The sequence below is a fragment of the Gopherus flavomarginatus genome, chromosome 2, assembly GCF_025201925.1.
Source record: "Gopherus flavomarginatus isolate rGopFla2 chromosome 2, rGopFla2.mat.asm, whole genome shotgun sequence".
Classification (NCBI taxonomy): Eukaryota; Metazoa; Chordata; order Testudines; family Testudinidae; genus Gopherus; species Gopherus flavomarginatus.
In genome coordinates, this window is record NC_066618.1 from 246,542,741 (window position 1) to 246,644,796 (window position 102,056).

At 42.1% G+C, this 102,056-nt stretch overlaps 1 protein-coding gene across 1 annotated transcript; it reads left to right on the forward strand.

Moving 5' to 3' along the window:
• The first annotated feature begins 33,255 nt into the window (after positions 1 to 33,255).
• On the forward strand, positions 33,256 to 95,020 carry PKIA (cAMP-dependent protein kinase inhibitor alpha). Its single transcript, XM_050941494.1, has 3 exons — positions 33,256 to 33,479; positions 87,549 to 87,726; positions 93,269 to 95,020. The coding sequence occupies exons 2-3, from the start codon at positions 87,576 to 87,578 to the stop codon at positions 93,346 to 93,348; spliced, it is 231 nt and encodes a 76-aa protein (XP_050797451.1). The 5' UTR covers positions 33,256 to 33,479; positions 87,549 to 87,575; the 3' UTR covers positions 93,349 to 95,020.
• Positions 95,021 to 102,056: the final 7,036 nt, after the last annotated feature.

Sequence of the window (102,056 nt, forward strand, 5' to 3'; positions counted from 1 at the left end):
ACTTCCAAAACAGTGATTAGTGTTTCTCACATGCCCATTAATGCTCAGATTCAGATGAAAATGAGACCCTTTTCATTTCTTCTTTAAAGTGAAGAATCAATACTGCATGTGATTGTTAACCTGTGATCCATCACTCTGTTAATGTTGCAGCCACAGTGGAACTGATAATGATAAAGAGGTAGAAGCATTTGTAGGACACAGAGAAATATATATGCCAATATTATGTGACAAACTGTCAGAGATCAGAAAAGCTGCAGGAGTGGCAGGTTTTTATTTGTACTAAACATGTCAGAGGTACATGCTCACAATATGAAAAAGATGTGCCTCGAAATTCTGGAATATTCTATGCAAAGAGACACTACTTAACAGTGTTAAAGGTCTGCCATTCTGTGACATTCTTTCAACATTGAGAAAGAAAACTTTGAAAAGAATACGTAATTATCATTAGCAAATGCAGAGAATGAGCAAAGTGATGGTCAGGAACAAGAAAATATATACCGGCAGTACTGACAACCAGCAGGCACTGTGAGGCTATGGGAGGGATAGCTCAGTGGTTTGAGCATTAGCTTGCTAAACCCAGGGTGATGAGCCCTAATCCTTGAGGGGGCCACTTAGCGATCTGGGGCAAAAATCCATCTGGGGACTGGTCCTGCTTTGAGCAGGGGGTTGGACTAGGTGATCTCCTAAGATCACTTCCAATTCTCTGAAGAGAAAGGAAAGAACCTTTGATGATACCACCTTACCTGTCAGGGCCCCATCATCTCAGCTAGATAATCAAATATATCTAGTTGCCATGGACTATAATTTGGATATTGCATGTTTGTCATAAGGATGAACCAATTGTTCTGTTACTCATCATGGAAGTTCAGAGTAACTATGTTTTATAGGACAAGACTCAAACTTCGAAGAAAGATATGGCCCAGATCCTAAAAGAGTATATTTATACTGACATCAATGGGATTATACCAGTTTACAGCAGCTGAGAACCTGATCCACAGTTTCCATCATATCAATATCAGCCCTCAATATACTCAGAAATGGAGAAGCTGGAAGAGCTGTGTAGACAGGCATCATACATCAGGAAGATCCATTTTTAATAGGGCTGATTGGAAATTTTCCATTGAAACTGTTCATCCAAACCAAACAAGCAAACAAAAAAAAAAACCTGAAACAAAAATATTTTTATTTGGAAATTATGCTGCATGGCTTCACAGGAGTTAAGGTTTGGTTGCTTCATCAGATACTATGGTGATAAAGTGCAGCATAAGAACTTATACATAATTTAATAGTGTGTTTTGAGAAGATAGTTCTCTCTTTGCTCTTATGCTTATTTGCAGTACACCATTCACAGCCAGTAGATGTTTCACTGTGCTGTTTTGAGTTCCAGACAGAGTGTAGTCCCTTGTAAACAAAGGAAAGAAAGCTGGAATTCAAGCTGTGTGGTAGTCTATTTGTTTATGTCTATAGTTGCAGCTGCTTTCTTTAAATGTCTCCAGTTTCAGATGGACTCTAATTCCTTGTATTATGACAACTACACTTCAAGGTGTAGCGTGAACTGTGAAGAGAGATGCCTTCCCCTGGAAACATTAAGACCTATGTACTATTCCTCCTCTCAGCAACAAAATGGCCTTTGAGAAAGAAGCCGAAAGGGCCTGTCATAAACAGATGGTTAAGAGTTAATGTCTCTTTTACCTGTAAAGGGTTAAGAAGCTCAGTGAACCTGGCTGACACCTGACCAGAGGACCAATGAGGGGACAAGATACTTTCAAATCTTGGTGGAGGGAAGTCTTTGTTTGTGCTGTTTGTTCTGTTCGTTGTTCGCTCTTGAGGCTAAGAGGGACCAGACGTACACCCAGGTTTCCTCCAATCTTTCTGAATCCGTTTCTCATGTTTCAAAATAGAAAGTACTAGCCAGGAAAGGTGGATTAGTCTTATGTTTGTTTTCTTAACTTGTAAATGTGTATTTTGCTGGAAGGATTTTTACCTCTGTTTGTTGTAACTTTGAATCTCAGGCTGGGGGTGGGAGGGGAAGTCCCTCTAGTCTATATGAATCTGAATACCCTGTAAGCATTTACCATCCTGATTTTACAGAGATAATTTTTACTTTTTCTTTCTTTAATTAAAAGCTTTCTTTTTAAAAACTTGATTGATTTTTCCTTGTTTTGGAATCCAAGAGATTGAGTCTAAACTCACCAGGGATTGGTGGGGGGAAAAGGAGGAAGGGAATGGTTAATTCCTCTTTGTTTTAAGATCCAAGGAGTTTGGATCTGTATAGCTTCCCAAGGCAACCCAGGGAGGGGAAAGTCTGGGGGGGGGGAGAAGAGGGGGAATGGTTTATTTCTCCTTGTTTTAAGACCCAAGGGGTTTTGGGTCTTGGGTTCCCCAAGGAAGGTTTTTGGGGGAGCAGGAAGTGTGCCAAACACTATATTTTGGCTGGTGGCAGCATACTAAATTTAAGCTAGTAATTAAGCTTAAAAGTCATCATGCAGGTCCCCACTTTTTGGACGCTAAAGTTCAAAGTGGGGGAAAGACCTTGACAGGGCCATTTGCTAAATCCACTTACAAGAAGTGGAAATTGGCTTTGTTTTAAGTGGAGTTGGCCTGTACTTGCTGTTGGTTGCTTGTTGACTTGTTTGGGGCTTGTCCCAGTTTTAAAGTAACTTGTTGCTGCTTTTTTATGAATTTTCCGCCGGAGAGCATGAGTGGCTCTCAGGCCCCGAACCCAGCCAATCAGTTGTTGGCTCCTGGTTGCACAATCAGTTAAAAAAAAAAAAAAGCTTTATAAGCTGCTGCCACAGCTGCATAAAATTCATCACTGAGTGCCAGTCCTTGCTTGATATCAGACTGCTTTCTGCAGTTTTCACAACAAACAGTCTCCCCCCTGTACTGATTGGCTGATTCTTCCAAGCCTCCTGCCCCATCCTCACTTATTTCAACCCCATCCTGCTGAAGTAACGGTAACCAAAGGAGTCAACACTACCACATCTTTCTAACACACCGGGGGGAATCCAGACAGAGTGGTCTTTTTTGCAGTAGAGCTCATCTTGCCGCCACGGTCTCCTGTCGGTATCAATGGTCTCTTGGAGCCCAATATTTTAGGGTCTCTATGCTTAGGGTCTCAGTGTCTGAGTCACCAGCGGCCTCACAGGTACCATGTCAGAGATCGAAGGGAGCTGGGGGAGCTGACATCTTTGACTTTTTTGAGGTAGATTCCCTAACCTGGAGAACTTAGGACAGAGTCTTTGGAAGACTTATGAGAAGAATCTCGGGTCTTCCTTTTAGATGCCCCTGCAGAGTGTGGTTCAGAGATAGCAGAAATAGACAATTTACTTGGAGACCAGTGAATGGGGTCAGACGCTAGACACAGCAAGTTCTCCATCATAAGGAATCAAAGTTTTATTTCCCTGTTCTTTCCGGCTCTATATTTTAACAACAGACAGCAGTTGCACTTTGAGAAAATATGAGATTCTCCAAGGTTGCAGATGCAACAGGAGTGGCCATCGCTTACTGAGGTCACTTCCCAGCACAACAGGCAACACTTAAATCCAGGAGAACCAGACATACCCTCAGAGAGAGCAATACCTCCCTAGAGTAGTGTGGGGGGGAGGGGAGGAGGAGACTAAAAGCTATGTCTGTACACCTTTTTTTAAAGAAGAAAATCTAACACAGCTAATGCTAACACAGGGGTAGCTGTGTTAGTGTATAAGGTGCCACAGGATTCTTTGCTGCTTTTACAAAAGCTAAGAACACAGCTCAGGCAAAAAACTCATCTCGAACTAAGCTAAGGCTCTGTCTCTAGCCAGGGTGGTTGAGAAGGAAGTAAGGATAGTTAGCTCACACAGTGCTGTACAGCAATGGCATGGAGCAAGAGGTTGAGTAACACGGCGTGCACAGGCTGAACGACACTGCTGTGCGAAATCTCCAATTGAAGGCACAGGGAGAACATGCACAAGTAGAATGGAGCACCCACAGGGACACTACTTGAAGATCAGAATGTTATTACCTATCACTTTCTGAATGGTTCCTAAAACAGAAAAGATCATATTGCCACTACATACATCCCTGGTACATGCACACATTGAATACTGCATGCAGTTCCTGTCACTCTATTTCAAAAGGGATATTAGAATTGGAGAAAAGTTGTAAAGAAGGGCAACAAAAGTGATTAGGGACATGGAACAGCTTTCATATGAGAAGAAATTAAAAGACTAGGACTGGTCAGCTTTGAAAAGAGATGACCGAGGAGCAGGGCCAGCTCTAGCCATTTCGCTGCCCCAAGCATGGTGGCATGCCACGGGGGGCGCTCTGCCGCTCGCCGGTCCCGCGGCTCCAGTGGACCTCCCACAGGCGTCCCTGCGGAGAGTCTGCTGATCCCGGGGCTCCGGTGGACCTCCCGCAGGCGTGCCTGCGGATGCTCCACTGGAGCCGCGGGACCAGCAGACCCTCTGCAGGCACACCTGCGGGAGGTCTACCGGAGCCACCTGCCGCCCTCCCGGCAACCGGCAGAGCGCCCTCCGCGGCATGCTGCCCCAAGCACGCGCTTGGCGCGCTGGGGCCTGGAGCCAGCCCTGCCAAGGCGCGATATGATAGAGGTCTAAAATCATGACTGGTGTGGAGAAAGTGAATAGGGAAATGTTATTTACTCATTCACAAAAACTAAGGGTCATCTGATGAAATTAATAGGCAGCAGGTTTAAAAAAAATAAAAGGAAGTACTTCTTCACACAACGCACAACAACCCATGTAACTCATTCCTACAAGATGTTGTGAAGGCCAAAAGTATAACTGGGTTAAAAAAATAATATAAGTCCATGGAGAATAAATCCATCAATGGCTATTAGCCAAGATGATCAGGGACACAGCCCCATATTCTGGATGTCCCTAAACCTCCAACTGCCTGAAGCTGGGACTGGAGGACAGGGATGGATCACTTGAAGTTATCCGGTTCTATTCATTCCCTCTGAAACATCCAACACTGGCTACTGCCAGAAGACAGGACACTAAGCTAGATGGATCACTGGTCTGACCCAGTATGGCCATTCTTATTTTCTTATGTAAATTGTGGTCCAGTGATGAGCTGAAGATTTGGTATCTCATGACTAATCAGAGCTACAAAAGAACACCAGACTCCCCCAGCCCCCCAGTCTTCCCAGTAATATAATGCAATTGTGTATAGCCCAGCTCAATCTCAAGATATTGGAGATCAAAAATTGCATTTATGCATATAATTAATGTCATGATTTACAGTTTCTGTCTCTTAGAGCCCTGTAGAGATGGACTCTTTGTGATAAGACAGCCTGATGCTGCAGGTGGAGGAACATGAAAATGAGTGCAGATGCTACTTTCAAAAATTCTAAAGTATTTCTAGATTAGTTTTCCTGTATATGATGGTGGGCTGTAGTATTCCATTTGTTCTTACACTCATTTGGGATGACCTGCACTTTTGGATTTACAGATGCTAAGTCATCCCAGACAAACGCTGATAAGATACCAAACCATCCTGCTGTCACACATTCATACATACATACACACTTAGTTGTTTAGCCGTTAAAAACATGTCCTCTTCTCCACATGCAGGCCCTCTAGGTATTACTGCCACAATAACTCTATTCAACATACCACAACCTTAACTCTGCCCCTCTTTGCTGCCTTTCTATACCTGTCCCTTTTCAAGCTACCCTTCCCCCCACTATTAGCAGTGGGTGATGGATGCAGCAGTTGTAAGAGGAAGGGGATCGTTTGGTACAGGGGGTGACAAAGTTAGTATCCTGGAAAGGTGTTTTTGTTGAACGTTTGAAACCTTCAATCCCACTGTATGAATGCAGTGTTTTGGTTCCAAGAGGTCCGTCCTTAACGTGCAGCTACTGACAGAAAAGGCTTCATCAGCAACTGCATATAAAACTTTGCTGCTGTAGGATAAAAATCTTACAAAAAAGTGCAGCCATTGATGAAGATTTTATCAGTTTATTGCCTGCTACACAAACTCTCGGTTATTAGGATTAATGGATAAAAGGATGATCTATCTAAGATATACATTTAGGATTTATTTGTTACATCAAACCTCCTCAAGAGTCTCCTCTCTCACTTTTTGAGTAGTTAGACAATTTTTTAAAACAGTATCAACTAACAGAAGAAGGTCTGATTGACAAACTTAAATTGAATCTCCCAATACATCAGTTTATTTTCAAACACTTGTTATTAAACATTTACATAAAGAAATGCAATAACTGAACAGAAAATTCAAAGGACAGAACAAATACTGTATGAAATTTCAGACTGAAAAACTACCTACCTTAGGGAAATCCAACCCCCCGCCCTCCCTCAAAAAATATGCCCATTTTAAGTCATTTTCAGAGTTACATATGGAGCTGCAACCTGCACCCTCTATAAGATCACAAAAAGATGACTGAAAATGTTGCTTTCAAATGTACTCAGATTTATCTATACCAGCAGCATTGTTAGAGAGAACTTTTCACCACATGAGGGCAGTCTTTCAATGGCTACAAATTAAAACACTGACGTTTAGAAGTCATTTTGTACAGTTGCTCTGAGTTACAGGGAGTCATTCAATGTCATACATAAACAGAATAATTAAACAAATGGACAAATATTTGTCCTGGAGGGAGCCTGATTCAAAGCCCATCAAAATCAACATTAGGAGTCTTCCCATTGACTAATGAAGTTAGATCAGACCCAGAATCCAGATTAATATTCTTGACTTGCATTTTTTTTTGCATCTGTAGTTTTCATTATTGAGCTGAAATAAAGAATATAAACATATTACTTAAGCTCTAAAACATCATGCATCCTTAGCTTGAAAGTAGGCAAGCCAATATGAAATTCAGAAAACCCAGATAAAGCCAGGATTATTGGAGTGTCCTGTGTGGGGCTGACGAATGAAATCCACTCCATCTCCAGTTTGCTGCAAGCGTTTCCTCTTGGTATTCCCAGTGAATATGTTCTTCTTGAAAGAATTGTATATCTCAGTCAAACTCCTTCAAGCAGGGCCCAGCTCCAGCATTTCTGCTGCCCCAAGCAGGGAAAAAAAAAGAGTGGTGGCACTTCACACTTCTTCTGCAGCAGTTCGGTGGTGGGTCCTCCCTCTCTTCGTGTTCAGCGGCAATTCGGTGGTAGCTCAAAGAGGAAGAGAGGAAATGAGGGACCCGTCGCCGAATTCCCGCCGAAGACCCAGATGTGCTGCCCTGATACCGGACAGAGTGTGGCCCCTTTGAATTGACCGCCCCAAGCACCTGTTTCCTATGCTGGTGCCTGGAGCCGGCCCTGCCTTCAAGGCATCATATTAATCTGCCCCTTCCTACTTATCCTTCCTTGTCAAGTTTCACATTGCCTCTACTACCTCTGCTTTACTTACGTTCCTACCTTCACTGCTCATTCAATTCTCTCCTGCAGTGGCCTCCAAGACTTCATAGCTTGCACAGAGGCCATCTGGATGATCTCCCTGAACTCACCTCAAGATCTCTACCGTCTCCACTGTTAAGTTCCTCTTAAAATCTCATGTCTGCCCCACTGCCTAGAGTGAATCTATTTGTTGCCCCCTTTCCCTGACCATTTTGTTGATCCTTAGATTGTGAGCACCTCAGGGCATGGATCATCGCTTCTTGTATGTCTGGATAGTGCCTAGCTAATTGCAGGTGCTACTGTAACAAATAGTTAATTATACTTAAATATTGGTTTGGCCCCAGCTTCGGCATTAAGTTTTCAACCTGGGAATGCTTCTACCCCATGACTTTTCTTAACAAAAATGAAATCTTATCTCAAGTATCCATTTGTACTTTTACATAGGAAGCCATACAAATATTTTTTCAGTTTATCCTTACTTTACTCATAATTTGATGATATACTGCCACAGTTGCAGTGAGTGGGGGCATGGATATTAGATCCCACTTGATACAATAAGGAGATGCCTGGCAGCTTGTTCTCCATATGGCTCCAGGGCTCTTGAATGCCTTCCTGCCTCTGGTCTGAAATAACCCAGACTTGTTGACACTAGAGGCCTACATTTTCTTCTTCCCACCTGGCCTTTGAGGAGAATTTGGGAGGTTGAAGTATTGGCCAGTGTGCTAAGTTTTATTTGTATTTAGAGCTACTGCGTAGTAGGATATGGTGAGATGATTAAAATTTGCATTTGGATTTGCTATTTTAATTAATTGGAAGGGTGCCCAGAATCTCTGTACAAGGGATTTTTGTTGTCCTGAATCAAAATAAAATGTAAAAATACTTACAGGTTTCTCTAATCCAAAGGCTAAGTGATAAATTAGGGCTCTTCAGCCATTGCCATGGTAGGAAGCCAAAGAGGTCAATCAGCCCAACAAGCTCTTCTGCACCAGCCAGCAAGGTTGCTGCCACCATATTTTGAAAGAGCAGAGTGTGCCCCCCTCTCTATATTGACCCAGCTGTCCAGGCTATTGCAAACAAAATATATAGCCATATCATAACCTTAGTCCCAGATTTGGACCTTAGCGTCCAAAATATGGGGGTTAGCATGAAAACCTCCAAGCTTAGTTACTAGCTTGGACCTGGTACCTGCTGCCACCACCCAAAAAATTAGAGTGTTTTGGGGCACTCTGGTCCCCCTGAAAAACCTTCCCTGGGGACCCCAAGACCCAAATCCCTTGAGTCTCACAACAAAGGGAAATAATCCTTTTTCCCTTCCCCCCCCTCTGTTCCCAGTCCTGGAAACAAAAAGTACTTTCCTATTCCCCCAGAGGGAATGCAAAATCAGGCTAGCAAATCCAACACACAGATCTCCCCGATTTCTTCCTCCCACCAATTCCCTGGTGAGTACAGACTCAATTTCCCTGAAGTAAAGAAAAACTCCAACCGGTCTTAAAAGAAAGCTTTATATAAAAAGAAAGAAAAATACATACAAATGGGCTCTCTGTATTAAGATGATGCAATACAGGGTCAATTGCTTAAAAGAATATTGAATAGACAGCCTTATTCAAAAAGAATACAAATCAAAGCACTCCAGCACTTATATTCATGCAAATACCAAAGAAAAGAAACCATAGAACTTACTATCTGATCTCTTTGTCCTTACACTTAGAAACCGAAGACTAGAAAGTAGAAACTACTTCTCCAAAGCTCAGAGAAAGCAGGCAGACAGACAAAAGACTCAGACACTAAATTCCCTCCACCCAAAGTTGAAAAAATCCGGTTTCCTGATTGGTCCTCTGGTCAGGTGCTTCAGGTGAAAGAGACATTAACCCTTAGCTATCTGTTTATGACAAGCCATAGTCCCACTCTTTGGTTGGAACTAGTTTCCAGCATTCCTTGTGACCAGAGAAAGTAAGTGATGCAATTTTGACTGACCCCATGGCAAGCACTCAGAGGGAAGGCTTTTTGAACATAGCTCCGTAGGCTACTCATAATCTAGCCCTTATTCCTCAGACTGTCCCAATTTAATGATACAGTTGAGTAATGCAGCAGTGATGTGTCCTTATGTGTGTTTGTGCAACACTGAGCACAATGGGTGAGATCCATGAATATAAACAATTAGCATTTGCCAATAATTATTCTAACAGTATCTTACATTAAACATAGCATCTTTTATCCCAAAATATTCCCAGTCATGTTACAAATTACATTCTGATCCTTTAGCTCTTTGCACCAACAATTTTTCATGTCTCATTTTGCGGTAGTATGCATAGCCATACAAATTTCACTTGCCACTGCGGTGGAACATGTTGCCTGTCCACTGCAAACCTAATTCACAACAGGTGATAAAAGCCTTCTCACCCTGAAAACAGGGGAAAATGGATGTGATGAGACCTTACAACAACTATTGACTATTTTGAAAGAAGATACACACACACATCACAATTTGGGGGGAATACAATGTGGTTGATTCACATTCCCAGCTAATATATGTTTATCCCAACTGATGATCTGGCCCACTAATTCTCTGAGGTATGCATGCATGATTTCAATATTAAACAAACCCAGCTACTGAATAAAGTAATTCTAAATTGCTTAAAGAAGGTTCTAGCTTTAGCTATCGGCACATGATTATATGTTTCTTTATAAAAGGCAAGCAAAAACTCTGATTTCAACAAGAAAAATAATGCTTATAACAATAAACCTAATGGTTCACAAATGAAGAACCTACTATGAAACAACAAGAAGGGAAATATATTATAACATTCATTATGTTGAGGTGAAAGGAAAATTACAGGTCATTATATACTGCAAAAGACTAATCAGTTTCTAACTTTAAATCCCACTCCAAAAGTAGAATTTGAAGTTGGGACACATACAAAAAACCAAAACCAAAACCAAAACCAAAACACAAAACAAAACAAACTCCTGCAAGGTTCTATATCATATTTCATACATTTGTCAGTCATCCTGCTTGTTTTAGCAAAACCTCGCTATTTAATGGGAGTAATGTCCATATTTATAAGTGAATTTGCATTGTATAGAGGAAATTAACTGATTTTTGAAAAGATCCCATTGGTGTTAAGTCCGTAGTTCTTTTGCCATGGATTTGGTGGTTGAAATTCACAAGTATTTAATCTTTACAAATTTTAACAATTAACACAATTTACTAGAGATCTATAATCAGTTATGGGGACAAAAAGAAACTGGCTGAACAGAAAAGAAAGGGAAAGAAATTAAATCAACTCAGTCTCAGAAAGGTGAATGAACAACTCCTCTGTCCTTCTCCTTTTGGGTTTCTGATGACTAGACAGGAGCTTTCGCAGATATTGACCAGCAGATTCCTATTAGGCTTTAGCAACATGGTGAAAAATCTACCATGCTGTTGGCTCTTGCTACAACATGATATGCAGTTTGGTTAAGACATTTCACACTTACCAAGTGGACAAACAACTGTATTATCACATGAGTTCCTGGAATATGCTTCAGCCTTTCATCTTTGATGGAACTATGTGAGAAGCTGGACTGGATAAGTAGAAGGGACATAAGCCATGCAAAGACCTAAAGGGAAAGACAAGAAGCTGGAAACTAGGGCTGTTGATTAATCACAGTTAACTCACACAATTAACTCAAAAAAATTATTGGCAATTAATCACAGTTTTAATCACGCTGTTAAACAATAGAATACCAATTGAAATTAAGTATCAGAGGGGTAGCCGTGTTAGTCTGTATCTGTAAAAGCAGCAAAGAGTCCTGTGGCACCTTGTCACATGCGATGAAGTGGGTATTCACCCACGAAAACTCATGCTCTAATATGTGTGTTAGTCTATAAGGTGCCACAGGACTCTTTGCTGCTTTTAATTGAAATTAAATATTTTGGATGTTTTTCTACATTTTCAGATATATTTATTTCAATTACAACACAATATAAAGTGTACATTGCTCACTTTATATTATTTTTATTACAAATGTAACGTTAGAGCCCTCATGGCCAAGATGGAGTCTGCTCTGCAGGCAGCTCCGGCGAAGAGAAAGTGTGTGCAGGAATGCAGCAGGAAAAATCTCTTCCACCCCAGGGACACCTGTTCCAAAACCTTCAAGAGTGAACACACATACCCATAGGAAAAGTACAATGGATATAAGAAATGGAAATATTTATTTATAGAGGGATGAGAGGAGAGAAACAAAAAGGGAAATATAGGGGGAGCAGTAAAACAGAGTTGCATCCAAGCCAAGGCCCCACGGGCTCAGTGGAGGCACAGTCTGGAAGGGCAGAGCAATGTGTCTGCACACAGAGTTCAGGAGTCCTGAGCAAAGTTCCAGTTCAGTGGTGAGTCTTGGGTACTCCTGGTCGTCTTCAACACCAGTGAACTTTCCCCCAACAAACTCCTGCAGTGCCCTCTTCTGCCGCTCTCTGCAAAGCCACACAGAGCAACCACTCTCTAGCAACCTCCCTTCTTGTTCCCAATGCAGAGTACTCACAGCCCCATGCAACTCTGGGCAGCCGTGATACTGGGTCCAGATCTGGCCTGTCCTTCTCGGGCGATTCCTCTCTGCCACAGTGCTCCTCCTGGCTCCTCTCCTGGGGTCTCCCCAGTTGGCAGCCCTGTCCTTCCCAGGCTTCAGGCAGGTTCTCTGCTGCTTCCTTTGCAAGGACCTGCGGACTGATGCCTCTCTCTCCCTTTGAGCTTCAGAGCACCCCCTAGAGTTTCCCTCCTTTTTCCTCACTCTCCCGCTCCCCCCTAGGAAAAAGATTTAAAGGGGCCATGCTCTCTAAACCCCAAAGGGTTTACACAAATATTTGCACTGTAAAAATGAGAACCAAAAGAAACAGTATTTTTCCAATTCACCTCATACAAGTACTGTAGTGCAATCTCTTTATCATGAAAGTGCAACTTACAAATGTAGATTTGGTTTGTTACATAACTGCACTCAAAAACAAAACAATGCAAATCTTTAGAACCTACAAGTCCACTCAGTCCTATTTCTTATTCAGCCATTCACTCAGACAAACAAGTTTGTTTACATTTACAGTAGATAATGCTGCCTACTTCTTATTTATGTCACCAGAAAGAGAGAACAGGTGTTTGTATGGTGAGTTTTGTAGCCAGCATTATAAGGTATCTATGTGCTAGATATACTAAACATTTGTATGCCCCTTCATGCTTTGGACACCATTCTTGAGGACATGCTTCCATGCTGATGATGCTCATTAAAAAAATAATGTGTTAATTAAATTTGTGACTGAACTTCTTGAGAGAGAATTGCATGTCTCCAGCTCTATTTTACCCTCATTCTGTCATATATTTCATGCTATAGCAGTCTCGGATGATGACTCAGCACATGTTGTTCATTTTAAGAACATTTTCACTGCAGATTTGACAAAACACAAAGAAGGTACCAATGTGAGATTTCTAAAGATAACTACAGCACTCAACCCAAGGTTTAAGAATCTGAAGTGCTCTCCAATATCTGAGAGGGTTGAGGTGTGGAGCATGCTTTCAGAAGTCTTAAAAGAGCAACACTCCAATGTGGAAACTAGAGAATCCAAACCACCGAAAAAGAAAATCAACCTTCTGTTGGTAGCATTTGACTCGGATGATGAAAATGAACGTGTGTCGGTCCACGCTGCTTTGGATTGTTATAAAGCAGAACCCGTCGTCAGCATGGACACGTCTTCTGGAATGGTGGATTAAGCATGAAGGGACATATGAATCTTTAGCGCATCTGGCATGTAAATATCTTGCAATGCTGACTACAACAACGCCATGCAAACACCTGTTCTCACTTTCAGGTGACACTGGGAACAAGAAGCGGGCAGTATTATCTCCTGCAAATGTAAACAAACTTGTTTGTCTGAGCAATTGGCTGAATAAAAAATAGGACTGAGTGGACTTGTAGGCGCTAAAGTTTTGCATTGTTATTTGCACTTATTTTTGTACATAATTCTACATTTGTTAGTTCAACTTTAATGATAAAGAGATTGTATTACAGTACTTGTATGAGGTGAAATGAAAAATACAATTCTTTTGTTTTTTACAGCACAACTATTTGTAATCAAAAGTATAAAGTGAGCACAATACACTTTGTATTCTGTATTGTAATTGAAATCAATATATTTGAAAACTCCCAAAAATATTTAAATAAATGGTAATCTATTATTGTTTAGCAGTGCGATTAATCACACAATTAATTTTTTTAATCACTTGCCAGCCCTACTTGAAACTGATGTAGTGTAAGAGGGATTCAAAGCACCACGGGAGTGTGACATGATCAGAATGGCAAAAACATGATTATAGAATCTGTGCTTTGTATGAACTGGAAGGGACACCATCAGGTAGGTCAGATAGGACGACATTGAAATGATCAGGGCCTGAAGAAGATTTTTAGCTGAAGGAGTAGAGAGAAAAGAGTGGAGCTTAGATGTTGAGGAGAAAAAGTCTGGATAGAATTAGTACATGTGAGAGTTACAGAGGAGTCAAAGATAACTCCCAAGTTATAGTACTTGTGGTCATCATATGTGACCAGCATTGATGGGAAATGGAGAGTTTCAGAAGAATAATGAGAAATTTACTTTTGGCCACGTTAAAATAAACTGTGGCAAACCATCCAGATCTTGTGGCTACATCACACATTTTACCTTCCTTAGACTAAAGGAAAATATTGTCTGAAATTTTAAGTGACTTTGGCACTTGTGGAAGATTTCAGATTGACAACCCACAGAAACTAAAGTAGTATTTTTAGCCACAAAAGAAATTCAGTTTTAGCAGCAAAGATGTAAACTTACCCTTCCAGTTCAGCGTTGGAGCTTGTCTAGGTGTCAAAGGCTAGCTCAGGCTTTGTATCCATTTAGGACTTTTTGCTGAAACTGCAAACAGGAATATCATGTATTGCTATTTACTGTTTGAATGGTCTTGTGGTTAAAGTGCTGGATGGAGATTTAGCAGATCTGGGTTCAGATCTCAACTCTACCACAGACTTCCTATGTGAACTTGGGCAAGTTACTTACTCTCTCTGACTCAACTACTCATCATTGCTTATCTTAGCTATTTAGACTGTAATCTCTTTGAGTCAAGAACTTTCCCTTGCTATGTGTTTATAGCATGTCCAATCTTTGTTGGGGCTTTTGGATACTACTGTAACACATACATAATTACAGCCCTATGTAATTTACAATATTGCAGAAATTATGATCCCGCAACATTAGGCTTCCACAGCAGTTTTGATATTAGCTTGCTTTGCACAGTCCCCAATTTTGCATACATTCTGAGGTTTGCAACACACTTCTTTCATCCTTAGTACAGTAGAATCCCAATTATCCACGCTGATAACGGCTGGGGCTTGGACTGTCAGCGTCACACACGGCAGGGCTCTCGCTGTCAGCCCCATGCATGAATAACTGTAATATACTTGCAGCAAAAGTTAGCATGCACTACATAATACTTGAGTGTTTATTTTGTTCCAGCCTTTTTTTCTTAAACAAATAGGTCTTCCTTGGCTTTTCCAAATTACTTCAATTAAGAAAGGTCCATTATTACTTTTCCACAAATTTTCCATGTCTTGTCCGCAACTCAGATGCAATTATTTGACAATCATCCTGCAATTCAAGTAAGGCCTTTATATATAATAAAATCTTAACAGGTAGCAAAAAGCTCTGCCTATAATATTAATTTGTGATGGTGGTTTTATGATGTAGACTTCTGTCCACTGGGAAATGGCCTGAGACAACCAAGTCATTTCACATAGGTCATGGAACAGACCTGAAATATTAAAGTCAATGCTTTGCCGTAACTTTCTTATGACCAATTACATTTCACTCAGTATTATGATAGTCAAGAGTTCTGACATTCCTTTAAACAGAGAAACAAGGTGGGTGCACCGACTTCTGTTAGTACGAGAGAAAAGCTTTCAAGCTTATACACAGCTCTTCAGTTGGTCCAATAAAATGCATTACCTCACCCACCTTGTCGCTCCAATATTGTCTGGACCAACCCAGCAAGAACACTGCATTGCTTTAAATTGTACAAAAAACTCATGTATTGTTCATGTTTTTTTTCTTACACAACATTTTTCATAGCCTACCACTAGGCCAGCCAAATCAATCTTAGTTATCCCACAACTAGTAGGCAGTTAATAGGCTATGATTACTGCTGCATATTATACAAAATATCTCACAGTTACCTTGCTCTTCCCTTATTTGTTTATTGCATCTAGTTGCGGTCTTTCATCATGTGCTAAGATTGTAATGCAGGGATTAGAGCTTGGTAAAACTGGCGGGTGTGATGGTCGGTCATGAAATGTTTGGTTTTCAGCTTATTCTTTAAAAAAAAAAATCCTCTCCCCTCCCCCCCCCCCAATGATTTTGTTTTTTAAAATATTTGGTTTGAATTTCAGGGGTTGTCATCCTTTCCCCCTATTAATTCCCCTCCCCCAGAGTGGAAAAAAATAATAGATATTAAGAAGTGAGAGGGGTCACTTTCTCTAGTTTGTTTATGTTTTTAAAAAGAAACAAAAAAACACTTCCAATAGAAATATGGGCAGGAAAGGAAAAACAGTTGCGAATATTTTTCCCCCTCCAACAGTACCTTTTAATTACCCCCTGAAGAAAGATTCCAGTGGGTAAAAAATACCCCCCCCCATTTTCTTTATTTTTTGCCTTCTCTCCCTTCCCCCCTTTTCAAGCGGACAAAGGGTGAGGGGACAGAAGAGAAAAAAAAAAAGGAAAAAGAAAAACAGAGAGAAAGTAGAATTTCCCCATAATTTCAAAACAAAAAAATTGCTTTGTCTCCCATGAATAATTTTGTTTTCAACAAAGTCCTGTTTTTGCCTAAAAAGATTTCTACCAGAACTATCAAGAACTGTTTATTACATGTCTGTAAGAACACAGCACAATGGGACCTTGATGAAAACCTCCAGCTGCTACTACAACACCAGCACATAATACTCAAAATTTTCTCTGCTTGATTATAAAAGATTATTACAAAAGACTGCATTGCACATCAATCCTTTAATTTTATTTTCCCCACGTACATGTGCAATAATGTTATTTGAGTTGCTCTGGTGTTTGGATTCTACAAAACAAAGATTTCATTTAATTTTGGGTACACCCATTTTTAATTACTAGTATAGTTAATAGCACTTTGATTCATGGATATGTTGTAATTCCAGAGGTGAGAGAAAACGTTGGTTGGAGAAGATACACCAGTTTGCTAAATCCTACCTATCTAGCATTGGCTTTAAATGTGAAAGGAGGTCCAGAAAGGTTGACATCTGCCTCATTTCTCTGCTGTTCACATAACAGGAGATTGGGAAATGGGGACACTGTGAAATGAGTTTATTAAATATACTTATATTTGAAACTGTATTGTGACATTGGTAGGGAAATACAAAGACAGCAATAGAAAACTAGGCATAAATCAGAAGTTTATCCAATGGACTTCACTGTTTACGAAAGAATTGCAATTTTCCATTTACTTTACACAGAGATCTTGCTTACAGTCAATGGCCCTGGTCATTTACATCTGGAGGCATTTCTTCAGCAGAGAATTACTGTCTTGATTATGCAAAGCTGTCTTGCAGTTAAGGATGGTCAAACTCGCTTAGCTTGATTTTCAAGCCCATTCTAAAATCTTGGATTTGAAACTAGGAACACAAAAACATTTTGACGTGCCAATCCCATATGGAGCTAGCAAAATACCAGCTGCTATGTGTGCCTGCCAGTGCTCTCTGCACCTGCACTTAGCAAGTAAAGGCAGCATTTAGGCTTCTCCATTAGCAGTGTTTTATTTAATATTTATTTTAGAGGAAAAAGCAGCTTGAACAGTGGGGGAAGAACTGACTTGAAATATCGTAGCAGGTCTTGCACTCCTCACTCACTCCCACTATCTCTACTGTATTCCATTCTATACTCCTAATTCCTCCCCTATGCTGTCTTTTCTCATTTCAGGCCTCTCAGAATAATCTTAAGCAATGTATCTTCTCCCTCTCTCACAACTGACAGGATAGGAAGTGAGGCTGCAGAAGCAGATCTTGCCAGGACTTGGAGGGATTGTCAAGAGTGGATTTTAATTCTACATTCTTCAGAAGAGAAAAAGGTGGCTCTGCAGTGCTCCATCATTTACATTACACCTTTTAAAAAACCTTATTGGTTGCTCATTCTGTTACTGCAGCTAAAAAACAATGAATAAACACATTAGTTGGATGGTTCTGCTACAGTGATCAGAAGCGGTCATATAATTTTAGCTTTTTTTCCATGTTTCAGGGAAGTAGTCCAGAAGAGATGACAATTACTCCCAGCTAGGGAAAATGCACTTAAATACCAGGTAGTATTAACTAGCCACCCTCTTGGATGATACACAGGACTCCCTCCTATGGAACTCCAACAATGAAGCCCAGACTACTGAGACATCTGATAGGCGGGAAAAGCTACAAGAAAGTCTGGAATTGGGTGTGCACAGAAATATTCATATCCCTTTTCAGGGACTTTGCTGGATCCAAAATCCTCTCCTCTATTGGAAGGCCACTCTGCCATTGTGCTTTGTGTAAAGGATGTACTTTCCTTAAAAGCAGAAGGAAAGAAGGTACAAGGAGATTCATTAGTTCCTGGAAATTTATTTTATGAGGGTTTTGGTTCTTTTTTTAAGCCACCTCGTTTATTTGGTGTAAAACTGGTGAATCCCTCCCACTCTCTGCCAACTCATTTTCATTTAAAACCTTTTAAAAGCACATTCTCAAAATGTGTCCCAGACTTTTCTCATATTGTGTATTATTTGGGGTTATGTCACTTTGACATTTTCCTGTTTTATTGATGAAATTTCTGACTGGGCTTCCAGTTTAAACAACTGACAGACCAACATTGTTCCTGATTTATCCTTCTTGCTTTTCCTGAATCACATAACTCTCCCCCCACCCCAGAACATTTCCATGGAGTACAGCTCACAATACAACTTTGGAGTAAATACATTTCAATTCAGAGTGGAAGATGGACTAAAGCAAAGTTCCTTAAAAGACAATTAATAACATCAGTAAATTAGCCACTGCTCTCCCCAGATACAATATCTGAATATGGTTGGTTTCTCAAAAACTGCTACATACCAAAAACATTAAGCAGCATGATTATTGTGCTGCTTCTGATCTCATTCTTGTTTTAAAATCTTGGTGCTCCAGAAAAAAAAAGACAAGTTCCTTCCCAAAATAGGTCTTCTAACCTGCCTATTGGTAGAGACTCTACAAATGGGATTTGATATTTCAAAATATAATCTGCTCATTTTAATGAACTTTTTTATAATGAACTGGTAACAAAAAAAATATATAGATGGTGGTACAAGTCAGTCCTTTACAATTGAAAACATTGGATCAACAGAGTTCAAGACAATACGTGTACTGTAAGCAGGGGCGGCTCTAGACATTTCGCCGCCCCAAACACGGCAGCATGCCGCAGGGGGCGCTCTGCCGGTCTCCAGTCCCGCGGCTCCGGTGGACCTCCCACAGGCGTGCCTGTGGAGGGCCCGCTGGTCCCGTGACTCCACCGGCATGGCGTGCTGGGGCCTGGAGCCGCCCCTGACTGTAAGGACATTCATGCAGTGTCTTGACAATATACATATTGTAAAGAAAACAAAGGAGAAAAGAAATAGAGCTCCTCAGCCCACTTTAAAAAGAAAAACTGAAAGCTGTTGGGTTTATAAAGCATTGCTGAGACAAGGAATGCTGAGTAAGTAATAAACTTAGTCTTGGAGCAAATAAGTGCTTCAGCTGTATTCCCAAATTTAGAGTCACAGGCTGATTTTCAGTACCTTTAAATAAAATATTTGTCATAATTGGTGTTTTCCCACATTGTGATTATTCAAATATCTGAAGATAACAGCTGTCTAACCTATAATGAGTGTTTTTTCATATCACACTGAACATGAGTCACCAAAATGTTACTGACAACACATCATAAACACAACACAAAACATCCATAACAGATATATGTGCTCTCCAAGTGCTGTTATTTATTTCTGGAACTGCCCATGATGTTCTGGGACTTTCCAAACATAAAAAGGAGATACAGGCCACTGAAATGACAAACAAAACAAACAGATAAATGGTAGGAGAAAGGGATACATACTTACAGCCAATTCTTATTAACTAAACTAAAATTTAATAAAAAAGAAAAAAGAATTGGTTAAAAGATCAGCATAAATACAGACATGAGCACAATCCTTGAGGTTCGGATTCATAGCAGAAACGGTGAGCTTTGTAGTTGCAAAGAGTTCTTGCAGAAATAGTTCACAGGTTATAGTCCAGTGTTTATATTCAGGGTGGTCCAGTCAGGACTGGAATCTCAGTCCCTATGGTTTAGGCTTTTCCTGCATGAAGCCTCAAGGAGATCGGAGATGACAGGATCAGGACCTTGGGGTCTTTTATACAGTTTTCTAGCAGCCACTTGACCATACAGTCCTGGGGAAACAATTGGCTTCTGATGTAACCTTCTGTTTCCTAATTAACTACATGGATTAACATAAGATAATTTATCCACTAAGCAATTTATCACAAACTTTAAAGAGACATATAGACAATGATATTATTGCATTAAAGATTCATCTAAATGTTAATATTCCTTTTTGATCTCTGAATTGCTTTAGTAACAGATAGGAACTGTCTATTTATAGATACTAGCCATGTAAACACACATAATTAGCATCACCTCAAATTCTCTAACAATACAGGATTGCACTTCAAAGTTCTAGCCTATCTAGCATGGAATAGGCCCTAATTGCCATTCACGTACTTTTTTACAGCTCTTTAAAGGTTGGCTTTGGGTTAGATAACCTGCAAGCTGTTTATCCCTTTCTGGTCATGTATTATACTTTGAATAAGGTTTCTTGCAATTATACATCAGTGGTAGCAACACTGGTTTGCATGGTTATATTTTAATTAGACAATGTCACAGGCACCTGCAGAAAGAGTTCCAAGAACAGCCAGGCTCAGGTTTATGTTTGGTTGTTCCCACTTGAGTTAGCAATAAAACCAAACCCCAGAAACTGGGTAAATTTGGATTATATACATCGAGTATATTCTGTTGAGAGCATCATGAAAACTGTAGGTGCTTATAAGCCCAATGAGAACAAAACGATAGATTTGGGATAACAGCGTCAGCTGTCTGAATTATCAAAATTAATGGTCCAGTACACTTAGCTCAGAACTTGGGGGTTCCAATTCTAATTCTCTACCACTTAATGAATCTTTTATTGCCTTAGGATGGTTAGCATAGGCTATTCTATGGCCTTTAGAAATACTGTACACTCTCTGCCCTGCAGCTCCACTGACATGCAATGAAAAGTAAAAGGCTCACCTTTAGAGGACATGCCCTGGATGTGCACATAGATAAGAGCCACAAGGGGCTTGGTTGTACATACACTTGCCTGTTAGAATGTGTGGTATGACAGCTCTAATTGTGTATTTGAATGTGATATTTTATATGACCTACATTAAGAAAACACTGAAGTTGTACACATCAGAAGTTGTCAAAGCTCTGTCTGTTTCAGGATTTCATATTTCCGCTGACCCTGGTAGTACGAGTACTTTCCACATTTGAAAAAAAAAAAAAAAAGCCTTCATAGAGTTTCTGGCAATTTTCCCTTTCTGGGTTATAAACTGTTCAGGGTAGAATTTTCTTTAGGGTTGGGGAAGGGGCGTTGAGCTGAGGGAAAGGTTTGTATAGGGGTAGCTGTTGGTGTTGTGGCTATCATGGTTATGCTAGGAAAGTTTTATAAAAAGAGGAAGGCTTTTAATTATATGATCACAGACTGGTTCTCAATTATACACACAATAGCACATCACACAGTGTTTTCTATAATCTTAGATATGCATTACTCTGTAGGGCAGGTAGAATCAATGAAAGTCCTTTAACATGGTGTCATAACCTATTCCCAGATTTGGACCTTAGCGTCCAAAATATGGGGGTTAGCATGAAAACCTCCAAGCTTAGTTACCAGCTTGGACCTGGTAAAGCTGCCACCACCCAAAAAATTAGAGTGTTTTGGGGCACTCTGGTCCCCCCAAAAACCTTCCCTGGGGACCCCAAGACCCAAATTCCTTGAGTCTTACAACAAAGGGGAATAAACCATTTCCCTTCCCTTCTCCCTTCCAGGTGTTCCCTCCCTGGGTTCCTGGAGAGATACACAGAAGTAAGCTCCGTGAATCTAAACAGAGGGACGCCATCCTCCTTGTTTCCAGTCCTGGAAACACAAGTACTTCCCTCTTCACACAGAGGGTAGGCAAAGTCAGGCTAGTAAATCTAACACAAAGAGATTTTTCCCCCCTGACTCCTTCCTCCCACCAATTCCCTGGTGAGCTACAGACTCAATTCCCTGGAGTTCCCCACTAAAGAAAAACTCCGACAGGTCTTAAAAAAGAAAGCTTTATATAAAAAGAAAGAAAAAAATACATAAAAATGGTCTCTCTGTATTAAGGTGACAAATACAGGGTCAATTGCTTAAAAGAAATATGAATAAACAGCCTTATTTAAAAAGAATACAATTCAAAACACTCCAGCAACTACACACATGTAAATACAAAATAAAAAAACATATAAATCACTGTCTTATCTTTTTTGTACTTACAACTGGGAAACAGAAGATTAGAAAAGCAGGAGACAGAAATCCTCTCATAGCCAAGAGAGAGTACAGGCACAAAACCAAAAACAAAGGACTCACACACAAACTTCCCTCCACCCAGATTTGAAAAAGTCTTGTTTCCTGATTGGTCCTCTGGTCAGGTGTTTTAGGTTACTCCTTTCCAGGTAAAAGAACATTAACCCTTAGCTATCTGTTTATGACACATGGTAAGCAGCCATCTCACACAACTTATCTTACTTATGAAAGGCTTGACAACAATCACTGCTTTTTGGGCTGACCAGTATCACCTCATTGTTTCCTTGTGCTTCCCCCTTCCCCATATCTCTACTGCATCCACTTATCTCAGTTTATCCTTAGACTGTAAACTCTTTGGGGTAGGGACTGTCATTTGTTTTGTGTTTGTATAGCACCTAGAACAATAAGGCCCTAATCCATTACTAGAGCTCCTAGGCACTAATGGGATACAACCAACATTGATGAACTAACAATGTAGAGCAGTGGTTCCCAAACTTGAACAACCTGTGACCCCCTTTCACTAAAACATCAAGTCTTACAAACCCCCTCCTAAAAATGAATATTTCCAGGGATTTTCTTCTTTACCAGAGTATAAATTATAAAAGCAGTGATCTTGGAAACATAAAAGTTGTTTTTATGACATGCTTATTACACACTATTTATTATTAATCATTACAGTATTTTTTATTACATTATGAAAATGGCAACACTTCCAAGATCTCACTTTCGTAGCTTGTATCACTTTGAATAAGCCTGTTATAAAACAAGGCTCCTATGTTTCATCAAGGAGTATCAGACGTGAAACATGAAAGGTATTTAAGAAGCCAACTCAAAGAGTTCCTCCTACACAACATTCAGGTTTTGAGCAGTCCAGGCAAACAACGCACATTATAACAAAGCTTAAACTTGTTCTTCATAATAATTTTTAAAACAATACTAGCTGCCTATTTAATTTCAAAAACAGCAAAAAATATCCACCTCCCTTCCCATTTCTTATAAGGAGTCTTGAAGTTTAAATTTCCTCAGTGTGATAGATATGCTTGCTTTGATCTGCTTAGTTCTTGGAAGTCCAGAGACTGCTGGTCCAGTGCTGCTCAGGTTTCTAGGGACAGCTCTGTCTGCCACTAGGGAATCCCGAACCCCTGTAACATTTCACAAAAACCCAGGGGTTCACAAACCCCAGCCTGGGAACCACTGATGTAGAACGATAACGAAAGTGTTTAAGTATTTCCTGCAGAGGAAATAAAAGCGTGGATCCAAAACTTCTGCATCACAAAAAGAACAAGATGAATTGTGAAATGTTTCACAAGACATCTAGAAGTTTGACTTTCCACTGAAGAAACAATCCTCAAAAAAAAAAAAAAACCCAAAAATAAACAAACATACAAAAACCCCTAGGAATCCCATTAGAATTTTAATGGCTCTGTTCTACCCTCACTTGCTCAGGTATAACAATCAATTGACTTCAGTAGGGATTGAGCCTTTATAACTAGGCTTGGAAGGATTTAATTTTTAATCCATAAATGTCAGTGACCGCTAATTTCACTGTACACGCAAAGTATTTCTACAGATGATAATCAAAATTTACATATAGGCAAAGTAAGAAAAAATCACTTGATAACTTAGAGCTTGATGTAAGTATATTTGCTTTATATATTTTGATGTGATTCTGATCATTTGTATTTTAACTGCTATAAAGCTTTAAATTTTTGAATCTTAAATTTGTGATTTAAATAATTATTGTTGGACCTGGCTCCCCATAATTTCCTGCAACTGTGAAAATTTAAAGATAAAAAAAGTATTTAAAAATAAATACCTAAATAAAATCAAATTCTGCCAAGCTTATTTATAAGAGAGGGGAGGACTGAGTACTAAGGCCAAAATACTCAGTTGGGTGCCCAAAGCTAGGCTACCAACTCTATATTTGGACACCAAAATAAGACTTTTGAAAGTCAAAGAGTCCACCAATCCCAGTGATATCAGTGGGAGCTGCATGTGCTCAGTGCTTTTTAAAAAAAACATATTTATTTAGGAGCCTAACTTATACGACCATCCTGTGTGAAAGTTTTGGCCTTTGAATCTTAACTATAGTAGATTTGTTGTTCTGGAATACATGATGAAAGAAAAAAGGATGCAAAAGGTAACATCTAGAACCAAATATTTAAATAAAGTATGCCATCCACTCCTCAGCATTAAGACAAGCAGAGGAAAAAGAAAAAAAAAGACAAAAACTAAACTTGAAATAAATCTGTGCTATCTGCATAAGAATAGAAATCGAATCCCAAGAACAATGTACAGTAAATGCTGACTCATCACAGAGCTCTGGAGAATACCAGCGAACATGACAGATAGGGAACATTTAAAGAGCAAAAGAAGCTAACTGCACACAAATGTATTTTAGGGTAGGCTGGTAAGCTTGCCCAACATTTCCCATTAAAACACTAGATTTTCAATTTCTTGTAACTTTGCAAACTTCAACCTTTTGGCCTGAAACTTTCCATGCTGGGTATCTGCCTCACACTGAATATCATGGGAAAAATTCATTCAAAATGGTCTACTCGTTTCTGAGAATGAGGAGGAAATACACTGCTTACTCATGTTAATATAATTCTAGTGTGGCCTGATCTTTAGCGTTTTGGAGCAGGGACTTGAAATTTGGCAGAAGGAGAACCTTTGTATCAAGGACATGCCTTACACAGTCCTACAGAAAATTGAGCCATGTTATGCACCTTTCAAAAAATGAACGAACAGTTTGCACATGCTCAGTAGAGACTGATTTTAATCGACTAAATTCTCCTAAGATGCCATCTGCACTGGGCATACTGAAATCATGGTGAACTGTGAGCAGGAAGACTTCTTCTCTGTGCAATCGATAACACCCTGCTGGGGACACTCAGGCAGCTGGGGGAAGAAAGCTGCCTGATTTGACTGCAGGGGAGCCAAGAGGCTGCTGGTGGAAGAATGGGTTGGCAGGGTGGAAGAGGACTGGCAGCCTTAATTCTAGCATTTCCTGCCTTTCAGTGTTCGACTTCACAACCTCCATAATGTCCTTTTAATGCAGTTTGCAGGTGTAATACAAGGAGTACACTTCCTGTAAAGCTTAGTGTGTACCACTCTGTGATGAAGCAAGCAGCTGCTGGAGGTGAGAGAGCCCAAGGAGTATCGCCATTAAAGGGTTAATAACTAAGTCTGATTTTTATTAAAATTGAACAATTTCTAAAGTCTCCACAAGAAAAAAAAGAGGAGGGAACCTAACTGCAGAGAAGGTTCCTACTTCCATTTGCCCTGACAGTACCACAAGTAGAGACAAGGGCACTCTTACCTTAGACTAGGATCTTCTTATCTGGAGTTTTCTCTGGCCTCAGAAAAGGCCAGCATCATTTACTGGTGAACACCATTTTGGGTCACATGAGGAGTGTTTGTGAGTGTAACCTAACACAGGTCAACCTACTCCCAGGGCTGTAAGTTAACACAACAACTTCCCATTGAGACATAGGAAACTGCCAAATATTTGTTGTGGTTGGTTCTAATTCAGGTTTGTTGTTTTGAGAGTTCATGGGCAGGCAGCTGGTATCCAGGCTTCTTATTGCCCCTGTCCAGAGGAAGCTAGAGTAGCAAGCTGTTTTAGTGGTTAAAACAACAAAACATACACTTTGTAACAAATTAATTAGATGGGAGTAGGAGGAAAGGGTTTTCTGAGCCTGGGTGTTGGGAAAGTGGGGAACCTTGAGGATTAGGTGGGTTTGAGAGAAAGTCAGTCATGACAGCGAAACAAAGAAGGACTTATTTATAGCTAGGATTGATCAAGACCACGACACTGAGGACTCCAGCTATCCCACAGTCCCCAGCAGTCTCCGAAAAGTATTTGCATTCTTGGCTGAGCTCCCAGTGCCTGAAGGTTCAAACACATTGTCCGGCGTGGTTCAGGGAATAGATCGTCAATTTACTCCCCCCCACCCATGAAAGAAAAGGGAAAGAAATCGTTTCTTGACTTCTTTCAATGTCACCCTATGTCTACTGAATGCTGCTGGTAGACGTGATGCTGCAGCAGTGAAGAGCAGTATCCACTCCTCTCCCCTCCCTGGTGGCAGACGGTACATGCTTGATTGCTGAATATCCCTGGCTCGCCTCAGGGGCGCCTGGGTAAAAATAGGAATGATTCCTGGTCATTCCCAGTAGATGGGACAGAACGGCTGATAACTGTCTTCATCATAGCCACTGGGGGCTGAGCTCCATCAGCCCCCTCCCTTTCCTGTGTAAAGAAAAGATTCTGTCCTGCCTGGACTGTCATAGCACTAACAAGTCACTGTTTCTTATTCCTGAATTCTTTATAACTTTATGACACAAATGGCGGGGACACTGCCACGGTAGCCCGGAAGGTTGGGGGAGGAGGGAAGCAATGGGTGGGGTTGTTCCAAGGGCACCCTCCATGAATGGCATGTAGCTTATCATTTCTGCGGGATCTGACATGGAGCAGATGTGCTCTCTGATACACTGGTTCTCTAGTACACTTGCCCCAAATTCTAGGCAGGACTGACTCTATTTTTAGAAACCATAAAGGAGGGATTGACTCAGGGAGTCATTCCCAGTTTTGCTTTTGCGCCCCCAGCCGATCTCAGCCAGGGGCACCCATGATAGCAGCAGACAGCACAGAAGAACAGATAACCGTCATCTCATTATCAAATTACACTGGCAGCAGACAGTACAGAACAACTGGTAACCATCTCTGCTATCATGCAAAAGCAAATGAATGATGCTGTGTAGCGCTGGAGTATCGCCTCTTTCCGCAGCATCCAGTACACATACGGTGACTGTAAAAAAAAAAAAAAAAGCTGAACGGGCTCCATGGTTGCCGTCCTATGGCGTCTGCCAGGGCAATCCAGGGAAAAAGGGCGTGAAATGATTGTCTGCTGTCGCTTTCCCAGAGGAAGGAATGACTGATTACATTTATCTAGAACCACCCGCGACAATGATTTTTGCCCCATCAGCCACTGGGCTCTCAACCCAGAATTGTAAGGGGTGGGGGAGACTGCTGGAACTATGGGATAGCTATGGAATAGCTACCCACAGTGCAACGCTCCGGAAATCGACCCTAGCCTCAGACCATGGACGCACACCGCCGAATTAATGTGCTTAGTGTGGCCACGTGCACTCGACTTTATACAATCTGTTTTATAAAACCGGTTTATGTAAAATCGGAATAATCCCATAGTGTAGATGTACCCTCAGTCTCTGCTTTCAGTACATCACTAGCCCCAAACACAGACCTCCCAGCAGGGAGGGGAAGCCTGTCACACCTGCTCCCTATCTACTGTTGTTCCTGTTGACATCAGGAGAATAAGGGAATAAATTGTATTCTTATTCATGTGCAACTTCCATTAGGGCACATGTTGCTCCAGCTGACGTTAAGAGAAGAATCTGGCCTTATGGAAAGAGGCAGGACATCATAGGCACGACCTGAGCCATTATTGTTGTGTTGTATTAGTGCACAAACCCAGAGGATGACATCTTAGATCTCACATCCTAGTTTAGGACAAGATACAAAGAATGGGTTTGACAAACGGTAAGAAGGAGGATAAGGGAAACAGTAATGCATTCATGCAGTGCCATAGGCTGGTTACGTGTAGAACTTGATGGTTCCACTTGGTTCTATTGTTTACACAATCACCTGTGATATTACTTGGAAGTTCTTGTTCTTGAAGATTAGAGCTTGATGTGATCTACGTTAGGCAAGTGTAGTGTGTCCTTCTTTTCTTTTTGGTAGTTTGAGTGCTGTACAGACTGGATAAGTACCAGGGGTAATGCTGCAGCAAATTCCTATCAGCCCCAGTTGTAAATTAAAGTTTATAATTAAAAAAAAAAAAAAAAAAAGGAAGAAAAAGTCACCTTTATCTAAAAGATGTTTGAAAGGCATATTAGGACACGTATTTTCTGTGGATTGAGGGACTTCATATAGTAGGGTTTGTTCTGTAGATTAAAAAACCCTTTTCAAAGAACTGAATTCAATCTGCTGAGATTATTCAAGAGGAACTTCTGTTTACCTTTGACACCTTTCCTAGGTTTAGTATCAAAAAGTGTGTGTGTGTAGAAATATCCAGTTTTTCTCTTGATTTGCCACCTTATGTAATTACACTACATTATATTGATACAGAACACCAATCAAAACAAATATAGAATTTGTGTGTGTTCTGAACAACTGACAGTAATAATTGTAGTGACTATTGCCTGTGCTTTTATGATTACATCCGCCTCCCAACCGGTTTGGAATCTAATACAGATGTATGTTTTCCTGATTATAAAAAACAGTGTTAAAGTATTGTTGTCATTTTGACCATTTCAGGAAAGTCTGTACCTTGTATTCAGGCTTTATTATACTTCCTCATAATTGACACTTTTAACAGGCAACTTACATAGATTCTGCATACATTGAGGGGTCATAATTCAACTCAGAGGACTGATTTTTTTTTCATCCCATTCGGGACAAGTCTACATTTAACAATGGTAAAGAACAGATTTAACTTCTAGACATTAAAAAATACTTTTTATTAAGTGGCCATGAAACAAACCCAGAAGTCATGGTGCCTCTAGCAATAAACAACTATTTAAAATCACTTGCACTATTAACAGTATTCTTTTGTGAGAGTTTGTCTTTGAGACTTGCATTTTCTTTGGTGGAGGCAGAAATAATTGTAGAAGTTATTTTGCCTAAAAGGTATCAAAAGGATAAAATAAGTTTGAGTCCACTTGAACACTTTCTGCTTCCATCACAAGCAGACACTCTGTATCGTGCAATGTATGCATGGGGGCAAAGGCAGGGGGAGAAAGAGTTCCAAGGAGACAGGATGCTAGGGGATGCTTCTCCTCATCAGTCTGACGCCACTGAGCCCTTTAGCAAGTGATGGCAATTTGGTATTCAGTGAAAGTCATTTCATTTGGATTATGATGAATTTTCTATGGGTGCTGCTAAAACCCACCTCTTATTATTCTGCAAGCTGTTCAAGCACTTGAATCAGAGACTGTCTGAAATTTTCAGAGTAGAGAAGAACTGGCTACAGAGTCAAAATAACAATGAACACTCTCTGTTCTACAAGCTGAAATTGATGGTGCCACATAGCATTAATAAGAGAGTTCTTAGAAAAGGCAATGTACTCTTGTACAGCACTTCAAAATATAACCGTGACAGTGTCTTGCTGTCCAGTATGAATTGTACTTGCTATACAAACCTTGGTGTGTTCTGTGCCTTATAGTGTACTGTAGATGACTGGAGAAGAGTCACTCACCAGACAGTGCACCTCATCATGGCCAAGCCTGGTGCAGCAGCTTCTTCAGCTCTGGCATCCCATGATAATGGACAATTCAAGTGTTGGACAGCTTACCCCTTTTCACAACTCATTCCTCCAGCTAGATCACTTGTAGTTCCACACATTCCAGGGTAATAAACAGTCCAATAAAAACATAAGTCTAACAAATCTGTCCAAGCCTTCAGCCCCACCATAGGCTCAACAGCCCTTATCCTGCTTAGTGTCAGGGTTTATTTTACTTCTCTTTCTTTGGGATGCAGTAAAGGAACCCAAGATCTCCCTCTGCTCTGGATTCCAGCCAAGGACCTTGTATTAAATAGCTAGGATCTGCTTCCATAGACTTATTGCTGCTTCTCGAGTCCAGACCACTTCTACCTTCAGGCTGATGCAGAGTCCCCTAAGGCTCCCTAGCAGCATATAACCCTTTACAGACAAGACTTCCTCCAATTCTCTAGAAAGTCTCTCCCTAAGTAGCTCTTCCTGAGAGCTCTTCTTCTGGCGAAGGGATGAAGAGAGAGGAGGGGCCTGCCTCTTTCTCTCTCTCTCTCAGGCTTCTCTCAGCTGTTGTGGGTCAGCCACTTTACCACAGATGGGGCTGTAACTGTCTGCCCATTAACCTCTTTGTGCCTGCTATAGTTTCTTGTTCTATATGCATTTGATGTACTAGTTCTCTGTTTGTGGACTTCATAGAAAATATTCTGACAATGCATTTGCCTCTGCCTTCTCTGCTTGTATTTCTGTTATCATGTTTGTTTCTTTGTTTTTATTTTTGTATTTAATATAGATTTATGAAATACCTCAAAAATTAGTTTAAAAAAGAATTTGGTAAAATCCAGAACCAAGTGATCTGGCTGAGAGACCAAGTTTTCCTCAGCAGATGACCTTAGATCAGGTTTGGAACTGACCAAAGCCACGATTTCCCACACTTTCAAATTCCTTTGAGGTGGGCATGGTGTTTCCTGACCTTTTAATGCAGAAAAGGTATTACCCTTCAAGGACTGACCTAGACAAGATTTCCAATACCCCTGATAGAGCTTTCATAAACATGAACACAGATGTAATTTCCCTGGCCCAGACAGGCCAAAATAATAATAAATAGACAAAATAAATAACCCACAAAGCAAATAACAATGCAAGCGTAGAGAACCAAGGCAAACACCACACACATAGGGCATTTCTGGAGAGAAAAATTTGAATCAGGACACATACACATGAATAAATATGTCAGAGAAGGTCCAGTATGAAATGAAGCAGTGCAAAAAGCAAAGCAAAAATAATAGGTGGGACTGAGATCTTGTTCTAGGTGTTTGTAGGTCACTGATAACTCAAGGCAAAAATAGACTCTATCTGGACCTCTACTGGTTAATAGGTGCTTATATACTGCCAGGACAAGCTCATTGCAAATGCCATAGGTAAACTAGACTATAAAGATCATTTACGCCTGTATAACATATTTACTTTTAAAAACCCATATATTTTCTAACATTCTATATTGCTGTCTCAGCACCAGATTCTGTCACCCTTCCTCACAGTAATACTGCAACCAGCTCCATGAAGGTGGAACCCTGTGCTCATTGCAGGATCAGGGCCCTACTTCAAAAGTACAGTAGTTCAATTGAAATCAATAAGGCTACTTGCAAAGATACTTCTTATTCTATGTGAGCAAGAGTGACAGAGTCTGACCCTTAGCTATTTTGTGTATGTAGGTCAGGTTTTCTCAGCTATTTACTAATTCAGCAGTTTATATGTCATTTATAGTTTTAAAATTTGCAGTGTACCACGAGCACGCAAGATAAATGGTCAGCACCTATGACAGGCCAGATTTTCAAAAGGGCTCAGCAACCAGCAGCTCTCATTGTGACACTTGTGGCCAGATTTTCCAAAGAATGGTGCACCCAACATACTCAGATCCTTCATGCAGAAATCGGACCACTTATTTCAGTGCCCAGCGGGAGCTGAGCTCTTTGGAAAGTCAAGCCGTGAATGTGGTGGTTGAGCTCTTTTAAAGGGCTTGTCTGGCCTGTAATTGCTGACTGGATCTCTGAATATCTTTAATTGATACCAATAAAGCCATTTTTCCTGTAAATGACTTAAATTAGGCAGGTCTCCCCCACCACCACCTTTTTTTTTTTTTTTTTTTTTTTTTTTTGCTAAAGGTGTATTTTGATATTAATATTTTGGGCCAAGAACTTCTTTTTTTCTGTTTGGAAAGAGCCGAGTATTTCAATGCAAATACAAAAATAACAAGAATATGTTACATTTGAATAGCTCCTCTCACTTATAGTGTTCTAAAGCACTCCATGAATTCTTAATTGAAATGCAGTCACTTCTAGGGTGTGGCAGGCATTCTGCTCTGCACTGGATATAGTTCACAACAGTCTTCAGGCAAGGACTGAAGAATAACTGCCCCGAAGGGAACATCAGTGGGAATTTCTAGGAATGCAGAATGTAATTACACAAAATGGATTTTAGCCAGGGTTAAACCGTGTATCCTTGGAAAGAAATGAGATGGCATTTTCAGCAACTTGGGAAATATGGGTCTCAAAGTTACATTTCATCTGAAAGATCTGGAGTCAAAGTGAAGGAGAGCTAGAGGGCAGGAGAAGCAGGGAGACAGCTCTGCCACCCTCTGCCAAAAGCAGAGAGAGATCTCCCACTTCTAGCTTGGAGGGGGAAGCAGCCAGTTCCCCCTCCCGTTTCAATCTACTTTAACCACTGTGAAAGATGGCACCTCCAGCGGCATGTTCCCTTCCAAAAATCCTGTTGGAGCATTGAGTAGCTACTGACTCAATGCCAACCAGTGTAACGCCTGCACTTGCAGCACTTGTGTTTTCCTGGGACCTCTCCCAGCAAAATATTGACCAGATACGTTTCTGCTTACCCTGTGAAATCTGAAGAGCTCACATACCAAGATGATGTGGCCACACACATATTTGAATAGGACAGCCTGTTGTAATTTTAATAGTACCACAGTGGTGCTTGTTGAACTGTTCTTCCGCATATGGGATCTGTTCATGTGATCCTCAGCTCTCTGTGGCAGGAACCGGGTCTCTTTTATGAGTTTGTCATTTGCCCTGTAATGATATGGTGCTCTATAAATAACAAAAATAGAAGCCTCACCTGCTTGTGAATCATAACATTCCCAGGCCATTTTTATGAAAAGAGAAGGTTTGTCCTGGTGACCTTGACCACAATGCCTCTTCACCACTCTCCACTCCCATTATGCAAGGAAAGGAATGTTGGTAAAACTGCTGCCTTCCACCCCAGAAACAGCTGCATTTTTAGCTAGATGCTTTATGCATATGGTTTATTAAATGCTTAGGCATTCTTTTGGATGAATAGTGCTGCACAAGAAGCAACATAGGCGATGTTCCTTCAAAACAAAACTCCCTTCCTGGGAGACGGGGAGGCTTTCCATGGGGCTGGCCTCACAAACTGAGAAACTGTGGCACACAAAGCAATGCTGTGCCCCACTCCCGATTCGTGCCTAGCAGTAGTCCCAAGCTTGCAGCTGGATAGAAGACCACAATCACTTTCCAGTATAGGGGAGAAGAGTCCTGTTTAGCAGGAGAGCAGGTGCGGCTCCCCCTGGATCCGCACTATTGAAACCCAGCTGGTAGGACCCTCCCCCCAGGCAATCCCCAGCTGCACGGCAGCTCTAGGGCCAGGAGAGGGGAATTCAGGAGGGCAGCGTTCTCGCGGCACGGAACAGCCCATCCGGCAGCGCAAGCCGGGGTGGGGGCTCGTAACTGTTAGGTCCAGCCGCCACCCACTGCGAACCTGCAGCCCCCGCGGCCGGCTCCCGGGACCTTCACTGCGCGCGCGCGGCACCGCAGCCCCCCGGGGAGGGGGAGGAGCGAGCCCCACACCCTTCTGTGGGCAGGGCCAGCCCGCCGCCCCTCCCCGCGAAGTGCGGCGGTCCGGGGGAGGGAGGAGGCGGAGGATGACTTCATGCCGCCGGAGCGCTGAGAATTTGGGAGCTTCAGCTGGCGCTGGGATGCGGGGAGCGGAGTGACAGCGTGAGCCGCGGACACAGACCCCCCGCTCCCGCACTGAGCTGCAGCCGCCCGGGGGCTGGCCGCAGGGGCCCCAACGCAGCAGCAAGGCGCGGGGGAGGACGATGCACTGAGTCGGTCGCTGGGCAGGTGAGTCGGGTAGCGTGTCGGCTGCAGCGGGGCGTCGAGCCGCCGGGAGCTGGGGGACAGCAGTGAGCTCGTAAGCCGGGGGAAGCTCGTGGCTCGCTGGGACAGGCTCCAGCCGCACGGCCCGGCCGGGGGAGGGTGCTCCTTTCAGCTCGGATAAGCAGCGGTCCAAGTCGGGGTCCCCCTCCCTGGGTGCGTGACCCGGAGCGTGGGAGGCTCAGCTGAGCCCTGGACTCTCTGATGCGCGCGCGGAGGCGGCTCCAGCGGCTCCCGGCCGAAAGCTCAGAGCAGCTGCGAGGTGCCGGGCCTGGGGGCTTCCCTGGGAGGCGGCCGAAGAAGCGTCCTCACCGCCCCAGAGAAGCTGCCAGGCGTCAGCCCCCGGATTCCCTGCAGTGCCTCCAACACTGGGAGCGTTTGGCTGGAGAGACGCAGGCTGGCAAGTGTCTGGAGCTGTGTTTGGTTAATTTGTCACTTCCCTCCAGCAACAGAAAATCCCTCCAACTGAAACATGGGTTCTTTTGTGCCAGAATGTGAGATGTTTGATGCCAATTCTCTGCTTCTCAGCAGGGCTGCTTCTCTTCAGCTTGTCACAAGCCAAGTAAACAATGGGAATTATATTTCCCATTTATCGAACAAAGAAATTTAAAGTGGAAAGACCTATTGGATCATCTAGTCCATGCCTGCCACAAGTGCAGGATTGTTCCCTGTAGCTGTTTTATTTTCTAGTGCTTTTTCCAGGCTACTTTTAAATTTCACCAGTGATAGGAAACAACATCTTAAGGTAGAAAGGTTTGACTGGAAAGGAACCATATTAGATAGAAGTTGGTCTCTTGGTTTACATCCCTAATTTTGGAAAGCATCTATAACCGAAAGCCAATGTAGTAGAAGTTACAGGAGTAGAAGTAGTGCCTAAAATGGATTCTGCTGCTGGTCCCTGTTCTTTTATCTTATGTTTTGAACCAGAGCATCAAGGTAAAATGTCGGATACCACTAGCAGTTCCTAGGTTCAGTAGAACAGAAGGCTTGGTGAACCACTGATTGGTGGTATATATTTTGGAACAGTAAGAGGAGCGAGCCAGTTCTGCTCCTATTAGTACAGCCACAATACAGCTTGGCTATTGACACTGTATCTTGCTTATGGAATACGCCCAGGAGTTCATGTTTCCTTGATGAGAAAGCTTTTTAAGAGTTGAGCCAAGGGATGAAATCCACCTGGCGTGTGTGTGTATATATATAATTTGTTCTATTCTAATACCCCAAAAAGGCTTCTCTGTACAAGAAAGGGACTAAGACTGGCATGCAGAGACAGATTATTAAACCGGGAACTGATTATAGGAGCTACTGATTAGCAACTCTACATGGGTTGAAAGAAAAAATAAAAGATGCTTGTGGGAGGACAAGGAGGAGGCGTGAGTTTATATTGAAAGAGAGAGATACTAGTGAGAAGAAGATAGTAGAAGTTTAAACAGCTGTTTTGTTTATATTTTCAAATTAAAGCTCCCTGACTTGGCCTGTCTCCTTTTACGTGTTGGTCAAATGATTGGCATGACTGAGGCCTCTAGATGCTACTGTAATTAGATGAAATGCAGATAAGAAATGTAGGAAGTAACTCTAGTGGTTTCCGCTCTTTCTGGGAAGATGTGGCTTAGCACTGTTGTGGAGAATAGAGCAGAAGGCAGAGGAGATGATGTCAGTAGGATCAGAGAGTTATAGGACATCCTAGTGTGTTCACTGGTTTGGAAAGATACTAACAAAGAACGATTGGTTAAGGACCGTATTAAAGATGAATTCAGCTGACACAAGTATTGGCTCTGAAGAACCTCCATTAAACATGGCCATTAATTTTAGTTTCTAAGAACCCTTTTGGAACACTCATAATAGTAGAGCATTGGTCTTTGTCTCCATTTCAACCCAATGAAATTGTATTATTTTTCCAATCGAGCTATGGCTTAAAATTCATTGGAAGTCTATTATGACACTTTTACATGGTATTCTGGTTAACAAAGATCATGCTGGATCTTTGCTAATTCCAAAGGTGCACCTTCTGGTATCATATATGCTGGTTTCTCCCATAGCTGTCCCTGAGTGGCTCACACTCCTGTGTCAGGCCATATAGTCTATATTCTACAGTTCATCTGTCTGCTGAAGAGAACAGTGATATTTTTCCATTTTATGTTAAATTATATAGTGTCAAATGGCATAAGTAATCACTTACATTGACACAGCATTAGTGCAGTAAATAGAACTATTTGTGTTTTCTAGGAAAAGAAAGTAATGCTTCTAATCAGTGTTTTAACTAACAGCTAATAAAGCCAGGGTGGTGGAGGTGGGGATCTAGTGAAACTCTTGCATTATTGAGTAACAGACCAAACACGTACATTCACATCCGTCAGGATGTCGATATTATTAGTTTAGTTTAAATGGAAACTTCAGTTGCTTTTATTTGGGTCCTTGGCACACCTTGCAGATGCGTGCACAGTGTAATTAAATAAAGTGCATAGAGAGGTAATATTTGACTGTTAAAAAGAACTGTAATGCACATGAAACTGCAGAGATAGAATTTCATTTGTGTTAGTGCCCTATGGTTGAATTTAAGCAACTCAGTCAGTCTATTCCGTTATCTTAGATTTAAAGAGATTGCAGTGAATATTGTTTCATGTTTCCAAATGTTAGCTTGAACTGACAGAAGTGCCACATTTCAGAGTAAGCACATAATCTTTCAATTATGCTTTTATTTTGTTACTGTCTTTTGAATCTGCTAATTTTCCTAAATTAAGCAATCTTCCAATCCTCATGTCATGTCAAAGAAAGGTCTGAGCTAGGTATAAATCAGCATTTCTCAAATGTGGTCAAATGTGGCCACCAGGGGCTTTCCTTGCAGTCATAGCTTCCTGGGGTGGGGATGGGTAGCAAAATCGTGGCCCCTCCCCCTCTGTGTTGCTCCTGTGTGCACAGTCTTGGTGTTAGCTGCTGGGACTGCCAGCAGGGGTTGGGTTCTGCCCCCCGCTGGAGACACCAGGGGCACAATGCGGGAGGAGCAGTCAGCCAGTGAATTCCCCACCTTCCTGGGGCCGTGGGGCTTAGGCTTTGAGGTGGTGTAGGGGCAGATTCTGGCCGTGGGGCTCCAGGCTCTGGCTGTGCAGTGGCAGGCCCCAGGCTTTGGCCACAGAGCTTCAGGCTCTGGTTGCAGGTTTTCTGGCTCCAGCTCCCTGCTGCCTCCCCCACCCACCAACCCCTAATGCCTCTGGCCCCTGTTGCCTCCCCTGACTCCCCATCCAGGGCTTAATTTGTCCCCATACTTGGCAGGGCTGTGAAAAGTGATACTTGTATGTTAATATCACTTTTCACAACAGACTTACTAGCTAACAATAAATAAATTACAATTTGGCTTTGTATAAATATGCATATTTATTTGTTTTCCCTAAAGCTAAGTTCTTTACAAATAGCTTCTTCAGCCCCTGCAAACATGTTTTTCAATTATATTTACAATTCACTTTAAAGTATTACTTCCGGATGATACTAGCCTTGATGAGTTGCATACTCTAAAGATTGCCTTATTGTACTTTCCACACCAAAAAAGTTAGCATATCATTTCTCATACACCTAATTTTGTAAGAAAGAGGTGGTATTTGTAAATATAGAGGGGAAACGTCCCTCTGCGATTCAAATGGCACCTGTCAACTTTCATATCTCCCTCTTTCTGTGTAAGTAGATCTCTTACTAGAGTCTGTTTTTAGTAATTGTCAATCGAAGACCTGTGTGTGCACAGGTGAGTATCGAAGTTGATTACTGCAGTACAGATTTGAGAGAATTTTATTCACTGTTAATAAACAGTGATGGGTACATGATATCTTCATACCCACAGCCAATTAAGTATGTCAAAACATTTTGCACTTCAAAAATTGGATGCAGAGACCCTGAAACTAACACATAATTAGGCTAGGCAGAATACATATTTTTGTAATTTTGACAAATAATATTTTAAGCATTTTTTAATTTCTGTCTTTTTAAATCTTTATGGTTTTAGGAAATTATGTGGTGAGTAAGTAATGGGGATCAGACAATAATTATTTAATGATGATAGAAGTTGATATTTTCCTGACCTGCTTTCTTGATGTTCCAATAAAGGATATACATTTTAAACAGAATGACAAACTAACCTTTTTTTTTTTTGTTAGCATGATTTTGTATTTCACTTTATTGGGAGAAATGTGACTTCTCCTATGGAACTATGGTATAGTAAAATGTGGACTGTCCTTGTAATGAATAAACTTTCACATCAAGTACATACACAACAGAAATGACAAAAGGGGATAGGTATTTAGAAATGTGGTCACCCTTTTCAGCGTACTCAGAGGAAAAGGGTTCCCCTACCAGCAAGCCAGAATCTTTAGCCAAGCTCTTTGAATATTAACTTTATGCTTAGTAAGTAACTTATGACGTTGTATGTTAATGTTTTGTTGTAACTTTGCCTTAATAAAATTTAAAAAAAAATGTAAAGATCTTTAAATCACAGTCTGATAGGTTCTGAAGCAGCAGTTTTCTTTCTTTTGCCTGTCTGTAAATTTAGATGATTATCCTTTATGTTTGTGCAGGGAAACTGACATTTACTGCATAAGCTTGGAAGGATTAGATTTTTAATGTGCAGAGAAACGGACACACAAGGCTAGATCCACAAAGGGAATTTAGGCTCAGTGTTGCAGTGTCTAGGGACTGGCCTGCACTACAAAATCAGGTTGGCATAAGTGTGTCGCTTAAGGCTGTGAAAAATTTCAGGCACTGTGCAATGTAATTAAGCCGACCTAAACCCCACATATAAACACTGCTAGGTCGACAGAAAAATGCGTCTGTCGACCTAGCTACTGCCTCTCAGAGAGGATTTACTGCAGTGACTATTTATACACAGTGGAACAGCTTCAAGAGGAGACATTAAGACGTATCACAGAGCTTAGTGGTTAGAGCACTCGCCAACACTGTGGGGGACTTGGGTTGAAATTCCTGCTCCACATTGGGCAGAGGGGCTGGATTTGTACCTGAAACTCCCACATCCTGAGTGGATGCTCTAAGAAATATAAGAGGGATGGCAGAACTCCTCTCCCAGCTATGGTTTCAGTGAGGCCCAATCCAGTAGTCATGCTCTGAGTAGTCCTATAGGATCAGGCACCAAAGGTAAGATAGGCAGGGCAATGCCTAGTTTGAGGAACCCTCTGAGGCTAAGGCGTGAGCTAGGCAGAATATAGGCAGCTATGCATATGCCCGTTGGTAAATTTGCAGATTTTAGGTGCTACAGAACTTTATCAGCAGAAATATAGGCACGTATGGCTTTAGGTGGCAACTGAGTAGGAGTTTTGAAGATTCTAATTTTAGATTTAGGTGCTTAAAGTCACAGTTAGGCCCCTAAATCCTTTTGTGGCTTTAACCTAATGTCACATACGTTTCTCCCAAATGCAAAATCAATTTGTAACTTTTTAAAAAAGAGGATTGTTTGTTATGCTGCTGCCGCATCTGTTGTGTTTCAGTTCAGGAGCACATGCAGATCAGATCAATCTTCTTCATTTGTCATGTCGTAGCATGATTAAAGGAAAGACCAGTTCTGGCAAATTATCTTCTCTGTGAAACAACTCCACTAAGGTAACACAACATAAAAAAGAAAACCTGTATATTCAGGAACTTCCTTTATTAAAAAAACAAAACCAAAAAGCTTACAAAGGAGTTTATATAAAGATATCAGGAACAAAAGAGCAATAATTAAACTGATGAATATCTCAGGGGTGTTTAATCCTAGTGTCTTGGCCTCCAGTAATTGCATTCTGCATCCTTAAATTCTTGTGGTTTCAGTAAGATTAAAATATTGTCATATTTTCCCCTAGATTAATGTAGTTGCTGCATTACGTTACATTTCTGAGGTGGCTAAAATGTCCCTAATCTACTTCCTGGGTTAAACTGAGTTTTTCGAAAACTGTTCTCCACAACCCTTCTTGAATAATTAAAGACGAGAAATAAATTCCCACCCCACTTTCTGTATGCATTTCAGTGTGTCACAGGTACTCTGGTCCTTCCCACTGTTACTTTCGTTTCAAGTCTTCCCTAAAAGAATCTTTAGAGATGTTGCCTCTGTGATGCTGGCAGACCAGGTGCCTCACTGAACACTTACAAATGCATTTTGAAATTTATTAATATGGAAAAGCACCAAACACCAATTTAACCGTAAGTTTCTTTATTAAGTCCAAAGGCCAAGTACTTTATGTAGTTGCTCTAAACATGCTTAAAAAGCCTAAATAATGAACAGGTTACTACATCCAAACAGTAACAAAATATTAATAAGCATTTGATCAAGGTACTTACAAACGGGCTAAACCCAGGGATGCTTAGACTCATATTGGTCAGCTCCAACGATGAACCCTTGAAGAGTTTACTTTTTATACCCTTTAACAAACAAATGATGTCGCTGCCAGTTACTGACTTCTGCTAAAAACCTACTTGGAGACAGTTCATCCTTATTTCCAGTCTTAATCCAGATAAGATTTATAATTCTCTTTCCTCCTCTCCTTCTTGCTGCCCAACAGTTTTCTTGTTGCACCTGGGTTCACGCAGGCTTTAACACTGGTGTGTGGAGGTTGGAGAAGGACTATGTTGGCTTATTTTGAGACAGATTCTGTTAGATTTAAAACCATCTGCAGTCAGAGGCCTTCTTTTTAGAAACTTCTCCTTATCTTGTTAGTTATTCTTTGAACCAGACATCCTCCCTTCTTCATTCCTTTTGGCCTTAAAACTCATTATTTCCAAGGCCTGCCTTCTGCCTGCTAGTCAGGGCCTTTCTTTACAACACAGATATATATATTTCCTTAACCAAACTTAAGATAACTATAATTCTTGAATTTTATACTTATCCTACAGCTGGAAACCAGTCTTGCTCAGCTGTATGTTAGCACTATCAAAATAGATATTAGATGTTAAGTTGATAAAAATGGGTTTAGACTTTATAGAATGCTTATATGGTGCTGTGTGTATTGATCTCTCTTACAACCTCTATAGCCTGTGGTGCAAATTTATGTTTGCATTGTAAATCTCTGTGGTTGTGTAACTCCCCAAACAGGAAAAGAGGCATTAATTAAGTGAAAGGGCTTGTCCTACTACAAGATTGCCCATGCAAGGTAAATAAGGTATTGCATAGCATCAAAGCAGAGAGGCCCTGTTGATTCATTTCTAATTCCCTTCAGGAAGGAGAGATCTATGCATGAATTCATCCCATCAGTTTGGACTATGGAGTAGAGGGGATAAAAATCCCTGACAAGGAGAAATGGAATCTCTCCATTGCTGTTTGGACTCTGAGGGGCATAGATTCTTAAACATAAGCAAAGAGATCTTCATGCTGCTTGGCATGGGTTAGCCCTGAAAGACATTTTGAGCTGACAGGTTTCTACAGCTCTATTACCTTTTGGATTACAGACTGAAACTCATTTGCATATTATATGGTTGCCTGTTTTAATCTGTAAATAATAATTCTCTTTTTTTTTCCTAGTTAATAAACTAACTAAAGGTTTATTACAGGATTGGCTACAAGCATTATCTTTTGTGCGAGATCTAAGGTGCAAATTGACCTGGGATAAGTGTCCAGTCTCTTGGGACTGGGAGCAACCTAAATACTTTGTCATCTTTGGTGTAAGTGACTATTTATCACTAAGTCCAGCTTGCTTGGATGGCAAGATAGACTAGAGTCGGTGCTTAATTTGTGCCAGAGCTTGCCAGGACTGAGCTCTAGCACCCCTAGTCTTGATAGCCCTGCCACTTCTGGGCTTGCTGCATCAGTTATGAATGTAAAAAAAATTGCTTGTGGCCTGTTACCTCTTTTATTACAAATTTAACACTGACTGAAGTGCCTAAAGGGACTGTCTGTGACTCCATGGTAAGACTGTCAAAGAGTGCTCCCGGATTTCCCCAGCCCAGTAACAAATGTCAAATCTAATTATAGAACGTACCACCAGTTTGAGGTGTCTGCCCTGCTTTTCGACAGTCTGCCCGGAGGTTGGCACACATGGTCATGAACCACTCCAGACATTGTGACAGCATCTCTGGTTTTGCAGGGTTTATAGGGTGCTAAATCTTCACTATTTCCATGGAGTGCTTGAACCTGCTACTCAGTTTATAAACAAAACTATGGGAGGTGAGATGAAATTGCATCTCAAACTATAAGCAAGCATGCCTTCTTCCAGCAGTGTTCTCTCTTTGGTTGTCTTAACCTGGATGGCTCTTTCCTGTTGGCTCTTGTTTTAAAGCCTATTCTAAAAGATTCCTGATTGCATCTATCTACGTTACCGTGGCAACCCTTAGGTATCCTGTAGAATGTCTCAAAGCTACAGTTCCTCATATATACATACATTTGTTAAAAAAAATAAAAAATTATATTTATTTTAAGCAGATGCTTATCTATTTAGTATTCCCCTACAGGAATCACCATTTTCAACTTAAGGTGAGCACATAACCATTGGGAAAAGAGCTCACCGCATGCTGTTTTAAAATAGCACAAATGCTTGTTAACTCTCCTCCCCCACAGTCCTCCTTTCTTCTTCTTTGATTCTCTTTATAGCACTGTTAAACCTCATTTGAACTATCATGTATCATATTGGTCAGAGTTTCCAAGAAAGGATATTATTACCTCAAATGGATGCAGCAGAGGTAAAGCCTTAAATACGGCCCAGGTTCAGGAACTCCATTTACCTGCTGATCTTTTGAAAGAAACTTCTTAGACAAATCTTGGCTTTTCTAAGCCCTGATCCTGCAGTGAGTTCCATATGGCAATTGAAGTCAGTGGAGCTCCCTGTGGCTGTAAGAGATCTGCCCATCTGAGTTCACTGCAAAATAAGGGCCATATTGTTTAATTTCTTAAAAAAAATTATGATGCAGCATGGCTGACAGTGGAAGAATGCCAGGAGCACAAAGCAGTAAAGTTGATACTAAGCTTTCATAAAGCTGCATCTGGCAAATATATGAAAGCACCAAATATGACCATATATGGACTGAGAGACCAAGAGGACAGTTCTGTCTGAAATCTTTTCATAGTTTCATATCGCTTCAGATGTAGTACAATTAGTGGATGATGGCATTCTTACCAAGCTGAATTACTGTTTTTGTGGGCTGAAATGTGGTGAGAAGAAATACAAAATGGAGCAAGATTGGTTAATTCATACATTCCAAGGCCAGAAGGGGACTCTGTGATCATCTGGTCCAGGGATCAGCAACCTTTGGCATGCGGACCGTCTGGGAAATCCGCTGGCAAGCCGGGATGGTTTGTTTACCTGCAGCGTCTGCAGGTTTGACCGATCAGAGCTCCCACTGGCCGTGGTTCGCTGTTTCAGGCCAATGGGGGCTGCGGGAAGTGGCAGCCAGTACATCCCTCGGCCCACGCCGCTTCCCGCAGCCCCCATTGGCCTGGAACAGCGAACCACAGCCAGTGGGAGCTCTGATCGGTCGAACCTGCAGACGCTGCAGGTAAACAAACCATCCCGGCCTGCCAGCGGATTTCCCGGACGGTCCGCATGCCAAAGGTGCTGATCCCTGATCTAGTCTGACGTCGTGTCTAACACATGCCATAGAACTATTTATGAAATAATTATCACACATCTTTTAGAGAAACATCCAATCTTAATTTAAAAATTTCTGATAATGGAGAATCCACCACAACCCTTGGTAATTTGTTTCAATAATTAATTAAATCACTGTTAAAAATGTACACCTTATTTCCAGCCTGAATTTGTCTAGCTTCAACATCGTACGATATGATCATATTACACTTTCTCTGCTAGACTGAAGAACCCATTATCAAATATCTGTTTCCACATGTAGGTATTTATAGACTGTAACCAAGTCACCCCTTAACCTTCTCTTTGTTAAGCTACATAGACTGAGCTCCTTGAGTCTATCACTCCATGTGAGAAATGGAGCTTGTGAAAATTTCAGACTCTTAAGGGGCTGACTTAGTGTGTAACACTAAAAGAAAGCATCACGTCTAAATATAGAATACTGAATTTTAAGTAACCTTTATTTGTAATGCTTTGTGGAGCCAAAGTTTGACATGAGATGTGCATGGATAATATGTGATCTGAGGAAGCAGCATGGCTTGAGAAATGGGTGTGATCTCTATAAAAAATAGAGATGGCATGCATTGGAAGCATAAGGGCACCACAGTTCACCACCTAGGTAGGTTAATTGTACACTGTAACACAGTAGTGCCCAAACTTTTCCTGTTGTACCCCCACCCTCACTAGTAATGGAATCTGTCTGCACCACCCCTCCATTACTGCACAGTTGGTTCAGCAGAGGATTGTGGGCTGGAGGCAGGGCTGGGGCCGGGAGCTGGACTGAGTGACGCTTCCTCCCCAAACCCTGTGGGGGCTGGCTCGGCCCTGCTGCATCCTCCGAACTTTCCTCCGTGCCCCCTTGCTGTAACATATCAATCACTTTATATAATAAGTATTGTGTAGGTTAAACTACTAAAACCAAAACCTCAAACCTCATTCCAAGCAAAGAGTTTTTGGGTTTTTTTAACCTCAGATCGGAAGAGGTTCCAGAGACTTGATGAAGCCCATTGCAGACTGCATTGTTGGTATTAATTTTACATGCAAGGTGCTGTGGTGATGGGGAGCAGTATAACAACATAAAGTGAAAGAGAGAGGAGCCACAGGATGCTGGTGTTATCTAAGAGTAAATGGTGATGTGTGTAAGAAATATGAAACTTCCTAGCACACAGGTCTGATGGCTGTACTAAGTGTGGTGGTACCAGAGCATGCTCAGAGACAATGCCGTGGTTCAGCTGGCATGGTGAAACACAGTAAGGCAAAAACTGACAATTGGAGACTAGGATATGCATATCCTCCATCAGAAATGCTGCACGCCCTGTCATCTCCACATCAAGCTACTATATGCATGAGAAATATGAATGCCCAGAAGTACTGCCACAGTTATTTGGTAGATATGTACCAGCAGCAAACAGTGGAATCCCAGATATTATGTAACAGGGAACATACGTGTGACATCTGCCCCACTGTGCTACAGACACTCAGTACGCAAAGACTGCCAAACAGACTAGTAGGCCTTATACAGATGACTCCCCACATGTCATAAGCCTCCAGTATTGGGAATCTGATTACATGGGTACAGGATATGAGAGTGGGGATTAACAGAGATGTTATACCATGCAATAACTGATTGATTGCCACTCTGTGCCTCAGAGGTGGATGCATTTCAGTTGTACTCTGTATGTGTGTTTATGTAATTGCTTTAAAGACTGCAGATCAAGGACACACATTTCTGTTAGCTCCCACTTTACATATTTGGGGAATTTTAATATTTATATAACATCTTTAATCTTGGAAGATCTGAGAACAATTTCCAGCACTTTGTTTATTGCACAGCATTTTTTGTATCTGGGTTAAAAGGTGCTATGTAAATATATTCCCACAGTTGTACAGTCAGTAGCACAAATGACTGTCCTTTGATCTGTTGCCCTAATCTCAAGTCGAAGATACGGGTTTCTAAATATGCTACAGCACATTGACCCACGCTGTTCAGAAATGTCTCTTGTCCATGATTGCTGTGCCTCATAAAGGCTACACTTTAAGGCCATGTATTTATTGTAGAATGCAACTGTCTGCCTCTGATGCTAGATTCCAGTGGGGAGCATGCATACATGTGCCCTGTCCTGACTAGTAGTTCATTTCCAGATTAAGTCTGAAGTGTTAGCTCTAAATGGGTCCCTCTCTGCCTATTTTAGAGGCTGTCTCATTCCTTTTGTGATTCCACAGCACTTATGCTCAGCCAAGATGCTTGAGATAATGGTACCAGGTTTAACAAGAGATGCAGCTGATAGCAGGTTGTTCTCATTGGCTTTAGAATTTATTTCCCCCGTGCTCACTTGGTCTGCCAGAGCTTGACTTCGATGATCCTGCTGAAAGATCCATTTATTTTCCCAGGCTTATTTGGAGGGAGGTATTAAGCAGAGGTTTCAAGCGGGTAGCCAGGGGAGTCTTCTGTTGGCAACAAGCCATTTTATAAATCAGGTTCTTTTAAATTTAGTGTCTCAAAATTGTATACATTTGCTTATGGAGAATTGATTAGCATACATGAAACAAATCTAAAATAAATGTCTGGATATTTATGGAGAAAACTTACACTTAAGTAGCTTCCATGCTTAGTTTACTATAACTGGATCACAGAAGATGAAAAGGAAGGCATGAATAAAACCATTCTTGGCAAGACTTAGTCAAGTCAGAGGTGACATTCAAATAATTAAAAGTAAGCCAACAGAAAAGGACATTGACTATGGATGCTCAAAGGCAAGATGGAAATTTAGGAAGGCTAAGAGGGAGTTGGAATAGTAAAGTACTGAAGACCTAAAATGAGACACGGGCTTTAGAATGTTGCTGAAAACCAAGGTACAATACTCTATCCCAACTCAGGAGTCCTTGTGGACCATTTTACACAACCTCATGCTCTGAGTAACTCTAAACTTCCAACTACCAGAAGCTGGAACTGGACAACAGGGAATAGGCTGCTTGATAATTGCCTGTTCTGTTAATTCCATCTGAAGCATTTGGTACTGGCCACTGTCAGACAGGATACTGGGCTAGATGGACCATTGGTCTGACCCAGTTTGGCCGTTCTTATGTCTGTCTTGCCTCCCACAAAAAAAAAAAATGCCGCTTTGTCTGTCTGGGTCAAACTAGAAAACTAGCTCCTTCCAAATACATCTGTCAGCTGTTTGAGCAAATTCGGCAAAGATTTCTGCAGCTTCTTGTCATCAGTTTTACTTGGGGCTTCTGAAAACCCCACATTAATATGGACCCGACAAAACTGCCAGAAACTCATTTTGAACCACTCATTTCCTGTCTGCAGTGACTTCACAGCGAGTGAGCTTTAGAGACTAATTCACTTTATACCAAGCTTTTCAAGGATGTTAGCTCTAAGAACCTCTCTGAGATTGATTTTTGAAGGTGGGATCAGAGTTCAGCCTTTATGGCTCCTTGGTGGGACACTTTTTGAACGTTTACAGTGTCTTCACACACTAAAAGCACCACTTTTTTACCTACTTCTTATTTATTACCAATGAAAGTTGTTGAAATAACAGAACTGTGTAGTTGAATGCATTTTTGTTTGGCTTGTCATATGACTTACCACTTTCCTCACCTTCCTTAAACCCTTTGCACCTAATTAAATGCCTGTGATTTATATTTTTGTGCCTTGGTTCTTCCAACTAATCCAGCTTTTTGTGTGAGACAACAACAACTTTGGTCTCTTTATACTGTTGGCACTGAACTTCAGTACACATTTGTCTATTCCGAGTTCAGAGTATTTACCAAATTCTTTGTTAGAGACCCCACATTAGTATAATAATCTTTCAACATTTGTCCGTATGTTACCTGAAATTCAAGGGATGATGAAAGTTGAACTATCTACCCAATTTTTCTGAAGACTAGAATTTCACTATTCTGAAATCTGTCTAGGATCAGAACAGCTCAGTCTGGGTACTGTGTCTGGTAGTGTGAAGAGATATAATACACACTTAAATAGGATGCAGTCAGACAATGATTACTGTCTCTATTTATTAAATCTCAAATCATAGAGCATGAGACACACAATGAAAGTGGAACAAACAGCGACAACTATAATTCGAAGTTTAAACTTTGACTTTCAGATTAGTGGAGATAGCAAATTGTAGAGTCGGGGAAATTATCCTGCTTTCATGGATATCCCAAAGAAATCTAAGGACTTGTAGCAGAGGCTGCACTGCTGAACTGGGCATCTGGATTGGCAGGCTAAGTAGAGAAGCAGTCCATCAGATAATTAGAACCTTAACCATATATATAATATATATTAAAAAAATATGTGTGCGCAATTACCTGCAGTAATCCAAGTAATATAGAAGAGAGACCATTTTGGGACATCTTTTAAGAATGCCCAATGATAGGCTACCTAAGCATTTCTTTGGCCACCGCAGGGCAAGAGACAGGTTGATCTAAAGGCACACTCAGTAGCACAGTAATAGCTGAAGTGGCATTATTGCATTTGAATATAAAAGGCCTGGAAAAACAAGCCCAGGATAGGGATGGCTAGTTCTGTTTTGACTTCTGCCCTCTGCACCTGGTGGTGTTGGAAGAATGACAATGAACTAACTATAACTAAATTTTTGAATTGCCCCAGCACACAAATGAGAGTCTGGTTCAGTCTTAACCCCTGCTATGATCTCTCAGACCAGGCAAACACAACAAAATCTTGGAAGTTCTGTGCAAATAACATAATCACCTTCCTGAGCTGCTCTCATGTTGCACAGAGTACCTGTCCAGAACAAGCCTAGTTAAAGCAGAGCCAGCTGAACTAGCTGAATCCTCCTACCAGGACTCCGAAAGACAAAATTGAAGGCTGTATCTATGATTCAGTGTAGATAATGATAACCTCACTCGCCACCAACCGCGGGTTAAACAGCATAAACTGAAGAGTAGTGTCCCTATCTTCCAATGCCCTTTGCATTGGCAGTGTTTCTACAAGACTCTGTACTAACATCTGAGTATGAAATATTATTGTCCAATTTCCCATCCCTAACTTTAAGACAAATACAGTATTCCTTTCCCAAAAGAAAAGGCAAACTGCAAAAGTCCAGCAGAAGGTGAAGGCCCCATTAAGAACCTTGCATCCTCAAGGACACCTACACTAGAAATAAAATGCTGGAAATCAATAATCTTCTCCTCCTCAGCCTTTAAAACCTGGCAGTGGTAAGGATGCTTGCTTATAAGGCTGTCCCCGTTTCCCCACTCCAGTAGATAGTGTGAGCTGACGTCAGGGAGCAGCTTCTGCTTGACAGTATCAGTAAGTTCGCTTATTTGCCTAACAAATACGCTTTGTACGCTGTCTTGTCCTTGAGAACTGGTATAAATGTCTGTTTCACTTAAATTTATTTGGCTTATGCCCAAAGAAATTTGTTAAGGTGCCACAAGGATGACTCCTAGTTTTTGTTGATACAGACTAACACACTACCATTCTGAAAAATGTTTTCACTTTAAGTCCACCAATGAGAACAGAAGAAAGCACACGTTTGCCCACACTCTTCTGCTTTCAGATTGTCCCCAATGCTACATTACCATGCAATTGCTTTATATTAAGAACTTTTTGAAATAGATGTGACTTTCATTCTGATCTTGATGTTCTCCTGTACACAAGAACTCTTCCACTAAACTGAAGTTCTTTTTAGTCTTACAGCAAATGCTATAAAATTACCATGCAAAGTGTTTCTGTGTGGTTTTTTCATGAGGAAATCAATCCAGGATTATAACAACTAGCTCCTATTGTTACTAAACATTTACCCTCTAACTATAAATTACATTTTATAATACAATAAGACTTTTCTTGTTCCTAGGAAATGCAAGATGTCTGTAGTTCAGGATTTTTGTAACAGACTGGTGTTTTTTTGTTAAAGGGAAAAGATGCATTACACAGCTGGATGAAATGTTACGATGAGAAGCACTTCTTTTGATGTATAGACTGAATTTTATATTTAAAAATTACTTTTTACTTTTTACTTTCAAATATATCTTACCAGGCTATTACAGCATTGGTTGAAAACTCTTTTTGGGGCAAGGATCATCTTTGTACTGTGCCTAACATGGTAGTGTCCTGGTCCATGATTGATATTCCTGAGTGCTCTGATGATACAAATAAATAATAAATACACAAGACCAACGGTGTTATGAAGGATAAGCATGAAATATAATGAGAAGCTTAGTAGAGAATGGCATTTCTGAACCAATTGCAGTAGTGATCAGGGGTCTGAGAGAGATTGTATGCTACCCTGGCTGCATGGAAACTCAATGTAAAATAGAAAATAATTTCCAACCCATTCTCCTAATACTTACTTATTTAACAGTCAGACTTTTAACAGTTTTCCCTCTGATTTTAGTAAATCAGGTGATTAGTTTCTCGATGGTGGCAGTCATGTTGTGGTTTGTTTTTTATATGGCTCCAAAAAGTTAACCATAACTGAAAGTGTTACCATGAAAAATGTTCAGAACAAGTTCTTGTGGTGTGGGTATTTTTAAACCTTTTTTGTACTCTGATTGCTAGGCTGAACTCAGTGACTGACTGTTTCATTGAAATTATTGAGGTTAGCGTGAAGAGGGCATTATTTTTAGGATTTCATCCATGCTTCCAAAGAGCGTCCTCATTGCATTGTCAGGCTTTGTCAGGACCTGAAAGTTTGTACACACTCAGCTACCACTCTTGTCTTCAGAGAGCAAAGATAACCACCATCTTTGTGTTTGTGGTGAATCTAAGTCAAGCTATACATATTGCTTCTGCACTTGCAGAGTTTTTGCACTGTCTGTTTCAACAATGATAGTGAACTGGTGAAAGAAAAGTTCTGTTTTGTGTACTCACTCACTTCCACAGGAGTCAGAGAGTGTTTACATTTGCAGCACTTCCATCACCAGTGAGAGCAGCGCACTGAGGGCAGTTCTCTCGATTTTGATGGTGGGTCTTGTGGGATGGGGAGCTGACTACTGGGGGCTGATCAGTGTTTGAGGAGAGGAGCCTGTGCAGGGACCCGGGGCATCCTGCACAGCCTCCTCTCCCCATACACTGATTAGCTCCAGTGGTTCAGTATTGCTTCAAGTAGGGGATCCAGAGTGGGAATTGTCACCCGGCCAGATAAGTGAGCACTTGCCAAGACAACAGGAAGAGTTTCAAAGTTCCGGGGGCTTTACAGGGGGAGGAATGGATATCTGTTTATCTGGCAACAGAGCAGCAGAGCTGCTGGCCAGAGTGCTCACCTCGGCACTGTGGGGATATCCTCAGGAGGCTAAAAACTTTGTAAACAGGAAGGATGTGTCTTCACTTGCAGATCACCACAAAAGCATCACCTGTAAGAGCTGTGCATCTCTTATGGAGGTGGTTTTCTGTTTGCAGTGAAACTTCTGAATTTCACTGCAAAAAGTCACTGGCAAGTGTAGGCGCTCCCATGTTTTTTGCGCAATAAAAGGGACTTTTTCCGCTTTAAATGGCAAGTGTAGACATGCCCTTAGTCTGTAAGTTTGGGCAACAGAGTTGAAATAGTATACTCCAGTCAAAGGAGCTGTTTCCTTTACCTAAAGATCTGTAATTGAATAGATGAATGAATGAAATTCTACATTATGTACATAGGGTGAAATTCTGTCCCTACTGATGGTAAAACTCTCATTGACTTAAATAGGGCTTAATATTTCCTTCTTAAAGTGGAAACATTGTCATAAAGGTTGTTTTAAAAACCCAACAAACTGGCATTATTCACCATTTGCTATACGTTCTGCATCATTCCATCAATGTTGGCTGCTTCTTTTGTACGGGTGTTTTGCGGGGGGGAGGAAGAGAAGGAAGGGTGGTTAAGTGCCTGTGTGTTCAGCTATGCTTGAAGTAGAATAATTGGTGAAATGTGCAGTGTTTGTGTGAATCTTCACACAATTGAATGTCAATTGTTCAAGAAACCAAGTTTTCCGCTTCATATAACCTTTTAGGGTGCTTGTTTTTGTTTTTATTTTATTTTTTCTTTTGTTTAATGCAGAGATGGGCAAACTACGGCCCGCGGGCCACATCTGGCCCATGGGATGCTCCTGCCTGGCCCGTGAGCTCCCGGCCTGGGAGGCTAGCCCCTGGCCTCTCTCCCGCTCTGGGCAGCGGGGCTGCGAGCTCCTGTTGGGCAGCATAGCTGGCTCTGGCCAGGCAGCGCAGCTTCCAGTCCTGGTAAGGGGGTGAAGAGCGGCGGAGTTGGATAAGGGGCAGCGGGTCCTAGGGGGCAGTCAGGGGACAGGGAGCAGGGGGTGATTGGATAGGCTTGGGAGTCCCAGGGGGCCTGTCAGAGGTGTGGATAGGGGTCTGGGCAGTCAGGGACAGGAAGCAGGAGGGTTGGATGGGGGTGGGGTCCTGGGGGGGGGGGCGGTTGGGGCAGAGGATCCCAGAAGGGGGTGGTTGGGGGGACAAGGAGCAGAGGGGGTTGGATGGATCAGGGTCCTGAGGGGGGCAGTCAGGGAATGGGAAGTGGGAGGAGGCAGGGGCCAGGCTGTTTGAGGAGGCACAGCCTTCCCTACCTGGCTCTCCATACAGTTTCGGAACCCTGATGTGGCCCTCAGGCCAAAAAGTTTACCTACCCCTCGCGTAGCAGCTGAGTTCCAAGTACCACTCCAAGGGATGTTTTTCACTGATGTGAGTGACCTGAGCAGTATCTTTCTGATTCCACCTCCTTCCCCCAATATAACATACAGAGGCTGAAGGTAGATCGAAACAGGAAGATGAGCTTTTAGGCCAGGAGGATGGGGAGTGGGGTGGGAGCACTGTTTACCCAAGCCAGTGAGAAGAAGGAAAGCTCTCCTTATGCTTTTAGCAGAAGTGGGGGGGGGGGAGAGAATGTGCTCCCCACACCTGCTACCATTTTTAAGTCCCTGATATGCAAGTTCTTATATAAAACTTTCCAGAGTAAAGAGGATCCAAAAGCTCTTTACTTTACCCATGAGACAGGCAAGTATTCTCTCCGTTTCACAGAGGCAGAAATTGTAGAAACCTTGCAGCCTTGCATTAGTAATGCCCTCAACACCACAAAATGAAGCAAGTAAGCAATTGCCATTCCAGGTGAGGCATTTCAGGCACTTGGCAGGTATGTGAGTGCCATGAGTGGAGCCTGCATGGCACCAATACCCACAATCACAAACTGATCTGGGCTCTTCTGAAGAGCAAGGGACCTATAGCCATGGTTTCCATAGCTGTCAAAAAACTCTGATGGTGGCCGTTCAGTCTTGCAACTCAAGCCTCTTTTTAAAAAACAAACATTTCAATTATATCTTTACATGGCAAATAATTAGAAACCATTTTTTGTTTATCTTAAAGCTGAGATTAGCCTTGACATTTCTAGGTTCCCCACATCCGAGAAAGGTGGAACGGATACTTGCCAATTTTGCAGGCCTCACAGGCTACTTCTGAAGCAGTTTACACTAAGTAAAGATGTCATAACATCCTTCATATCACACCAGATTAGGAGCCAGGATTTCACTTGCTCTGAAGAAACACTGCACAGTGCAGGAGAAGGAAAAGACTTAATCCGTTTTTCTCTGAGTTACTAGAAAGTTACAGGCCAAGTTTTCAAACATAAGATCATAGAAATGTAGGGCTGCAAGGGACCTTAAGAGGTCATCAAGTCCAACCGTCTGTGCTGAAGCAGGACCAAGTCAACCTAGACCATCCCTGACAGGTGTATGTCCCACCTGCTCTTAAAAACCTCCAATGATCAAATTTCAAAATCTCTCTTGGAAGCCTATTCCAGAGTTTTACCATCCCTACAGTTAGGAAGAACTTTCTACTATCTAACCTGAATCTCTCTGGCTGCAGATTAAGTCCATTACTTCTTGTCCTGCCATCAGTAGACACTGAGAACAAGTGATAACTGTCCTCTATATAACATTAACATATTTGAAGACTGTTATCAGGTCCCTTCTCAGTCTTGTTTTCTCAAGACTAAATATGCCCAGTATTTTTAAACCTTTCCTCGTAAATCCAAGTTTTTTCTAAACCTTTCATCATTTTTGTTGCTCTCCTCTAAACTCTCTCCAATTTGTCTCTTTCTTAAAGTGTGGAGCCCAACATGGAACTGTCTGTCTACATCAGGGTTTGGCAACCTTTCAGAAGTGGTGTGCTGAGTCTTCATTTATTCACTCTAATTTAAGGGTTTGCATGCCAGTAATACATTTTAACATTTTTAGAAGGTTTCTTTCTATAAGTTTATAATATACAACTAAACTATTGTATGTAAAGTAAAGAAGGTTTTTAAAATGTTTAAGAAGCTTTATTTAAAATTAAATTAAAATGCAGAGCCCCCGGACTGGTGGCCAGGTCCTGGGCAGTGTGAGTGCTGCTGAAAATCAGCTCGTGTGTCGCCTTTGGCATGCATGCCATAGGTTGCCTACCCCTGGTCTACATAGTGTGCACATGTGTTTTGCAGTCATGGCTGCAATTAAAACTTACCAACACAGGCATAACATCTATTCTTCTACTAATTCCTGCCATAATAGCTAATATAGTGACCAGTCTACAAAATTAACAAACTGTAAGCACGCTGCCCCCCGCCCCCCCAATAAATAAATAAATAGCACAGCAGACAGAATTTTACAAGGTTGCTGTATTTCAAAGTCTCTTCCAAATGTACATTGAAGAGTTACCTGTATTTTCAATGAAAAACAATGACAAAAAGGAGGGACTGATACTTTAATGACATGGAATATCATTTGTTTACTCCTCAACTATAGACACCAACATAGCTCATGGTTAAATCACAACTAAAATTCACCCCTAGAGTCTCTGAACTCCTAGAATGGGATCTGAGGACAATGTGGGTGAAACAGAGCTCAGAAAACGGTGTTCTAGAAATTTAGTCTGATCAGCTTCATATTCACGTCTTTCGTAATTCTCCCTTTTTGAGAAGGGCAGGCAATTTGCACTCAATGCCTATTAATTTATTTCAAATTAGAGGAATATTTAATTATGACCTTCAGCATTTAGCAACCCCTTCTTTCTCCTGTATTCTGCCATTCTCCCTCCCTCCAACCCCAAAAAGCCAGCATGTTGCATTAAACCAGGGGTGGACAAACTTTTTGGCCTGAGGGCCACATCAGGTTTCCAAAATTGTATGGAGGGCCAGTTAGGGACAGGTTGTGCCTCCCCAAATAGTCAGGTGTGGTCTGGCCCCTGCCCCCATCTGACCTCCCCTGCTTCTCATCCCCTGATGGCCCCTCCGGGAACCCTGCCCCATCCATGCCTCTCCTGACCTCCCCCAGACCCCTGACTGACCCATCAAACCCTCCTCTCATTCCTGACCATCCACCTGAGACTCCTGCCTCATCCAACCACTCCTTCTCACTGATCACCCTTGGAACCCCTGCCCCTGACTCCCCATCCACCGCCCCTGCCTCTCCTTCCTGCCTGTCCCCATGGGACCCCTGCCCCAATCAACTCCCTTCTTCCCCACCCTCTGACCACCCCAACCCCTATCCACACACCATCGCTGACAACCCCCCGAATTCCCCTGCCCTCTATCCAACTCCCCCTGTTCCCTGCCCCCTTACCGCGCTGCCTGGAGCACTGGTGACTGGCAGCATTACAGCTGCACTGCGCAGAGCACCAGAACAGGCAGTTGTGCTGCCCAGCTGGAGCGAGCCACGCTACCACGCAGGCTTCGGCTTTGCAGCTGCCCTGCCCAGCCGCCCAGAGCATTGCACCCGTGGCACAGTGAGCTAAGGCTGTGGTGGAGGGAGAAAAGCCAGGGGTGAGCCGCTCGGGCCGGGCAGGAGGGTTCCGTGGGCCAGATGTGGCCCACAGGCCATAGTTTGCTCACCTGTGTCCTTGGTGGTTTTTAAATAAAAAAGATAAAAACTAATTGTGTTTATGTACACTTGTAACAACCCCTCCTCTTGCCCCCTGCAGGACTTGAACCCTGAACATTCATCACTGTACAGTCTTTTCTTACTGAGGCTACAGGACTATATTAACTGGCAATGAATAGGAGAAGGCTGTTATCCTAGAGGGGTGAGGGGTGTGGGAGGCTAGTGCTATGAATTGGGTTGAGAAGATTGTTGAGGGAAGCCTAGTCCCCTTTTGATAAGGGGAGTTGGAGGAGCTCCTGCCCCATAAGATGCCTGAGGGGGTGAGGAGTGGATATTGGGTCTGAGGGAGTGAAGTTGCAGGGGATTACAAAGCCAAGCTCTCAAAACCTAAGAAATACCTGATTTATGATTGCCTGGGCAACCTTAATTCTAGTGCCTTGTGGTTATGTAATAGTCTTTTTAGTTATATGCTCTCACACAGTTTTTCCACGGGTTCTCTGTCTTATTCAGTGTTCAGGATGGACACATAGTGAGGCAAAATTAAAGATGCATGGGAAACTGTACATTTCCTAAGTTTCATATGCTTAATTGTGCATCCTGAATAACTAGTTTTTTAACAGATTTTTTTAACATAAAATAAAATGGGGGAAGGTTTACTGTGTGTCATCTTGTGATGTTTTCAGCTTTTAACTGTTCTTAATTTTCTAAGGTGAAGATAATCAATTGATGGCATGATCCTTGATAATAAGAGAGAGCTGCTACATGGAATTTCTTGCTACTTTTTAAGGGATGGTTTTGCAGTTCATTAAGCTAATCCGTGAACAATCAGTATTCGCCTCAGCACTCGAACGGCCACTGATGAGAGAAGAGGTTGCTGGAGGATTGGAGATGAACCCAGAACACTGTGTTGGGGATGGTGGGGTGCTAAGATAGAGGGAAGAGATGCAGCCAGGAAGAGAGAGATTACAGGATTCATTGTGCATGGCTTTGTGTCTGAAAATTTGCACACAGGGTCACTACTGTGATGGAACTGGGATGGCAGCTGCCTAGAGCAGTAAGTTCTCCAAAGCTAATGTTAGACCAGGGGTTCTCAAACTGGGGGTCAGGACCCCTCAGGGGGTCACAAGGTTATTACATGGGGTGTCGCGAGCTGTCAGTCTCCACCCTAACCCCTGCTTTGCCTCCAGCATTTATAATGGTGGTAAATATATTAAAAAGTGTTTTTCATTTATATGGGGGGGGGTTGTACTCAGAGGCTTGGTATATGAAAGGGGTCACCAGTACAAAAGTCTGAGAACCACTGTGAGACCTATCTGTGTGAAAAAACTGGAGCCTTGGAACCAAGGTGAGCTCTGATCAATGCCTGCTGAAATGAATACAAGTTGCACTCCTTTAGTTCAGGGCTGAATTTGGCACAAACTATTTTTGTCTTTTTCAAAAAAGATCTGTTCTTGGCTATAGTTTATGGTGGAAGATAAATTCTGCTTATCCCCAACAACCTTTATTCTTTGAAATGGGAAACATCTAATCAGGGTTGGTCAAACAGTTTGCGCCAAGCTTGAAACCCATGTGATTTGGCTGTATTTGAGCTTTCTGAACCATAGCCGTAATTTACGAGTTCGGGTTCAGCAGGATCCTAGAGAGCTAGTGCTATTGTCTAAGTGAATCCATCCAGAAGAGACAATCTCAAAGTGAGACAGCTCAGAAGAATTCTTCAAGCCTTGTTTGACTGGAAAAGAGCCCTAAAGGAGCCACACTAATTTTAATAAATTAAAAAAGCAACTAATAGTATTTTGGTTTTTTAATCTGGTCGGTCCATTACACCCTCAAATCCTGCCGCAGGATCCTTTGGTAAGTCAGGTAGCCAGCTTCTTATGCAGCAGTGGGGCTCAGAAATTCTCTCTCTGCTGTAACCCTTCCACTTGGTAGGACTCTGACTCTGAAACCCCAGCGTGCAAAGTATATTAGGAAATCTTCCTCCCACAAACACACTTTTTTGGACCAAATTAAGTAGTATCTTCCTTACCACTCTGAAAGATTATGGAGCGGAGGGATAGTCTGCTTACCCTTCCTGTCCATATCCTGCAGTAGGTTGGAGTAGGAAGGACTGTGGGTGGTAGTTCAGATAAGATCTTTGATAAATTGGTGCAAGCAATTAACCACAAGGTCTAACCACATTAATCCTTTTATTTAGGAACTGTAAATCTAACCCCTAGTCTCTATTGGCCACATTTTCAAAGGCTCCTTAACCCATTCTCCCTTTGCACATGTGCAGTTTCTTGTGAGTGGGTGGGGGCGGTTACCCATCATCTGTGTATACAAATTATTGTATATGCTATTTCATACATACAGCTAATGACTGAATTTTCAAAATGTGACTCTGAGACTGCCCAGCAAAAACTCAGCCCACAAAGTTTCTTTAGCTAATTCTTGTTGTTGCAATGTGCCTTTGAAAGGAAGCTTCAGAGGCCAGGATGGAGAACGTGGCCTGTATAATGATTTTGGGTAACTGTGTTTTCTTGGCATGAGTACAAAACATCAGTTGTGCACAGATGCTATTTTAAATAGCCCATCTTTTAAAATGATTACGTTATATCGTGCTTGTCAGAGACCAGGGTGCTATGTGAGAATCAAAGAAGTATGTGCTGTTTTGGTTTCTTTCCTTCCTTGCACCGTGCTATCTCTCTGCTTCCTGGTCACCCTCCTCTTGTCTTCTAAATGAAACATTCCAAAAACTATTGGGGGGGTGGGGGGGATAGGCTTGAATTTTTACTGAAAAGTGGGACAATAGCCATACTTGAAACTCAGTCTTCAAAGCACAAAACTAGCACTGATTCTCTGTAGTTCTCTAGAGTCACACAAGCTCTTGTTTGCAGTGATCTAAAGGGGCCTCTTGCCATTATCTAAGGTGCTGATGTATGAGTGCTTGTGTTTGCAGAATGAAATTTATCTGTCGAAAACTAGGAGTAAAATCCACAGACTCCGTGTAATACGGTGCAACCACTCACTAAACATTTGTGTATGCAAGTCATTTCTTGGTTTCCATCTGTTGTCAGCACACACAAACTTGTCAGTATTGTTAATGAGGCAGCTTGGATTAATACCACTTGTACAATGTAGGATTGCCAAAAGGCTAGTATCAGGCACTCAAAACAATACGATTAGCTTAAAAAACACGAGATTTTTTTTAAAAATAAAGAATGTTGGGTTCTTTATTTGCCTTGTTTTTGAGCTTTTCAGATTCATGCTTCCAAGTTTCTCTCCAAACTTTGACTAGATTTCTTTTAAATATTATTATTTATTATCTGAAAGCTGAAATTCTCATGTAATCATGTAGCAAAGGGTCTGGGATGTGAAGAATAACGGATTTCACAAGCCTCGTGATAAAATTTGTAGGAGTTCAAAATACTGAAAATGTCTTAATCAAAGCTGCGATTTGAGTGGCTAGCTGAAGAGGATTCAGTTTCAAACCATGTAATTCTCTCCCAAGGAATGCACCCATCTGAACTGTAAATCTTCTACCCCAGTCAGATTGTTACACAACATTGAAACTTTCCACTCAGCTGAGCAATGGGGACTGTGTTTTAAGTCCCTGATACAGTTCTGTGGTGACCTAGAATCCTACTTTCGCCGTCTCTGACTCAAAGAATACTTCCAACACACCTCTGAACAACATACTAACCCACAGAATCCTTCCTGCCAATGCTATAAGAAGAAGGATTCTGCATGGACTCCTCCTGAGGGTTGAAACAGACTGGACTTCTACATAGATTACTTCCGTCAACGTGCATGGGCTGAAATTGTGGAAAAGCAACATCACTTTCCCCATAGCCTTGTGTTCAGCATGGCTTAGGTTATCAACAGCCTCAAGAACAACTCTGACATCATAATCAAAAAGGCTGACAAAGGAGTCGCTGTCGTCATCATGAATAGGTCGGAATACGAACAAGAGGCTGCTAGGCAGCTCTCTTAACTCCACATTCTACAGGCCATTACCCTCTGATTATTACCAAAAGAAACTATACCATGTGCTCAGAAAACTCCCTGAGGAAAGCACAGGAACAGATCTGTACAGACCCATGCCTAGAACCACGACCAGGTATATTCTGTTTGCTACCCAACATCCATAAACCTGGAAATCCTGGATGCCCCATCATCTTAAGCATTGGCACCTTAAAACAGCAAGATTGTCTGGCTGTGTGGACTCTCTCCTCAGGCCCTATGCTACCAGCACCCCCAGTTATCTTCGAGACACCACTGACTTCCTGAGGAAACTACAATCCATTGGGGATCTTCCAGAAAACACCATCCTGGCCACTATGGATGTGGAAGCCCTCTACACCAACTTTCCACACAAAAATGGACTACAAGCCATCAGGAATAATATCCCCGATAATATCACGGCTAACCTGGTGACTGGACTTTGTCCTCACCCACGCTATTTCACATTTGGGGACAAAATATACCTTCAAGTCAGTGGCACTGCTATGAGTACCCGCATCTCCCCCAGTATGCCAACATCTTTATGGCTGACTTAGGGAACGAGCGCTAAGGAAGCATTGTTCTAACGCCCTTGCTCTACTTGCGCTACATTGATGACATCTTCATCATCTGGACTCCATGGAAAAGAAGCCCTCGAATTCCACTGTGATTTTAACAATTTCCATCCCACCATCAACCTCAGCCTAGACCAATCCACACAAGCGGTCCATTTTCTGGACACTACTGTGCTAATAAGCGATGGTCACATAAACACCACCCTGTGCCGGAAACCCACTGACCGCTATACTTACCTACATGCCTCCAGCTTCCATCCAGGACACACCACACGATCCATTGTCTACAGCCATCCGAAGAAGTGAGCTGTAGCTCACGAAAGCTCATGCTGAAATAAATTTGTTAGTCTCGCTAAGGTGCCACAAGTAGTACTCCTGTTCTTTTTACAATTTAAAAAAAAATCCCATTTTTAGTATGAATATTGTTTTTAGGATAAATACTTTAATTGCACTGCTAGTTTTTTAAGAATTATTTTCCCCTTCTTGGGGAATCTATTAGAGTAGGACCAGATTATTGGGTAACCACATCTACTTGCATTTGCTGAGTCTGCTCATTGGATAGATTTTTCATATCCAAATGATACCCTCTGTAAGATTGAGAACGCCACCACAGGCCTAGTGTTCTGTCTTCATTTGGCTGGAGCAGCTCACTATAAACTATAAGGAGTTTGAGGCACAAGTGGTGGTCTCATCCATCCTCCCTGTGCAGGGAAGAGGCCTGGGTAGAGACTGTCGAATTGTGGAAGTCGTCAAATAGCTATGCAGGTGGTGTCGGAGAGAAGGCTTTGGGTTCTTTGACCATGGGATGGTGTTTCAAGAAGGAGAAGTGCTAAAGAGAGATGAGCTCCACCTAATAAAGAGAGGGAAGAGCATCTTCACAAGCAGGCTGGCTAACCTAGTGAGGGAGGCTTTAAACTAGGTTCACTGGGGAAAGGAGACCAAAGCCCTGGGGTAAGTGCGGAAATGAGATACCAGGAGAAAGCACGAGTAGGAGACTGTAAGAGGGAGGATTCCTGTCTCAGACTGAGAGAGCAGGACAATCAATGAGTTATCTTAAGTGCCTATACACAAATGCAAGAAGCCTGGGAAACAAGCAGGGAGAACTGGAAGTCCTGGCACAGTCAAGGAACTATGATGTGATTGGAATAACAGAGACTTGGTGGGATAACTCACATGACTGGAGTACTGTCATGGGTGGATATAAACTGTTCAGGAAGGACAGGCAGGGCAGAAAAGATAAGGGAGTTGCATTGTATGTAAGAGAGGAGTATGACTGCTCAGAGCTCCGGTTTGAAAGTGCAGAAAAACCTGACCATCTCTGGATTAAGTTTAGAAGTGTGAGCAACAAGGGTGATGTTGTGGTGGGAGTCTGCTATAGACCACTAGACCAGGGGGGTGAGGTGAACGAGGCTTTTTTCTGGCAACTAGCAGAAGTTATTAGACCGCAGGCCCTGGTTCTCATGAGAGACTTGAATCACCCTGATATCTGCTGGGAGAGCAATATAGCAGTGCACAGACAATCCAGGAAGTTTTTGAAAACTGTAGGGGACAATTTCCTGGTCCAAGTGCTGGAGGAACAAACTGGGGGCAGAGCTCTTCTAGACCTGCTGCTCACAGACCAGGAAGAATTAGTAGGAGAAGCAAAAGTGGATAGGAACCTGGGAGGCAGTGACCATGAGCTGATCGAGTTCAGGATCCTGGCACAAGGAAGAAAGGAGAGCAGCAGAATACGGACCCTAGACTTCAGAAAAGCAGACTTTGACTCCCTCAGGGAACTGATGGGCAGGATCCTCTGGGAGAATAACATGAGGGGAAAAGGAGTCCAGGAGAGCTGGCTGTATTTTAAATAATCAACCTTGAGGTTGCAGGAAAAAAACATCCCGATGTGTAGAAAGAATAGTAAATAAGCCAAGCTGGTCTCCTGCCGTAACAGTGAAATCCTTGCTGATCTTAAATTAAAAAAAGAAGCTTACAAGAAGTGGAAGATTGGACAAATGACAAGAGAGGAGTATAAAAATATTGCTCAGGCATGCAGGCATGAAATCAGGAAGGCTCAATCACGCTTGGAGTTGCAGCTAGCAATAGATGTTGAGAGTAACAAGAAGGGTTTCTACAGGTATGTTAGCAACAAGAAGAAAGTCAAAGAAAGTGTGGGCCCCTTACCGAATGAGAGAGGCAACCTAGTGACAGAGAATGTAGAAAAAGCTGAAGTACTCAGTGCTTTTTTTGCCTCTGTCTTCACGAACAGGGTTAGCTCCCAGACTGCTGCACTGGGCAGCATGGTATGGGGAGGAGGTGACAAGGCCTTTGTGGAGAAAGAAGTGGTTCGTGACTATTTAGAAAAACTGGATGAGCACAAGTCCATGGGGCTGGATGCACTGCATCCGAGGATGCTCAAGGAGTTGGCGAATGTAATTGCAGAGCCATTGGACATTATCTTTTGAAAACCCATGGTGATTGGGGGATGTCCTGGATGACTGGAAAAAGGCTAATGTCATTCCCATCTTTTAAAAAAGGGGAGGAGGAGGAAGATCTGGGGAACTACAGGCCAGTCAGCCTCACCTCCAGATCCTGGAAAAATCATGGAGCCAAGTCCTCAAGGAATCAATTCTGAAGCACTTAAAGGAGAGGAAAGTGATCAGGAACAGTCAGTATGGATTCACCAAGGGTAAGTCATGCCTGACTAACCTAACTACCTTCTATGAGGAGATAACTGGCTCTGTGGATGAGGGGAAAGCAGTGGATGTGGTGTTCCTTGACTTTAGCAAAGCTTTTGATATGGTCTCCCACAGTATTCTTGCCAGCAAGTTAAAGTAGTATGTGCTAGATGAATGGAATATAAAGTGAATAGAAAGCTGGCTAGATCGTTGGGGTCAATGAGTAGTGATCAATGGCTCCATGTCTAGTTGGCAGCCGGTTTCAAGCAGAGTGTCCCAAGGGTCGGTCCTGGGGTCGGTTTTGTTCAATATGTTAATTTAATGATCTGGATGATGGCATGGACTGCACTTTCAGCAAGTTTACAGATGACATTAAACTGGGAGGAGTGGTAGATATACTGGAGGGTAGGGCTAGGATACAAAGGGACCTAGACAAGTTACAGGAGTGAGCCAAAAGAAACCTGTTGAGGTTCAACAAGGACAAGTGCAGAGTCCTGCACTTAAGACGGAAGAATCCCATTCACTATTACGGACTAGGGACTGAATGACTAGGAAGCAGTTCTGCAGAAAAGGACCTAGGGATTACAGTGGATGAGAAGCTGGATATGAGTCAACAGTGTGCCCTTGTGGCCAAGAAGGCTTATGACATTTTGGACTGTATAAGTAGGGACATTGCCAGCAGATGGAGGGATGTGATCATTCCCCTTTATTCGACATTGGTGAGGCCTCATCTGGAGTACTGTGTGCAGTTTTGGGCCCCAAACTACAGGAAGGATGTGGGAAAATTGGAAAGAGTCCAGCGGAGGGCAACAAAAATGATTAGGGAGTTGAAGCACATGACTTATGAGGAGAGGCTGAGTTAACTGGGCTTGCTAGTCTGTAGAAGACAAGAATGAGGGAGGATTTGATAGCTGCTTTCAACTACCTGATAGGGGGTTCCAAAGAGGATGGATCTAGACTGTTCTCAGTGGTACCTGATGACAGAACAAGCAGTAATGGTCTCAAGTTGCAGTTGGGGAGGTTGAGGTTGGATATTAGGGAAAACTTTTTTACTAGGAGGGTGGTGGAACACTGGAATGGGTTAGGGAAGTGGTGGAATCTCCTTCTTCACAGGTTTTTAAGGTCAGGCTTGACAAAGCCCTGTCTGGGATGATTTAGTTATGAATTGGTCCTGCGTTGAGCAGGGAATTGGACTAGATGACCACCTGAGGTCTCTTCCAACCTTGAGAAGAGCATGCAGTGTATATCAGAGAATATCAGAGAAGGCCTAAGACTTTGGTTCTTGCAGACAGTGTGAAACCCCTTCTCTCTGCCTTTCCTTTCTTTGGCAGGCTGCAGATCAATTAACCTGAGCAGGGTATTTGGAGTATAGCTGGAGTTACTGAGTCCTGCCCTGCATTTCACTTCCTCTGGCTGTGGAAAACATCTGTGCCCCCTGTCTCAGTTCTGTGCTGACACCTGACTCTCCACAAGAACACCAGGCAGTGATACACATTAAAAGGAATGACCAAAAAAAGAGAGACACACAGACTGGGGAATGCCAATAAGACTTTAAGACTATGGGCATTCATTTCTGTCTCCATTATGGCCTAATAACAGTCGGGGTCTCTCTCTCTCTCTCTCTCTCTCTCTCTCTCTCTCTCTCTCTGTTTTGTCATTCCTTTTAATATGTTTCACTTCTGGTGTCAGACCTTCCTATATTGTTCCTGGCCACAGCGGGCATTGTGGGATTTGGCCTCCAGCTTCAATCTACAGGTTGTCTGACCTCATTGTTCCAGATGGGTCAGCAGTGAAGCCTTGTGTTTCTATATCTGCCATGTGCTACAGCATTGATATAGCTTAAACAAAACAAGAAAAAACACACATGCATACCCCTGCCCTCCCAGACAGCAGCGCTAAAAGGTCATGGTGAACAAAGCACCGTGGCGCGGGGGTGTGAGGGGGAAATGAACAACTGACAAGCCAGTGCTTCTCAAGAGCTACATGAAGGAGGTTGCCTCAAAAAGCAAACACAGCTGGGACAGGAGGGAGTAGTGGTTAATGACACTTTAACTGGTGATTTGTAATTAAAGGAGGAGATAAAATATGTCAAGCTCTATGTCCCAGATCACTGAAACCAGTATATTCTATATTGATTCGCAGCATGAGATAGTTGCAGAAGGAATTGGTCTGCCCTATAGTTCTGTGTTGTTGGTTTTTTTTTTTTATTTTTTAAATCTTGAACCAGGGATTTTTTCTGATGGTGATATGATTCTCTGCTAGGCAGTGCTTAGGAGAACAACAGACTATAATAAAAAGACCCCACCCCCTCCTTCTCTCTTTTGATATAGAAATGTGATGCTGTTACTTTAAAGCAGAGGTCGGCAACCTATGGCACACGTGGCAAAGGTGGCACGCAAGCTGATTTTTGATGGCACGCAGCGTGGGCTGAGCTGCTCAGCCCGCCACCACTCTGGGGCTTTCTGCCGCTGGCTCCTGCCAGCTGGGGTCCCACTGCCAGTCCCACTCAGCACCTGCTGCCAGCCTGGGTGAAGGAACCCCAGGCTGGCAGCGGGCTGAGACCCCAGCTGGCAGGAGCCAACGGCCAAAACCCCAGAGGGGCAGCGGGTTGAGCCGATCAGTTGCTGCTCTGGGATTCCAGCTGCTGGCCCCTTGCCAGCCAGGGTCCCCCCCACCGCAGCCCTGCTCACCTTGCACAGGCCCCCTGCCAGACAAGGTCCAGGCCTCCGGCCCTGCTCAACCCTACCAGCTGCCAGTTCCACTCACCTCAGCTACTGATCTGGGGTTCCAGCCACTGACCACCTGCAGTGGGGTCTGGATCTCCAGCCTAGCTCAGTCTCCTTTCCGGCCTGGAGTCCCAGCAGGCCACCCTGGGCTCTGCTCCTGGCCTTGGATCAGTGCTCTGCAACCTCCTCGCTGTGGCCCACTGTCCCCAGCCTGGGACAGTGAGAGTTGCACACAAGGCAAGAGGGGGTGCAGCTTAGCACCCCCATCTTAAAATTGCTAACATCAGACCATTCTGTGTTTGACCCCGTGCCTGCCTTCTATCATGATTTTTCTTTTTTCCTCACTGAGAGTTGAAGGGAACCTTTGACAAAATGGCAGCTCCTAAGAAAGCGAAGCTAGATGTCCGATCATTTCAGCCTGCTTGGACAGACTCATTTGGATTTATTGAAATGAAGGACCGTGCTATTTGTACTTTCTTTTATGAAAGTGTTGTTTGTCGCACATCAAGTGTTCGACATTTTGAAATGAAGCACAAGAAAACCTTTCTTGACGAAGCAGACAAGACTGACTCAATTAAAAAGGCACTAGCAGCCTATAAGAAGCAAAGCAGTATTTTTAAAAGCTTAAGTGTAAGTAAAAATCAAGCTATGGAAGGAAGTTACAAGATTGCACAGTGCATTGCAAAAACAGAGCTGGTTACAGATGGGGAATATATAAAAAGTTTTTCTCAGCCGGCAGAGATTTTGTTCAATGATTTGCCAAATAAAGATACAATCATATCTATAATAAAATAACTGCCTATCTCTGCCAGAACAGTTGAGAGATGCATAAGTGAAATGGCAGAAAAATGTTAAGGAAAAGTAGACTGCCGCATTGAAAGAGACAGCAGTGTTTAGTGTTGCAGTGGATGACAGCCTGGATATAAACGATGTTCCACGTTTGGCAGTTGTTGCACGATACTGTGCTTCCAATGAAATCCAAGAGGAACTTTGTTGCCTAAAACCCCTGCATGGCACAACAAAGGGAGAAGATATACTGGGAAGCTTTTTGTGAACCATTTTGAAGAACGAGGAGTTAACATCAGAAAAATATTTTGTGTGACAACAGATGGTGCTCCAGCCATGGTCGGAAAACAGAAGGGATTTGTAAAGTTACTTGAAGATCAAATTGGCCATCCGAATTTCACTGTGTCATCCATCAAGAAAACCTGTGTGCTAAAATTTCTAATTTGGAGCTTAATAATGTGGTGAAGACAGTCGTGCAAATTGTGAATTTCCTTGTTGCTCGATCTGCTTTGACTCAGACAGTTTCAAGCACTGCTAGAAGAGATGGACAGTGCTTATAACGATATCCCACTTCACAGCAACATTCGATGGCTAAGTCGTGGCAAGGTTTTGGTGTGCTTTGTAAACTGTTTTGATGCAATCATGGCCTTTTTGTCGGAAGAAGAACAAAACTGCCCCAAATTGGATGATGACAAATGACTCTGCAAGCTCATGTTTCTAACTGATATCACCGCTCACCTAAATGAACTCAACCTCTGTCTCCAGGCTGCAGGGCAAACAGTTTTTGAGCTTTATGAAGCCTGGAAAGCATTTGTTGTGAAACTAGCAGTTTTTTCCAGGGATATTCAAACTTCTTCTTTCCGCTACTTCCAACTCATAAAAGAGCTATTGACACGTTGCAATGTGGATGAGATTGGAAAGTACATGCAAGAACTGGAATCAGAATTTTCTGACAGATTTCAAGATTTCCAGCGATTTGACCCAATGTTTTCTTTTCTAATTAAACCTGAAAAGTTCAATGAAAGTGACTTGGATTTGTCTATATTTCACTGGATGGGTGTTGAAGGTTTTGAAATGCAACTCATTCAGTTAAAAAGCTCAGAATTGTGGACATCAAAGTTTGTGGATCTACAGAGCGCACTTGAAGCTACCGAGAGAGATCATGCGGTCTCTATTCTGACCTGCTGGACGTCCCTGCTAGTGAAATTTAACTGTTTGAAGAAAATTGTTTGCAATGCTTTCAGCATTTGGATCCACATACCTGTGTGAACAGGTATTTTTCACACATTAAATCTGTCCTCTGTCCCTCTTGGAGCCGGTTAACAACTGATCACTCAGAAGCCTGTGTGCAGCTTAAAGTATCCAAATACGTGCCAGGCACTGGAAAACTCAGCAAGGAAAAGCAAGGGCAAGGATCATACTAAACTGATAAGATCTGCATTTTAATGTAATTTTAAATAAAGCTTCTGAAACATTTTGAAAACCTTATTTACTTTACATATAACAATTTGGTTATATATATTAGACTTAGAGAGAGACTTTCTAAAAAACATTCATATGTATTACTGGCACGCAAAGCCTTAAATTAGGGTGTATAAATGAAGACTCGGCACACGACTGCTGAAAGGTTGCTGACCCCTGCTCTAAAGAGATGTGGTTACTTGGGTTATGTACTTCTCTGTGCTTATGGTAGAAAGAATGCCTTCAATTTTGCAAATACTGGAATCATTATTTTGTCATCTGGGGTAACTGGCAAGATTTCCAGGGTGACTACTGCCTACTATTATAGTGGCAACCTTAATGTTCCATTAAGTGGTAAAATATTCTTGCTAGAAATGGACCTAAAAACCAGGCATGTTCTAGACAATTAGCCTAGCTAGGACTTCCTGATGAAATAATAAACTGTTGCTTAGCAACAGAATCAGGCAGACTTTAGAATTTAAAGCATCGAGTGAACACATAGGAACAAAAGACAAAAATGGATTGAAACCTTGCAAATGTAAGACTCGGACTAACAGAAGTCTGAGTGTGTGCACAGTGTTTATATATTTATCATAAGATCCTGGATTGAAGAGCTGTTACTAAGTGACATAAAAGCTAAAATACTGTCAAATTGTATCCTTTTATAATTTCTAAAGAATATTTAGAAGAAAAAGAACAAAATCAGATTATCTAGTGGCTGGGGAAACTAATGCAAATGTGAAGTAGAAGTTAAGCTGGCCACAGAAAAATTGTTTAAGAAACTTTGAGTTATTAATGATCCGAACATTCACCAAATAATTCATAAATGAAACATTTATGAAAATATATGAAAGGATTGTGGTTTGGTGACTTAAATATAGTCTCATAACCTTTTAATTTTGGTTTTAAAAACTACATGTCTCCATTCACCAAAATTATACTTGTAGAGAAATGACTTAATTTTATGGATTTCCAAGTAGTACTTCTCTTCGTAAGAGCTGGAAATATGCAGATCCTGCTGAGTGTATTCTTGGGGGAACTCCATATTAGCATGTCAAATATCAAATATGAACACAAGAAACAGGTCTGCATTTAGTACCTGCTTCTTATGTCTGCATAAAGTGATGGAGAATTTCCTTGCCCAAGTTGTAATTTATTTTTATTCAAAGGGGTGTGAGGAAGCAAATGAAATGCCTCCTTTTTGGAACCCATAGCAGCTGATTATTTTGCTGACAAACAAGCATACTGTCTCCGATCCTAGTAGTTTTTGCCATTGTTCCTTTCACTGCCCCAGATGAAACAGATCTCTTCAGCTCTGGGTATTGCAACACATACTTGAATGATGAATCAAAGGGCTGATCTGTGTTTTAAAAGGTCACCAAATGCTATCAGTTGCTTTATGGCACTGGAGTGTTAAGGGGAAACCTGTCCCAAAGACATTTGTATGGAACAAATCCTGTGCTTCTGTAATAGCCCAGTATATAGTTAGGCATGAAGGAAAATGTAAAAACACCAAGAAACTGGAGTGTTCTTCATATTGGATCAATGAAGGTGTTCAAGAGGCCATGCTTTAATAATGCAGAACCATTGCAGCTGACGTTTTAAGATATCTGCAGAATATATGTCGGTTACAAAATTACTTCCTGCACCCAATGGGGTTGAAACTGTGCTGGAAACAAAACTGTGGCTAGCATGGCTTCCCTGACCACTAGGAACAGGTCTTGTATGTCTGAAAATAATCTATAATTATAGACATTCTAGATAAGCATCCAATGGTGCATTTAAGGTATCAGAGAGAGTGGAATTCTGTAGCATGGTTTTCACTCTAGACAAAGAAACTGTGCAGGAACCTTGCTAATCACAAGTGTATTTAAATACGGTTATGGTGCTATAATTTCAACCCTGCAAATTACAAACCCTAATTGTTGTTGTGGACTGTTCTAACTTGCACCTTTTCCCATTCTTAAAATCCTTGTCAATTTTTTCATGAATTGACCTTTTAGATACTGCATTCCTACAGTCCCCTTTGTCAATCTTTGCACCATTTTTAGCACACGCCCGCCTATTGACTTTGCCACTTTTCTGATGCACTCTGGGCCAATTTCACAGAATGCAGGCATCTGGCTTTGTTCTCCTTCTTACGCTGGTGTAATTTGTGAGTAACTCCACTGAATTTAATACACTCGTGAGAGTTGCTTAGAAATAACACCAGTGCAAGTGTGAAAGAGTCAGGCCCATTATATCTTACAGAAAACCTGCATTGTGGTGACTTTAGTTTTCCTTGTGCATAGCTGGAAAGAAAACTGAGTGAAAGAAAAATATATTCTATTAGTGCCAAATCTCAGTCCCAGGGCCCTCAGTGGAAAACCTCTTTTACGACTTCAGTGGAAACAAGATTTGGCTCTTACGACTAGATTGCCTGTTCTAGGCAGAAGCCATATTAAGGGCCAGGCAGAATCTGATTTTTAATAAATAAGGTCCAGGATGTTGTTGCAACCTTTTAATATAATTGTAATTTGTAAATTTAGTGATGTGTACCTTAAAATGATTTTCTATGGTATTAGACTTCTAAGTGGGTCCTCTGCACTGCTTACCTCCTTTGTCTGGTATGATACATAGTTAAGAAACGAAGAGTCTCAGCACTATTGTCTAATTTCTTTTCATTAGCTGTTAGCTTTATTGACATTTTAAGCCAATGGAAAACATTAGCAAGACTCTCTCATATTGATTAAAATAAGATCACACAATTAATGCATGCTAAATCTCTGAAAAGGTATCTGTAACTGGATTTTACGGGAATGAGAGAATGAAAGATTGTATACATTCCTTGGGTTGTCAACAGCTTAAAGAACCTGAATTAGAACTCTTCATACAAGGTGCGTTTGTCTTTGTTAGAAACTACAGCAGCTATAGTAAAGCACTGAAAGATGTTCAGCCAGCATATCCCTTAATTCTGCTGAATAGAAGTTGTCCTGCACTATGGTGCTGTTTCTTTACCTACCCCCCCACCCCCCAAAAAAGTACAAAATGTACTATGTATCTTTCATGTGCTATCTTTATTCTGTCAGCTGTTCGCTCATAAAAATAAAACTGTTTCTCTTTACTTGTTGCCTAAACCAATGGTTCCAACCTCTCTAGACTACTGTATCCCTTTCAGGAGTCTGATTTGTCTTTTGTACCTCAAGGTTCACCTTGCTTAAAAACTACTTGCTTACAAAATCAGACATAAAAATACAAAAGTGTCACAGTGCACTGTTACTGAAAAATTGCTTGCTTTCTAATTTTTACTGTATAATTATAAAACAATTGAATATAAATATTGTACTTACATTTCAGTTTTTTCAGTTGTGGCCTTGCCTGAAGCCCAAGCCCCAGATGGTGAGGCTGAAGCATGTCATTTAGTTTTGTAGCACCCCCTGTTTCGTGGAGCTCTGGGCAGTTGCTCTGCTTGCCAACCCCTATGCTGGCCCTGCACAGGTGATCCCACTAAACTCATCCCATGATCTCTGGGGCTTGAACCCCCAGGTTGAGAAACACTGATCTAGATGAGTTGAATACTTGCTGGAAGACTGCTGCATACCCCTGTCATAAACAGATAGCTAAGGGTTAATGTCTCTTTCACCTATAAAGGGTTAACAAACAGTGACCTGCAAACACCTGACCAGAGGACCAATCAGAAGACAAGATACTTTCAAATATCGTGGAGGGAAGCCTTTGTTTGTGGGTTTGGGGTTTGGCTTTGTTCTCTCTGGGTCCTGGACGGGACTAGAAGTGCAACCAGGTTTTCTGCCAATCTCCCTGCTACAGTCTCTTGTCTATTCAGAATTGTAAGTAAGAGAAGGCGGTCATAGTTTTTTTTAATTTTTTTTTTTCATTTACATATGTGTACTTGCTGGAAGTAGCTTAAATTGTGTTTCTGCTGGAGAAAGTTTCTTTCTATTGTTCATAAGTTGAAAGACCCAGTAACTTTTTACCATCTAAAGTGCAGAGATAAACCTTTTACTTTTTCTTTCTTTCTTATTGAAAGTTTTGCTTTTAAGACCTGTTTAATTTTTTTCTCCTAGTTAAGCTTCAAGGGAATTGTGTCTGTACTCACCAGGAAATTGGTGGGGAGAAGGGAAGGTTAAATTTTCTCTGTGTTAGATTCACACAGCTTAAAGCTTGTATTGCCTCTGGATGAGGGGGAAGGTAACAGTCCTCTCAGTGTGGTGATTCAAAAAGTTGAATCAAGCGATCTCCTAGTGTTCCCAGGGCGGGAAGGAGCTGGGAGGAAGAAGAGAGGGGGAAGGGAATGGTTTATTCCCCTTTGTTGTGAGACTCAGGGAATCTGGGCCTTGGGGTCCCCAGAGAAGGGTTTGGGGGGACCAGAGGGTATCAGGCCCTGGAAAATTCCTGATTGGTGGCAGCATATCAGATCTAAGCTGGTAACTAAGCTTAGGGAAATTCATGCTAGTACCCATATTTTGGACGCTAAGGTCCAGAATTGGGAATTATACTATGACAACCCCCATACATGTATCCCAGTTTAGAACCACTGGCCTGAAGTACTAACACCTGTGCATTTTATACAGAAGAGCAATATGCATCTACAATTGCAAAGATATAGACCAAAGAAGGGGGAAAGGTTTATTATAGGTAAGTATCCATTTGCAGAATAGTGGAAATCCAAGATGAGACAGGAGTAAGATCTATTAGTTATCTAGTCCCTGCTGGTGCAGAATGACTCCACGGTAGGAATGGAAAATTCAAATGGCAGCAGTTGATCCAGGCAGCTGTTTCATTGCTGTTCTAAGATTTCCTTTGGCAAAAAAGCATTTAGAAACTGTCATGCATGATAGTGGCTTGAGGTGATTGGGTTGTCTGCTGCAATTTACAAAAATATTTATTGTAATGTTCTTACAACCAAGGTTCTGGGGTCTTTTTAAGGGTTAGGTTTTGTACCACAGAACTTGCCTTGGTCTAGTTCCTAGAGGATAGTTAGAATACCCATTATATGACGCTTCCCAGGTTTGTGAGGTGTCCTAGTACCACCTACTCTCAGCATGGGGGAGCCTTGTCTGTGCCTGCTGTGTCTCAGCTCCCTGACTCCACTGGCCATGGGCAACACAAGCACTCCCCTCTTAGCCTGCACTGGTTCTGCTGTTTCTCTGCAGGTTAGTGATAGGCACGCTCCAACTCCTGAGCCCTCTGAGCATCTCCCTGGAGTATCCGGGCCCTGGTCAACCGGACATTCGCAGAATCATTTCTCCCAAAGGAACGGTACCCCCATCGCTTACCAGTTCCACCGTAGTTCTGCTTAACATGCAGCGCTTAGATAGGTTTTTAGTGAAAACAAGCAAATCTTTTATTTAAGAAAGAGCAGTAGAAAGTAGAAATACTGGTAACAAAATGGTTACATATAAAATAAAAACATAACTCACATTCTAAAACCTGGACTTTGTTAACTAGTTCCTGTCATGTCTTATAGAGCCAAAGCTCTGCCCAAATCCTTCCAGAATATTAGTCAGGCTTTGCTGTGATCTTCTGTTCATAAGACAAGTCATGCTGTTCTCTTGTCTCCTCAGTGGAAAGATGCATTGGTAGTATACTGGTCTCCCAGATATACTCCAACCATCCACTGTCTTTTTATTTTAAAACAGGATCCCCTCCTGCTGTTTTCTTTCTTTCTTGAAGATTTCACAATCCCTTGATTAGCATTTGGCTCAGTCTGTAGATAAGCTTCCTTTGTGAAGCAGACAATACACACGTGACCAGCCAGAGAGAGGTAAGTGTCTATCCTGTCCACCTGACAGGAACATTTTTTCATCTTCTGGTGACCTGTCTTAACTTACATACCTAAAGTGCCTAATTTTTCAGTATAGACCCACAATTCCTTAAATATTATTCATACATACATTTTGCAAAGATTATGATGACCAGTGAGCTATGCTACTAACTCTCTGTAGAGACCTGGTGAATTATTGTACATCTATTTGACTTAGAGGATCCCTGTTACAATGTATGGAGACCAGAAACTGATTACAACTGAAAAAAAGGAGACCCTTTTTTATTCCGGTACAGGTTCATGTAGACCACTAAGTAGCCTCCATCTTACACCTTTCTTCCCCGCCCTTCCCCCTGCGCCCCCTGAAATCCTCTGGAGTGTCCTCAGTAATGACTTTAGGGCTTCTAACAGTAAATAGCTATTCTCAGATTGGCCACCAGTGGCAATATGCATAACAAATACCTGCAATATTACACGCCTCCCCCTTTAAATTATTAATAAACTTAAAACATTAATATTAGGGCTGTCAAGCGGTTAAATTTGAAAATGTAGAAAAACATCCACAAATTTAGTAAATTTCAATTGGTATTCTATTTAACAGTGTGATTTAAAACTGTGATTAATCGCGATTAATTTATCTCAATTTTTTGAGTTAATTGCATGAGTTAACTGTGATTAACCAACAGCCCTAATTAACAACATTATAACAACAAGGTTTGGATGGACTACTTAATCTTCAGGCAATTGCAAGGGATTATTCTGCCCTTTTCTAGCGTAATTGCCTTATTACTACAAGTCCAGTCCTGTCTCTAAATTTGGGAGATCTTCTGGAGTGGTACAGTGGAAACACCTATAGTCTTTGATTACTAGCAGATGCAGAAGAGCTTTTTGTTGATAAAACTGTCTCTGCAGGCTTAACTTCCAAGTCTGCTGTAGTGGTTGGTACAGGGTCCTGAGCAATCTCACTATTTTCTGGATGCAGTGGTTGGATAGTCTGGTGACTCCATAACGCCTTGTACCTTAACCTATCTGAATGAGAATTCTTAACTCCTCATGGTGCTGCAGACAACACTTATTGTGATGTCTCCCATCTAGTAAATCAGTCACCCAAGAAAGTGGTCCTGCCTATGCTATGATGCAACCTGATAATTTTTGCAGTAGCCCTCACTAGTTAAGAATATATACTGCATTACCCACACCTCATACATCATAATATAACTCTTGTGTTGCCTGCTTTTCCCTCGTGTTAGCAGCTTGAGCGGAGTGTAGAGTCCAGATTGTATTCTTCGTTTCCTTCCTTCTGAAGGTAACTTTTTCTGTTGTGGTTTGTGGTGTCATGCAATACTGGAAAAGCAGCCTCGTCGGCTTGGCTTCTATGCTATCATATGCCATCTTCTTTCTTTCCGTTTCTATGATTTGCACAGCCAGCTCCATTAAATCAGTGGTTCTCAAACTGGATCAAGACCCCAAAGTGGGTGGCGACACCATTTTAATGGGTTGCCAGGGCTGGCTTAGACATGCTGGGGCCCAGGGCCAAAGCTCAAACACCAGGCCCAAGGCCAAACCTGAGAGCTTCAGCCTGGGGCAGCAGGGCTCAGGTTATAGGACCCTTGCCTGAGGCTGAACAAGCCCTTGGGCTTTGGCGCCCCTGCCTGGGGCAGTGGGGCTCTAGTGGGATCAGGCTTCAGTCCCCACTCCTGGGGTCATGTAGTAGTTTTTGTTATCAGAAGGGGATCGTGGTGCAATGACATTTGAAAATCCCTGCGCTAGGCCATTGAAAGAAGGGTGGTATGGGGCAGTTCTATTGTGTGTGCGGTTTTTTTTTTGGTTTTGTTTTGTTTTAATACATTCCTGAAATACAGCACTACTGAATAACAAGTTTAGCACGGCTAGTTTACTTACTGGAGATATGATTATCTTGGACCCTAATAATAAGTACGCAGCCTGGACATTTACAGACTTCTTCTGGTTGTAATAAAGTTAGATTTCTGTGCTTACCCTCTTTTGTCTAGTGATTTTGTAATCATTCTCTGCACTCAAGACAATAATGAATCTCTATCTTTTTATCTGTGCTGTGTTGATTAGAGAAGTAAAGAGGATGGTTTCTGTAGACTGAGGTACTTCGGATGGGCTATCTGACAAAGGAAATCTACTCCGAGTATGCACATTACCCAATGCTTTTCCAGGTTTTATAATCAAATTCGTAGCCATAAACTGATACGTTGAGAGACCATCTCTGAATTCTGGCAGATGCCATAGGTAAGGATATGTTTTAGTCACAGGTATTGTTAGAAAAAGTCATGGGCAGTAAACAAATATTCACAACCCCGTGACCTGCCCATGACTTGTACTATATACCTCTGACTAAATCTTGGGGGGTGGGAGAGGGGTGGCCCGGAGGTGCTGCAGGTACTCGGTCGAAAAAGGACCCTGGTGGCTCTGGTCAGCATTGCTGATGGGACCGTTTAAAGGTCTGGTCCGCAGCGCTAAGGCAAGCTAAACCCTATCTGTCTTGGCACCACGCTGCATCGCGGAAGCAGCCAGCAGGTCCAGCTCCTAGGCGGGGAGCCGTGGGGCTCCGCATGCTGCCCCTGCCCCGAGTACTGGCTCTGCACTCTTGTTGTCTGGGAAGCAGCTAATGGGAGCTGTGGGGGGAGGGGGCAGTGCCTGTGGGCGAAAGCAGCATGCAGTGTCTTCTTATTCCACCTCCCCCTGCCTACTAGCGCTGGACCTGTCATATAGGTAAGAGTGGGAACTTCTTTAGCCCAAAAACCACAGCTAGCCATTTTCATTCTAAATGTGAATACTTTTTTTCTGCTGAAATTAGTGACCTTGATATATAATTGATAGGACACTCGGATCCATCGGACATTCAGTGAGCTAATACCACTTTTTGCCCCCACTCCCGCAACATGGTGAGACATCACAAAACAGTACTACTTCTAATAAATTAAACAGTTTTGATGACATTAGCGATTTCTTTGCTTCTGCAAAAACTATTTTTTTGTTTTTGAGCCCACTGGAATTTTATCCCTTCTGTAACAGTTTGTGTAATGGAGCCAATACGGATACTAAGTTGGATAAAATTTTACCATAATTTAGCAGGCCTAGAAAGGATTTCGGTTTGGACACTGACTTTGGTGACCTTGGTAATCCCTGTACCCACTGTATTTTCGGTAATGGCCTGTACCTTCTCCTCTACTGAGTGTAAGCCAGTTGCATTAATGTTGTGTCCCAGATAAATGATAGCAGCCTGAAAAATACTTTTCCCTCTTAAGACACATACCTGTGTCAGCCAATTTTTGCAGTACCCAGTCGAAGTTCCTACATATCACAATTCCCTATCTTGTTCTGATCAGGTCCCCTTGTCTTCTCCATGTCATGGGCCATGAGTGGGCTGTCCCTTTTGAGACTCTTTTCCAAGTCTCATAGTGCACCCTTTTCAAGTGGCAGGCTTGTGCCTCCATTTCTCTTTGAGGTAGGATCCAGCTGTTTTTCAAGTAGATCTCCCAGGTTACATCATGCAGTCCCAGCAGGCTTGACAAATGCAAGAGTTTCCCTTTGGGAGCCTGTGGACAGTAACACAGAAGCAGTTGCTTCAAAACCAAAGTTTGATTTATTTGCCATAAGGTGCATAGCATTCTGCAAAATGGATTTAAAACAGAGGTTCCTCTGACAACAATTTGCTCTACCTCCTAAGCAAGCCCTTCATCAATGCTGTTTAACGTTTTTATCAATGACCTGGAAGAGAACGTAAAATCATCACTAATAAAGTTTGCAGATGACACACAAACTGCAGGAATGGTCAATAATGAAGAGGACAGGTCACTGATTCAGGGCAATCTGGATCGCCTGGTAAGCTGGGTGCAAGCAGACAATGTGTTTTAACATGAGTAAATACAAATTTATACATCTGGGAACAAAGACTGTACAAAGAATGGAAAGGAGTAACTCCCAAAAAGATTTGCGAGTTAGGGTGGAAAATCAGCTGAACATGTGCTCCCATTGTGATACTGTGGCCAAAAGAGTGAGTATGATCCTGGAATACATAAACGGAGGAATCTTGAGTAGGAATAGAGGTTATTTTGTGTCTGTATTTGGCACTGGTGTGACTGCTGCTGGAATATAGTGTCCAGTTCTGGTGCCCACAGTTCAAGAAGGGTGTTTGATAAATAAGAGAGGGCTCAGAAAAGAGCCATGAGGATGATTAAAGGATTTGAAAACATGTCTTATAGTGATAGACTCAAAGAACTCAATCTATTTAGCTTAACAAAGAGAAGGTTGTGGGGCGACTTGGTTACAGTCTAAAAGTACTAATTGGGAAAGCAAATATTTAATGAGTCCTTCAATCTAACTGAGAAAGATACAACATAATCCAATGGCTGGAAGTTGAAGCTAGACAAATTCTGACTGGAAATAAGACACAAATTTTTAATGGTGAGAGTAATTAACCATTGGAACAATTTACTAAGGGTCGTAGTGGATTCTCAATCACTGACAACTTTAAAATCAAGATTGGATGATTTACTAAAAGCTCTGCTCTAGAAATTATTTTGAAGAAGTTCTGTGGCCTGAGCCACATATGATCTCAGGGATCCCAGCTAGCCTTAGAATCTATTATTAGTTCATGTGGCAAATATAGTCCCAGAGGCTTGCTGTTGACTGGAAAGAGCTTACAGGAAAGCTGAATCTTCACTGAATTTTATTTTAAAAACATAATTGTACAACTCCTCTATTGCTTGCATAGTATTAAGGATAGGGTTTTATGTTCCTATATGAAAGCTGAATATAGATCATTATTTTTCAGTGATGCTCAGATCATGACACAAAGTTTACCTTCCAAACCTTGAGAAATTTTTTTAATAAAGCTGAAAAATCCACTCTTAGTTCTCAGCTGTGTGTGTGGAGGGAGAGAGCAGGGAGGATTGTGTCTTGGAGGGTTTTATATTACAGTAATTTTTAGTGCAACAAAACTACCATTTCCTGCTGCCGGTAACACATGCCAAATCCTACACTGAAGTTACTATTCACAGGGTTGTTGTGTTTTTGCTTTCATTTTGTTTCTTTTCTTTGTGATAGTACAGTAATGGAAACACTGACAAAACATGGATGTGAGGCAATAACAGGTTAAAACAATAGACTTTCCAATAGAGGGGCCAGTCCCTGAAACAGGTTTAATTCAAGCACCAGGTATACTACTGGTCTGGTTAGCTTCTGGGCATTGATTTTTAATGTGCATTGAAAAGTTCAGTGTTATGTGGCATAATTTTATGCTTTCACTTCCAGATTCTTGAGAACAGCAGTAAAGTCCTTAAAGTCAATAGAAGGTTTTGTCATTGACTTCAGTGGAGTCAGGATTTTACACTACAGTTCAACTAAATGTCAGGCTGTGTTCCAGTTTTTCCAGTAGAACCAGATTGCATTGAAGAAAAATGTAACACACATTGCTAGGAAATCTTGGGGATACAATAAACTGTATATAAAAGAGTGATTAATATTAACCCATAAATTGGGCTAGTGAGATCAAAGGATGGAAGCAGAGAGACTTGTCAAGAAGGTATTTGAAGGAACAGCAGTGAAGCACCTATTCTGTGCACCTGCTAATGTATGTTGTAATGGAGCTCCTCTTCTGTTCCCCCAGCAGATCTTAGGAAGTCTCCTCTTCTGCCTGAATTCCTGGGGGTCTGATTCTGCTCCCTATGACACTGAGTTGCTCCCGTGTGTGTGTGTGTGTGTGTGTAAGCTGTTGTTTCCAGAATTTCAGGTGACAGTATGTGAGCATTCTTTGTTTATAGTTTTTTTTTTTATCTTCATCAGATTCACTAGACTTGTGTAATAAGTCTTAATTTAATGAGCTTTAGTTCCCCACCCCAATAACAAAACCTATAAAAAGTACAATTAGATACATTATGCCCCATCAAATCTTGAGCTGTAACTTGATCCTACTATGGAGAAGAATGGAAGAAAGATCACAAAATCTAAGCTTGGTTCAGAGAGGTCTTCTTTAAATTAAACATTTTGTAACTGTTAGTGTTTTCAGGAAGTATGGGGTATGGAGAAGGGGAATTAATTAAAATATTGCATTGTAAGAGTTAATCTGGAAGACTTTGAACCATGAAAATCTGAATTTGAAATGGCCTTTGAAAGATCTCCTGGTTGCAACTGTAATGATAAACTCATTACTAGTCTTTCCATGCTAAATATTAGTGCTATCAAATACTTTAGTTATATTTTTATTATGTTTTCATTATTTTGTTAGTAATTGTTGTTGAATTGAGTCCAGCAGAAAATGTTACTGAAAAATGTCAGGAAATTATTCAATAACACTGGGTAGCAGGCTATTCATAAACATTTCATCTTTAAAGAACCTTTAAAGTTAAGGGATGAAATTTTGGCCCTATTGAAGGCAATGGGAGTAGAATCAGGATTTTTATCCAAGGAGACAGGTTAATGCAGTTAGGTAAGAAATTAAAATCATGTTTCATGAAATATTTATGTATATACTAAAAGCCAGATTCCACTCATCCCAAAGAGAATGAAAAAAGGGTTTTTAAGGAGGAATGGTACTTACTTGGTGGTTGCACTAAATAAATCAGACTTCCAGTCATCAAGCCATCACTGTGAAAGGAGATTTCTATAGTGATGTCACTGAAATTCCAAATTTAAGGTACCATCTCATGATTCTGCCTAAAATGCCAACACAAAACAAAATTGTGTTTAGTGACACTAAGGAGATTATACAGGCACAAAAATTAGAAGTTGTCAATAAATATTGCAGCATATATATTAGGAAACCAAGCCTATTGATCAAAGACTTCATTTCTGTGGGGTTTAAAAAAAATCTTCTCAGGAGTACCTTTATTACTAGTTTATATACAAGAAATATATTTTCAATATAATACAGTAACTCCTCGCTTAACGTCATCCTGGTTAACGTTTTGTTACGTTGCTGATCATTTAGAGAACACGATTGTTTAAAGTTGCACAATGCTCCCTCTTGTTGTTTGGCAGCTGCCTGCTTTGTCCACTGCTTGCAGAAAGAGCAGCCCATTGGAACTAGCTGGTGGAGGCTTGAAACCAAGGTGGACCGGCAGCCCTCCTACCAGCTCCCCTAAGTTCCCTGTGCGCAGCTGCCTAGCAAGTTATCAACTGCTGGCAGTTCAGCTGTCCCTCCCCCCGCTGCCTTGTGCTGCTCCTGCCCTCTGCCTTGGAGCTGCTCCTGGGAGCCTCCTGATTGCTGTGCGGAGGATGGGGAGGAAGAGGGGTGCTAATGTCAGGGTGTCCCCTCTCCCCCTGCTTCTGCCCCCTGCTCCTTTACCCCATCGCCACGGGCTGGGAGGAGGAGGAGGACATGACAGGGTTCAGGACAGAAGAAGCTTTCTGGCAGCAGCTTCTGTCTCAACTTGCTGATCTACTTAAAAGGGCAATGTACTTAGAGTGGGGTAAGCGTACTTAAAGGAGCAATGCGCATCTCTCACACACTGTGTGTGTCTGTCTCTCTCTCTCTCTCTCTCACACACACACACACACACACACACACACACACACACACACGGTGTGTGCCTCTGTTTCTCTCTGCCATGCTATGTTTCCTCCCTCCATTCATGTTGTCTTGTAGAGTGTGAGGCTATATTAACTACAATGTGTTAACTATTGAGGGCTCAGCGAAGTGCTAGTTCATCATTTAGCAGTAAGGCATTCCCTGGGAAATATCCCTCCCTCTTCCACCTTCTGATTTCACCGCCTCAGCCAAGCTTCTTACTCATCATTACTCTGTACAGTATTAAATTTTTTGTTTAAAACTTGTACTGCGTGTATGTGAGTGTGTGTGTAGTCTTTTGTCTAGCAAAAGAAAATTTCCCTGGAACGTAACCCCCTCATTTACATTCATTCTTATGGGGAAATTGGATTCGCTTAACATTGCTTTGCTTAAAGTAGCATTTTTCAGGAACATAACTACAACGTTAAGCAAGGAGTTACTGTATGTGTACATTTTAAAATGAGAATTCAGAAGTGTTCATGTTATATGCCTTGTGAGATACTCCTGGTGAGATACTCCAAAAGTTTATATTCTTTTGTAACTCTAGAATAACATGGAAAACACTCCTGAATTCTCTGTAATATAGTACACATTTATTTTTTTTATATCGATATATAAAAAAGAATGTCATGTAGTCATTACTTGAAGGTTCGCTAGGAAAGCTTTGAGGAGCCCACTACTGTTCTGCGTCCTGATAGCACGCAACATTCCCCTACATACCAGGGAATTTTTTTTAATTTCACTTGCTGCCAAACCCCATTAATATCTGAACATGTGAAATAACCCAATACCTGCCATCAGAAAAGAGGTCTTGTCACAGTGTGAGCTCAGCATGTATGGGGTTGAAGCCATAAGCTCTCACCAGCACCTGAGTCAGGGGTCACCTGAATGCCACCTGGAGGCAGTGCCTCCTAGAAGCGGGACTGCTTGCTCACACCTGGGAAAGAGCTGCTGAGAGTAGAAGGGCTTTCTGGCAGTACAGCCAGGATGGTGGCAGGCTAGAGAAGCTTGCCAGACTTTAGGCAAAGTCCCTCGAAAGAGGGAAGCAGAGAACCCTATACCAAGGGCAGCCATGCTGCAGTCCCTGGAACAAAGGCTGTAGGAACCCTAGTATCTAGGGGAGAGAGAGACCTAAGCCTAGCAGGGCAGAGGGGCATTATTTATGATGCCCCACTTGTCAGGGAGGGAACCTTAGTATCTGGGAGCACAAGCAAACGTAGGCTATAGAACTGGAATGACTTAATAAAACAAATCTGGGAGGGGAAGCATTAAATAAACTCCTGGGTTCATGTGAATTGATGGAGAACCAGGAGAAGAAACTGAGGTTAGGGTGACAGCTGCCATGATGTGGGAGTGGCCTGTTCTAACTGTACTCAACAGTTGGCCTGGTGTTTCAGGGTTACTGAATGCTTTCCACTCTAGTTTTGTTTAGGAGTGCTGAGTATCCACAGCCCCTACTGAATAACTATTTTATGGTTAATATGTAAATAATGACCTTACAGGCAAAGCTAATCCAAGGCCTAGGGAGAGGATGTACTCTAGTTATAGAGGTGAAATAAAGACTGTGTCTATGTATCTCCTGACACCTAATTCCTGGAGTGGTATGGATGTTCATGTTGGAAGAAACCACCTTCCTGTTTGTTGTCATCTAGTAGATCTGGTGGATAAAGGCCCTCTGAAGGAAGGAAATGGAGGTCCTTGGATTCTGGCAGTATGAGCTGTAGATCAGTAAATCCGGCGAGGCAGGAGGTGCTAGAGTAGTACCACTGTGAAAGATGGCCACTTTTCACTAATTTCTTCCCATGACAGACAAATCATCCTAGTTTCTAAATTCTGAGGGAAAGTTAAGGGTCGCCCTTTAAAACTATGAGCCATGTTTGCTCTAGAAATTGCCATAACTGGTATGCGGGGGTGAGGATATTGCAAACACCTGAGGCAAAACACAGTTGAAAACATTCTGAATGAAATTGAGCAATAGTGTGTACTTCATCAATTTGTGAGCAGATCCACGGTGATCAGCAAAGTGATGTACAGCTTTCTGCAGAATGAAAGAATGCTCCTTCTGGCAGTGTGCTGCTGCTGCTGCATTTAACAGATTAAGGCAACATCCTGGCAAGAAACAATTGCTGTGTAGACTTGGGACTGATGCTATATTAGCATCAAAGTTCAAACTATTTGTTTTTGAGGAGCAGCTCCTGTGGCTAGATACTTACTCATTGGCTTTGCACTTAGTCTTCTTGAAACCTGCCCTAAATAAAAGAACCAAACAGTTATTACTTAAGGTGCATTAAAATCAAGTAGTAAATCTCTGTCTTGTCATGTCAAGTTTGACATGTTTTGGAGGAAAACACAGGTAAGTCTAAAGTCTTGTGTTGGATTTTAACCTGACCTTTGGCTGGTAATGACACCATTATCATCATCCCCACCCTATATGCTTTTAATCCATTTATTTATTTTGTTTTAAAAAAACACATTTGCAGATTGGGGCTGAACTAAATAGTAAATTCAATAAGTTATTAAACGGCTTCAGTCCTATATCCTGTCATGGATTAATGTGAAGCCCAAGAAAGCTTTGGTTAACTGAAAGGCATAGCACCATTCTGTGTATACCAGTAAGCTTTTCGTCACTGCTGACCTCTTTTAATTCCCTCTTTCTTCACAGCAGGTCTCTTGTTTCATAGGTCTCATTCCCAGGAGTGAAATTATGTCAGCCATTCAGCATTTGGCGTGTGACACGGTGTCACTAGTTCATTCTCAGAAGCATCATAGTCTCGAAATTCTTTGTGGATAAGTCACTCTTACAATGATATTCAAGATGGCTATATTTAGCCAGATAAAATATTGTACATGGCCCCATTTCCCTGGCTTCTCAAATAGCTCGTCAGTAGATTCCAATATGGCACACTAGGCTGATTAACTGACTCTGGCTGTGCGAAGATGGAGGGAGCTAAGGAATGAAAACAAAAGCGAAGATGGAGGGAGCTAAGGAATGAAAACAAAAGCAGGGTGGGAATGGACAAGATTTGTGAGGATAGTGTGTGTTTGTTTTTAAAATGAATGGGCATTTAGAAGACAATGAAAATACAGAGTTTTAGAGGAGAAGTTGTTGAATCTTTTTGTATTCTAAAGGATTGCATAATATTAGTATTGGCTTGTAGAAAATACTTCATAGTAAACAGTAGTAACAGATGCTTTACGTTAACAGTAATATGTCAATGAAGATTTTATACGTACTTGAGAACCGTTGGCATCAGCTGCTGTAACTTCAGCTACTGGTAGTTAAATCTTACCACTGTGTGTGAATATTTTTACAGAGAGAGAGCGTACGCTGTTTCCTTTTTGACAATGTCATTTTTTTTGTAATATACTAACCCAGTGAAGCTCAGCTCGTACTTAGCATCTGTTCTTCATAGCGTCTTTGGCACAAGGCAGTCAAGTGAAATGCCTGTGGTCCTAAAGAGTCAGTTGCATTTAAGATCTTCCTGGTATATGATTTTTGTGCAACCACTGAACTACACCACCTGATTCAATCTGAGTGTTTTCTTTTAAGTCTATAGCAGCCAGGGAGGTGACTGTAAAAGGAAACATCTACAGTTACGCTGTTACCTGCACACTCTAGGGCAGCAGTTCTCAATCTTTAGCAACCCGAGGACCCCCATTTTGATTTAAAATTTCTCAGGAACCCCCAAGCCCCCCCTCAGCCCTTGCCCTGCCCCTTCTCTAAGGCCTCGCCTCCACTCACTCTATCCCCCCTTCCTCTCTCACCCACCCTCGCTCACTTTCACCAGGCTGGGGCAGGGGGCTGGAATGCAGGAGGGGCTGAGGGGGACAGCACTTACCTTGGGTGGCTTCCACCCAGCACAGTCTTCTGACAGAGGCTCCTAGGCAGAGGATGGCAGGGGGAGCTGCGGAGTTGGCGCTTGGGGCGGGGGCAGCACACGGAGACCTCCTTGCCCCACCCCCTGGAGCTGCAGAGATGTTGCTGCCTGCTTCCGGGAGGGGCACAGAGCCAAAGGCCCTGCTCCTTCCCCTCCCTCTCAGCGTCTCCTTCACAGCTGTTCCCTGGCATGAAGAGGAGTTTCTCAGCGGGACCCGCAGACCCCCTGGAGTACCCTTGGGGACCCCCAGTTTGAAAAATGCTGCTCTAGGGCACCTACAGTTACCCTTCCATAGGCTCAAGACGTAGCCTTACACTCTGTGAGTTTGCAGGGTCTTTGACCAGCGAAAGTGCCTTACACAGTAATATCCTTAATCTCTATTAACAATCACCAAAACCGAATGCACACGCTAAGCATACCATGCTCACTACTCCCAATAAGGCAGACAAACTTTTCCTGCTGGCCAGTGAGGATCAGGTTGTCTGGGGACTCCAGCTTGTACACAATAGAGCTGGCAGGGCGTTGAGGTCTGGCAGCTCTGATCTTGGGCTGTGTTCTGGAGTCAGTTCCAAAGAACTTCCTTTTGGACCCCCGTTTATATTAGTTATATAATAGACAGAAACAATCAAAGAACCAGGCACAAGCCATAGAGATGAAACAATAGAGAAGTAGGGATCATAAAGGGCAAAAGAATAAAATAGTGGAGATTTCACACCGACAACTGTTGATAAGCGATTCCTTGCCAGACAGAATGCTATCAAACAAAGTGTCTAAACATCTTAAGATTTGTTTCTTTATCTGGTGAAGGTGGGCACTGTTAGGACAGGCTCTCCTTCTTAACAGCCCAATATTACATTACTTTAATGTGAGGATGTGACTTTCTGGTTCTTGGCTCCTGGCTGCTGCTCTCTTAATATGACTGCAGAAAAAGGCCTCAGACCTTACAGTGCAGAGAAGGAAAAAAAACATGTATGCTGTGACAGTAGTGTTCAGCCCTGTGCAAGACACAGAAGGTAGTCCCTAACGTAAACACATTGTGATATCTAGAGAAAGGGTTTCTCTTTAGGGCATTATTTACCCCCCCCCAAAAGTCTTGGTAATGGATGAAAGTATTTTTTGCTGTATACATTTTCACTAAGTAACTCTTTGCTCAGTCCTGTGGAATTGGTGATATACTTTCACCCACTTAGCCAGGTTTAAATTGGCATCAGGGACCCAATTCTTCCCTTGGTGGCTTCACTGGAATAGCACTCATGTAAATGAGGGCAGAATTTGGCCCCATGTGCACTGCCTTTGGTCAAAGCATACTCTATTCCTGAGGGCATTCTGTGCCAAAAAATTTAAAATTCTGCTTATTTTATTTGTCAAATGTGGAGGTTCTAGCATGGCATTGGGGAGCACAGGCCACAGGCTGCATGGTGGTGGTGCACGGTGGTGTGGCTGCACCCAACCCTGGCACAGTGCAAGGACTGGGCCTGGCCCAGAAACACCCAGGGCCCTACTCCTCTGTACCAGGTTCACCAGGTGTGGGCAGGCAGGCTCAGCAAGGCAGGATCCAAATGTGGAGGGGTTTAGTGTGGAGGATCCAGGTGTGGGTTGAGAGGGTTCTGTGTGGGGCAGTCTGAGTGCAGGTGGTTCAGTGAGGGATCTGGGTGCAGGGGGAGGGAGGATCTGGATGCACAAGGGCTTGTTGGGGGAGGGTTCTGGATGCATTGGTAATGGGACTCTGCAAGGGTGTGTGGGTGGGATAGAGCTCAGCAGGGAGGTCTCAGTGTGGGGATTTCAGTGGGGGGGTCCAAATGCTGGAGAAGTGGGGCTCAGTGGGGTTGGGATCCAGGTGCAGCTGATTGGGGCTCAGTGACTCATTAAGATGTTCCAGATGCAGGGGGAGTGGGCTTGGCAAGGGAGGTTCTGGGTACGAGTGGAGGTGAGACTTGGCTGGAGGGTCTGGGTATGAGGGAGTCTGGATGCACAGGGCTTGGGCGGATGGGGGAGCAGCTTCCTCCTGCTGCAGCTGAGGAGTGATGGGTGCAGGAATCTTGCGGGGGCAGGAGTGAGGGAGTTTGCAGAGCTTCCTAAAGTGAGGGGAGACATCTAGGGGTGAGTCTGACATGGTCCTGCAGGGAAAGAGGAAGTCCCGTCTTCCCCAGCCCAGCCGGGACCAGCAGCTGAGCCCGGTGTAGGGTAGGAGCCACCAGTTGGGTGTTCCCCAGTGTCCTACCCACTGCCTCACAGTGATTTGCTTCTCTGCTGGCTGTCCTAAGCACCTGAAACATACTTCTTAGGGAAGGTCGCATGATGGCTCTTGTGGCTTCCCTGTCAGAAAGTCATTTTTCTGCAGTTAAGCAGTCAAATCTGTGGGGGACATAAATTCTGTGCATGTGCAGTGGCACAGAATTCCCCCAGGAGTAATGCTCCTTCCCTCTTCTTCGTGGATCTTCGTGCTCCCTTTTCTTTTGAGTACTGGTGTAGCAGACTTGACTTGTCTGAAATTTCATTAATGAAAGTTAGCTATCTAGATCTCCACAGGAAGCTTTAGGTGAGCATGCTAACGGAGTTTAGGCATGTAAAAGCAATATGATTGTCAAAAGGAAGCCTACAAAATTTAGTGATTTTTCAAGAACATTCTCCCATAAAGGGAAAGGAGAAGAGAGGTATTGAACCATGAGGAGATGATGAAGATCAGATCCTCAGTAGGTGTAAATCAACATGACTCCACTGACTTCAGTGGGTTTATTGCAATGCATTGACTTTGGAGCCGATACCACAGCAAGGCAAATTCACCCATGAAGCTCTAGTGGTATATACAGTACCAACATTATCAAAGCACAACCTCTGCACTGCAGGGAAGAACATTAAACGTGCAGAAACAAAGCAGAACTTCACTAATTCAAATTCTTAATTCATGTGCCTTGTATTTCATGCAGAAAAGAACTCGTTCCAACTCCCACTTTCCTCCCACTTCCCAGCAAACGCTAAATAGAGTTCTTATGGTACTAAATTTATCATTAAAAATACACTTAAGAATGTATTATGAAATATTCTTTCAAATATTTAACCTACAGTTGTCAAAATAGTTTAATAAAGAACATTTGTTGTACGACATCCTTGCTCTTTTTATTTTTGTTCATTTTATTCTCTTAATTTGCCAACTTCAGTAGTTTAAGGGGGGGGTCTCTGTGCTACTACTGTAAATCCAGCACATTTTAAAGGTTTCATACTTCATGATCAGAGACATCTAGTTATCCTCTTCTGCCTCCCTGTCCTTTTTTGTCTTTCCCATGTTTTAAATATGGACCTTTTTTTCTGCTCCATGTTTAGGTACTGCTATGTGGATATTTGTTAGCAATGACTGATGTGGAATCTACATATGCAGATTTTATTGCTTCGGGAAGAACTGGTAGAAGAAATGCAATACATGATATCCTGGTGTCCTCTACAAGTGGGAACTCTAGTGAACTATCCCTAAAGTTATCAGAACTTGATATAAACAAAAGAGGTAAGCACTTGTATTCTTTTATTTCAGCTGTTTACAAAAGAGAAAACAAAAGAAATTTAGTAGATCAGGTTGGCATACACTCACTGCTTCCCATGGGTGAATGGTTAAACTCCAACCCTTCATCTAATGTGGCAGAATCAGTGGGTTTTGCTACTCATACAGAAGCTCAGATTTAAAAATGGCTTCTCTTCCCAAACTTGACACACAACAGAAATGAGTAGTGACTTTCTACAGTATGTTGGAGCTGGTGACCTATATAAGGATTTTGCTTATGGAAGATCAAATGTTCTTTCCACTGTGAAAGAATAAGAAGGTTAAAAGTCAGTTCAGAAGGTCATTGTAAATGCCCTTATGGTTGGTTTTTAATGTGAATTTTTGTTTTTTTGAGGGGGAGGAAGCTTAGTCTCCAGTGTTCAATTATACACCTACTCTTGCCTCTTTGGAGGCTATGGGGTAGGCTAGTGGACACAGCCTAGGAGCCAGGCATGCCTGAGTTGTTCAGTTGTGTGTGTTTCTTTGTGCTTTTTAATCTTGGCTCTGCCACTAGTACGCTGGGTGGGCTTGCACCAACTCATTTAAGCTTTCTCTCTGTTTTCTGTTCCCAACTGGATAATGGGAATAAGACATCCCTATCTAAAAGGTGATGGTGAGGAGTAATTACTATTTGTACAGCAGTTAAGACAGTGATACTCGTGATTATTGTTGTGTTTTATTTGAAGCTGTTTTCCCCCCCCCCATGCACACCTGTAGTAAATATTGACATTTTCTCCTTCGATTCTAATGGCCCTGACATAAATCTATACTTACTCTATCTGCAGCAGATTGTTTGGCCCTAATTGGAGGAGAAAACAATGGGTCAGAGAGGACAAGCCAGCAGCTAGCTTGTAGGACCACATATGCACTTTCAGTGAGGACAAAGATCTGAGAGTTTCTCTCTCCGCTGAACAGATCAGGGCATAGAGATTGTGGAGTTTTGTTTATCTTCCTGGACTTGTGTACAAGCCAACTTGTATCCTTAGTTGATCCACCTCCAATGCGATCACTATTTACAGCCTTCTGGGGCTGTATACTCAAAATTCCTACAGATAAGATTCAACATATCCCTTTTTAAACTTTTTTCCTACCATAAATTTACATTTTACAAAACTGCAATTACAGAGTCAGACTTCAGTGTTTTGACTACATTCAGTATCTCAATGATGAACGAGCAATTACTAGCAAGAGTGACTTTCTCTTGTGATCATTCAAAGGAATTTGATTTGTGTTAGCATATTTATCACATAGATGCAGTAGGCTTTGCCATGATGAGAAGACTTAAGATCCTGAATCTTCATAAATCCTGGGAATGGTTAAATAATGATTTAGCCTAAATTTGATACATGTTTCAAGATTATATTTAGTTTGTTTGAGACCTCTCTTGCAGCTTACATAAATGCTAATAATTTCAGACAAGTTTTCAGAGCAGCCCATAAAATCTTAAGGTCATCAAGATACATGGAAATACCATCCTACCTCCCTCTTAAACTACATAGTTGGATATATTGTTAACCTTCCGGATTGGGAATGGTCTGGATTTTTTGAAATGTTCTCCTCCCCCCTTAACCCCCCCCAGCTGACTTTGCATAGTGAATGTAGTTCTTTTAAAGGTGCCAAATCAAAAGCCTCAGAAACTGAGGTCTTCTGCAGTGTCTCTAGCAGTGTTACACCAACAGCAGAAAAGGATGCCCCACCAAACCTGTGTCAGAGTAAGAGAGTAGATCGCTCTCCAGGCCTGTCTAATACCTGGTGCTGCTTTTCAGTTTTGGCAGCTTTCTGATGTAGACACCTGGTGCTGAGGAACAGACTGCTTTTGCCAATGTATGTGCTGCCGAAAAGGTGTCAGACTATTTATACTGAAAAGTGCTCTTTTATTAGGTTAATTGCACCACTATAGTGACAAACTCAACTAAGTTGGTAGGTCCAAAATTTGACTCATCTTCTACTTCATATTTGTTTGCAAAAGTACAAGTAATTAAGTATAAGGTTATTCCTTCAAAACAAGTACTCCAGTACTCTCTAGTCAAAATCAATTAGCTGTAATGAGCAACTTCCTAATAACTACAAAGTGGGCACATTTAATTAATAGTGTATTTAAAATAAATACATAGTATTTTTTTGCAGCAATGTGACTTTTAGTCATATGGGAGAATTGCTTTTCAGGTTGGATAAGTAGGGAATCCACAACAGGAAACTTGAGACATCTGTGCCCTCAGTAATGCCTGACAATAGAGAGCAGGGTTTTGTGCTCATAGAGAAGTTGTTAGCTCTGAGCTGAGCTTTCACCTTGTCAAAATAGACCATGAAACCCAATTTGCTGAATTCTGAAATAAACAAATGCTTCACAGACTAGCCCAGCACCTGACTTAACTAAAGTGACCTGTGTACCAAGGTTAAAAAGTACAGTGAAGGATGTTGGCTTATGAGATTAGATGGATACAAATTGCTCAAGAGGGAAAAAAAAAGTTACAGGTGCAGTATATACAGTTGCATCATAGAGAGTAGTGAAAACAGTGTTCAGGCATCTCAGAGTAAAGCAGGACTGTTGATTTAGGCAGAGCAATACAGAATTGGAATGATAGCTAAAGTCTGAATCAGTAAAAATGAGTAGAGGAGATAAATTTTGATAGGATTAAGTCAGTGATGTGACTTCTGGGAGAGCTGATGGACCATAAAAGGCCAAGAATATCTGGAAGGGAAAATAAATTAGAGATTGATCAGAGAGGTCATTAACAGCAATATTTAAAGTATTTCTGCTGTTTCCAACTCTCACAATTTTACTGCAAGCCTTGTGATATTTCATTTCTTAAAACCCACCTGCTGGAATCAAAACATTGGATGAGAATCTGTTTCTGCTGGCCCTCCCCCCCCCCCCCCAATAAGATTCTAGTCCTCATGGTTTCAGGGAAAAGGCTTGAAAACATGGCCCAAGAGCACCTTGGAATCTCAGAAAACAGAAAGTAAATCAAAAGAACCTAACATCTTATTTTTTAAGCCAATCATGATTTTTGGATGTAATACCATATCTCACTCAATGAGTCTCAAAGAGCAAACATCAGTGGCAGCAAATGCAAGACAACTGGTGTTGTAGATTGGTCAGTGGTGGAATGAGTTGAGAAGAATCCTTAAAGGAAAATTCGTTCCTGGAGCCTTAACATTGCACCTGTGCGCTGGAAGCATGTGCAGGAAGTTGTTACTCACCACAGTTCTCCCTGCAGGACAAGAGAAATGTTAAAGCTCCAGAACTGTTCACTGTGTGTGGAGTGGGATGAGCCAGAGAGGGTACTGAAAATCGGATTTTACAGCCACTTTTGTCAATATATACTAGAGTGTTCAAAAAGATAGCAAACATGGGAGGCTTTGAGGTGAGGAAAGAGTTCAGTGCTTTCAGCTGGGAAAAGGAGACTTTATCTTCAAGTAGGAGGTGTCCATATGCCAATAGAATTCCTTTTAATTGTTGGGTCATTGATAATGGTGGGTTGGGGAAGAGGGGACTGCAGGATCTGAGGAGTTGGTGCAATGCCGATATTGACAAGTGTTCAGAGAAAAAGGATGGCAACAAAATATATTTTTTTTTTTAAAAAGTTTTATCTACAGGTCAGCCCGTAATGAATAGAATAAGCATCTGTGTTAGTGAATGCATCCAAATAGGAACCTCCTATGCTTACCCTTTGTGTAATGTTGTTCTCCAGAAAAGAGGGGAACAGGGAGTAGCTATGCTATGAGAAGCTTTAAGCCAGGTATGATCATAGATCATCAGATAATACCTGGAACTACTTATTTGGAACCTCCAAATGTGGAAGTAGATCAGGAATGTTTAGAAAGACGTGATTAGGTTTATTTTTATTTATTTCTTATGGCTAGTGGACTCCTCTGTGCTAACCCCAAATGCTTTTGTTTTGGTGTAACCTTTAAGCTGGATCTCAAGAAGGTTATTCTTGTAAGTGGGTTTTTTAAAATGTAACAAAAGCCTAAATTCCAGATGTATTTTCTTTTTTTGTTTTTAATAAAATTAACCTTTTTAAAAACAGGATTGGATTTTTGATGTCCGAAGAGGTTTGCACATGTTCTTTTTAATTAGCTGGTGACAACAGCTGATTTCTTCGTTTTCCTTTCTCAGCTCTTCCCCGGAGTGGGGGTGAAAGGGCTTGAGAATTCCCAAGTGCGCCTTCCTGGATTTCAATGGGATTTTGCATTTGGGTGGTGGCAGCGTTTACCAGTCCCAGGTCAGATAAAAACTGTAACCTTGGGAGTTTTACAAGCCTGGAGTGGCAAGCATTAATTTTTAAAATCCTTGCAGGCCCCCACCTTCCAAGTGCCAGAGTGGGGAATCAGCCTTGACGCACCCTGTGACAATGTTTAGATGTTTAAGGCCAGAAGGCCTTATAATCCTCTAATCTGACCTCAGCGTGACTCAGGCCATAGAATTTCACCCAGTAATTCATGCATCAAGCCCTATAATTTATGCTGTAATTCAAACATCTATTTTTAGGAGACATTCAATCTTTGGAGTACACCTGACGAATAATCCACCACTTTGTTTGGTAAATTGTTTCAATGGTTAATTACCTTCTTATTCCAAATTGAAGGTGTCTAGCTTCAACTTCCAACCATTGGATCTTATCTAGCTGCTATAAGAGCACTTTACTAGCAGCTGTGTTCTGCTCCTGTCGGTACTTACAGGCTATCATGAAGTCACTCTTAACCTTCTTTTAAATTAACTAAATTGACAGACTTAAGGAGTTCAATCACTGTAAGACATATTTTCCAGTCTGCAAATCATTTGTGGCTTATAATGAGACAGCAGAAGTAGTGGCATATGTGGAGTGTGCTCCGTGGAGAAAGTACTACAAACAGTGAATTTAAAAAGTAATTGTACCTATATTATTTAATATGGTACTTGTCTACCATAATTGTGTAGCCTACCAGACAGCTGTATTTAGGCACAATATAAACAATGATTTTCTTATATAGTCAAATTTAACATAGTAAAGAAAACTGTTAACATCTTTCAGTTTTAGTAATCTTAATGGTACTTGCAGTGATAGCTGATAACTGTTCAGCCAGAAATAGGTTTGTCAAGGTGTGTCTTTTAAATATGCAGTCTTGATATTTCATCAATGTAGGGTATCTTTAAAGCATACTGGAATTAAATGCACCATTATTTTGTCAGCATAGTAGTTCTCTTTTTGGCTTTATTTCTCAGATATCTTCTGACACTTCAGATTTGAGAGAGGATAGGGGTGAGGCAGTATCTTTTATTGGAACAACTTCTGAAAGCTTGTCTCATCAACAGAAGTTGGTGCAATAAAAGATATTACCACACCTATCTTATCTCCCTAATATCCCGGGACCAACACAGCTACAGTAACACTGCAAAATTCTTAAATTTGGCAAAGGATAAAAATTTTATTCCAGGAGCAAAATACAGATCTAGAATAGATCAGTCTGAAAATGGGTTGTTTTTTTCCCCCAATCATTCCCCTCCTTTGTTCATTCCTTGCAGAAGGTGAAGGAGATGCACAAAGAAACCCCGCTGAACAAGCTGGGGAGACGCAGGGGGAAGCAGAGAAACAAGAAAGCTGACATCCAACTTTGAGCGACAGAAGCAGCTGCTGGATGTTTTCAGACTGCAAGAGTTTACTGGAACAAATTCGTTTCCATGAGCAAGCTGCTGGAAAAGAAAATGGATGCATTTCACTGCTGGAACCTGCTCAATGTAATGCTAAAAATGAGGGCGCAGGCTGTGACAGCAGACAGAATTTGCTCTACTTCTGTCATTAGCAATGGTTGAAACGTTACTAATCATGGGACATTGTCATTCGATGGATCTTTTCATAACCACTTGATGGGAATGCTTGTAGAGAGTAGAACAGAATAGATAATTCTTGTAGCAAATGGTCTTTGAAGCATCAGAGGATTTAATTGTGTTTTGTGGCAAAGGTTTGAGTGATCCTCAGAGTTTAAAGTTCTCTGGCCAAAGTGATCACCTAGTAAAAGAACTATATAGAAAGCACTAGTTTTAGAACTCCGCATCTGTGATTTAAAGTTCTGTTATTTACAATGTTTTGTATTGTACTACTTATAAGCTCCACCCTGCCCTGTCTCAAATGCTTATGCAGAATATTTCTGTTGTTGTGAATTTTTCTATCACTTGTTTGAAAGGGCTGGTTTTTTGCATAATGTGGTGGTGTGCACATGACAAATTAAAATGTCAACCGCTAAATTGATTATGCCTAAAACTATTGACTCATCAGCACTCCAGTTTATTACTAGATGAGCCTTCAGAGTGATTCACTAATGTGAATATTCCCTCAGTTGGGTATGTTGTGTGTCTGTGGTACAGGTCAGCCACTTGACTGTAGTTAGTTGCAGATCAGGGATTCGAGCTGAATCTTTACATTTTGTTTTTTCCTTCTATTTTTTCTGATTTATTATTTTATTTTAAAAGTCCCAGAGAAAGATTAAAGTCCAATCATTTTATTATTGTTTTAGAGCAAATATATAACCTGGATGGTTTGAAAAACATTGATTTGAAAATAATGAAGCCAGTGTTGCTGGTGAAGCTGTGGTTCCTGGTAAACCTAGCTCTTGTCTACCTGAGAGAAATTGACCAGCCTGGCTGTTCCAGAACAACCATTCTGGAATAACTCCCCTCTGTGGACTTTCGGTTCTGGAATGAAAGTAATTTTATTCCAAAATATCTCCTCTGCTTTTCTGAGATTTAATTATTTTGGAATAAAGTCACTCTGATTCCAGAATATGTCCACCTGGGTAAATTACTTTGGAATATCTTATCAAATAAGATGTTCTGCAATAACTATGATGGTCAATTTCCCCTGGGCAAAAAGGCCATAGATTTACACTAGTGCTTAGTCTTGAGGCAATCCCATGTCTCCCTGATCCAGGTGAATGAAAAGGATGACTACTACTGTGGCAACTGCGTAACCACCAATCAGAGTTAAAAAAGAGAAGCTTTTTTTTTTTTTTTTTTTTTAATTAAGACAGGATGTCACTTTTTTCCTTTGGTTTCAAATGTTATGCACTTTTTAATGTTTGTAAATTCTTACTAATTACTAGTTTGATTGCTTTCTGGTATATTAGTAATCAGTTAATGAAACATTCTTTACTGTTATGGCCACAGCTGTTTCTACAATATGTATCATGATATTTGTCACATGAAATTTTTTGTGAGCTGTGTAAACTCTGATCAGTATTATGAGCTCATTTATTAGTGTTAATAAATAGCAAACCAGCAGTTTTCTTGTGGTTCATTAGCACAATCTGGCCCCTTTTACCTCCTGTTATCTGGAAGTTGGATACCTAGCTGTTAAACTCATAGCATTCCTGGTGCCTGCAGGAATAGCTTGTTTCCTTTCAAGCTAACTGCTGATAAACTTGTACTAATTGTGCCTTGATTAGTTTCCCTTGGAGTCCCTTTGAAAGAAATTAAGTTGTTGTTCAAAGGTTTCCCTTCACTTCTGCATCAGGACTTGAAATTTGTGGGGTGGGGGGATTTTCCACTGTGGCATGAAACAGTTATCCCAGCACTAACAGTGCAAAGTGGTAATACTCTAGTCCTCAACAAAACATTTTGTTAGTCTCTTCTGGATTGACAGCTCTGTTGGATATTTGCCTGGAGAAAGCCATTGAGAAGGAGTACTAACAGGAGTAAATACAACGCATTAGCCCAAGTGCTTGTCCTTACCTATTTTCTCCATTTCCCCCTCCCACCCCCAACTCAGTGGTTTCCTTCAGTCTCCTAGTCCATGGACTACAATTCCATTTTCTCCTTCCATCTCTAACTAGTATTTGTTCTTTCCCCTTTATTTATTCCCATCTTGCTGTGCTTCCTACTTTCCTCTTTCTTAAGGGAAAAGTGGTGCCTTTCTTTTTCTAAGAACCCAGTTCTGCTGCTTCTACACTGAGATGGCACTTTACGCTGTTTTATAGCAGGAGTTCTACATACAGGTTGCTTATCTCCCTAGCCTCAGCATGCCTCAGTTCCACCACCCTTCCTCAAGTTAAGTGGTGACTTGAATTGGGCCCTAAATATGCAATTTTTTCCCTTCTTGGCAGTCTCTAAAGCCCCACCCTCTGTCCTTTTCCCACAAGAGAGAAGACAATAAGGCATAGGGAAAGGTAAAGTGCTAGAGAGTTTGGTAATTTTAATACAATATGATTCTACAGACATTACTCTTAAAAAAAACCTATAGGATGTAACTAACGTGGACTTAATAGGGTGACTTAATTCTGTAGGAAGGCTACAACTGTTAGGGTGGGCTATTCTATGGGCTCTTCTTTCATAGTGTTCTTTTCCCTTATCCCCCTCACATTTCTGTCCTTCATACTCTTTCCCCATATTGTCTTCCTTGGTCCTATTAACAAATGGAAAACTACATTTAGTAGTGGCTGAGGATGCAATGTAGCTACCAAAACCTTAAGCATGGAAATCTGAAATTAAGGCCTGGTCTATACTACGCGTTTAAACCGATTTTTAGCAGCGTTAAACCGATTTAACACTGTACCCGTCCACACTACGAGGCCCTTTATATCAATATAAAGGGCTCTTTAAATCGGTTTCTGTACTCCTCCCCCACAAGAGGAGTAGCGCTAAAATCGGTATTACCATATCGGATTAGGGTTAGTGTGGCCGCAAATCGACGGTATTGGCCTCCGGGTGGTATCCCACAGTGCACCACTGTGACCGCTCTGGACAGCAATCTCAGCTCAGATGCAGTGGCCAGGTAAACAGGAAAAGCCCCGCGAAATTTTGATTTCATTTCCTGTTTGCCCAGGGTGGAGCTCTGATCAGCACGAGTGGCAATGCAGTCCCAAATCCAAAAAGAGCTCCAGCATGGACCGTACGGGAGATACTGAATCTGTTTGCTGTATGGGGAGACAAATCTGTTCTATCAAAGCTCCGTTATAGAAGACGAAATGCCAAAGCGTTTGGAAAAAAAAAAATCTACAGGCTACACAGTGCTGCGTGACAAGCGTAACGGGAAGCCAGAGACTCAAATGAATGCTCATGGAGGGAGGGAGGGGGTACTGAGGACTCCAGCTATCCCACAGTCCCCAGCAGTCTCCGAAAAGTATTTGCATTCTTGGCTGAGCTCCCAATGCCTGTAGGTTCAAACACATTGTCCGGCATGGTTCAGAGAATAGCTCGTCAATTTACTCCCTCCCCCATGTGACAGAAAAGGGAAAGAAATCATTTCTTGACTTCTTTCAATGTCACCCTATGTCTGCAGCAGTGAAGTGAAGTATCCGCTCCTCTTCCCTCCCTGGTGGCAGATGATGCACTAGGACTGGTAACCGTCCTTCTTATCAACGCGTGAGTGCTCCTGGCTGGCTTCAGGTGAGGCTGGCCAGGGGCGCCTCTGTGAAAATAGGGATGACTCCCGGTCATTCCCAGTAGATAGTACAGAATGGCTGGTAACCGTCTTCATCATAGCAACTGGGGGCTGAGCTTCAATCAGCCTCCTCCCTTTCATGTGAAAAGAAAAAATTCTGTCCTGCCTGGACTATCATAGCACCGGGAGGCTGCCTCCCCCTCATTTTATGTCACTAAAAACTCAGTGTTTCTTATTCCTGCATTCTTTATTACTTCATGACAGAAATGAGGGAGACAGTGCCATGGTAGCCCAGGAAGGTTGGGGGAGAAGGGAAGCAATGGGTGGGGTTGTTGCAGGGGCACCCCCCGTGAATGGCATGTAGCTCATCATTTCTGCGGGATCTGACACAGAGCAGCTGCACTCTGATACACTGCTTCCCTAGTACATTTGCCCCATATTCTAGGCAGGACTGACTATTTTTAGAAACTATAAAGGAGGGATTGACTTGGAGTCATTCCCAGTTTTGCTTTTGCGCCCCTGGCCGATCTCAGCCAGGGGCACCCATGATAGCAGCAGACAGCACAGAAGGACAGATAACTGTCATCTCATTGCCAAATTACGCTGGTAGCAGACGGTACAGAACGACTGGTAACCATCTCTGCTATTATGCAAAAGCAAATGAATGCTGCTGTGTAGCGCTGGAGTATCGCCTCTGTCCACAGCATCCAGTACACATACGGTGACTGTGTTTAAAAAAAAAAAAAGGCTGAACGGGCTCCATAGTTGCCGTCCTATGGCATCTGCCAGGGCAATCCAGGGAAAAAGGGCGCGAAATGATTGTTTGCCGTTGCTTTCCCGGAGGAAGGAATGACTGACGACATTTACCCAGAACTACCCATGACAATGATTTTTGCCCCATCAGCCACTGGGCTCTGAACCCAGAATTCTAAGGGGTGAGGGAGACTGCAGGAACTATGGGATAGCTACCCACAGTGCAACGCTCCAGAAATCGACGCTAGTCTCGGACCATGGATGCACACCGCCGAATTAATGTGCTTAGTGTGGCCGCGTGCACTCGACTTTATACAATCTGTTGTATAAAACCGGTTTATGTAAAATTGGAATAATCCCGTAGTGTAGACGTACCCTAAGGGAAATACTTGTGTATTCTTTTCCACCTTCATCTTACCTGTGCTATTGATAACACATGTATAAGGCCTTCACTTCCATCTCCAACAGATACCAGAAAAGCAGTAAGAACCCTTATTTCATTAAACTTGCACTCTGTCAAATCTTAGCAATGATCCTTTAATGCTTTTAAATCAGCAGATCAGCACATCTGACTTGTACACATTCCATGCCTCTGAGTGGTTGTGCCATAAGTATGCTAGCAGTACTATTGCAGGCAATGTTAAGGAATTGCTCTAATTAATTTCCATGTTTAAGTTTGTGGCTGGAGTGTGTTCTGCCACAAAGGACACATCCCAGGGTGTTTTAGATTTCTTGCAAAAGAACAAAAGGAAAGTGAGACAATCCAGCAGGAATACAGTGCCCAAAAGGAGTGATTTTAATACACTAATATTCTTGTATCAATTCATTTATCAGACCAGCATGAAAATACTGCTCAAAGTTTCTATTCTGTATTTTGGTGTTTTCAATGAGTGTTCAAAATAAAGGTTTAAAGCTCCTGTTAAAACTGAACTCTGTAACACAGCATTAACTATGGTGCAGTCACTATTTCACCTTAATATTGGTTCCCATGGGTTCTGCCTCCCTTACCTGGGTATGCTGCATTAAGGTTTCTGGCCCTTTTTTGCTCCCTTGTTCTGTTCTATTATGGTCTCCTTCCTGTCTGGAGTTTTCTTTTTTCCATGATTCCCCTCCATCTCCCTCTGAAATAGGAAACTGATGCATTGGTAGAGATGGGGGCTGGATAACTATTGGTCTCCAACAGATTCTCCACCTTCTTTGTAGTAAGAGAATGCTGTACCTCCTCCTTCCTGTGGCCTGTACACCAAGAGACATGCTTTGAAGTATCCCCACAGGCTGTGGATATGAAGGAGCTGGAACTCAGGGGAGCATGGAGGTCAAGTTATACAGATGCTGCTGTAGCCACCAAAGAGCACACACCAGCAGCTGGTAGGATGGCACTGCCTCTTTATGGTATCCGTATTAGGACCATCTGCAGAAAGTTATTCTTCAGAGGCATCGTGGATAGTCAGTGTGACAGACTGACACCATGTAGTATCCTGAACTGGAATTAAGATTAATTTACCTCACTAAAGTTTGCCCCTATTGAATAAGGCAGTGGTTTTCAAGCAGGGGTACATAGAAAGCACTAGTGAAGACAGTGTAAACAAAAATTTCATACAGACAGACAATGACTTTATACTGCTCTATATATATTATACACTGAAAAAAGTAAGTACAAGGTATAAGGGTTAACACCTTCAGGGTACATCATATTCAAAATGCAATTGTGTATGTGGTGTATTTATTTGTTCAAAATGGATTCTTCAGGGACCAACAGACAAAAGAAAAGACTTTTGGATAAAAGCTTAGGTTGTAAACTGACTGAGGACCTTCTTCCTGTTCCAGCAAACAGACAGGACTCTCACACCAGAGGGCTTCAATCTTTTGAAGAGGAGTGGAAGGACTTGGCCTACTGAAGCCTGTTGTATTCATTTAGTTGGAATAAGCAGGCCAAAAGGTGTTAACGTAACCAATCACTCTCCAACAATAAACAGTTGGAAGCAAGGTCTGCAGGTTGGTTGACAGCAACTTCAGGCTATTTAGTACTATAGCAAATGTTGGGTCTAAACTTTTGGTGAACTTTGGGGAGCCAAAACACACCCAGACTGGCCGTCTCTGCATAATCCTTTCTGAACCCTTTATCGAACAAAGCACTGACCTGCAAACTACTCATGACACCCCCTTTATTAAGTAGCCATTAGCCTTTATCTCTATGCATTTACTTGTTAAACTTGCTTTTCCTGTAAAATATTGATTGATTATGCATGACCATTATCTTTTGTTAATCACTTTGTTTACTTCTGTGTATAAATATTGATGCTCACCCCTAATAAAGGGGCCACACTTAATCTAAAGCTTTGAGAGCTAAGGATAGTGTGAGCCCGTTGATCAACGCATTGGTGTCTGGTCTCTGACAGAATTGTGTGCCCCATACCAACTCCGCACGAACTCGGGTGCTGGAGAGGTGAGTGAGGACTTGCTTTATTACCTAACAATTTGGGGGCTCGTCCGGGATTCCTTCTGGTGCGGTACCTCTGTCCAGTGGTCAGACCACTCATATATGAATTGGCAAGGCGCCACAGGAGATTTCTCCCAGCCAATTCAATATTGAGGGGTCGTGTACTGGACAGCAGGGTAAACGCCAGTTGGAGGGCTCCTGTCAGACACCATGGGTCAAGGGACTAGCGTGCCTCTTGAGAGTCCGTTGGGGATTGTAAATAAGTTATGGAACGAAGGGAAACTCCCAGTACAGACAGGAATGTCTAGGAAGAAGTTGTACACACTATGTGTAAGGAATTGGACTGGGTATACCGCGGTATTGGCCGACCCGGAGATGAGGTGGCCTTCGTATGGCTCTTTCGAACAGGCTGCCTTAAGAGGAGTAAAGAGCCAGATCGAAAAAGACCATCCGGGACAGTTATGTTACTGGTTTTGTTGGGACACAGCAGCAGAGCTGTGGAAATCTTTAAAAATTATGGCAGTCAGGTACTCTCCCGAGAGTGAACCCCCTCCAGGTTATTTCGATGAAGGGTGTAGACCACGGCGTGTTTTGACTCGTCAGCTGGTCCCCTCTGCACCTGCCCCTATTCCTCCGCAGGGGAACTCTCTCCTTGTAGCAGAGGGGAATCTGCAGGATACCAGATTGGAATTTCTGCAGAAGGATGAGGAGGAAATGGAGGGGCAAACCTCGGGAGGAGTGGTTACTAGGCTAATGTCCAAGCAGGTACGGCAGGGTGCATGCCCCCCCCCTGAGGATAGCCCAGAGGATGTCCCCGTCAAATCTCTTGCGAGTAATAAAAGTATAGTTAGAGAGATGCCTTTACAGGTGCACGATCAACCTTATATGGGCAATGATGGACGGTTACAACATGCTAATATTGTGGAATATAAAGGATGGCTAGAATGGGACTTGAAAGAGTGGGGACAGTTGTCAGGGTCTTTTGGGGAAAATCCCCGAAAGATCATAGAACTTCTAGAAAGATTGTTTTTAAGTTATAATCCTACTTATACGGATGTGGATCAGTTGTTAAGTAGAGTTTTGACCGGAGAGGAACGTAGTAGATTGTGGATGGCAGAAAGGACATGGGGAGATAGCAATGCAGCTAATCATACTTGGATGGATAGGCGGGATCTGGCCGCTGGCTGGAATCCCCTAGACTGGACTCAGCCAAGGCTGACTCAGCTGCGAACAGATCGAGAGCGATTGTTAGAGAGACTCAAGGAAATGGCTCGCCGCTCGCCTAATCAGGCTAAGTTCATGCAGATTCGGCAGGAATCTGATGAGCCGCCCAGAAAGTTCTGGTCGAGGCTATTGGAGGGGGCCCGAATGTTCACTCAGATGGATCCTGAGAGAGAAGCAGACCACCCTACTCTTATTTCATTTTTTGTGAATCAGTCGGTGCCCCCTGTAAGGGATTACTTCTTAAAGTTTCGCCCTGGTTGGGGAGGTGAGTCAGTCACTTCAGTGTTGGACGTAGCTGATTTTGCCTGGGAGAAAGAAAGGGAAAGTAGTAAAAAGAAAGAGAAAAAGGAAGAATATAAGCTGATGGCTTTAGCTTTTCACGGCGGTGTTCAAGGCAAAGGCCGTGGCCGTGGCAGGGGATTCCAGGGTGCTCGGGGAAGAGGGTCCTGGCGACCCCAGCCATCAGGAAATTGTTTTCAGTGCGGACAGCCCGGTCACTTTAAACGTGAATGCCCCTGGGG

Bases quoted from the DNA above. Each gene is read 5' to 3' on its own strand.
- PKIA (XM_050941494.1), top strand. From the start codon at position 87,576: ATGACTGATGTGGAATCTACATATGCAGATTTTATTGCTTCGGGAAGA. The intron at 87,727-93,268 runs GTAAGCACTTGT...CATTCCTTGCAG, and splicing joins ACTTGATATAAACAAAAGAG to AAGGTGAAGGAGATGCACAA.